Consider the following 144,179-nt stretch of genomic DNA (forward strand, 5'->3'; position numbering starts at 1 on the left):
GAAAGACCACAACTACTCACATAGGGCAATAAAAGAAAATGAAGTAGCACAACATTTAAAATTTAATTTTGTTGACTAAAACCTCCGTTGGGGAGGGCTACTACAATTAAAAATTATTCAAAAATTGAAATTTTATTTTTGAAAAAATGGTTAATCTGTTACCTAAAAGGGATGAAATTAAATTTTAAGGAATTAGCTGGGCTTGGTGGCTCATGTCTATAATCCCAGCACTTTGGAAGGTAGAAGTGCGGGGATGGGTTGTGGCTAGGAATTTGAGACCAACCTGGGCAATAAGACCCATGTCTACAAAAACATTTTTAAAAAATTAGCAAAAAATTTTTTAACGAATTAATGGATTAGTGTACATGACATAAAGTGTGTTATTACATAATAACTTTTTATTAAAAATAAAAAACTTAGAAGTAAACAGCTTAGCATATATAACCATAATTTATATATCTTAGAAAATAAAAAATATATATATATCTGTGTTAGTCCAGGTCCTGTTAGAAGGTAAAACACCAAATAGGATTAAATGTGCAATGATTTTATTATGGCAAATATCTGTGTGAGAAGAAATGGAGAAGGAGCCTGAAAAGGCTGGGAGAGCCATCATATGCTGCAAGTCTGACCCCAAACAAAGGAAAGTGGGTGAGAAGCTTAAGTTATCAGCATTCTGGACTGCTATGCGGATTAAGAAAGGTTCACCAGGGCCATCCAGAGTCCCAGAGCCAGCTAGCAGAGAAGCACTGGGTCTCCCAGGAATCAAAGTGCATTAGTATGGCTGCTGTACTTAGTCACTGAGTGAGAGCAGCCTGTGGGAACATGGGGCCTTAACGCAAACCCAGGGATGGATCTCAGAATGCAGTAGCCAGGGTCCTCATTCAGTTGCTTTCCCTGAACTCAGAGGTCTCCGAGGTGCATTCTCATGGGCACCAAGTATCTTTCTCATGTCTATTTCTTAGAGAGAAAATACTATGTATTGAAACAACAGAAGGACTGATAGTTCAATGTTCTGAATTCTACATTCCTAAGCTTGCCACCTTGGAGAGATCAATTTCTTTATCTATGAAAAGTTTTAGTCTAGAAATTATCTAAGGTATCCACAGATTGTAAAACATGTAACTTTGCTCACTTCACAGGGCAATGCCTGGATGAAGAAAAAGTAAATATTGGGTGGTTTGATTTAGGATCATTCTTATTTGTCTGTGTTTTCTAATAGATGCTCTAGGATGGGGGTTTACCATCTCCTATTCCTGACCCCCTGCTTCACTTTTTCTTCCTCTGTGGTCAAGACTGGAGAGATTAATCCTCTCCATCTCAGCTTCCTTAGCAAATAGTATAAGTGTGTGACACAGTGTTGGAAAATGATACATAAAGGGACATTTTGGGGGAAAGAGAGTTAGGACTGGTTTTGTTCCCCAATAAAATGAATCAGATGTGCCTGAGCACTGCCCTTTCTTCTTTCTTCCTGCTTTGAATATGGAGGGTGTATCTCAACTTGCAATTGCTAACTTGCTACCTATCATGTGTGAACAAAGATCACTATGCAAAAGACAGCATGATGAAAGACAGACCACTGGGTAACCTGATGCACATGCAAATATTTGCTATTCCTGGGATTAAAGACTCCCTCCTAATTGTGTAGGTTCCACCCCTGAAGTGATTCTATTTGTCTGCTCTCACTGTTACTCCATGATATTTTTATAACATTTCTTAATTGTTATTTACTGTATCCAAAATTACCTTTATGACAGCTCATTACTTCAGTAAATAAATATAATATATGTATTTGGAGGACATGGCTAGCTAGTTCAATACATAAATGTAAAACATGACAAAGTATTAAAGGGTGATGAAGAATTAATGTAGTACTTATATTTGCAGAGGATCTTCTAGAGAATGAGTGTCTTACCTCTAAAAGTTTTTTAAATAAGGAGGCCATGTTAAAAATATAAGCCTTCACTTCCTTCTAGGAAGGCATTTATATACTCTGAATTGACTCAGGGCTTATCTTAGAATCAATAAATATTTATCAGATTTGTGAGACTCCTATATTTGAAATAGTTTAGTTCCATTGATTTTGTTTGGGTGAGTATGTTGAATCAGAAGTATGTTTTTGAGAGGATTAGAAATGGAAGCACACACATACAAAAAAATCCAGAAGTTGTAGGTGTTATGTTAGAAGTGTATTATTTCTGATTTAAAAAGAAAAAAAAAAAACACTTAAGAAATAACCTCCAATTTAGCATATTTTTATTTAAACTTTTTAAGACTAACAAAGGACCAATTTACACCATCTGCTTCAGTTTCACTCTGATGCGGATTTTCTCTCATTTTTTTTTCTCTTTAAATAAACATTCTGTTTGGCACCTTGTGCTTAAGTACATGTCTTTGAGTAAAAAATGTAGATTGTCTGACTTCCTGTCAAACCAATATTTATTCACAAATATCTGTTTTGTTGCTTTCTCACATAAAATCATATAGCACTTTACCCATGTGAAGAGTTGGCTAGTTGGTGGCAGTGTGAGGTACCAGCTGGAGCTTTTACAGTTTTTAGTATGCCAGCTGCTTTTATGATGGACAATTTGTTGCCTGCCTTTAGCTTTACTTTTTTTTTTTTTTATGTAAGTGTGTTACTTTTGTTCCAATTGTGAGAGGACAGGGTATTGCCTCTTATGTTCTACACATACATATTTTGATTATTTAGTTAACAACCACAACACCATTTCTTTTGAAATTATGACCCTGGTGAACTATTCTTGAGACAAAGGTGAAACAGACACTCTAAGCTACATCTCTCTGTAAGATATCTTTCAAATATCTTTAAAAAGTTCACTGTAAGTTCCTATTAACAGAACATTTGAAGTAGAGAAAAATGGAATAGGTGTTGGGAAGATAGACCAGGATCTTTTACTTATAAGTGTATTTTGTGTGAAGCAATTGCTGGGCAATTCTAGCATATTTGCCTGTCTCTGTTGGTGCTTCAGGAAAGTCAGGATGGGGTCTGTCTGTCCTGACTCAGCTTTGGGACTGTTTCATGATGAATGAGAAGATCGTAAAATTATTTTCTCTAAGTCATTTGACTACATTTCTAAAATAAAAATGTGAAATATGAAGTATGAGCAAGAAAAACTCTAGTACACTGAAAAGGTACTACTTTTTCTTAGCTATTTATAAGACTCTTTTACTTAGAGGAGACTTCTGTTTTTACCATTATCCTCATGGGCATTTTTCAGGCTCTGTGACAATTGGGAAACAAGCTAATTTCAGCTTTGATTAAATAGAGAGTTCATAGTCTTAAAACTCACCATATAAAACCCATTACCTTTAAGAGGCTTAGAATTATATCTATTAACAAGAATATTTCTATTCACTGGCAAGTTAAGCAAGAAAAAATAAAAATAAAAAACCTAAGTTAGATTATATACATAGCCCAAGAGTTTTAAAATAAAGATATTGCTGAGTTGCAGATGGATATTTTTAAAATTCCATGTTTTAGGAATAAGAAGGACACAAACAAGAAAACAGTATCTACTTTTGTTAAAACGTGATTATAAAATATCCCTGTTTCTAATACAACCCTACCCAAATTCATTTAAAAAGAAATTGAAGAACATTTTCTTCCCTTAACTGCATTTTTTTAGTCAAAGAAGTTACAAAGATAGAAAATATTCACGTATTTATTCATTTATTCACTCATTCAAAAAACACTGTATATCTTCTATGCACATCTGCTATGTACACAGCATCAAATTATTTTTATTCTAAACTGTGACTTAATTGTATTAACTGAAAATTGAATAAATAGTTGGTGTGGTATTTGAGGGGTTGGTATTGTAGATCTCAGTTTGTCTGATGTATATTTCAGATATTGAAGTTAAGAGTTGATAGACCATTTCATGATGCTTTTGTAGAGGGTGAAATTAACATAATACTATATTGAAAGTTTCTAAGGGTTGTGAGAATAGAACTAAATGGAAATATAAGAGAATGCTATACCTAATGATAGTTTATTCTCTCTTCATAAATCTTAAATTGTGGGATTTCATATTATATTAGAAGTTATATTAGATGTAAATATATGACAAAAAGATTGTGCTATGAAGGAAAATATGTTCTATAAATGATCCACAGGTACAATGCAAATGTATGACTGTTGAAGATATTTATTTCTTATATATACACACATATACATGTGTGCACACATATACATATAGTGTGTGTGATATAATCATACTTGACTTTCAGACTGAGGTTTAATGAGGAGTTTGTTTATGAAATTTCTTTCCTGAGCTGATTAGAGAATGCAATGGGGTATATTTAAAAACTTTTTATTTAAATATACATGTAAAAATATCTATATTTATCTAGATATATATGTATATTAATTATATTACCTTTATTTTTGAGATAAGGCATAATATACAAATCACGTATAAATATCAGTCTTGGATGAAACATTAAAACTTTAAGAAGTATTATCAAATTATTTAAGCAAGTTAATATTTAAATTTCTACTGACAACTAATATAAATTTAATTGCTTCTCGATGTTAGACTTGTAGTAATAAATTGCAGAGTGAATATTTTTTCCTAAGACAAACACAGAAATAACAAATAAATGAATATGACTCTTGATTCCCGTTGATTTAGCACTTCCTGTCGCGATTTACCCAAATTCTATTTTTACAAAAAGCATGACATAAACAAAGCAAAAACACAACCCCTGTGCCTTGTTTTAAAATTATATGTATTCTATTTACATAAATATATTTTCAAGCTTGTAACTGTTACTGGGAAAAAAAATAACAGAACCCACCCCAGGCTATGGAGACATTTTCTATTGGTTCATCGTTTTGAAATTGGTAATGTCTTGATCAATAGGTCTAGTTAAATTATTTGCCCTGATATAGTAAAGTTTTTGAGAGACTTACAAATTAATTTCACAGAAGTTTCACATATACAGCAGTCCCCCATTATCTGCAGTTTCTCTTTCTATGATTTCAGTTACCCTTAGTCAACTGCAGTTTGAAAATACTAACTGGAAAATTCTAGAAATAAATAATTCCTAAGTTTTAAATTGTGTTCTGTTCTGAGTACCATGATGAAATTTCACACCATCCCACTTTGTACCACCTGGAAAGTGAATCATCCCTTTGTCCAGCATAACCACACTGTATACACTGCCCACCTGCTAGTCATACATATCGTCAGCCCCTGATGTCTAACCTTTAACATGATCATGGCTTGATGATCCAGCCTCACCTAAAGCAGAGAGATAATCTTCCTCCTGACACTGTCAGGACGTCAATAGGCACTTAGCACTGCATCCCAATGCTTACATCGTTCACCGTACTTCATCTCATTGCATAGGCACTTTATTAGCTCACATCATCACAAGAAGAAGGACGAGTACAGTACAATAGCATATTTTGAGAGAGACCACATTCACATAAATTTTATTATAGTTTATTGTTATAATTGTTACTACTAATAATATAATTTTATAGTTAGCTATTGTTAATCTCTCACTGTGTCAAATTTATAAATTAAACTCTATCATAGGTATGTATGTATAGGAAATACATATTCTTTGTAGAATTTGATACTATCTTTAGTTTTAGACATCTGCTTAGGTCTTGGAAAATATCCCCTGAAGATAAGGGGGAGCTACTGTATATAATTTAACACATAATTTACATATATGTAGTTTTCTTTCTTTTTTTTTTTTTTTGAGACAAAGTCTCGCTGTGTTGCCCGGGCCAGAGTGAGTGCCGTGGCGTCAGCCTAGCTCACAGCAACCTCAAACTCCTGGGCTTAAGCGATCCTACTGCGTCAGCCTCCCCAGTAGCTGGGACTACAGGCATATGCCACCATGCCCGGCTAATTTTTTCTATATATGTATTTTAGTTGGCCAGATAATTTCTTTCTATTTTTTTAGTAGAGACGGGGGTCTCGCTCTTGCTAAGGCTGGTCTCGAACTCCTGACCTCAAGCAATCCGCCCACCTCAGCCTCCCAGAGTGCTAGGATTACAGGCGTGAGCCACCGTGCCTGGCAGCATATATGTAGTTTAAAATGAATTTTCACCAAAATGATATGTGCATGTAGTGAAAAATAAAATTGCACAGAACAGCTTATGAAAAAAGCTGTATTTTTACAGTCTTACCTCTCCTTCCTCTGTTCCACTCTTCTGAGGTAAAGTATTTGAGATCATTTTTATTTTAGTTCTTCTTGTGATTGCCTGCATAATTCTTGAGAGTATACCTAGTCTCTTCTTCTCAGTATATCGAATTTCGACAGTATGTTTATGGCTTGATATAACTAACATTACCACCTCTTTTGTTTCTAGCTTTGATATTTATATTTTCAGTTTTCCATTTGTTAAAATAGTAGATTTAATAAATGTAATAAAACCTCTTTGTCTTGTTTCAAATATTTTTAACAGTATTTTCTGAGTGCCCACACTGTAAAACAGTACGTTAGAAACTCCATCCTTTCTTCTATCATTCCTGATGATTTAAGTCCCACCTTTTCTTTATACTCTGTCTTACAGGTACAATCAAGATTTTCTGGCTTTGTTCTTGGCTGTGTTCTAGTCCAAATGTGTTGCTATAAGGGAATGCCTGAGGCTGGTTAATTTATAATGAAAAGAGGTTTGTTTGGCTCAAAGTTCTCCATACTGTACAAGAAGCATGGCACCAGCATTGGCTTCTGATGAAGGCTTCAGTCTGCATCCACTCATGGTGGAAGGAAAAGGGGAGCTGGTATGTGCAGATATCCCATGGTGAGAGAGGAATCAAGACAGTGGGGAAAGGGGTGCCAGCTCTTTTTAACAATCAACTCTTACAGGAACTAATAGACCCAGGAAATAATAGAATATGTGAGAACTCACTCACCCCCACCCTCTGTGTGTGTATGGGGGAAGTAACTATAGCACTCTCAAGTTTTACAATATTTCAGTCAAACTTTATATATTTCCAAGTGTCCTTTACACTTGCAGCCTGTCTTGTGTAGCCTGCCATTTTCCTATCGAATTATTCCTCAATCAGTTCCTTAACCAAGGTTTTTAGCACATATTAGATGTCAGATGTTGTTGTAGGCATTTGAGTTTCATCATCAACTGGATGTTCTTCAGGGCTTCATTTTAAGTCTTCGTTTTCACTACTTTTCTATGTGAGAGCTTAGTTCTTCAAGATTCTAGACGTTTCTACTTCTTAATTTTTGTTTCATTTTGTTGGAGAAGATGTTGAAGTAAGAATAGGTATACCAGAAACAATAGTTGTCTATCAATATTTAAATGTGGCTTTATACAGCTCTTATGATTGCTTTATAGCTGTGTCTTTCTAGATCCTGAGTTTTCTTTCAGAAGCACCAACACATTTCTTTAGTGCTGTCTTACGTTAATATTTCTGAGATTAGTCTGAAGATACCTTGTAGTGGTATCTTCTCCCACTTAGAAGGATTTTGGATTATTTATTTAGGCATGCATTTCAGAAATTTTATGAGACTAAGGCTTTTGCTCTGTTCCTGTTTTGAAAAATCATTGTCTAGTATTTCATTGATATAACTAATTTCCTTCCATCTTTTTCTGTCCTCTCATTCTAACACTTTTATCATATTTTTAATACCAAGTGTTTATTCTTCTTTGCTGATATTTATTTGTTTACATTAAAATAACAATGTTCTATGAAGGCTTTATATTCACAAATAATCCTGCAAATTATATACAGAATTCAAAAATATATTTTCTCTATTCTCTTTAATTATATCTGTTTTCCTAGAGGTCAATGTTTTCATTTGATTTTGATTTTTTTATTTCATGCTATTGATTCTCTAAATATACTGGATTATTTGCTCTCTGTTTATACCAGACAGTAGACTTGGATAGCTGCTAGGAACTCTCTTCATTGTTGTGCAAATAAATCTTTTTATCCAGGCAATCCTGGGGTGAATTAATGAGGAAGCCATATGGGAGGGGTTGATATAATAAGATATCTTGGAGTATGATGAGTATTTAATCAGGAAAAGAGAGGTTAAGAGACTAACAGCTAGAATAGACATATAAGCAAGAAAATTGATTCTGTGTAGAGAACAATGGCATATTTATATTTACTGGATGGGGACAAAGGGTTCATAGGTTTTAAGGTTGGTAATATGGGCAAGGCCAGCTCACAGAGGCCTTGTATATATTTGAGCACAAAAATTATAAACACAGGTGTGGTATAGTCATGTTTTAGTTCAGATTACTTTTAAGGCTTGTGCTATAGCAATACGGTGGCTAAGAATGGAGGTCAGTGAAAGCCCTATAATCTTTCAGGTGAAAAATAAAATGGGCTCGAATTAGAAAATAATTAGTAAGAAAAAATATGAAAGATTGCTGAACTAGGCAGATGGTAGTGTGGATGGTAACTAAAAACAAAAAGTACACAAGACATGTAGAATAGAGAATAATTTAGTTAAAAATGAGGAGAGAAAAATAGATCAGGAATGAATCTTTAGGTTTGTAGTTTGGGTGCCTGAGTAGATACTTACGCTATTGATAATTACAGACCATTCACAAAAAGAATTAACTAACAATAAAAGATCACTGAATCAGATTTGGACGTGTTGCATTTGAGAGGGCACTGAGACTTCCAGGTGTGGTGTATAAGATAGAGTGTGTTTTGTATATCTGAAGTTTAATAAAATAACCAAGGTTTAAATGATATTCTAGGGAGTCAGCTCCACATAGGTGTTGATCGAAAGCATAATAATATATGAGAAAATACAATAGGAACAAAAAATTGAGATGTGAAATAATCTGAATGTGAAATCCTAAACCCTAAATATATTGCAGGTAGTAAAAGAAAAGCATCAGAAAACTGAAGTATGATTATCAGAAGGTTAGAGGTTGTAAGAAAAAACATGAGTTTACGACAACTGAGGGAGGAAATAGTTTTAGATGGAGGAGGTGGTGAACATTTCTGACAGCGAGGCTTTGCACCCGTGGTCTCCTCTGCTTGGAATGTTTACTCCTTGATTATCCTTCAGGTCTGTGCTTGATTATAATCTTCTCAGAGAGACCTCTCTGACTGTCTAATCTACAGTAAGTCCCCATAATTTTCCTTATCATAATAACTGGCTCTTTTTATTTAAGTACATTTTCCTATCACAATAATCTTCATTTTATTTTTGCTTCTTTGCTTTCTCATTATTGTTTATTTTTCATTAATTACTCAAATTTGAAGAACTATGAAGAAGGAAAGGGTTGTTTATATTATTCACTATTGTAGGTCATGATCTTAGCTCAGTTCCTCACACGGTAGTTTCTAAGTAAATATTTCTTGAATGGAACATAGTGGGGAGGTAGCCAAAGATAGGGAAGGAAAGTTTTCCATTAGATTTGAAAAATGGGAGAACATTGGATTCCTTAAGATAATTTCATGTGGACAAATAATAATGATAGGAAGAAGAGCAAGAATATTAAGAAGGAAAAAATAAATAAAAGTGTTTACTATGTTTCAGGTGCTGTTTTTAATTACTTTTCATGTATTATTTAATCCTCAAGACAATACTATGAGGTTGTTATTGTTTCTATCTCAGATCTGAACATTAAAAAATGAAGGGCAGGACTCTATTATTCATGCATATATTGTATTTTTATTATAATATGCCCTGATTTAGTGGATTGAGAAAACAATGGAAAGTAAATAAGTGAAGAGAGTGAAAATATATTATAGTTTGAAGAATTTAAAAAGAATAAAAGAATGTTTATGTTGAGGAGATTTGGAGGTAAGGGTTACATTACAGAACTTTAACATATGTATATGCTAAGACCAAGAAATATTTAAATTCTTCATGGTAGATTTTGAAACAAGAAAGTTCAATTGATGATGTAAAATCCTGGGGGGTGGGGAAGGTTGGTAGGTTATGTAATAATGAATAAAGATGGTACTAAAAAACCCATAGATTGAAAAGAAAGGAAACATTTTGGGGGTGAACATAATAAATTTACAGTTGGGAAGGGTGCACCAAGTTAAGAGAAGTCACATATAAAGTCTTCAGAGTTTTTTGTTGTTGTTGTTTTGTTTTATTTTGTTTTTGAGTGATATGAGACAAAAGGCCATATGATGAAGACCAAGGAGAAATAAAGAACTGGTCTTCACTAAAATGTTGGGCAAATATACAATATTGGGAGGGAGAATGCTGGTGGGCTGTCTTCCAAATTTCGTAGGATTGAGCGTGGGGCTAATTTTCATCACCCAGATTGCCCCTGGGCTAAGAAAATGACCTCCAGAAGAGTTAAAAATTGCTTTTATGTACTATCTATAACATGTTGTTTAGATATCATGTTGCATAGCAGAAGACCTTGAGAATGATAAGTGTTGAGATATCAGAATTATTTAAGACTTGGACAGACCAAAATTATGACAAAGTATTAATTCATTTTTTATAGCTGAATAGTACTCCATGGTGTACATATACCACATTTAATTAATCCACTCATGAATTGATAGGCACTTGGGTTGATTCCACTTCTTTGTGATTGTGACCTGTTCTACAATAAACATTCTGGTGCAAGAATCTTTTTGATAAAATGACTTTTTTTCCTTTGGGTAGATACCTAGTAGTGGGATTGTTGGATCAAATGGTAGGTCTACTTTTAGTTCTTTGAGGAATTTCTATACTGTTTTCCATAGAGGCTGCAATAGTTCGCAGTCTCACCAACAGTGTATAAGTGCTCCTTTCTCTCTGCATCCACACCAGCATCTTTTGTTTTGGGACTTTTTGATAAAAGCCATTTTTGTTGGGGTTAGGTGATATCTCATTGTATTTTTGATTTGCATTTTTCTGATGATTAGTGACCTTGAGCATTTTTTCTTATGTCTATTGGCCATTAGTCTATCTTCTTTTGAAAACCTTCATGTCTTTTACTCACTTTTTAGTGGGGTTGTTTGATTTTTTTTCTTGCTGATTTGCTTGAGTTTTTTGTCAATTCTGGTTATTAGCTCTTTATCGAATGTATAGCATGAAAATATTTTCTCCCATTCTGTACATTGTCTATTTGCTTTGTTAATTGTTTCCTCCAGTGTGCAGAAGTTTTTAATTTAATCAAGCACCATTTATTTGTTTTTATTATTATTCTGATTGCTTTTAGGGTCTTCTACATAAATTCATTGTCTAGGCCAATGTCTAGGAGCCTTTTCAACATTTTTTTCTAAAATTCTTATGGTTTAATGTCTTAGATTTAAGTCTGTTATCCATCTTGAATTAATTTTTGTGAGTGTTGAGAGATATGGATCTTTTCTACATGTGGCTATCCATTTTCCAATCATCATTTATTGAATATGGATTATTTTCCCCAGTGTATATTGTTGTCTGCTTTTTCAAAGATCAGAAAGTAATATGTGGATGGATTTATATGTGGATTATCTGTTCTGTTCCATTGGTCTATGTCTCTATTTTTGTGCCAGGACCACGCTGTTTTGATTTCTATTGCTTTTTAGTACAGCTTAAAGTCTGGTAAAGTTGTGCCTCCAGATTTGTTCCTTTTGTTTAAGGTCTCTTTGGCTATTTAGGCACTTTTCTGGTTCAAAATGAAGCATAGAATTATTTTTCTAGATTTGCGAAAAATGACATTGGTATATTGATAGGGATTGCATTGAATCTGAAATCACTTTGGGTAGTATGGACATTTTAACAATGTTGATTCTGCCAACCCATGAGCCTGACATGTTTTTAGAGATCTTTCACCTCCTTGGTTAAATATATTCCTAGGTATTTTATTTTCTTTGTAGCTATTGTGAGAGGTATTGAGTCTTTGATTTGATTCTCGGTTTGACTTTTGGTGTGCAGAAATGCTACTGATTTGTGTACATGTATTTTGTAGCCTGAGATTTTGCTGAACTCATTTATCAATTTTAGGAGTCTCTTGGTGGAATCTTTGGGGAATCTTAGATAGAAGATCATATCATTATAATGTGTAACATTATTGTTTCCAGTCTATTGACAATCCCCCAAGAAAAAAGAAAGAAAAGGTAGAAGAAAAAAAACTCTAGCATATGTCCAGTATTCATTATTAAAATATTAAAATAATTACTCTTATGTAGCACTTTGCATTAAAAATTGCTGCAAAATTGAATTTGAAGAGTGTTAGTGGTTGATATATAAGCAAATAGTAAGTCAACATATTTTTCCTTTTGCATACTTTGTGTGTTCTCAGCTCAGTGTGAGTTACTATTGAAGATATTAAAATAATAATTTTATAATTTAGATCATGACCCTTGCCTTCAAGAGGCTAGTAATGTATGTGTAATAATGATAAAAGAAAAAATGTGAAACAATTAAAGAATATTCATGAGATAAACTGTGAAATTGAATTATATATATAATAGTAGAAAAAGAAATGAAAGGTCAATGTCAGCTAAAGTAATCAAAAAAGGCTACAGTGAGGTAGATGGGACTTATTCTGGGTCATGGAAATAAGTAAGATTCAGATAAACAGAAGAAAGGTGAGAGATAATCACAGTAGGATAACATCGAGAGCCACGACTTGAAAGTGACAAAGGGCAAGGTTCTTGAAGGATGTAAATGCTCTGCAGGTGGCTCAAATCAGACCACAATCAAAAGCAATCACATAATAATCTCAGCAGAAAAGTACAGAGGCACTGTGGCAGATATTCTGACTGCCTGTAACATTAGGAGCAGCAGACCGACCAGATGGGACTGCAGAAACGAGAGATGGGGTGGATCTTTTTAAAAATAGGCATCAAGCTACCCATTAAATTGAAAGCAGAGCCCAGGATGGTGACAGGTTTTGAAAAGAATGGGCGGAAAGAAACATAAGCCACAATTTGGTTTTTCAGAGTCACACTTGTACAAAAGGAAAAATATCTTCAAATATGAATGATGAAAGTGTGAATCACAAAACTCGTAGACCTTTATTTTCCAATTTGAGTTTTCGATAGACTTTTGTAATTCAGGTCTTATTTATTATATCAAATTATTATCCTTTGATCTTTGATTGTATATTTAATTTCTCTAATGAGTTAACATGAAAAAAGTTAGCTTGGATGATAGCCAAATCAGCATTAAAATAGTATCAGGAGAAAATAGTGATTTTAAAGGTGATTGATAACACTTTTAAAAGTTTATCTACTGTCCTTATTTTAAAAATTATTATAACATTTATTTTTTAACCACTTGCTACTCTCTTTATAGCTTGGATATGACTCATTTCTCTGAAATCTTTTATTAATTTTGAATTATCCCTTTTGTATATGGATGGATTTTAAAATAGGTCATGAGTGAATTTGTTGTTACCTCAGATATATTAAATTATATGTATGCCTATTTTATCTACTGTAATCGTTAAATCAACATGAAGTCTACTGAGAATTTCACATTTTGAATATAACTTGGCTCAGTAGATGCCAGATATAAATAAAGATCAATGAATGAATGATTGGATGAATGAAAAAAATAAGTGTATTATTGGATGAATAAATAACTACACCTCATAAATATTTTTGTGAGATTTTTTTAATAATCTAGTGCTAATAAAATGTAAGAAAACTGTACATTTTTATCATTTTTCTTCTCTCCAAGTGGGATAAAATATATCATAAAAGCAAAAATATAAGTAAAAAACCCTTGTTTTAGTGGTCTTAATGAGCCTTGATTTGAATGACTATCAGACAAAAAATATAAGTAAACAAAACTTTCCTTTATGCTACAGTGATAAGAGGATTTGTTTTTATTTGCATCTTTCCCCTCGACAAAGGATGATATGAGTTAAATAAAAATGGAGCAATTAAATAAATAGATTATGGCCTATAAGGTTAGTAAATGATCTCCGCTTGTTTTAATTATTTTAATGTCTGAAGAAATTATAGTTATTGTTTAAAAGTTTTCTTTTTATAGAATGTCACTTGGTATCAATAAAACTACTACCATTTGGTGGCTTGGCAGAGATATATACATAGATATAAATAAAAATAAAAAATCCATAATAAATCCATGGTTTAAGAAATAAATCGATTGAAATGTATAAATGATTTTGTATTATGTAAAACAGTGTGAGAGATTGAATAATGGTCCCAAAGATGTCCTTATCTTAATCTCCAGAATCAGTGACTACGTTACTTTATATGGTAAAAGGAACGTTGTAGATGTGATTAAATTAAGGATCTTGGAATGGGGAGACTACCTTGGATTATATGGGTGGGCCTAATTTAATTACAATGGTCTACGTCGGTGGGAGGCAGGCATAGTAAGAGTTAGAAAATAGCCATGCCACAAGGAAAGCAGAATTAGAGAAGGTGGTGCACTGCTGTCTTTGAAGTTGGAAGTAGGAAAACAAGAAATATGATTAGCCTCTAGAAGGTAAAAAAAAAAGGTAAGGAAACAATATTTGTCAGAGTTAATAGTCAATACCATCAACTGCTTAAAAGAGAATTACGGTGAATAAAGATTCCCTTTGGATTCAGAGGAGGAGCTCCTTGGTGTCTTTAGTGCACTTTGCATAGAGTGAGACTTGAGGAATAGGAGAGGGATTGTATGCTTTTATTTGAAGGTGTTTGCTTCTTAGGAGAATTGCAGTACTGAAGGATAATAAAGAAGAGAGGTATGGAAAATTGAGTTCTTAGATTTAATGACTTCCCTCCCAACCCATTTATCAAATTCTTAAGGTTTGTGAGGCTAACAGAAAGCAAAACAAACGGAAGGGAGATTTTTGTTTGTGGGTTATTATTATTCATTTATTTTACTAACCTCAGAGTTCTAAGGAGTTAAATATTGTAGTTCAAACCTACCAATGTGAAGATGCCCAAGTAAAAACTCCAGACTTCCATTTGAAAAAGTTTAATGGGGGACAAACCTGATAGTTTGAGCTTTACAAATCTGGAAACACTGCCTTAATTCAGCTCTCTCTCTGTTTGAATTGAGGTGATCTGTCCATTTAGCTCCCAGGAGGAGGATAGGGAAACTTCTCTCTAAAGGGAGTTAATGTCATCCAGACCTCAGAAGTGTTTCAGAAATTTTTCCATAAAATTTTTAATGAAAGATTAAAGTTTTAGTCAAAAATATTACAAGATATACTAAGAAATGGGGAAGGAGCAATTAAAATCAAACACTAACATGGTAGATATAAACATATCAGTAATTATATTAAATCAAATAGACTGAAAACTCCAATTAAGGGACAAAAATTTTCAGACTTGATTAAAACAAAAAAATTATATATTTCTTATAATAACACACTTTCAATATTAGAGAATAGAAAGGTTGATATTAAAAGAAATGAAAATATATACAATGAAAATAAGAAACAATAGAAAGGTGGTATGGCTATACAAATGTTAGACAAAGTTGACTTTGTCAGAAACATTAAGAGAATAAAAGACTGAAAAAAAGGTGGGTCAAGTAAAATATAGCAAATATAAATGAGTATGCAGATAACAAAAGGGCTTCAGAATATATCGAGCAAAACTTGTCAAAGCTGAAAAGAGATATAGCCTAATTCATAATATTACTGAACGATTTTACAAACAATTCTCTTCATTCTCGGATGAAAAATATATACCAAAGATCAGCAGGTAGATAGAAAATCTGAAAAACGTTAAGAAGTGACCCAAATGACATATATGAAACACTGAACATAAAGAGGAATCATAGTGCTGATGTGTTCATGGTACATGTGCCAAAGTGTACTATAGTCTGAGTTGTAAAGTAAGAATCAACAAATTTCAAATGAATGAATCAATTCAGAGTATGTTCTCTAACCACAAGGAATTAATGTGGACATATAAAAATCATCAATAAAATTTCAAAACATTTTAGAATCAAACAATAGTTTCTACTATGTAACATAAGGGTTAAAAAATGAATCACAATGAAAATCAGAAATTGCAAAGATGTGGAAACAACCCAAATGCCCATCAATTCATGAATGGATCAGCAAAATGTGGTATATGTATACCATGGAGTATTACTCAGCTATAAGAAATAACAGTGATATGGCATCTCTTTGGTTCTCCTGGAGAGAGTTGGAACCCATTCTATTAAGTGAAGTATCCCAAGAATGGAAAAATGAGCACCACATGTACTCACCAGCAAACTGGTTTCCCTGATCATCACCTAAGTGCACATTTGGGAATAACACCCATTGGGTATCGGACAGAGGTGGGGGCTGGGGGGAAGGGATGGGTGTATACCTACGTGATGAGTGCAATGAGCACTGTCTGGGGAATGGACACGCTTGAAGTTCAGACTCGGGGGGAGGGGGGGGAGGGGGGGGGTATGGGCAATGTGTATAACCTGAACTTTTGTGCCCCCATAATGAGCTGAAATAAAAAAAAAAGAAAGATAATAAAAAATGGTCATCAAAAGTTAGAGTAAAACTTACAGCCCCAAATTTATATATATATTAAAAAAAGAAATGACTGAAAAATTATGTGTACATATTGAGAATAAAAATACATACCAGTATATTTAACACAAATAAAATAAAAAACACAAGATAATAGCAGAAATTGACAAAACAGAAGACAGAAGTACAGTAAAAAATCAACAATGATTAAAGATGGTTCTTTGAAAATGTTATTACTATTTATAAATGAAAAACTAAGAGTGATATCTGAATTTATTATTAGCAATGAAAAGGTGATATCACTATAGTTCCTTCAAATGTAAAAAAAGATGATAAATGATGTTATAAATAACTTATGCCATGATATAGAAAATCCAAATACTTATATCTGTTAAAAGAAATTGAATCTGAAATAAAATCTTCACACAAAAATCTCCATATGGCTTTCTGCATGAATTCCTCTAAATATTTAGGGAAAAAAATAACACGAATTGTTCCAGAAGATATAAAAGGGAGGAGGCGCTTCCAAACTTATTATATAAAGCCAGCATAACTTTGCTAATGGACCCTAAAATGATAAGAAAGGAACACTGTACAGCAATCTCTATCATAATCATAGACAAATTAAAAACCTAAATAAAGCATTAAGTGGAATCCAGAGATATTCAAAGAAAATAATACATAATTCCTGAACTAGTATTATTCTAATAATTCAAGGTTGTTTTAATAATTGGAAATCAATGAATATAATTCATTAATAGAACAAAGCAGAAAATTTATGTGATAATGTCATATATGAAACACTGAACATAAAAAGGAATCGTAGTGCTGATGTGTTCATGGTACACGTGCCAAAGTTTGCTATAGTCTGAGTCGTAAAGTAAGAATCAATAAATTTCAAAGGATTGAATCAATTCAGAATATGTTCTCTAACCACAAGGAATTAATATGGACATATAAAAGTCATCAATAAAATCGAAGAATATGTGTTTTATAAAAATATATATTTTATAAATATGAATGAATATGTATTTTATAAAACTCAAAATCTAAAAACTCTTATCGAATATATAATATCTAGAAACTTTTTATTCTGATAAATAATAGCTTAAATAATTATGTAGAAAATGTTATATTTTATAATGAATTTACCTTTGAAAATGGCAGTGAGATGAGGATGCTCACTACTATCATTCTATTTGGTATATATTTTCATTAATCCAGCAAGAAAAAAGCAAGAGTGAATAAGATGAAATTGCCTCTATTTTCAGATGACATGATTATATACTCAAAAAATCCAAAATAATCTATAGACTAATTCTTAAAATTTAGAAGCAAATTTTACAAATTGGCAGATTCAAATTATATATATCCCAAGTTTCTATGTAGTAGCAAAAAACAAAAATAAAAGTTTAAAAAGATACTTTTTCTCAATAGCACCAAGAATCTCATTACCTACCACATAATCTAATGAATAGCATGTAAGATTTCTATGTATCAGGAAATATACATGTTGCTGATAAACATCAAAGAAGATCTAAATAAGTGAAAGGATATATGAAGTTTATGAATTGAAAGATTTAATTTTCACAAGATGCCAGTACTCTCCATATTTATCTATTGATCCAATGCAACTTTTGTTAAAATATGAAAAACTTCCTTTTCTTTCTTTCTTTCCTTCTTTCTTTTCCTTTCTGGGGAAATTGACAGGCTGATTCTCAAATTTATGTTAAAGGTCAAAGGGGCAGGTGTAGTTAAGAAAATTTCGAGGAAGGACATTGCATAAAGTGGAGGCTAAAAGTATGTTATATCAAGTCATAATCAAGTGACAATGATTAAGGCCATGTGATAGTGCATGGCAAGACAATTTCAGAAACACACTTGATTATGACAATGATAATTGTTTAATGCAGAAGGAAGTAATGGGCTTTTAAAAATGGTGTTGGGTCAATTGAATATCCACATTGAAAAAAATAGAATTTTGACCTGCTATTATTGTACACAAAAATTAAATCTAGATGAATTCTAGATTTAAATGTGAAAGTTAAAACAGTAAAACTCTATATGTGAATGTGAGAGTATATTCATGACATTTCAGTAGGCATAGATTTTTTAAAATAAGACACATAAGGAATTAAACATAAGGGAAAAGATTGATAAATTGAATTTCACTAAAATTAAAAATGTTCATTAAAAGGCATCCAAATGGGAGTGGAAATTCAAGCCAAACTGAGAGAAGATATCCGTAATATGTTTATCTGATAAATTATTCTTACATGAAGTATACAAAGAATTTCTAAAATTTAATGAGATAAGAGACAGGCAGCCCAAAAGAAAAAAAAATAGCCAAATGCTTAAAATGGTACTTCATAAAAGGGTAATCTTTATTATTAATAAACTTGCAACAAGGTGTCCAACCTCATTAATAATCATGGAAATACAAATTAAAATCACAATTAGATACCACTACCCTCATTAGAATACCTAATTATTAAAAAATGCAAAAATATCAAGCATTGGCAAAGACATAAACAACTGAAACTTGCCTATTTATTGTGTTGTATCGATATGTGTGTTATATATTTCAATCACTTTGGAAAAATGAATTTACAAAGTTGAATATACATTAGGCTTTGAAGATTTTATATGTATCTCTATATAAGTATGTCTGTGTTTGTATATATACCTTTACAAAGTGGTATCACCTTAAAGTGCCAGAAATACTTTTGATTCACTATTCTGGTGGTGGTTATTTAGGAAAAATTCATCAAATTATAAAGTTCGGGCTTCTGCACTTTATTAGTTATGTACTGGTTTCTGGGGCTTCTGTAACAAATTTCCCCAAACAGGGTGGCAAATTTATTGCCTCACACTGCAGAAAGCCAGAAATCTGAAATCAAGGGATCTGTAGGATTGGTTCCTTCTGGATGCTCTCAGGGAAAATCTGTTAACATTCTTCTCTCCTAGCTTCTGGTGCGGCCAGCAATTCTTGGCGTTCCTTGGCTTGCAGATATATCACTTCAATCTTTGACTCTGTCTTCACATGGCCTTCTCTATGTCTGTGTATCCTTTTCTGTCTCTTATAAAGACATCTCATTGGACTTAGGGTCCACTTTAATTCAATATGAAATCATCTCGATATTTGCTTTAATTATGTCTGTGAAATAAGGTCACATTCTGTAGTTTTGAGTGGATATTAATTCTGGGCATGTACTATTCAACCTGTTATATTTATGCTTCAATAAATTGCATACAAAATGCATACGTTAAAATTATATTTAGTATTAGATTAATAAAGTGTTAATGCTTACTCTGTATGGTGCAGTAATTTTAACTGCCTATTTTATGGAACAGTTGTATCCCTTTTTATCATAAGTAAAAATAATAAGTTAGTATATTTAATAGTATTAACAGTAGAAAATGTACAATATAGGTATATTTTGTAAAAAAAAATTCTATTATATTGCAGGGTTTTTCATTATCTATGCTGAATGTTGCTTATTTTCCCTTGAGTTTGATAGATTGAAATTTTTAAATTTGATAAAATGAAAAACCAGAATAAAACTTATTTTGTCCATATTGATTTAATTTAAGTAGCTATATTTCTAAGCTTAAAATTAGTGACCACAGAATAAATTACTTGTATTATATTTTTACTAATTTTATGCATGAATATGTTATGGAACCAAGTGTGATAATGTTGAAATTTGAAAATCAGAAAATCTTTATTTCTTATATTGGCACATAATTTATAAATTTACCCCAAACACATATATTGCATAAAAGTATAACTGCAGCTTTCTTACTTATAAAAAGTGATTTTTTACATTCTAAAGACAGTTTCAGATTTAGTCCTCACCTTTCCAAAAACAAATTCCTTTCTTATTTTACATGCAATATGTTCATCGTGATTTTCTACGTGGCATATTGGAATAAAGAATTCTATCTTTATTTAATCCATACAGCTTTTTAAACTAAATCTCAATTTCTAAATTAAGAAAGGAGTGCTTTAGCATTGCTTGTTTATATGCATAACAAAATACCTTATCTTGGTTTTATGATGTTGTTTGTAAGCTCTGGAGATACTGATGCTAATTTCATCTTTGTTACATTCTTGGATAATCTGTTCTGAGGCTTTGTGTTTTGCTGACATACAATGTTCAGATTTTATTTTTCCTTAGTGGACCCGTTGTTTAGTCTTGCTATCACTAAAGCTTGATATCATTTATCCTGCTCATTCAGCTGCAAGGTTCAATCCCTGTCCATCATGCTCTCTAATGCCTAATGTCTGTACTTTCTTGCAACTTTTTGTTTTTGTTTATTGGCATAAGCTCTTTTTCCCCTTTGGGAAGATAATAGTTGGTCTTATGGTAAGAATTATTTAAAGCTATTTTCTGATTTCTAAAATAAAACTTTGCTTAGTCTTTATATATACAGGGAAAAAGAATGCAATGGTGTCTTTCAGTAATAATATATTTAAAATGGGAAATTAATTAGCTCAAACTGTTGGAAAATAAGATTTGTCAGTATAGATGTATAGTAATACATTAAATTACATCAGGGAAGTCAACATAAAATAGGTGTTTACAAATAAAAGAAAAGAAAACATATGTGTTCCAAATAGCCTAGGAGAAATATTAACCCACAGAAGCGTCTCAGAGAATCTACAGCTCCAGGGGCAGGAGGATCAGTTAATAAAGGTATATGAAATAGGACTGTAGACTTATCATCCCAAATATGTAGATTAACAAAAATTATTTGATAAAACGGCATGCTTCAGATAGAGAAAAATCTTCCACTCTTCACCACAGGGAAAAATCTTCTACTTTTCATCATTTATATATATTGTACCAAGAGATAAAAGGCAGTTTAAGGTTGTGGCAGGTATTATAGGTGTCCCGTTCCATATCCCCTTGGCACTGCCATTCCATGCAAGCACCTGCAACTCTCCACCTGGTGACTTTACCAGAAATACTTACCTGTAAAGCAGGCTAGAAATGCTGAGCAAGTGGACACCCAGGGAGCAGCCCTCATTCAATGACAGAGTAAGAGAAAATTTACCGCAGCTTCCTTGCCTCATAAATGGGACAATTCCTATGCACATTTTATTCCAGGACTACTCCAATCAGCTGAGGGTTTACTAGAAATTCTAGTGGCTCATCCTAGACCTACTGAATTGGAAGCTCTGGGGGATGTGCTTCAGAATTTGCTTTAACTGGGTCTTTCATAGTCCTTACATTAACATATGCTAAAATTTGAGAAGCATTATTTTCACCAGACGCCAAAAAGTCTTTTTTTTAAAAAAAGGATTATGTTACCTATTGCTGCTGTAGCTAATCACGACTGATTTAAGTGGTTAAAACAACACAAATTTATTTTCTTACAGTTTTGTAGGTCAGAAGTCCAACATCATTGTCACTTGGCTAAAGTCGAGTTATCAGTAGAACTGGTTCCTTCTGGAGGCTCTAGGAGGGAATCTGTTTCCCTGCTGTTGCCAGCTTCTATCCCTTAAATTATGGTCCTTTATTTTCAAAACCAGCAGTGTAGTGGCTACTTTACTGACTCTATTCCTGTGTTCACATTACCTTCCTCTGTCTCATTCTCCTGCCTCCCATTTACAGGGATGCCTGTGATTACCCTCGGCACACAGAATAATCTAAAATAATCTCCCCACCTCAAGATCCTTAAATTAATCATATCTGTAAAGTCTCATTTGCTATGTAAGGTAAGATAGTCACAGTTTCTGGGGATTAGGACATGGACCTTTTCAAGGGCTATTATTTAGCCTATCTGAGGCCAGATAATAAATACTTTAAATACTGTCTGCTAAGAGGCAAAATTGAGACTATTGTGCAGCCAACTTATATAACAAGAAAGAAAACTCCTGCCCCATTTCATTTTCCTTAGGTGGGCCATCCCAAGTGGCAGGCCTGCTTTAGCTCCACTGGAGAAATTTCCCAGAGGAAGAGCAACTGGCCCAAGGTGAATATCTGGTAGTGGGAAATAGGTTTCGCCTACCACCCATCAGTTTCATTCTCTGCCACAGAAATACCCAGATCCTTGTACTCTTTCCTCCTGAAGAGTTTTGCGAACTCAATTTGGGCAGCTGAATAGAAATGTCCAGCAACTTTTTTGGTCCCAACCCAGATTGCGATGCCAATGCTAGGTGCTTGGAAGTTTCCAACAGAGGTGTTCCAAATGGGCAACTGCCATGGGTCTTGCATAGTGGCGGCATGCAGTTGTTGGTTGAGGAGGCAACTGCTAGAAGAAACAGAGGCAAAGGGGAATGTCATGGCTTGGTTTCCATGACTCAGTGTCAGACTGTTAGGGAGTAGTGCCTTCTGTCCATGAGGGGTACAAAAATGGATAATGTGCTAGATGTGACTGGAGAGCTATTGTTTGGTGACATATATTCTACCATCTCCCAGAAGTCACCATTGGGAATGAGCTCCAATTGCCCACATCAGTGATCTAACATCTATGCCCTCCATTTACCATCATCCCCTTCCTATTCCCTATTTTCCCCACCTTTTACTAATGCTTCCTGAAATAAATTCCCAAGTACACTGCTTGCACGTAAATCCTTTCTTCAGGAGCACTGATCAAACAGCACAACTAGGGTTATGAGCAGAGGTAGTATTATTTAATAATAGAAATGTTTTTGAAGTTAATTCTATTTGTCAAATATATACAAAGTATAAACTTAATATCTCATGTAATATCAAGTTTATAGTAGATACAAAGGTATGTGCTTTTCTTTCAAATACCTATATTCTACTTGTTTCCCATTCATTTGTTTATTGTCATGGTATTGTGAATAAATGAAAGAGTATATTCACATTACTAAGGAAAAATCCATGGGTGATCTCTAAACGAAGCAAACAATAGAGGAGAAAATTATCTAGGAATATAAGAAAATTCATGACAAAAATAAGATTCAGTACTGCAATCTGTTGCTTGGACCTCTAATATTTGAAAATCATTCTAGGAGAATAAAGAGCTAGTCATGTTCATACACACTTGGCGGGGCATTTTCTAATCCACTGTTAGCCAATGCTCTGCTGAAGGTTTGAAGAATGTTTCTCTAGTACAAAGTCAAAATGCAAGTTTGACATCAGAAAAAACTGTTTTCTTTCAGTTAGATGAAAGGAGGGACCATTTTAAAAATACCTCTAGTTTATAAAAAAAGTATTTGTCCTTTCCTAGGGCAAAATAAGAATAAGACGTCAGAGAAGGAATATTCAGAAGGGTAATGTGTATATTTCAGTTATGTCTTAATCTGTTTGGGTTAGAAAATAAGATCCAAGTTTTTAATCCAACGCTAAGGAACACTATATTTTCACAAACAATATGTGGCTAATGTAACAAAACCCTACATTTTACAATTTAAACTAATCAAGCTAATAGTTCTCACAACATATCCTTTTCTAATATCATAATTAGGAAGAAAAATTTCACGTGGTGTGATTGTCACCAGCTAGATTTCAATTTAACTATAACAACATTAGTGAGTAACAGGGCATGGAAATGAGCTCTATAAACTGGCAGCATAAGGAAAAGATTTTATATCCACACTCTATTTAGAACGTGATCACTACTATCTTAGTTGCTCTGTGATGGCTCAGTTTGTCAGGTAAAAATAAACTTAACATGTTAAAACAACTAACATTTAAAATAAAAAAGCCAAGACTACAAAGATTCAGTTAGCATGTGAGGCAAGTATACAATAATTCATGCTTCCCTTACCTGGATCCCTCCCATACACAGATAACTGAAAACAAATGGATCAAGCCTATTGACCCAATTAATAGCAAATTTTATATAAACTAAAATATCTGTTCTTCCATTTTAAGCTATTCTATTTTCTCAGATGTTTAGTATACTTTGTTATGGGCAAGGAAAAAGATTAAAATTAGATAATAATGTAGATTTAGATAGAAATCTACAGTACAAAGATTTATGTAGGTTAGAGTAAATATATAGTGATGGAACTAAATATATTTATTAATTCTAATAACTTCTAAATACCTGACAATGAACTAATTCCCATACTGGTAAACACTTTCACGATCTCTCCAACTTATACATTCCAAGACAGGTAGTTTTAATACCATATTCAATGTTATAATATAATTGACTTTGTAAAATAAATTGAACATTGTTTTTATAAATCAAAACATAAACGTTGAAGTACGCTAACTTTTAGCCTGTGGTGAGTTACCAAATAAAGATTAACATATCTGTGCAGCTCAGTGGAGCAGAAGGAGGTGAAACTTCAGAAAATTTATGCGTGTGTGAGCTATTTACATCTTTAAAAGGGATCATGAATAAGAACATAATTGAGAAACACTGCTCTAAGAACTTTTTGTTCATGAACTCTTAATTTTTAAAAAAGAAATCAGATTGTAACTTGTTCTAAAAGTGTGATTGACTATAATGATGAAGTTGCTTGCAGTTTCTTCATGATCAATTAATAGAGTATAACGGCATGTGTCCTCTCCCACAATATGTGGTACACTTTTGGTGAACAGGTACCATATTTGTTGCTTCCAATATAACTCTTTAAATTACTAACAAAAAACTATCTACACAGTGGGTCCAGACTGACATTTTTTAAAAACCTTACCGCATATCACAGTATCTATTAATACTCAGGTTACTTAACATTTTATACATAGAAATTTTAATTAGAGAATACACAGCTAAACTATGTCTTACTTTAAGAGAATATTTATTGTCTGTATTTATTGTTAAACATAGGATTGCTAATGTGCCTACATTAATTTTTATACTGTTTTATTTTTGAAGTATAATTAATATATGATAGCATCCACTTATTTAAACTGATTGATAATTTTTTAAGGTTTGACAATGTATACATTCATAATTTTCACGATCAAAATAAGGAACATATCCATAACCTAAAAAGTTTCTGTGTGTCCCTTGGTAATCATAGTCTCCTACCTACCACCCTGGCCCCCACCTTTCTGAGGGATCAACTGATCTTATTTCTGTCTTCAATGGTTAATTTGATGCTCTAGAATTTTCTATAAATTAGGTCATATAGTATGTACTCTTTGTTGTTGGAGTTATTTCATGTAGCATAATTACTTTGATTTGTATTCATGTTGTTGCCTTATCAATAATTCTCTTTTCCTCTCTTCCTGCCTTCCTCCTTCCCTCTCTTCCTTCCTTTTCTCTTTTTAGCTAAATACTAGTGGTACTCCACTGTAAGGATATAACACTATTTATTCACCCATTCATCTGTTCATACATATTTTGGTTGATCCCATTTTTAGGATACTGTATTATGAATAAAATGGCTATGAATATTTGGGTACAAGTCTTTGTGTCAGCATATGCTTTGTTTTCTCTCTTTACTGGGTATATAACTTTACTTGGATCATATGATAGTATGTCTTTAATTTTTTAAGGTTTAAATCTATCACCTTGCTATTATTTTTCCATTCCCATGTGTTCTTTGTTATCTTTTACTTCCTTTCTGTGTTAATTTATATTAATTGAATATTATTTATGATTTGATATATCACCTTGGTTGATTAGCTACAAATACTTGGTTATTTAATGGTTGGAGTTTTATAGTACATACCTTTAATACTTGAAAGCTTCACATGATGTCATACCACTTCACATATAGCATAAGAGCCTTACAATAGTAAGAAATGGAAATATCATTCCATTTTCTCTCTCCTGGCCATTCTGTTATTTCTGTCATGCATTTATTTCCTCATATATTATAAACTCCACACTGCATTGTTTTTGATTAAGTAGTCAGTTATCGTTTTTTTTTCAAATTTTATTGTTGTAAAATATACATAGCATAAAATTTATCATCTTAAGCATTTGCGAGTGTACAGTTCAATGGTATTAAATGCATTCATATTTTGCTGCCATTACCACCATCATTCTACAGAACTCTTTCCATCTCAGAAAACTGAAAATCTATCACTGTTAAAAAATAACTTCCCATTCCTCTCATTCTCAACCCCCTGGCAACTACCATTCTATTTTTTTGATCTATGATTTTAACTATAAGTATATCATATAAGTAGAATCATACAGTATTTGCCTCTGGTGACCTACTTATTTCACATGACCCGTTTTCCTCAAAGTTCATTTATATTGTAAGATATGTCAAAATCTCCTCTCTGTTTAAGGCTAAATAATATTTCACTGTATGCATACAACACATTGTACTGATCTATCCATCCATCTGTGGCCCCTTGGGTTGTGTCCACATTTTAGCTACTGTGAATAATGCTGTGAACATGAGTATACAAATATGTTTTCAGGATACTGCTTCTGATTCCAAAAGTGGAATTTTTGGATTATGTTGTAATTCTACTTTTAATTTTTTAGGAACCATCATCCTGTTTCCCACAGCAGCTGTACCATTTTATATTCCCAACAACAGTACACAAGAGCTCTAATTTCCTGGAGAACATTCTATGTATACTTGAGGAGAATGTGTATTTTGATGCTGCTGGGTAAAGAATTCTGTATATAGTCATGCATCACTTACTGATGGGGATATGTTCTGAGAAATGCATCATTAGGTGATAGTGTAGTATTTGCATATAGCCTACACAGGGATTTTTATTTTTCCCCTGTGAGTGGGAAATATTTTTCTGTTTCTTTATATGCATGCATTAGTAATTTTTTTCTCAAAAACTGGGTACTTTAAATCATCTCTAGATTACTCATAATACCTAATACAATGTAAATGTTATGCAAATAGTTGTTATACTGTATTGTTTTTCATTTGTATTATTTTTATTATTGCATTGTTATTGTTTATTGTTATTTTTTTAATATCTTGATCCATGGTTGGTTAAATCCATGAATACAGAACTCACAAATACAGAGTGCCAATTGTATTTACCTATGCTGAAATTATTATTTCTTTATATTAAGATTTGGGACATTTTCAGCCATTATTTCTTGAAATATTCTCTCTTATGCTTTCTTTTCCTCTTATCCTTCTGGGGCTCTCACGTGTTGTTCTGCTTGATGGTGTCTCAATCTCTTAGACTCTGTTCACTTTTCTTCAACCTCTTTTTCTTCTGTTCCTCATATTTGATAATTTTCATTGTCCCATCTTCAAATTCACTGATTCTTTCTCCTTCATACTCAAATCTGCCTTTGAATTCCTCTAGTGAATTTTTAATTTCAGTTACTGTACTTTACAGATCCAGAATATTTTTCTTTTTTAAAATTTTCTATCATTTTATTGATATTCTTATTTTTTTCATACATAGTTTTCTTGACTTTCTCTATGACTACCTGTAGTTCTTTGAGCATCTTCAAGACTGTTGTTTTAATGTCTTTCCCTTTTAAATCTTCTATAACTTCTTTTTCAGGTACAGTTCTGTTGATTTTTGTTTTTCCCCATGAATGGGCAATATTTTCCTGTTTCTTTGTATGCATTAGTAATTTTTTTGTCAAAAACTGGACATTTGAATCTAGTAATGTGGTAACCCTGGAAATCAGACTTTTTCTCTTTCCCAGAGTTTGCTGTTCTTTGTTTCTGTTGTTTTGTTTTGATTTTTGTAGGTTATGTCTGTCATAGGGATCAGCCTAAGGTATAAACTTAGGGTTTTCCCAGTTCTTTTATGAGCCTACACTTTCTCCAGAACATGCACATGACTTTTTAATTTCTTCATACATGTAGTTGCTTTTGAATGTTCTAGGCTTTATGTCTGGCCCCCAAAAGTGAAAAAAAAAATGTAGGGTAGTGGGGGAGGCACTGATCCCTTAAGTCTGTGAAAGTCACTGTAGCTGGAGGATGAGAGATTTGCAATAATGGTAAGAAGGGTGCAATGGTCTCTGTCTGCCTCTATGTCTGCATCTCTGGGATTAGAAGCAGTAATCAGAACACAGATTCCTGATATTTGGTGGACAGGATCCTTTCACCCACCCTGGATTTGTGCCAATTGCTCAAGGAACACATACACAGCTGCTAGCATGAAGTTGGAGAATGGAGGATTGGTAGCCAATGCTGAGCAAGAAGCTGAAATTGTCCAAAATTAGCTGCAATTTATGTCCAAGCCTTCTCCTGAAATTTGTAAGCTTTCAGTAGGCCACAGAGTTCCAAAATATTTACATCAGACTGATTTGGCCAGTGTAATTGTTTATTAGGCGGGGACACATTTCTGGTGCTTCCTACTCCAACATCTTCCCAGAATTCTGTTCTAAATAGTCGATTTTCTGTTAAAGAGAATTAAATAACAACAAAAAGATATTACATATTTATCCATGTAGTTACCATCTCTGATGGTACTCATTCGTTTATGTAAATCAACATTTCATTTGCTATCATTTTTCTTCTTTCTGTAAGAACTCCACAAATCAATATTTGGGGTTATGTATGTCTGATAGTAACAAATGATTTGAACGTTTGTATGTATATTTAAGATTTATTTTGCCTTTATTTTTGAAAGATATTTTTACTGGATATAAAATCCTAAATTGACAACTCTTTTCTTTTAGTCCTTTGAATGAATTACTTGACTGTCTTTTCATTTGCATTGTTTCTGCTACGAAATATGCCACCATCCTTATCTCTGTACCCTGGTGCATAATATTTTTTTCCTCTGGTAGCTCCTCCTCTTTAAAATTTGTTTTGAACAATTTGATTATGATGTGATTTTGAATAGTTATTTTCAAATTTCTTTTACTTGGCTTACTAAACTCTTTAGATCTATGACATTTACAGTTTCAAATTTGTACATTTTTCAGTTATTATTTCTTCACTGCTCCCTTTGTCTCTCTCCTCTGGAAACTCAAATTTTACATAGATTAGGTTAAATGATGTTGCCATATAACCTATTTATGCCCTTTCATTCTTTGTAATGATTTTTTTCACTGTTTTATTTTGAAGTTTCTATTTTATTTATTTTGTTCTAATTATCTAATCTGCAATTAACCTAATCTAGAGTATTTTAATCTCAGCCATTGACTTTTTTTACTCATGAAGTTCAATTTGAATTATCTCTGCTCTCATGTGAAAGTTTCAAGAACTATTTTAAAGTTATTGACTGTTCATTTTAATACTTGCGTCAATTCTGGATGCATTTCCTTTGATTGGTTTTCTTCCTCATTATGCATTGTATTTTTCTTCATCTTTGGATGTCTAATAACTTTTGGTTGATTGGTAAGTATTTTAAATTTGACTTTGTTGAGTAATGGATTTTTTAAAAATTTTATAAATATTCTTGAGTTTTGTTCTGAGACTCAGTTAACTTACTTGGAATGTGTTTGATCCTTTCAGGCCTTATTAAAATGTATTAGGTGAGAAAAGAGCAGCACTATGGCTATTTCTGCTAATTTCTGGCCCTTCTGTGTAATCTATCTACCCAATGCCCCATAAATTATGAGGTGGTTGTTCTGCTTTAATAAATTTTTGTTCAAATCACTTCTCCTTTGAACAAATTATAACTTATTCTTCATACTGAGACTGTTTTGTCATTTTCTCCAATGTCTTCTCTAACCTAAGTCAACAATCTTTGCATTTATTTCAGTATTGTTTTCCATTTTTTGTGGTTGCATTTTGAATATCTGAGTCTATTTTTAATCTTGCCATATGCTTTTTTTAAGTATATTTAAATTAGCTTCTTTTGTGAATGGCATATTTTCTTCTACTTTGTGATTACTTTTTGCAAATAATTTTATTACTTCAAATGTCTTGATTCTCCTTATCTATTTTCATTTTACAGCAATTTTGTATGGAGTTGGTCCAACATCTCCCATTCCTAAGCATTTTATGGACAAGTTTCTACTTTAAGATTATATTCTTTTATCAGTGTATTTAAATGTTTCCTTAATAGATAAAGGTTGTATTGGTGAGAGTAGTGAATTTTCTTAACTGGAATGGTTTGATTCTCGTTTTCTGTTATCTTGTTGAAGTAAATTTATATGGGATTTATCAGCCATTTTTATTCCTAGGCATTTCATTAACAGATTCTTAGTTTAAAAATAACATCCTTTGTAGTATAATGCAATACAATTTCTTTAAAGAATAAAAAAGTATTTGTTGTTTTCTTTTGTCTCTTCAGTATACCTTTTTATTTCTTTTTACTGTCTTATCTCAAATGGCCACTTACCCTTCTCTAGTTATCTCCTTCCATTGCAGAGCAATGTTCTTCTGAGGATTCTACCTCCAGTCCCACTAACTTCCAAGTTTCATTCCTAGAGCAAACAATGTGTACTACCAATTTCTGGACTTTTGTTTACTAATTTAGCTTTTAATATTGGACTTGCTTTTTGGGGGGACATTTATGTCTGTGCTTTGACATTAGCTTCTACATCCCTCTTAACATTTCTCTTAAGCCTCACGTACCAGGCTGAATGGTGTCTCCCACTAAAGTACATCTCCACCCGAATACTGTGAAATGACTTTATTTGAAATAAGATCTTTGCAGGTATAATCATGTTAAGATAAAGTAGTATTGGATTAGGGTGGGCTCTAAATCCAATACTACTGAGGTCCTTATAAGAAGAGAGAATTTGGATACAAACCCACAGGAGAGAACACAAGTAAAGACAGAGGCAGAGGTTAGAGTGATGTGTCTACAAGCCAAGCAATGCCAAAGATTGCTTACAACCACTGGAGGCTGGGAGAGAAGCATAGAACAGATTCTTACTCAGAGCCTCCAGGAGAAATCAACCATGTCAAGACCTTGATTTCAAATTTCTGGCCTTATGAATTTTGTAAAAAAATACATTTCTGTTGCTTTTAGCCACTTAATTTGTGAGAATTAGTTACACCAGCACTAGAAAACTAATATAATCCCTCTCTTTCACTCTTCATGTCCATAAACTTGGAGCTAAAGCAGGGGCTCCAATTGTAGAACTACTGGAATATGTTTATTTCACTAATTGTAATAGTAAGTTTATGGCATCCTCTACCATTTAGCAATGGTAAAATTTTAGATCATGTGAAATTATACGTTCTTGCGGAGTTTGGAAAGTCTGTGGAGTCTTTAGGCTCACATGGACACAGCTAACCTGGTGTCCTTGCCTTTTTTGCCCTTTTAAGAATTGTCTAAGATGATCATGAAAAAGGAATGATTTTCCAGAGAGTGGAGTGAAAGGCTAATGAGGATAGCAGATTTTGAAGCTATCTCTAGGAGAAGAAAATGGCCTAATCAGATTTCCTATGCCCAGCTTAGGGTTTCCCAGAAATATTATAGAATTTCTATAAATCATTAATTGTTGTAATGATTCATTCTTCCCATTCTTTCATTTTCCTAAAATACATGCAGCTGTCCTCTATATGTTCACTATTGTATTTTAAGGTGTGATGAGGAAGTAACTTTATTTTTTATTGAGTTATTGTTGCTATTTTTATTATTTTAGACAATATGTTCCCAGGTGGCATGAACCGTACCCAGAACTGAGGTGTGGTTTGCAAAAATCTGGACTTCAAACTGATTACGATGATTGGATAAATCTTTTGGAGTTACTTCTTTTGGGAGTGCATGAGTGATCAAGAGAACAGAGTGTGGTAGATTTTACAGCACTAATTATTTTATTCCTATAAAAGAATAATACATTCTTCCCCATTGGCACCCACTGTGGGAGAAGAATATATCTCTGTCACATTAATTTAGGGAATGGCCATGTGATGTTTTTGGTCATTTGAATGTGAGCAGATATGGCTTACAATACATTAATATTTGAGTACCAAACCTAATTGCAAGTTTCTATCAGCTCTTTTGCTTTTTCCCTTTGCCAGTAACAGAGATGTCCCAAATAGAGGTTAATCCTTTAGTTACAGTACAAAAGTGAAAGACACATGGAACATAGCATTGGCTGCTGACATATGCCTCAGATAAATAATGTTTTATGCCACTGAAGTTTGGGGACTGTTTGTTACCACAGCAAAGGTGTCTAATACATTCTTTAGAAACTTTGAAAATGTAAAAAACAATTACAATAGTAATTTAGCAGAGGCTTCATGGGTAGGATGAAATTGTGTAAATTCCTTCATCTTTCACAACTTTGATGGAATACATATTTTTCTATGTTGAAACATTAAATTAAAAATAGAACATATGACTATGACCATTTAATATTTTTTCTTAATCCTCTTTCTTGTTTGTACTGTAAGTTTAGCAAATGCACACTCATTATAATGCAATTTTGTAGCAATTCATATCATGATTTGGTGTCTCTTTTCGCATTCTTGAATCTGGCCTATCCTTGTGTCATGCTCTGGGCAACAAGATACAAAAGAAATGAGAGTATGTCTCTTCTGAATTAGGTCTCAAGTGGTATTGAATACTTCTGCCTCTTTTCTTGGACTCATGCCACCACTGTGACAACAAGCCCAGGGTAGGCTGCTGGAGGGTGACAGACAGGGGAATGCTGGAGCCAGCTTACTCTTACTTGCAAGAGCCAATTGTGTGCATCTTTTCCCAACTTCACATGCAGTGATATCTCATTGATAACTTGAAATTACTTCAAAGCCTAGTATTCAACTGTCTTTGTGGATCAAAATGTTTTCTCAATTTTATCTTTTCATGTTAGGATCTTAATTCAGTAAATTTTTCAACATTTGAAGTCCCTGAATTTCTGAAGTCTCTGTGTCTTTTTCTCCTTTATTGGTGCTTGCAAAATAGCTACTTTTTTTTTTTTTTCTGAGCTTGTCTGTTTCTTAAAGAAACAACCAGCAACTGAAACAATATTTGCAAACCAGTATTCTGTTCTCCAGTCTTTAGATCTAGAAGTTTCTTATGTACTTAATCTTTCTTTGAAATTATTTCAAAAAATTGTATGAAATATTTTACCAATGTAAAATTCCACCAATTTTTAGCTTCTAATAAACGTCTTAGTTTGCAATCTGCTGAACTTAGAAGCCAATATTACATAGTTTATTTTTTAAGGCAGCACTTTATTTTTGGTAGCATGAATAGAAGTTCATCTCCATATTGTCTTCCCTCAAAAATGTGAGTTGATGAAGATTCCACTGTCTGCAGAGATGTAGGTGGTTGTGGCAGTGGAAAGGAGACACGGCAAATTATGCCTTGCTTCCTAGAAGTTTCTACTGTAAAATAAAAAGTTACTTCATATAATGCCTGATGTAGCACAGAGTAATCCTACTAATTTTCCAGAAAGAGGAGAAGCAAAAACCCAAGAATAACACTAATCATTACCATGGCAACTATTAAAAGGACATATAATAGAAGGGCATGTATACAAGATAGAAAGAATGGTGTGATTAAAGGAAGAAAGATATGGCAGTTATTGAAGAAAGTGTTCATTAGTTTTCTAGTACATTGATATAATCCCATGTAGAGTGCAAGATTGGGTATGAAAAGACAGCCAGCATTTGGATGCCTGCCGCAGAGAGAACATCAACTGCCTATTAGTCTTAGCAAGAATAGCAGGGATAAGGAAGAGAGAACTACAGGCTCCCAGATGAGTAACCTCATGTCCTTTCTCATTTTGGTAGACATAAAGGGCACCTAGAATAGTGAGAAGGAAGAGTGAAAGAGCTGTTTGGAGAGCATTTTGGTAGACATAAAGGGCACCTAGAATAGTGAGAAGGAAGAGTGAAAGAGTTTTTGGAGAGAGAAGGATATGACCATATAATGGACATCAAATTGAAGTTGTAAGGTTGTCTCAAATTTTATTTATAAATGAAATGACCAGAAAGTTAGAAATGTGTACAAGAAATGTGCTATTATAGACTTGAAAGAGGGCTTAAATATATGGTTGAAGGCAGTTTTTGGATACAAATGAAATAGATACAGTCCTAATTTTTTGTGGTTATATTCTAGAAAGTCACTACAAACATTGAATTAACAAATACTGAATTATTGCTCCTAAGGAAAATACAGAAATAGTTTCCTGAGAGTATCTGATCACAGCATTTTTATTAACCAATCAATATATAACCTTGTTTTATGTGTATTTAATGTATAGTTGATTCCTTAGCATTGAACCCTTGGCCAGTAGCATTATAAATCATGCCTAAATGCAGCTTTATCTAACACATGTTGCATTTTCTCTCTAAAGCACATCACGGATTCTTACACATAGGAACACTAGACAGCACTTCAGCATTAGCATTATCCTTGGAGGTCATTTTAAACAGCAAGAGCAACAACAAAAAGCACTTCATAACTGAAATGACCAGTAAGTTAGAAATGTGTATAAGAAATGTGCTATTGTGGTATAGAAAAAGGGTTTAAATATATAGCTGAAGGCAGTGTTTGGATACAAATAAAATATATACATTCAATAAGAAAATATGTCAATATTTAATGTGTACAATCTGTAATAAAAGTGTGGCACCAAATAGACTGACAAAAGGACACGTTTGCAGTATGTGACTGAAACAAGAAGGTAGGATGGCTCCTTGTTTGACCTCAGTTGAGAACATGTGCATCTGGCAACTCAACACTATTTATGCATGTTCGTGAATGATCATGAAAACACCATGAGTACTGATTTGGAGATTACAAATAAACTTTATCAAGTAGGCAAATTTGCAAATACAAAATCTGTGAATCATGAGGATCACCGGTATATAAACATATCAATAACTGACCTATGTGTGATGTCTCTTATAGAAACAAGTTCAAGTTATAATAGTGGTACAAAGGAATATGTGATAAATTCCATTGCCTAGAGCAGCGGTTCCCAAAATTTTTGGCACTAGGGACCAGCTTCATGGAAGACAATCCTTCCAGGAACGGGGTGGGAGTGGTGGTGCGGAGGATGGGATGATCCAAGCGCACCGAAGCACCACATTCATATTGTGCAGCCAAACCTCTCTCCCAATGACAATCTGCACTTGCAGCCGCTCCCTAGCTCCAGCACCACCGCCCCAGGTTCACCCCAAATCATCAAGCTCGACTCACACAAGGAGCGGGCAACCTAGATCCCTCGCACGCGCAGTCCACGGCAGTGGTCAGGCTCCCATGAGCATCCAACACTGCCGCTGACCAGACAGGAGGCGGAGCCCACGGAGGATGCCGGCGACGGGGAGGGAGCCCCGCAAACCCGGATGAAGCTTCGCTTGCTCGCCTGTCGCCCACCTCCCTCTGCGCGGCCAGAGGTAGATGAGTGGGCTGGTTTGGGAACCGCAGGCCTGCAGGGCAAGAATGCAGATTCTGGTTCCAGATGGCAAGTGTTTGAATCCAAGCTCCACCATGTACTAGCTGTGTGGCCTTGAGCAAGTCACCTGATCTCTGTGAGTCTAAGTTTCTTTTGATGTCCAAAGGGAATATTACCCACCTATTGGGGGTTTTGTGAGAATTAGATGCTAATAGCAAATATATACATGGTCAGCATTGGGTATTACTAATCTGTGTAAAATTTAAGAGTAGTCTGCAGAATGGTAAATGTTTTTGAGCTGAGTATGAAATAGAAATTTGTTAGCCACATGTGTGTATGGGGGGGTCAATCTAGGCAGGGAGAATATTATATAGAAAGACATGGAAGCAGGAATGAATATGGGATAGAGTTATAAGCAGGAGGAAAGGGCAAAATCATAGATGGTGCGTACGGTGTATTAAAACTTTTATCTAGTAGTAAATGGGATACCATCAGATCATTTTAAGCAGAGAAGTAGCTTTTGATTTTATATATATATACTTATTTTAGAAAATTCACTCTGGAAACACTGTGGGGTATGTACTAAAAGGATATAACAGGAGAAAGAATGGTTTGAGACTACTCCAACTTATAGGTGAGAAATGCTGAGTATTCTTCGATTCTGAGGTTTTATGGCATGGCGTAAAAGCCTAAGACTAAGAAATATTGTGAGGGAGGAGCAAGCAAGATATTTCTGTGGTTGGAGTAGACATTTCTAGTTTGGAGTTTGAGAAGAATGACTTTGGAAAAATAATATTTAATTAATTTTGAACAAACAATAAATGTATATAATTCAAAATAGGAAAATTATAAAAGGTCATAAAAAGTAAAAAGCGGTCCCTTTCACTTAAATCCTCCAACTACGCAGAACCTCTTGTGGGGGACAAGTATTCATAAACAGAGGAAAGGAGTCTAGAAGAGCATGGCATTTGGGAGGGCCTTTGATGAGTGTTTTGGATTTGGAGGTGGATTACGGTGCATTTGCAGAGAACTGTTGCAATGAAACAACATTGAAAGAAATTATTGAGAGGAATTGTGAGGAGGCCTAGAGTAGGAAGAAAATTGTCAATTACAAATTTAGTGAGAAGTTTTAAGTTACATGATCATAATACAATTCTCTTTTGAATAATGATTTGAAATATGGAGAAGTATAGAAATTATATCAGTTGATCTCAAAAGTGTATTCTTAATTTTACATCACTGTTAGAAGTGTTCCTTAATATCAAATGAAAGCCTCCACCTATTAATTTTATCCAGTGATTTATTTTAGTAGAAAAAGGATTATGGAAGACTACAAGAAAACCAAAGCAAACAGTAAAAAGAAATTAATAAAACAGAACTTTGTTTGAATTTAACAGTTATTTCTGATTATTTCAAAAGCTTTTAGGGTTTTAAACAAACTCGACTGAAATAGTTCTACAGTCCCATGAAGTAGGGGCAGGCATTATAATCTCTATATTACAGCTGGGAAACTTGAGGCACAAAGCCATTTAAGTGATATGTCCAAGGTCACTGAGCAAGTCACTAGCGAAGCCAAAAATAGAATCCTAATTCTTCGGCTAGTTCTTTGTTCAGGAGACCATATTGGTTCTTTTATTACTCTGTGAAGAAAATTTAGCTTTATATCAGAGTCTTTTTTTTTCCTTATATGCCAACCTAAAAATCAACATTTAAAAAGACCACTGAATTGATATTAAATCAAATCATATTTCATGCTTGAGTTTTTTGAGTTACTGTTAGAAAAGTATTTTCTTGTTGTTTAAAGGGAAAATATCCTTGGTAGTTTTTCACTGTTATTATCTCAATTCATAAAATTTTTCTCCCTCCCCTAAATATTTAATGGCTCTATTTAACAATGAATATGTTCTGGTTTCTGCACAAGGAAATGCAAGCCATTGTAATTGGCTTTGCCTTCAGACAGCTGAGTCAGCAAGAAATCAGGCAGCCTATAGAAACCTTTTTATTTGCTATCACTTTTTCAGAGTCTCGAGCCATTGAAATATATTGAAAAAATATGGGAGGCAACTAAACCATGCAAATTAACCTTACATCTGCTTTATACGACTCTTGAACCTCTAGATTTGTAATTCCTTATCTGTGGCTGCTCAAACAATTTTCTGGTTCATAATGCTGTCAGTGCAATGGTAGGAAAGGAAAGTGGATTATAGTTTCCAGTACATATTTGTCTAAAAGTACTTGTATTTTTCCAGTCATGAAAATAATCTTTTTTCCCCTCTTGTGGGAATGCTTGACAACTGGAAATACTACTTTTTTAGCTTCCTATCAACACGTATGGATTTTGTGGAAAATAATTTCATTAAGTGAAAAGTTAAATATTTTTTTTAAGAAATACATGTTCACATACACTAAGTAAGACTGTAGACATGTTTATCTATATATGTATATGCATACACATAGACAAGAGCTTACATGTATATATTTATATATGCTATATATTATTTTGGAATTATATGTAATTGTAATATAATAATAAAGAGCATTTATTAAGAAATTACCTTAGGTATTCTACAGGCACTCTATGAAGGTCTTTACATGCAATACCTCATTCGTCCTCATCACATTATGAAGTGACTATTATTATTATCCCCATTTACTTAATAGGGAGATGGAGACAGTAAGAGCATAAGTCAACAGCCCAAATTTATATAGTTTCTAAGTGGTAGAGCAGGGATATAAATACAGGCAGTCTAGCTCCTCTACACTGTGTGAGCCTAGGAATTATTTAAGGACATATGAGTATAATAAAATATAAAATCTAGAGGTTTAGTCAAAACTGACTAAAATCATAAACTGATATCCAGAGAAAATAAATATCTGTCACAAGTTGTACAACTAGCCAGTTCTCAAATATGCAGTAGGACTCAGGTAGCATTTCTACTATAGCTTTCTTGGAGTTAGCATCATCAGATCATGTCATAAGTTGCAAACCAAGTAGAAACTATCTTTTATGGCAATTATGCAATGGGTATCCAATTTTTTAATGTAATATTTTGCTGTTGTGATATTTTCCAGCTGAGATAATTTAAAAGTTTAGGTAGATAAAATATTTTTTATATTTGTTTAATTTTCTTTTGATGTCTTTTTTTTTTTTTTAAACCACAGAGGACTTCCATACTCCCTTATGGTTGCTATTCAACAATTTTACTTCACAGCCATTTATTATTCAAGCTACTTCTCTCTAAATGTTATTCAAATGCTTTTTGTTAGACACTTAGATCTATAAAATGCAACCTTCAATGCAATGGCTTAATGTTTATCCCAGAAGAACTTTTTCCTGGATTTGACACTCTTGATCATTTTTCCCTTGTTGAAATTCCTGTGGGCTTGACTCCATCTTATTGTGTTTCCACCTGCAGCTTTTTAACTCTGCTTTCTCTCATTTTTCTGTGAGAAATTCTTTAACAAATGTTGATTTTGCTCAATGTTCAGTCTGTAGAATTCTGCTTTTCTTACTGTATGAATCATACAGTTGAGGGTGATCACGACTTCTATAATAAACATATTTGGGTAACTCTGTGTGTGTGTGCACATACCTGTGCACACATATATGTACATAGGTATAGAAAAGAAAGAAATCCATGGAGCGTCAGATTCCATTCGTCTATTGTACTTTCTCAATTCAACAAAACACCTAAATATGATAGTCAGAGGTAACCCTATAGGAATGAAACACCTACGCTGAAAGCGGAGGTCTGAGAAGGATCCAGTTATGTGAGTGCATCTGGCATGAATTAAAGTTTTATTTTTTTAATAGCTATGCGCAAACACTAATATGTTAATAAAATATCCTGCTGAATAGCACATCACAAAAAAGATCAGATTTAAAAACTTCTCTGGTCTCTTTAAGTTTCTAGACTGATCTCATGTTCCCATTTAAGACTCTGACTTGCTATAAATTAAAGCTCTAGTCTCAAATTCAATAGTAAATTTTCCTCCCCCACTCTTTCAACTCTCAGCATTCACTAGCTTTATCTTAAGCTATAGAAAGCTATAGAAAGAGAGAAAATTATGGCCTTTCCTTTACATATGTCTCTTTCCTCCTTCTTTTGGTGCTAGTTCCTTTTGTGTGTTGAGCCATGAGTAGGAAAAGAGAAAATGTCCAATACCTTCTTAATACCCCGTGCTTCATCTATAAATATATTTAGTCTCCCAAACCTAACAATTCTTATCTTTCAGTAGCTGATGCTTACTCACTCTCTCATCTGTTTTTACCCTATTTTGGGATAGCATCAATCCTGGGCCAGACTACGACACTTAGAGTAGTACTGCTCATAATCTTTTGTGCACTTAAATGATCTGTAGATCTTGGTAACATGGATATTTTCATTCAGCATTTCTGGGGTAGGTCCTGAAATTTTTGCTAGGGCTGCTGAGCCTGGGCTATGTGTTGAGAAGTAAGGCTTTAGAGGTCTTACAAAGGCCACTATATGTCGTTCCAAATTGAAACATTTAAACCAATCCATGAAATGTATGGAAGAACACACAATAACATTATATTTTTTTCTAGTTTTCAAAGTGTATTTTCTTGGGAATTGCAGAATTCAAATTCTAATAATGTTTACTCTGCATAAATGCACATGCATCAAATAAATAATTAATAAAAAACAAATGAAAAGAAAAATCTTTACTTTTTGTTGCAAACTAATTTATTAGACTAGTTAATAATCAAGGCTTCTGTCAGTCGACTCAATGTAACCTATATGATAAAATATTATTTTATAACTTAAACATTTTCTTTTATATAAATCATGTCCAAACAACTTCACTAGAGATTAAAGACTTATTGCATATTCATTTATTCATTAACTCACAAATTAGCAATATATTAATATATTGAATGTTTACTTTGTTATGTATTATTTTAGGCTCTGGGTTTATATTGGTGTACAAGACAGATACAGTTCTTATGCCCATGGGAGTTATAGTTCAGTAGGAGAACCAAAATATTAAAAAAAATTACACAGATCTATTATTAATTTTGATTTTGTTTCTCAGAATGCAGTGGGATTTTAAATGAGTAGACACCACTGCCATTGGGGTTGATGTATGTCTCAGCAAAAACTTTCCAAAAGAAGAGACATTAAATAAAAACCTGAAGAATGAATACAATTTAGACAGGTGAAAAGTCAAGAGAATGTGTGTAAAAGTCTGGAGATGAGCAGAATCTGAGCATGTTCAACAAAATAAATGGCTAAGTAGCTCCATTAAAATGGATGTAGTTGAGATGGCTTGAAAGGACCTTAGAGAGGTAGGTAGCAACTAGTTCATGCAGGGTGATGTGGGGTATGTAAAGCATTCGTTATTGTGAGCCTTTAATCACCCTCTGGCCACTGCTCCTCTGTCTTAAGCTAATTCTCCTTATCATCCAAGTTGCATCACCTAGAGCCTAATTATAGTGGCTAATATTTATAAAGTGCTTATCATCTGCTAGCTCCAGTGTGAACTAACATACAGCATCTAATTTACTTCCCACCTCTATTATACACAGAAGATTTGTTCTTCTTCACAAAAAATGATGCATAGAGAGATTTAGTAAATTGTCCAAGATTATATGCGGCAGAGTAAGATTGTGAATCCAGACTGCCTGATCCAAAGCTTGTTTAATCAATAAGCAATACTGAGACCATTAAAAGAAATTTCATTCTATTAACCTCTGCTATATTTAACATTCAGCTAAAGCTGTAATGTTAGGTGTTCCAACATTTGTTAATATATGTGGTCACAGTGCAACCCATAACCTAGTATTTGTTTCTGCCATGGAGACATTATGAAAAGAAAAATCAGACAAAATATCTTTGCCTGGTATAGAGCTAGGTCCACAAAAAGCACTCAATTGGTATTTGGGGGGTAAATGTCTCAGTGGGAAAATTTCACATCAATCTGTTGTTCAGCTTTGCTATGGCCATCCAGAGGCACAGTGTCCCCAAGTCACTTCAGGTTAGACTGGGCCACAATAAAGATAAAAAGTGCTTGCTCTAAATCTCCCAGAATCCTCAGTGTTGCCTCAGGAACCCCACTGTGCCTTCCCCTGAGGAAAAGAGAGACCCAAGAGTGTCTCTTCATTTAATACATATACCCCAAGACTGCTCAATTTTCCACTAAGGAAGTGTCATAAACTTAGGAATCAATAAAACTCAAAACTCTAACAACCTTGATCTCTTTCCAGCATGTTCAAATACTCAATAATAATGCCAATTAATTATATACATATTTATGAATTGAGGTAATAGTATTTTGGTACAAGCTTGCTAAAAAATCACATGCAGTTTTGGTGAAATTTGTCATACCCTAGTTTGGGTATCAGCATCAAGGGAGACTCTATTGTATATCTTAACCATCTCTTAAATAAAAGACCTCTTGCAAATTAAAAATCATGTTTATGAGAGTAATAGAAATGATCTAACCATGGATTAATAATATCCAGAGACTCCTGAATTGAGATTTTCCTTTGAATTCTTGAAATGGCTTATAAGCAAGGAAGCTTAATTAACAGAAACACATGGCATTAATTTTTCTGTCTACTATCATTGGTATTCAGTGAACATAAGGAAAAAATCCATAGTTTGTTCAAAAGCACAGTTGTCTGAACTAAGATGGTAGTAATTTATATCAGGTGACAAATAGTTAAGAGAAAGTGACATTGGGGCATTCTATGTCCCAAGAACAGGTCTTCCATTAAACAGAAAATAAATATTGTCCTGAAGATTGAGTCTGTGCACTGATACATAGTTATGTAAAAATGGCTTTATTTTTAGTATGTGTATTTGTGGACATATTCTGTTCTTCTGAATTTCTGTCATCTTTTATATTACAGTCTTTACTTGCTCACCTTTCCACTTATACCTCTCCTATAATATAGATTCTTTAAATTTAAATATTAGAGCAAGAGTATCATAGCCTTCTTACATGAAGAAAAAAAAATCTTTTTAAATTGTATGAGTTTGTGAAAGCATTATATTAGTAACACACCTTGAAATCTGTGTTCTCTGAAAGGAACTAGGGTCAGAATATCGTAAGTTTGGAGCTCTCAACCATTAAACTGCTTTGCTTGCAGCCATAATGCACAACAGTCTGAAGAACTAGACACACACACACACCTGCTTGGTTGTTATTGTCTAAATGTACTTCTGCAATGAGATAGAGTTCTTAGGGCTTTTTTGGCTGACCATGTGAATGACAAATATGGTTCCCCTAATAAGGTCATTGCATTATTCTTTCTTTCTTGGAAAGTTTCATTTATATATAATTTTTCTAAATATGGCCTGGGTTGATTAACTTTCCTTCTGTCCTCTTTGGGTTGCACTTTTTCCCCTCTATCTAGAGAAACAAGGTCAAGGCATGTTCTCCGATGCTTGTTCATTAACAGCTCTGCAGGTGATGCTCCTAGAGAGGTCTGATGTGTTGTGTGATGTTCTCACACAAACTATGTTAATTTTTGATCAGTGATTATGAGTTTTAATTGTGTTTAGGTAGCTGGAGGTTTGTTAAATTGGCCTCACTTTGAAAGGCTAAGTTGAAACAATGAATCTTAAAACCAAGAAATCTCCCAATTTCTTGTGCTTTATTGTTTGCATATTAATTCCTGGAAAGGAAAAAAATTGGTGAATTGATATGGTATTTATGCAAGGCTGCCATTGTGAATGTGACTATGACTCTGGTTTCTTTTTTTAATGGCATGATGTTTGCTATCTCACATATATATATATATACACACACATATATAAAATACTATATATAATACATGCATAATTTACATATATGTGTACATATGTAATATGTATGTGTATATGTGTGTATCCATACATACTTATATATATATATATATTTTGTCTTGCAAGTTCAACCTTTAAAAATGAGAGTCGCAGGAGGCATGGAGAGGGAGTATATATATCATGTCCATGTTTGCTTAGCTAGTATAAAGCAGAATCTGAGTTCAAATTCAGGCAGTCTCACTCCCAAGCCACCACCAAGTAGGACTTCTCTGAAAACTCTGAGTCTTCTATTTCATATAAATATAGGTCACTGCCATATAAATATACATATATTTCTTTCTTTCAATTTAAAAGAAATATTTTCCTTTTGTTTTCAACATTTAGGATTTTTCACATCAAAGTTCTTAGTGGCTATATGTCTTATTATTTTATATATGTGTATATTTTTATTTATTTTATTTTGTTTTTGTATAGTTTCTTTTTGTTTCTATCACTGATAATTTAATTCTTCAGGTTATGCAGTCAGATTATGCATGACAAAGTACCTCCTTAGCCTCTTCAAACCCTTTCACTGTAGTCTTCTTTTTCATGCTTGTTGGAAGAAGATGAAGGAAAAGATATTGATTTTTCTTGAGATAAAATGATGTCTTTTTCTTCATTTATCTCTTATTTCATCCTATTATCTTTCTTGAGAAGAACTGCTGTGTCCATTGATATGTAAGTTTCATCTAACTCTCCAATATCTTATGTATATTTAAAATGGTTTAGAAAAACTGGTTTAATGTAGCCAAGAATAATTCTGTAGTAACAATTTTCTATCATTTCTCTATATTTAAATACAACATTATCTCTATATTATAAGAAGTTAAATTAGTTTTGACTACTTAAAATGCTAATATGTTATTTAGTGTGTTTCAAAAATATGTACTGTATATGCACATAGTACAAATGTCGAAGTTTCAGTAGGGTTTATAGTGAAAAGTAAGTCACTTTCCAACTCCTGTTTCACATTCAACCAGTAATTTGTTTGCATAACAAACAGCTATTATCTACCATTCCCTGCACCTTAAAAATATTTCTTCTCTTCTCATAGTAAATTAGGTATTTGTTCTGTAATGGATTGACTTCAATTAGACATATAGTTTGGTCAAAATAAAATTCCATCACATCTCAGCCATGCTCCTTCGGAAGATAATTTTTCTTCAAAATCTAATACACTGAAAGTTCCAAACAGTAAGCGTTAATTTAATTGTATAAACCAATGTTTCGGTTTCTTTTAATGTAGTCTGGACTGAGAGATATTAGGGTTTATATTTAATTTCACACTTGTAGTTGGTACGAAATAACTAAATTAGTTTAAAGGACTGATTCATATCAGGAGGTCAGGACTGGACAAAGTGTTAATTTGTCCACAGATTTACCAGGCAGGTTGCCAATATCCAAGTTCATTAGGCAGATCCTAGGACTAATAGGGACTCTTTCATGCTACAATGCAAAATAACTGAGTATAAGACTAAGGTAAAGATTATAGAAAGTTTGGCTTCCAGTCTCATATTCCCAGGAGTTGAATAGATTGCAGGGGAATGAAAATAGTCAGAAGCTAGTGAATTTGGATTAGAAGTAGGGCATAAAGCATCCTATTATTGCTCTTGAGCAATATTAACTGGAAGGCAAGAAACTGTAATATGCAGAAACAGCACAATTCTAGAGTTGTCTTTCCCCTAGAGAGTACATTTTGTTAACCTTGGTATTTTTGCTACCTATGTTGTTACCTAAACGTAATGTATCCTGATGGCCTCAGACTTTAACTTGGTGCAAGGTGAGGATTGACCTTAAGAAACTGCAGCTCTATCCAAAGATTTGGTTTCTCGTAGACCAATTTCAGCTCTTGTTTCTGTGTGACTTTGAACTGGATCTTTGAGAGTTCCAAGGACAAGGTGAGTCTTTATATGTGATGACAGGGCAGTCTCGTTGGAGCACTCTTTAATATTAACTGAAATTAGAAATTTAGGCAGCAAGTTCACAGACTATTATAAAACAAAAAAAGAAAAAAAAAAAGAGAGAGAGAGAGAGAGAAAGAGAGCCTTAACAGAAATGAGATTCTAGCTTGCAAAAACATTTTTTTGGTCAATATTTCTATGCCTAGCTGTTTGTTCTGAAAATAAACTCAAATCAGCATTGATTAAGGCCCTGCCATTCACAAGGCAGAGTGCTAGACACTGAAGAGATATACAAAAGAAAACACATAGTTCTTGCCCTTAATGTTTTAAAAATGTGAATCATTGTTTTTGTTAATTCTTTGATTTGAATTTAAGACTAAATTTATGGTCCTGTTAAAACAAATAAGCAAAAAAAAAAAAAAAAAAAGGAAAGAAAAAAATGAAGAAAGAAAGGTGGCGGGGAGGAAGGAAAAGGAAAGAAGCAACATCAAGTCAGAGTTATACTGTTTACAGGCCTGAAAATTGGCTGTTCTTGCAGAAGACAGTTGATTTATTTTACGTTAGCTCACAACTTCTGTTTAACTTTGAACATAAAAAAATCTTTACTTATTTAGTGATGAACTTAATAAGAAAATGCATTGTTCTTTTTGCACAATAAATTTTTAATACCTTGCGGACATGTATTGGTAATTTAGAGAAATAGACGCTTATTTAAATCTGTTTTTAATAGAATTATCATGTTCTTGAAATGATATGATAGATTATCATCTTCAGTAGCCTTATTTTAAGCAAGAATCATATACAACCAAAATATCAGTAAGGCTAATTCTCTAAGACCATAGGAGAACCAGGTCAATATCCCCATAGCTACATCATATTGATCATTCATTTGATTTAGAGAGAAGGAAGACAAATGTTAGTGAAAGAGAGACAAATGAGTAGGTGCCTGACCAATTCCTGACTCATTTACAAAGAAAGCTAATGCAACCCTCTTACTCATTTTATGAGAAATATGAATGATCTGATTATATAATTTATGCCTCTTTTCAGACTTCCTGCACCCCACTAATTGTCTCTTCCTTTCTCTACTTCACTTTTTGCTCAAGTATTTGGCAGTTATTGCATTTTGGGGATTTTTTTTATGATGTTACTATCAATCTTTCGCCTACATCTAAATGGTGTACCTATGAAGAAGATTCCATTTTTAGCCTTAATATTTGCAAATTACTTCAGAGGTAATATGAGGGAAAAATTAAGTATTCACCCACATATGTCACTGTAGCTTTAACATTTTTCTTAAAATTGCATAATCAAAGCCTATCACTATATTTTGCTGCATAGTCCTAAAAACCAGAAAATTGATTGCTTTAAATGGATTTTTCTTTATCTTGGAGCTTTGGTGTAATAAATTATTTTAAGTAATGTTAATTTTGACTGGAACTGTAAATCATAGTTTTCTAAGTTAAAAGCATTTTAAAACTTCATTTTAAATTTCAAGATCCATGCATAATATTCTGAAGTTTCTGGTAGGAACAAAGACACATATATGCAGCCACCCACCCACACCCACACACTGCTCTTGAAACTGTATAGACATCAGACATCAAAGTGTGCTTTAAAAATTTAAGTGTAAATTAGGTCAAAATATATAGATTAAATCTCTTTGAAATACATTTGTATTTAAAATTTAATGTTAGTAATGCTTAGCTTGAATGTGTCTTGGGTTTTGCATAGTAAAAACATTTGAATTATCTTATTGAACTGAACTTAATTTTTTAACTAGGAATGAATATGCATATATAGCTCAACATCGTTGAAATAAATGCTCAGTTAACGCACATTTCTAAGAAACTCACATGCAATATAATTTATTTTTATTTCTTTATTTTTTATTTTTATTTATTTATTTTTTTGAGACAGAGTCTCGCTTTGTTGCCCAGGCTAGAGTGAGTGCCGTGGCATCAGCCTAGCTCACAGCAACCTCAAACTCCTGGGCTTGAGCAATCCTACTGCCTCAGCCTCCCAAGTAGCTGGGACTACAGGCATGCACCACCATGCCCGGCTAAATATAATTTATGTATTCAGTGAAGGTTTTCTAGATCAGTGCTTCTCAAAGTTCATTTAACATATGTGAATTAACTGGGGATCTTGATAAAAGCAAAATCTAATTTAGTATGTATGGGATAGTACCTGAGATTCTGCATTTCTAACAAGCTCTCACATGTTGCTGCCACTGAAGTTCCAGGAATCGTGCTTCGACTAGCAAGAATCTAGTTCACAGGCCACGCAGGAAAGATATATTTGATTCTTTGGCTTGAAACTTCAAGAAAAATGTTTCTTTTAAGTGGTGTCATATATAGTTCATATATTCCAAGTCCTCCCTTCTAGGCTTCCATTCATAAAGTTCTAGATGTGGTATCATCTGAAGGGCTTGAAGAAACATACACACCAACTTTTCTCTGCCTCAAATTACCTTATTTTTGATTTTGAAAATTATAAGGTTAATCTGATGCTGTTTTTAAATTTGGGAGGCAGTTGACCACTACAGTTACAAATGCTGTCAGCCACGGGCACAGGTTTCAACTTCAACTAACTATATTTAAGTAAGAGTAAACATTGAGAGTCATGGCAGTGGTTCCAGCCAAATTAAAAGTAGGGTTTAATAGCTACTATCTCAACAGTACTAAAGTTGACAGGGAGTACAGGGAATTTGCTTTGACTTAATAAACTTTGGAATTTTAGGTTTGTGGTTTATCACAATCATAATCATTCTTATATCACATAAAGAAAATATTTTAATAGTTATGTGAGTATCAATTTATAATTAATATGGAAGATTGATTCCATTTCCTGCCTTGTCATTTGATTTCCTAAAGAAGAAACCAACACATTGGACTCTTTATACAAGGATTCTTGGTAAGAATGGTGAAAATTTTTCCTTATGATTCTAAACAAAAAGACAGTGTGTTCAGTAAATCCCATTTAATTACGAAATTTTCATTTGTTGAGTGGTCAAGTTAATCAAGACATGCTTGGTCTTTTTGCTAGAATTCATGAACTTGTGCTGTGCATTAAAAAAGCAGAAACATAGTTTGTCCTAATTAATAGTCTAAGCAATGGATTTTAGTCCAACATGACTGGATTTAAGGAGATTCTATATATTATATAATTAAGAACTAGTAAGTAGAACTTATGTGAGAAGGATTTCATATATGACTATAAATATTATAACTTGGGGTTATACTGAGATCTCACTAAAGAATTTTGAAATATGTGAAGTTACAGCTCTTTGGGAGATTAGTCATGAAATTATCACAGTAGATCAGAGCAGAAATATACATGTCACTAGAAGGAGAAAGAATACTTCCCAGGCCTGTGTGATGTAATTGTTACCTGAGTAAATGTATTAACATAGCTGATGAAAAAATGGGAACGATGAAAACATTTGTCAGGTCAGCTGAAAAAACTTAGATAAAGAAAAGCAGTGCATGTAAATTTTGACAGCACCCATACAGGCACTTCTCTTGGATGGAGTCTAATCTGAACACTCTGGACACACGGATCCTTCCTCCCCATCTGCTTACCTGCCCCCCTTACTTCCTTACCTTGCTTGTTCATGAGGCTCCCTTAACCATGAGATGGATGGTTAGAAACTCTCCTAGCTTGAAATCTCTGAACATTCGCTATACAGTACTCTGTTTTGATTCATTGAAACACAAGCAAATTTTTGTCTCACTTCCCTTTGTAGATCTCATTAAAACAAAAAATACACAATTCACAAGATTTGAGTATTTCAGACCTTGTGACAAATTTTATTTTTTATAATGAAGCCACAGATAGGTATTACAATGTACTGTGTGGAAATTTTAGATTAGATGCTAGGCTTTGAATACCTAGATGAGGCAGAGCAAGTAAAGTGTTTTTGACTTCCTCCTTCAAATTGGGCAGTTTATATAAGAAATGCAGTTAAAATTATTCTTTTGGATAAAAAAGTCATTATGCTAGGTCCCTGTATAAACATCTTTTTATTTTTATAAAATTAATGGGAAATAGTAAATATTAATAGCTCTTTGTAGAGTACAAGTTACCATTGCCAGGTTGCTTTAATCCAAAGTATAAATGCAGAGATGAGAATTGAGGATAAAGTAGGAAAAGTCTGTGGGTATCTATTAAAAATGGTATCAGTTCTCAAAGGTCAGCATAACCTTCTCTCCTCTGACCCTTGCTTTCAAGATCTAAAAGTAAATGGGACAGGCTGATAGGACGTAAAGAATGCTTACTCCTTCACATACTCTTCTAATTCAATATTTGCTTTTTCTTCCTCTACTTAGCTATGGAGTGACAAGTATAAAGAAGACCAGTGTAAGGTTTTCTGGACACAGAGTGGGAGGATCCCAATATGTATCTTATTGTGTTGCAAATTGCTATTTCTCTCCTTTTTCTTGGAACTGGATGGCTGCTTTAGGAGTAGAATAAAAATAAAGAGAAAGTAGATAGCGAATTTGTAATTGACTGTGCAAATGTCCTTGAAGTCATTGCATCTTACTCTAATTTTTTTATTCAACAAATATGATTAAGTTGTTTTTAGATTCCTGGCATGGGGATAGGTCCTGGGGACTTACAGTCTTTTTATTTTTATTTATTTTTTATTTTTTTTTTATTTCAGGAAATTATGGGGGTACAAACATTTAGGTTACATGTTATGACTTTACCATATCCCAACCATGATTTGAGACATGCCCTTCCCCCCCTACAATGCTCAATGTGTCCATTAGTTGTGAGTTTAACCACTCCAACCCCCTACCCCCAAAGAATATTACTACTGTGTGAGCACCTTAATGTTGATCAGTCAGTGCCAGTTTGATGGCGAGTACATGTGGTGCCTATTCTTCCATTCTTGTGATATCTCACTTCAGAGGATGGGCTCAAGCTCTCTCCAGGAAAATATAAGAGGTGCTAGATCACTGTCATTTTTTATAATTGAATAGTATTCCATTGTATACATATACCATATTTTATTAATCCACTCATGGATTGATGGACATTTGGGTTGTTTCCACATCCTTGCTATAGTGAATTGTGATGTCATAAACATTTGAGTGTGGATATCTTTATTATAGAATGACTTTTGTTCCTTTGAGTAGATGCCTAATAGTGCTATTGCTGGATCAAATGGCAGTTCTACTTGTAGCTCTTTGAAAACTTTCCAGCTTTTGATTTTATAGAATTTTAAGTTTACTGGAGATGACAGAAGTATATAAAGGAGTCATAACTATATGTAAAAAATGTAAATAGATATGACTGTGTACATTACACAATGGAGATAGAGTGGTAGATATGAGAATTAATTCATTAATTCATATTTGCCATTTTCATTTGTATTTATTAAAAATTTCTTTTTAGTTATTATAAGTACATAGTAATTGTATATATTTGTGGGTTATGTGATGTTTTGATACAGATATACAATGTGTAATAATCAAATCAGCATACTTGGGGTATATATCACTTCAAGCTTTATCAATTTTTTGTGTTAGAAATATTCCAATTCCACTCTTTTCATTATTTTAAAGTATATCATCACTTATTACTGAGTATAGTCACTTGCTATGCTATCACATATTGCTCATTCTATCTAACTATCTAATTATATTTTTGTAATCATTAACCATCCCCACTTTATCCCCTTCTCCCTGCTACCCTTCCCACCTTCTGGTAACCACCATTCTGCTATCTCCTTGAGAACAATTGTTTTAGTTTTAACTCCCATATATGAGTAAGAACATGAAAAATTTTTCTTCCTGTGGTTGGATTATTTCACTTAACATAATCTTCTTCAGTTCTATCCGTATTGTTGCAAATGTTAAGATTTCATTCTTTTTATGGATCAATAGTCCATTGTATATATATACTACAATTTCCTTATCCATTCATCTGTTGATAGACCCTCAGGTTGATTCCAAATATTGACTATTGTGAATAGTGCTGCAATAAACATGAGTGCTGATATCTTTTTGGTACAATGATTTCCTTTCTTTTGGATATATAACTAGCATATTAAGTGGAAATGATTGGTCTTATGGAAGTTCTACTTTTAGTTTTTTTGAGGAAACTCCATACTGTTCTCCATAGTGGTTGCACTAATTTAGATTCCCACCAACAGTATATGAGTGTTCCCCTTTCTTCAGGTCCTCTCCAGCATTCATTATTCACTGTCCTTTGGATAAAAGCCATTTAAATTGGGGTGAGATGATATCGCATTATAGTTTTTATTTGCATTTTTCTGATAGCTAATGATGTTGAGCATATTTTTATATACTTGTTGGCTATACTTGTTATATGTGTTATTTTGAGAAATGTCTATTTTGATTTCAATGGATCATTTAAATTTTTTTCTATTGATTTGTTGGAACACTTTATATATTATGGTTATAAATTCCTCATCATATGGGTAGTTTCCAAATATTTTCTCTGATTGTGGTAGTTGTCTCCTCACTTTACTGATTGTTTTCTTTGCTGTGCAGAAGCTTTTTAGCTTGATGTGGTCCCTCTTGTCCATTTTTGCTTTGGTTGCTTGTGGTTTTGAGGTATTACTCAAGAAATCATTGCCTAGACCAATGTCCTAGAGCATTTCTACAATGGGAGTTTCTTGTAGATAGCAAATAATTGTGTTTTTCTATCCCTTCAGCCATTCTATGTCTTTTGATTGGAGAGTTTAGTTGATTTATGTTCAATGTCATTATTGATAGGTAAGGACTTTCTACTGACATGTTGTTATTTGATTTCTGATTGTTTTATGGTTCTCTTTTTCATTCTTCCTTCCTGTCTTCCTTTGTGTAAAAGTGATGTTTCTCTTGTATCAAAGTCATACTGGATTCATTTAAGGAGTTGGGATATTAATATTATGGATTAATTTCTTTATTATGGATACCAGGTCTTCTTTGTAGATCTGATAGAATTTGGCTGTGAATTCATCTAGTCCAGGGCTTTTTTTAGGGGGAGGTTTTTTTTTTATTACTGATTCAATCTCACTGATCATTATTGGTCTGTTCAGGATTTGTATTTCTTCTTTGTGGAGTCTTGGGAGGTTGTGTGTTTTCAGGAACTTGTCCATTTCCTCTAAGTTCTCCAGTTTATACATGTAGAAATTTATGTAGTATTCATGGATGATGTTTTGTATTTCTCTGGTATCAGTTGTAATGTCACCTTTTTCATTTCTGAAAAAGAACTTAATTGGGTCCTTTCTCTTCTGTTCTTGGTTAATCTAGCAAGAGGTCTGTCGATTTTGTTTATATTTTCAAAGTACCAATTTTTTGTTCCATTAATCCTTTATATTGTTGTTTTATTCTCTGATTCATTTAGTTCTGCTCTGACCTTCATTACTTCTTTCCTTCTGCTAATTTTTGGTTTGGTTTGTTCTTCCTTTTCTAGTTCCTTGATGTGTGACATTAGATTATCAATTTGTGATCTTTCTATCTTTTTAATGTAGGCATTTAAGGCTATTAATTTTCCCCTGAGGAATGCATTTGCTGTGTCCTAACAATTTAGATAGCTTGTGTCCCCTTTGTCATTCAGCCCATAGGATTTTTTCATTTCCATCTTAATATCATTCTTGACCTGATAATCATTCAGCAGCAAGTTGTTTAATTTCCATAACTGTGTAGGTTTAAGAGTTTCTCTTGTGATTGATTTCTGGTTTCATTCCAGTATGATCTGAGAAAGTACATAGTATAATTTCAATTTTTTAAAAATTTGTTGAGACCAGTTTTGTGGCCTAAGATATGATCAATCTTGGAGAATGTCTCATGTGCTGTTGAGAAGAATTTGTATTCTGTAGTTTTGGGGTAGAATATTCTGTAAATCTCTGTTAGGTCTAATTTGATTTAGAGTTTGGTTTAAGTACATTATTTCTTTCTTTATTTTTTCCTTAGATGATTTATCAAGCTCTGACAGTTGGATGTTGAGGTCCCTGGAAATTACAATGGTACCATTTATTTCTTTGCTTGGCCCTAGTAAGATTTGTTTTATGTATCTGGGAGCTCCTGTGTTGGGTGCATATATGTTGAAGATTGTTATGTCATCTTGTTAGATAGCTCCCTTTACCATTTTATAATGATCTTCTTTGTCTTTCTTTACATTTGTTGGCTTACAGTCAATTTTATTTGATATGAGAATGACTACACCTGCTCTCTTTTGATTTCCATTTGTGTGAAATATTTTTTCCATCCTTTCATGATGAATCTGTGTGCATCCTTGTGTTTCCTGGTGACAGGAATTCCTAGATGTGTTTCCTGGTGACAGCCTACACTAGGGTTATGTTTTTTCATCCATTCAGGCAGCCTATGTCTTTCAGGTGGGGCATTCAGACCATTAACATTGAGTGATAGAATTGATATGTGGATTGTCGGTCTGTTCATCCTGTTGGATAGTCTCTTATTGATTTGTTTTTCCTCTTGTTATGTTGTATTATAGGAGTTGTGCGTTTTAGGTTTTTTCTTTTTTAATGTGAATTTACACTGGTGGGTATCTGTTATGCTCATTTGTATATAGTGTTGTTCTGAGTATTTCATACAGGGGAGGTCTGGTCATGTTTTAATTCTTGCTTTTCATTTGTATCTTCTGTAGGTTTTTTTGATTTGAAGTTACCATGAGGCTTGTAAAAACTTCTTATAACCAAATGTTTTAAACTGATGACAACTTAACTCTGCTTACAAAGAGCAAACAAATAAACCAACAAAGAGAAAGCTAAAAGAGACTCTATGCTGTAACTTCATCTCTCCTGCTTTTTGAATTTTTGTTGTTTCCATTTATGTCTTTCTATACTGTTGCTTAAAAAGTTGTTAAGATTATTATTTTCGAGAAGTTTGTTCTTTAGTATTGCTACTCAAGATATATGGGGTTTACATACTGCAATTACAGCCATAGAGTATTGTGTATGTGTATACTTAGTGTTATCAGTAAGTTTTATGCCTTCGGTTGATTTATTATTATTTGTTGAAGTCCTTTTCTTTCAAATTGAACAACTCTCTTTAGCCTTTCTTGTAGGGCAGGTCTGGTGTTGATGAAATCCCTCAGCTTTTGTTTGTATGGGAAAGTCTTTGTTTCTCCTCCATCTTTAAAGAATATTTTTGGAGGATATAATATTCTAGGATTAAGATTTTTTCCTTTAGCACGTTCAATATGTCATTCCATCTCTTCTGGACTGTAAGGTTTCCACTGAGAAGTCTGCTGTCAGATGTATTGTAGCACATATATATGTACTTTTCTTCGTCTTTTATTCTTGCTTCCCTTATAATCCTTTTTTTATCCATGACCTTTGAGAAATTGATTATTAAATGTCTTCAGGTAGTCTTGTTTGGATTAAATCTGCTTGGTGTTCTGTGACCTTCTTGTACCTGAATATTGTTATGTTTCTCTGGGTTTGGGAAGTTCTGTGTCATTGTTTCTTTAAATAAACTTTCTACACAGATCTCTTTCTCTCTCTCTACTTCTTCTTTAAGGTAAATAACTTAGGTTTGCCCTTTTGAGACTATTTTCTAGATCTTGTAAGTGTGCTTCACTTTTTTATTTCCTTTCTTCTCTTTTGACTGTATATTTTCATATAGCCTGTCTTCAAGATGATTATTTCTTTTGCTCAATCAATTCTGGTGTTGAGAAACACTGATGCATTTTTCAGTTTGACTATTAATTTTTTCAATGCCAAGATTTTTGCTTGATTTTTTAAAATTTCAATCTTTCTGTTAAACTTCTCTGAAAGGCTTCTTAATTCCTTCTCTGTCTTGTCTTGAAGTTCATTGAGCTTTCTCAGAGCAGCTATTTTTGAATTCTCTGTCTGAAAAATCACATATCTCTATTACTCCAGGATTGGTTACTGATGCCTTATTTAGTTAGATTGGTGAGGTCATGTTTTCCTGAATGTTCTTGATGCTTGTGAATGTTTATCAATGTCTGGACATTGAAGAATTAGGTATTTATTCTAATCTTCACAGCCTGGGCTTGTTTGTACTCATCCTTCTTAAGAATGCTTTCCAGGTATTCAAAGGGAACTGAGTGTTGTGATCTAAGTCTTTGGTCACCATAGCCAATTCAGCACTAGGCAGTTTTCACAAGCACAGTAACTCCGTGGCTCTTGCATATTTCTGGTGGTATCACCTTGGAGAATTTTGGGTTAGATATGAGAGAATTCCCTGGATACTGGGCAGAATCTCACACTCTCTTCCCTCACTTTCCCCCAGACAGGAGTCTCACTCTCCATGCTGTGCTGCCTAGAGTTGGGGGAGGGGTTATATAAGCACTTCCCCATTGCCACCACAGCTGGGACTGTGCTGGATAACACCTGTAGCCAAGACAGTTATGGCCAAGGCCTGTGGCGACTACTGCCTGGATACCACTGATGTTTATTCAAGGCCCAAGGGTCCTTTACTCAGCAGATGGTGAATCCTTGCAGGACTAGGTCCTTCTATTCAGGGCAGTGGAGTCCCTTCTGATCTAGGATGGGTCTAGAAGTGCCCTCTAGGAACTAATAAGTGAAACAGGGGCTTCTGGAATCTGCTTGACACTTTATTTTACTGTGGCTAAGCTAGTACCCATGTTGCAAGCCAAGGTTTCTATACTTTTCCATTTCCTTTCCCCAAATGGAAAAAGTCTTTCCCAGAGATGCACTGCCTGAAGTTGAGGGAGGTGTGACATAGGCACTCCCTTGGCTGCCACAGTTGGTTTCTCACTGGGTCATGTGCACCCCAAGTCCGCTGCTCTGAGCTCAGTGCAGCAGCAGGACTTGCCCAAGGACTGTAGTCTTTGTGGCCTCACTGCCTTTCAAATTCATTTTGGGTACTAGGTTGCTTTTATCAGCCAGTGGTGGGCCTAATTGGAACTTAGTTTCCTGTTGCTGAGGCAGAGGATTCCCCTGTGGCTGGGGCTGGTCTAAATGTTCCATCTGTGGGTGCTGGCAGGATTTTTCCCTGTGTTGTTTTTCCCTGTGACAGGGCACCCCTGAGTTCCAATGCAAAGTCCTGCAATCACTTAGCTCTCTCTCCTCCAAGAACACAGATTCTCTCCTAGTGCTGGCATAGTCCTGCTGGGGTATGGAGAGGGTTGGCATATGCAGTGCAAGACTATCTTTCCTACCCTTTTCTGTGCCTCTTTCCTTGGTATGTTAAAACTTGCTATTATGATAGCTTCCCTGATTTTTGGTTCTTATGAAGGTGTTCTTTAATAGATAATTGTTCAATTTAGTGTTTCTGAAAGGGGACAATTGCAATTGCTGGAGGGGTCCATCCAACCATCTTGCTCTGCTCTCTCCTGGAGTATTAATTTATTAAAGTTGAAGAAGACTTTTTAATGATCATTGAATTAAGATCAGAAGAATGTTCAGGAATTACTAGATGTAAATGGGGAGGGAAGAGAAATTATTTCATGCAATATATGCAACTTCCATTTGACCATGAGTGAGCATGGCTTCAAAGAGACTAGCAGAAAGCCATTGTGGCTGGAGCCAAGTGTGCAAAGTGAAATTTTTATAAGATATGGAGAAGCTGATCTGGAATTGACTTTGCAAGATATTTCTGACCTTATTAGGAAACTTATTCATTATCCTAAGCTAAAGGTAAAATCATTGAAGGGAGGATATAAATTAGGCAGTTAGGAAATGATTGCATTCAATAGGTGAGAGATAAAGCTAGCTGAGAATACAATAGTATTGGTAGGATTTAATTTTGTCTCCAAAGATGGATGACATCCTGAACAGAATTAGATTCCAAACAAGGAAATAAGTCCTCAGACCTTTGTTCTGAGTTTGCCCCTATAGGGAAGAAATAAGTTAACTTACTGTTTAAAACTGGGACAGTTTTGAGAGAACTAACTATAATTAATACATCTATCAGGATCACATTTGGAGTTTCATGGGCATATTGTGATATCTGGTCTCACTATTTATAGGAAATTCCAATAATTGTCTTCAAATTGGGAGAAATAAACTTTTAAAATTTTCTTTGAGAATATGAATAGCTTGAAATCTTTGCTGGTGAAGGAGGTAGCACTGTATTTACTGGTGGCTTTTAGCTTCTGAATTGGCATCAGAGCATCAGTGGTTCCTATTTCCCACTGGCTAAAATTTTTATCATAAGTCTGCCCCAGAAAGGCTGGTATGAACTGTTACAGTACTTGATGAATATTTTTCTACTTTGTTTTTGCATGTATCATTGGAAATGGAGTTTGGATATTATAGCTTATAGGGGAAATATCCATTATTAATCATGCGATCTCTTGACTTTTATCAGCGTAATTGATGGTCATTGAGTCCTCTAAACAGTCCATCTGGGGTCATGTTCAGGAATGCGGCATAGCAGTTTTTTAGGAAATATTTTGTTCAATAACATGAGAAGGCAGAGGTCATTTATTTAGTGTAGAATGTACACCCAGTGAAGATTTAGAGAATCATTAAATTTGAGAGTTTGGGGATTTTAAGGGAGTGATTGCTTCATTTTCCCCCTTTTAAAATTTTATTTTATTTTATTTCTACGTAATGTTTTTAATTTAGAGGATTGGTTTCCTTTCGTTTTCATTCAGAGAGAATTGGTTATATGGAAAAAATCTGTAGAGAAATTTTGCTCAAAAACTCTGAAAACATTCTAAAAGGGCCTGGGCAATAAAGTTGGGGGATCCTTTGATTCCACTCTCATAACAGCTAATATACTGTGGGTTGAAAGAAATTGCACTTGTAATTGTAAGGTTTTTGAATAGGCCGGCACCAGAGTAAGAAAGACCAGTAGAGTTGAAACGGGTAAGCAATGAGGCTTTATTGGGGCACTCCAGGGTGAGGTTCATGGGCCCCAAGAGAGAAAGACCCGGGAAGTTGAATCACCCAGAAGTCTGAGTGGGTTTATATATGATTTTAGGGCTGGGGGTAAGGGTTTCTTTGGCAGGAAGATTTATGGTGGGAAGCGCAAGGAATTTTCCATTGCAGTTTTAGGGTGGGTATTGAGAAATAGGAACGGCTGGTGGTATGTGTCGACTTTAGGAACTGAGACTCTTATCAGGGTAACCATCCAGGTGTGGTCTGTGGTCGTCCTTTAACTTAGCTGGGCCTTGCAGGCATTGTCCTTGGCAGGTCTTGTGGGCTTCTTCTTTTTCCATTAGGGAGGGGAGGGGTGCTTGCCACCAGCCTTACAGTAATAAGAAGGGACTATTTGATTAAAAGTGTAAAACAAGCAACACAGACTAATAGCCAAAAGGAAGGTTTGGATCCATTGCACTTTATCCACAGAACAATTGACTTTCTGCTTTTATACATCAGTTGCATGAACTTGTCAATATCTGTTCCTGAGAGATGCACATTCTCTGTATGTGCTGAAAAAATCAGGTTTATGTATCTGCAGTACTGAGGACAGACCTTTGACCACAGTAAATTTGTTAAGGTAATGAATGCCACCCTGGAGGCCTTTTGCTGGCCATTTTGCTAGCCTATCACAGAAAACATAATAACCTATATGCGTTACTGCATTGGTTGAATTTCTATTTGAAATTCAGGGGTTCACTTTCCAAATTAAGAATTGGAATTTTAGTGATTATCAGGTGAAATATTTTAAATACGGAAACTGATGACTGACAATTGGAAGAATTTGCTGCCCCTCAAAATCTAAGTTGGCAGTTGTGAGAGTTTACTTTGAAGATTATGATAGTTGTAGTAATGATGAATGTAATTAACTAGAAACATGATAGAAGATAAATTAGTGAGACTACATTAAAAAAAGAAAGAAAATGGAATTTGAATAAAGTGAAATGAAAATAAAAATTACCTGAGATTTTAAAAAGTATATAATTCATGTAAGTATATGTATGTGTATGTGTAAGTATACACACTCACATAATCATATTCATATACTCATAATATGTGTAATACATTATTGAAAAAAGGTACACTAAAAAAAGTTTAATACTTTTATATATCAATTATATATAAATTTATTCAAGAATCAAACTTTTAAGAATGGTTTTAAGCATGGCTTTGATGACAATAGGTGAAGTAGGTTTTGGATAAGACAAATTTTTGATTGGAAAGGGAAAGAGTAATAATCATACTTACATGTTTTTCTTCCATTTTGTAATTTCAGATTTTTTTAAAAAACCCATATTCTGGGAATAATCATAGAACTCAAATCTGTGGTAGGGAAGCAAAGCAGACGATATTTGTCTTTCTGCCTTTCAATGCTATATGGCAGGAAAACTTAAATATTTTCTGGTAAACTCTGATCTCTGGGAAAATGCCATTTCTAAATTTTACTGAGAAATATCAACACCATCTTAAAAGCAATAAGTTTTTCAGAGAAAACACAGTATAGCATCATAGATTGTAAAATATATCAGTTTTAGCAAAAAAAATCTCCAGCTAATTAGATTCAATTGGCATAGCATGCAGTTTCTTTTTATCCACTCAGCTTTACTGAGGTATAATTGACAAAAATTGTATATATTTACAGTGTACAATATATGTTGATAAATGTTTATATTCTGAAATGATTACTACAATCAAGCTAATTAACATATTTATCCTTACACAGCAATTTTTTTGTGATGAGTGCATTTAAGATCTACTTTCTTAAGATCTAACCTCAAGTTTCATGTATATAGTACAATATTATTAGCTGTAGTCAACTTGCTGTACATTATATTTCCAGAACTTACTCATCCTGCATAACTGAAATTTTATAGCATTTGGCAAACATCTCCCCATTTCTCCCACCCTCCAGCCTCTGGCAAACACTATTCTATGATTTCTAATTTTTTTTTAGATTCCCTGCATAAGTGACAACATGCAGTACTCTTGTTTCTATGTCTGATTTACTTCACTTAGCACAAAATCATCCACATTGATCCTTGTTTTCTCAAATGACAGAATTTCCATACTTATAATGGCTAAATAATATTCCATTGGGTATATATGTATGTATGTCACATTTTCTATATTCTTTTCTCTTTTGATGAATGAGTAGGTGTATTCAATATCCAATGATGCAATGAAAATAGGAGTGTAGATATCTCTTCCAGATACTAATTTCATTTCCTTTGGATATATATACTCGGAAGATTGCCAGATCATATGGTAGTTTTCTTTTTAATTTTTTGAGAAACCTCCATACTCTTTTCCAGAATGGTGGTACCAATTTACAGTCTCACCTGTGGTGTACAAGAGATATCTCTTCCTCACATTTTTTCTAAAACTTATCTTTTGTCTTTCTGATCATAACCATTCTAAGAGGTATGAGATGATATATCATTGTTGTTTCACTTTGTATTTCAGTGATAATTATTGATGTTGAACATCTTTCATATACCTGTTGGCCACTTTTATGCCTTACTGTGAGAAACGTCTATTTAGAAACTTTACCTATTTTTTTAAATTGGGCTTTTTTATTTCTTGCTATTGAGTTGTTTAAGTTCTTTACATATTTTTCATATTAACCCCTTATTAGATATATGGTTTACAAATTTTTTTTTTAATCTCTTTACTTTTCTGGTCGTTTCCTTTGTTGTGCAAAGTTTTTGAGTTTGTCGCAATCTCATTTGTCTGTTTTTACTTATGCTGTTTGTGTTTTGGGGGTCATAGACAAAAATATCATTGCCCATATAAATGTCATTAAGATTTTTCCGTATGTTAGGTTTTAGGATTTCTACAGTTTCAGATCTCATGTTTAAGTATTTAATCTATTTCAAGTTGATTTGTGTATATGATGTGAGACAAGGGCTCCATTTTATTCTACTTCATATGTTTTCCCAACACCATCTGTTGAAGAAACCATCCTTTCTCCATTGTGTGTTCTTGGCAATTTTGTCAAAGATCAATTGACTGTAAATGCATAAGTTTATTTCTATGCTCTCCATTCTGTTCCATTGGGGAATATATGTATTATGTCAATGCCATGTTGTTTTGCTTACTACAACTTTGTAGTATACATTGAAATTAGGTAGTGTGATGCTTCCATATTTGTTCTTTTTGTTCAAGATTGCTTTGGCTCTTTAGGGTTTTGTGTGGTTCTATATAAAACTTAGAAATATTTTTTTCTGTTTCTTTAGTAAGCGCCAATGATATTTTGATAGAGATTCCATTGCAGTTGTATATCACTTTGAGTAATATGGTCATTTTAAACAATATTAATTCTTCTTATATATGAACAGAATATCTTTCCATTTATCTGTGTCCTCTTCAATTTCTTCCATTGCTGTTTTATAGATTTCATTGTAAAGATCTTTCACCTCTTTTTTTAAATTCATTTCTAAGTATTTTGTTGTTTCTGATGCTATTGTGAATGGATATCTTTTTTTTTATTGTGAATTGGATATCTTTATTTCCCTTTGTTGTTTAATTGCTCTAGTTAGGACTTCCAGTATTATATTGAATAGAAGTGGCAAGAGTGGGCATCCTTGCTTTATTCCTGATCTGAGAGAAAAAAATATTTCAGATTTTCTCTATTGAGTATGATGTTAGCTATGGGCTTGCCATATATGGCTTTAATTATGTTAAGGTGCATTTTTTCTATACCTAATCTTTTGAGAGTTTTTATCATGAAAGGATGCTGAATATTGTCAAATTTTTTTTTGTATTTCTTAAAATGACCATATAATTTTATTCTTTTTCTGTTAATGTGTTTTATCCCACTGATTGATTTGTCTATGTTGAGACATCCTTGTACCCAAAGGATAAATTTCACTTGATCATGGTGGATGATCCTTTAAATATGCTACTGAATTTGGCTTGCTAGTATTTTGTCGAGGATTTTCCACCTAGGTTCATCAGGGATATTTGTCTGTAAATTTCTTTTCTTATAGTATCCTTGTATGGCTTTGGTCCCAGGGTAATGCTAGTCTCATAAATTCAGTTTGGAATTGTTCACTGCCCTTCAATTTTTTGGAAGAGTTTGGGAAGGTTGGGCATTATTTTTTCCTTAAATGTTTGGTAGAATTAACGAATGAAGACATTGAATACTGGGCTTCTTTTCATTGTGTCCTAGGTTTCTTTAAATTGGTTAATTTCTGAATACTGATTCAACTTCCTTACTTGTTTTTGTTATTTTCAGATTTTCTATATCTTTATAATTCAGTTTTGGTATGATGTATGTTTCCAGGAATTTACCCATTTTCCCTAGGTTATCCAATTTCTTGATGTATAATTATTCATAGCAGTCCCTTATAATTCTTTGTATTTCTGTGGTATCTGTTGTACTGTCTCCTCTTTCATTTCTCATTATATTTATATTTTCCTCTATTTCTTATTAGTTAGTCTAGGCAAAAGTTTTCCCATTTTGTTTATGTTTTGAAAAACTGACTCTAGTTTCATTGATTTTTTTCTATTATTTTTCTAATCTTTGTTTTATTTATTTCTGCATAATCCTTATTATTTTCTTCCTTCTCCTAACTTTAGCCTTAACTTATTATTTTTCTAGTTTCCTAAGGTATACAGTTTGGTTGATCACTGGAGAGCTTCCTTTGTTCTTTAAGTGTTTATAGCAATAAACTCTTTCCTATAAGTGTTTGTAGTAATAAACACTTTCTTGTAAGTGTTAATTGCTATAAACTTCCCTCTTAGAACTGCTTTTGCTGCATCCCCAAAGTTTTGCTATATTGTGTTTCCATTTGCATTTGTCTTAGAATATACTTTATTTCCCATTTTATTTCTTTTTCGACCCATTGGTTTTTCATAAGTATCTTGTTAAATTTTCACATATTTGTCAATTTTTCAATTTTCCTCCTGTTACTGATTTCTAGTTCTATACCATTGTGATCTCAAAGAATACTTGATATAATTTTAACTTTAAAATTTTAAGACTTATTTTGTTTTTTAATATATGATCTATATAGTGAAGTTATATGTGCATTTGAAAAGAATAGATATTTTGCAGCTGTGTGTGAAATGCTGTGTACATGTCTGCTAGGTCCATTATGTCTAAATGTTGTTTAAATCCACTATTTCTCTGTTGATTTTCTATTTGGATGATCTGTCCATTGTTGAAATAGGGGTATTGAATTTTTTTGTTATTGTGGTATCACTGTCTATTTCTCCCTTAAGTTCTGTTAATATTTTCTTTATATATGTATATGCTCCAATATTAGGTGCATATATTCCTAAAATTATTATAGTCTCTTGATGAATTATGTCCTTTATGTTTATCTTCTTTGACTATTATGGCAGATTTTCACTTAAATTTTATTTTCTCTGTTCTAAATATAGCTACCCTGATATCTTTTGGTTAGCATTTTTATGGAATATGGTTTTCCATCCTTTGACTTTCAGCTTATATGTGTCCTTAAAGCTGAAGTTTTGTATGGAGCATTTAGGTGGACTTTGTTTTTTTTAATCTATTCAGCCTCTCTATTTCTTTTGATTGGAGATTTTGATCCATTTGCATTTAAAGTAATTATTGATAGGTAAGGACTTAGTAGTGGTGAAGTCAGGACTTTTAGTGTAGTCCTCACCTGAATAGTATACCTTTTACCTAATAAGTAATTTCTGGTCCCTCACTTCCTTCCCACCCTTCTCCTTTCTTAATTTCTATTGTCCATTATAACACTTTGTATAACCATATATACCCATTGTTTACCTCCCACTTATAAGTGAGAACAGGTGATATTTATTTTACTATTCCAAGTACTTCACTGTGAGTAATGGTTTCCCGTTCCAGCCAAGTTGTGCAAAAGACACCATTTCATTCTTTTTCATGGCTGAGTAGTATTCTATGATGTGTGTGTGTGTGTGTGTGTGTGTGTGTGTGTGTGTGTATAGTTTTTAGGGAGTCTTTGATAAACTGGCATTTGAGCAGAGACCTGAAGCTAACAAGAAAAGGAGTCATGGGTGATGAGTAGTCAAACAGAAGCTACAGCAGATACGAAGGCAGAATGAGGGACAAGGAAGCCAGTGAGACTGGAGTAGCGCGAGACAGTGGTCAGAGATGAGGACTGATTGGTAGTGATGGTAGGGAAGTGGGCAGATGGGGTGGTGGTGGTGGGATGGTGGGTATTGTATCTATAGGACCCTGTATGCCATGGTAAGAGTTACAGATATTTTGAATTGTGTCAGAAACTATCAGAGTATTTGAACAGATGAATATTATGGCCTATGCTTTATAGGGAGCATTATGACTGCTGTGTAGAAAATAATCTATAAAGAGCACCAGTGGAGCCAGTGAAATCAATTGACAGCTTATTTCAGTAGCTCAGGCAAGAGATAATGATTCCTTCTATGGCAGTGATGAAAAGTGGTTGAGTTTGGGATGTATTCTGAATTTCAGTGACTGGATTTTGCTCATAGATTGAATTTTGAGTGTGAACAATAGAGAAAAGTCCTGGGCAACCCCAAGAGAGTGTCTTGCGGATGTGTAAAGGGCCTTGATCGAAGTGGGGAAGATTTTAGGAGTAAGAGATTTAGGGGGTGGTTAAAGCTCAGTTAAGCTTGATTTACCAAATAGATAAGAAAAAGGAGATTTTGAGTGTACCTTTGGATGCTTAAGCCTGTAGTTAAGGATGGACATTATTTTTACAGGTATATATTTGAGAGTTAGCCTACAGAGCTTTTATTTAAAGCCCTGGGACTAGATAAGATTAGTTGGGGAATGAGTATAGCTAGGAAAAGAAAAAGTTTAAGACCAAAGGTCCAAGATAATTCACCATTTAGAGTTTAGGTACATTAGGATGATTTAGAAAGGAGCCTGAGTAGGAACGGTCAGTGAGGCTAAGAAAAAGAATAGTTGCATGTGATTTCACAAAGGCAAAGTGAAGATGATGATTCATGAATGTAGGAGGGATCACAGTGTCAAGTTGCTGATGGACGGACAGAGATGAAGACTCAGAAGTGACCATTAGATATAATAAGATGCCAGTCATTTGTGATTTGATAAGATTAAATCAGAGAAGGGTTTGGAAGAAATCCAGATAGAAGAGAATGAGAACTGAGAAAGTATAAGCTGCAAGGAGACACAACTGTGTGGATATCTTTTGCTAAAAAGAGAAAGAAATTGTAATGTGGCTGGAGGGACATGTAGGGGAAAAAAAAGTTTTTATATGGGAATGGAAAGTATGTTTCTGTTCTGATGGGAATGGCTCAGGAGGGAGAAATTGATGAATCAGAATAAAGAGAGAGATAATCAAGCATGTCATGTTACCACCTACAATAGCAAGGCCACACTTTTCATTATTCCTGTAAAAGTGGGATCTTTTGACATTTTTCACATTTTATATCTCTAACATTCAAAGCAGAGAAGCAGAGGCCCAGAGCTCAAATGCTCTGTCTTATCGATCAAGAATTCCTGTGAGATAAAGGACCACAGCAGCATCAAGGCCCTTAGTTATCTGCCTCTTTCTTTCAAATATAACCACATTTACCCCCATTCTTGCTTTCTTTTATCTTATTTCAGTGGAATAGATGTATTTCCTTCTACTTAAAGGTAATTTCTTTGTTTTGTGAATCTTTTCACAATCAACTAACTTGAATTGTTTTCTATTCTTTTCAGCCAAAGACCATTGTTAAGGACACGCTGAAGATATATTTTACAATTGAAGAAGGAATGGATCTAATCAAATTTCTCAGACTCTACTGTATGTACTCATAGGCCACACACATATACACCACCTCTTCTTTATATCTGGTCCTAAATTTGTCAGGAATCTGCAATGTATAGAAAAACTATTATACTTAACCTCATTGGGCAAAAAATTAAGTCAGAATCAACAGTTCATTTGGGATAACAAACTTTAGCATAGACCAGGAAGCAAAAATCAACCAAATTCTGCCACAAGAATGTTTTTATTAGTGTGCTGCCACTGGCGATACTGCTACAAGATATTTGACACTTGTTGCCATGTCACTGGATTAAATCACTCCTGAATTCTTATCATACATCTCACTATCATTGCTACTATGAATAATCCCTGAATGATGGGCGGAACATAGATCTTGTGACTATTCTCTAGTTAGTAGGAACTAGGGAAAGGATTACTTTCCTCCTTTCAGTTTTTATAAAAAGAGTGTATAGTAAAACTTCTAATTAATGCATGCTAGTAAAAGAACCTGACAATTGGTTTGATATCTATGTTGGTATAGGGACAAATCCTTGAGCTACATGAACTTCTAAGAACATATAAAGCATCCAGGGAAATTAGACAAATCCATAATGAAGTGTTTCCATCAGTGTTTTTGTTTCTTTAACAGAATTCACCATGAAGTAAATTGCAAAATTTACTTCTTGGAAGATATGGCCAAAAACATAATTTTCATTCAGTGCATGTATCTTTGGGAGTGAGACAGAAAATAGCAATAAGCAATGTCTACAATATTTCTAATTTTGATACTGGACATGGCTGCCATTCATAGTAGTATCTTCCTGGTTTATATTTCTGGTTTTACATTGCCCAATTACAATATCTTTCTGTTAGTGGAGGAATTGTCTCAGATCAGAACTAGACATGCTCAAATAACGTGCATCTCCAAAATCCTTTTGTAAACATGAATCTTTATATTAATATTTGCTTTTCCAAAGTTTTCTGCTATTATCTAGTTGATGGGAGATGGTCAAATTCTAAATTTGTGTGTCCTCATCTATAAAATTATTACAGTAATACCTCACTGCCAGCATAAAAATTTATATCAGACATGAAAAGCATAAATATAAGTAATTTTGGGGGAAAGCATAAGAAGCTGTACAAATGAAATATTTTATTTATTATTGTATTTGGAAAAACACTTAATTCTTCGGACAGATTAACTTTAGAAAACAATATTAGATTATGGAAAAAATAAAATTTTCGGAATTCCTTATGTAATACAAATTATTTTAAAAAATCCAATTAAGAATTATATTTAATAAAATAAATACAGTCTCTTCATTATTGCTTCTTCTTTTAGCCTTAATAGCCTCCTAGTCCCATTACAGATTTGATGTTAACAAAGACTGGAAATAAATATTATCTGATGGTCATTGATTTTTATGAGATCTTCCTAGCAGAAAAAAGTGCACTTTCCTCGGGAGGGCCTAAAACAATGCCATTGAACACTGTGGGGGCTCCATGAATAGTTTATGATAATTCAAGGGCCACATGTTCAAATCCACAGTCATTGAGACCTTTTGGCATGGATTTCAAAGGGTGCTGATGTTGGCAGCTTTGGATACTGAATTGATGCTGGGGATTGTTCATTTTAATTAAGGGTTGGAATAGCTTGGCATGGAGTGCATAGAGCAGCCTAATGAGCACTTGAGTAAGGAATTATAAAATCTGGTTTATAGATCTAAATTTGCTTTGTTTATTAAGAATGAAATGTATATATCTCTCTTCATATACTGAGAGATTATGAGAAATGCAATAATGCTAAAATATAATCCAAAGGTACATTTTTTAGTCTAAGCATACTAGCTCTTCAAAACTTACACCATTGTATAACCCCTTAACCTCTATATATTTAGTTTTTTAAATCTATAAAGGCCATGGAGTTGTGAGGATCAAATAAGATAATAAATATGTAAACTCTGTGAAAATTGTAAATGCTATGCAAATGGAAGGTACTATGCTTATGGTTCTAACTATATTGGTGTCATTTTCAGCAGTGGCTTAGGATAAGGAAGAACATTTTCATGGCAAGCACTAAACTGATTTTTGTACTGACAGGACTCTATCTCAGTGATAGCTGTTTAAGGAGTATCTCTTGTGTGTTATATGGAGGTCACAAAGTTTCAGGCATTCATCCTCTACCATCATCTAACATTAGGCTGATGACTCAAGGTTATTTGAGGAATAACCTGGGATTTAGAAGGTCCACCCATATAAGTCTATGGTCCAGATTAATGGCTTCTCTTATCACTACCACATAAAAATAAAAGTTGTTACAAATAACCCTGATGCAGGTTCTGGAAGATGACATATAAATTAAGGAAAGCTAATGTTTGAATCAGTGTTATTCACTCTTACAGGCAAATCTTCTGATATTTTGTCTTATACTAAAGAGAGAATTCAACATATGCATATGTATGTCATTCTAAAATAATGTATTACTTTCTCCTAGAAGCAAAGGTGAAATTCATTAATCAATCCCTAAAGGATACAATGTAAGCCCCTAGGGGACTTGTCCTCGTCCCCTTGGGATACATGTTGGTTCCATAAACTCCTTTTTAGGAGTCATATTGGGAAGGCTGTTTCAAAGTAAAGAAGAAGACACATCCTATGGTGACATTTGAAGGACATAATATACCACCTCTATCTATAGTACCCTCATTTTCTTCACTTTTTATTGATTTGAAATAGATTTTTTTGTTCCTAGAAGAAGCAATGCATTAAGACTCATCTGCCATTCATCACTAAGTTTAAATGGTTCATTAGAGCATCCCAGTGGAAGACGGCTGACAATGAGATTTTTCTACTGGGTAAGTTGGAAATCAAGACTCAGAACACAGAGTGGGGAGGGAAGAGCTCAGAAGATGGAGAGAGGACGTACCTTGAAACAGCTTTGGGTTTGAGAGGAGGAACCATACATTAATGAGTAGGTGATGGATCAAAAAAGGGAGCAAACCAGTTTGGAGTGAAATAGTTTAGAATGGAGAAAAAAGAATCACTGTAGCGTATTTCTTGAAAAGGGGCATATAAAGAATAGCTGCAGTTCATATTAATTGCTTTAGTTATCACTGAAGCAAATTTGATTTATAAGATTATTAAGCCCCATGATTTGGCCCCGATATGCTGTGTCCCTGATATTCGGCATTTGTCAGGCAGACATGATGCCATTCAGCTAGTGCTGGGTTAGGCTAGACAAACAGACATGATGGCATTGGTGAGAAATATTTATTGTTTTATTGCCTAGTCCTTATCTTTTCAACAATTTCAACACTTTCTAGAAATGTCAATCCCCTGTTCTTCTGATGCTGAAAGAAATGCTTTGTTAATGCCATGAAATGAGCATTTGACACAGGAATATCTGCAAATCAACTTTTCACATTAGTTACTGTTACAACAATTCACCCCAGGGGTGCCATTTCTAGGCCAAAACACACATAACTATTATTCAGTAGCAAAACACAAGAGAAATAAATGCTGAGTCTGGAAAACAAGTGTGCATTTTGTGAATTCTGGAGAGGAAGGCTCCACACAGGAGAGAATCTTAAAACAGTTTTTCTCCGTAGGAGAGTCACTCACTGTGCGATACTGCGTATCCCAGACACGTACGCACTTACAGAATATGGTGTGAAAATCAGCAGTTACGTTAGAGCCCTAAATGCTGCTTCTACAGCCCGAACTGCTATATTCTCCCTTCATCCCTGATTTGAAGCAGTAGGTCTTCCCTGAGCATCATTTTTTTCTTTTCATTTTTCTCCCTGAAAATTTCATTTTGCTCCCAGTAAATTCTGTGGGGATGGTACCTGACAGAAAGCAAAAAGACACAGTGAGAAAAGAAGCCGTGTGCTAGTTTAATTGTATGCCTCAAAGTCATATTCCAATATTATCATCAGTTCAGTCACAGTCCATCCTGCTTTTCAGATGAAATCTAAGAGGATAAACAATTTAAAATAAGTTTTATGTGCTGCTTTTGGAGAGCAGACAGATCATTGCATCCATCAAATCCCTGTTTACATCAATAGAGACTAGCATGATCTTAAACTAGCAAAAACTGCTCATGCTTTGTTGCTATTAGTATTCTTAGCTGCTTCATGGTCCAAGGCCAGCAGCGGGAGATCACTTAGGCGTCCATCATCCACAGTGATTCTTACAGAATATAATCCCTAACTCACTTTAGCACAAAGAAGTGTCTTTCATTCTGAAGTACAAAAACTGGTAAAGAGAACACAATGCAGTTGTTGACAGTGCAGCTGATAAACTCTTGATAATTTGGTAGAGGGCTCAGAGTGTTCTTATTTTTCAATTAGAATTCTCTAAGAGTTATGGCGTTTTGACAGCTTTAGCTTCTTGGGTTTAGGCAGATTGTTACTGAACAGGGTGTCAAATTATGGTGAAAGGGCAGAAGTAAAATTTTGAAATGTGTGTGTACAAATGGGTGGGAATGCAGAATTTATGACACGCAAATATGATTTCTCTCCCAACTCTTTGTAAAATGTACAGAATTCCATCAATGCACAGTACAACTATTACCTTTATCTACATGTTTTGTATGTGGATGCAAATTAATTGCTATCATATCTTTGTGGAGATGCAAATATAAATTAAAATAACAATTGTACTGTAAGTTAAGCAATTTGAGAAAATTGCAAATTGCTGTTTTAAGAATTACTGACTTCATTCTTCAATGATTTTTATCGTCTATTATAGGATAGATGTTATCATTCATTCATACCATCATATGAATTGATTGCTTAATTTTGTGTAGCAGCTATCTCATGATGATAGTAATAAAATAGTGTCTAATATAATGGAAGGTTCAAGATATAAAGTATATTTACTCAACCACTTTTATTTTCCTGAAGTGGTAATAAAAATGAACTCAATTTCTAATGTGAAAATAATGTCTTCTAAAAAGTTTACTTAAAGTGTGAAAACTCACTTTGAAATCAACTATTAATGAATCACTTCCTTTTAGTATGGTTAGTCTGAGGGTAATCAAATTTTTTCATATGACTTTTCCCATCCACTCTAGTAGTAAAAGAGAAATCTATTTTCAATGTGTGTTAGAGTTAAAACAAACAACTAAAATTACTCTATATTTGCAGCTATAATTTAAGATGTTGATAGTCAAACTGCCCTTATTGGAATCATAATTACTGTAAACTTAAACTGCAGTATAGATTGACATAGACTTATACAGTACTCTTTGTCTTTAATTATTAAAACTAAGGCAATAATAATTATTGAAACCATGGACAGAATTAGTATAAAATGCTTGGCTGATGTTTCTTTAATAAAATTTCTTCAGGGAGATTATATTGTTTATTACTAATCTCATTGGGGAAACTGGTTTAGAATTGATTATATCTGAGCATATATTGAAAACAAATTATATAAATTTTCATCATGTTAAGGACAAATGATAGTCTTCAATGGAACATAAAATAGAAAACAAATTCTACTATTAAGATAACTTTCACATCATCATCTGAAATCTTAGTTTAATTCTTCAACCATTAGCAAATGTGTGGCCTCAGAAATCATTTTCTTCTCTCTGATTTTCTGAGAAGAAATAGATGCAAACAGGGTGATGATATTTTGAACAAGAAGTGACTTTTCAAAGAAAATTTTATCTATGTGCTGTCTTTGGCATTCTAAATATAAATTTTAATGACATTTTATGTGACAGAAACAGTGTGTATATTAAGATATGATCAGGCTCATCTTCAATAAACTAGATAAATACTTTTTCATCAACATAGGGTAAATCACCAGAATATTTATTAAATTATATGATACTCTATAGAATCTGGACGAGTGGCATTTAAGTAAGCATAGGATATCATTGGCAGTCACAAAACAAAGTAATACAAAATTCTGTTCATGCTTATTGCTTTATAATGTTGGAAGACTAAATAAGCTGTGCCCATTAGAAAACAGAGCCAATGGAGTTAATTTAATTTCTTGTTTTCCATATGCTGCCTAAATATTTGAAGATATACAAATCATCTAAAAATATTCAATTTCTGAGAAAACATTAAGGCCTTCTGGGCATATAGTCATGTCATTGAAGGTACTCTGAGAATAAAAATTACTTTTTGTGGAAGTCTCTGAGATTGCTGTTGTTCCCAGAAAAATAATTTAGTATTCCATAAAATTTTTAAAAAGATAGTAAGTGTATGTGGGAAAAAAAAAACCCACAACTTTCATGGAGCTCATTATTGGTGCTAAGATTATTAATGTAAAATATAATTACTGTGCTATGCTTACCCTAGTCTTCTCTGAGTTATATCCCCACAGAGGAAAGACAGTATTTTTCCCTTTGTGAAATATAAAGTATAATATATTTTTCAAGAATTTTAAGAAAACCTACAAAACTACTTTTTAATCACTGAAATTTCTGCCCATGTACAGAATCACCAAATAGAGTAGACCTTTATTCCTCGAATAATCATGTTTTCTAAGTTGAAATAAATCACCCATCTGGGAATTATGTGTAAAAATTGACAATAGCAGATATATGTAAGGGTAATAAGTGGAAAGAATATGAGTCAGAAAAAAGAAGGCATCTAAGCTTGATTCAGAAGGGAATTTTAATATCAAAGTGCTGGACTGAAAAAGAGGTAGCAGAGATATTGTATGAGTCAGAATAAAGTGAGTACTTGCCATAGAGTGTATGTGTGAAAAAGAAAATTTAGGGAAACTATAGTGTAAAAATTAGAGAAAAAATCCAGGATGACAAGGGACAGAGGTCTTACTATGAAAAATAAATTCCAAGTCGTCTTTAAATCCACATGTACCTAGTTGCATAGAATTACTTATCCCTGGGCATGGGCTGACCTAGCAATAATAGCAAATAGGATACTCTTTCCTCCCATCCATTTTATTCTAATGCTAAAATAGTATCCTTGTCAAAGTGTCTAGGCTCTAAAGTGATAGCTATGATATAAATTTTTAAACAGGTAATAAATATTAATCAATGTAATACATTTTATACAACTATCATCTGGGCATTTCAAAACATGTTGCAAATAGTTCTTACAAAGCCCCTTTAATTAATACTGGTGCCAGGGATGATCAGACAAAACATTTATTGAGGGGCATCAGTGTGAAACATTTCATAGACATTGATTTTATCTAATAAAGCAGCCAAGGCAATAAATGTGAAAATAGGTGACTTACCCAGGAGGAACTTATCTAGCATTCACTCCATTTTATATTGTCATGGATTATGGACCCCTCCAAGGACTTAGGGTTTGAGGGGAGAAACTGACATAATTAACTAAAAGTGAATGTTAAAAATAGATTTTAGAGAGGAAATGAATGTTCTTGATCATTCAGGAGGAGGTTTTAAAAAGTAAAAGGAATTGCATAAAATCAACCTGAGGGAAACATTAAAAAATGATCAAGATCTTTCTAGAATGCACTAATGATTACAAAAAAATGAACACTTTCTCCCTCTCTCTTCTATTCCTAAGTTCTTCAAATTTTCAGATTCCAGTAAAGTATGTTGTCTTAGACTTCAAACCCCAATCAAGGGATATCTCTGTGTGTGTATGTGTGTGTGTGTATGTGTGTGTGTTTCCCACATCTTGAATTATGAAACTTTTAGAGGAATGCAGCATCGGCTCTCCCATACTTAGACTTGCACATCAAAATTTCTAATAAAAGTTAGTTGTTTGAAATTCACAAAGACAGCATTTTTGCCAAGGAAATTATATTATGCATAGTGTTTAATTTCTCAGAATCATACACAAGAAGTCATCTGTGCTTATAATGCCACTGAGTCAGTTACCATTTAAAGTTTAGTTGCAATTTGGTTTCTATGAAAAATCCTTCCCAATTCTATTCACCTGGAGACATAGACTTGTGAACAGTGTTTCACTTTAAGTTTCCCTTTATCTTCTTTATTTTTCTTCTTAAATACATCCAGGAAATGAAAGTGTCCTTGAAGCTCCTGAAATTAGAAGTGTATAATCCACTCCCAGAAATTTTGGAGAAGGAAATTTCAGGACAGCACATGTGGAATGTTCTGTCTCCACTTGGGGTAACTATTTACAAAGCATATTCATAAACTCTGCATTTGTAACCAAGAGATATATTAACTATATTAAATTTAAAGATATGATATATGTCTGGAATTGTGTAAAGATGACCTACCTGTTTATACATTTTTTTTACTTACAAAGGTATGCATTTTCATTTTTTATATTGTTTAGATGTGGCAAATTTTTATCCAATACAAATCAACAATTATTTAGTGAGCTTCTATTAAGTAGAAATCATCAGGATATATAGAAAGTTAAAGGAATCAAGAAATAATTATACATAATTTCTATCCTCAAGGCAGACACTAAATACAACATTTATAATAAAAGCTGTTTAATTCTAAGTGTCAAAGAGCATTTGGCAATATAACTATAAAATTTCTAAGGAAGAAAGAATTGTATTTAACTGAGATCTTCATAGATTGTTGGAGAATGGGAAATCGGAACTAGATTTTACAGAAAAGGTAGAATTTGGTACAAAGAGTATAGTGCAACTGATATGTAAACCTGGGGACTTTTTCAAAAAATATAAAAACAAAAGAGAAGAACACACAGTTTCTTTGGGAAATATAATAGATAACAGAAGCAAACCATCTAAGGGGTAAGAAAGGAAATGTTATTGGAGAAGATAATGCTGAATGGGATCATCACTTATTAAGAGATGGTTATGGTTGGAATGTACCCCAGAGGTTCCTCTGGGAAAAAATATGTATAGACCTCTGTACCAAGGTGTAAGCTGGATGATGAGAACCTCTAAACTCTGTAAAATTTCCCTGCCACGAAGCACTTAAGCCTGAGTCTTAAATTTCCACCCTAAGTAAAAATATCCACCAATGGTGTGAGGGGCTCTTTTTAGGATCTCAATTTAGGCTGTGCTATCATTAAGACGCTTGTCAAATTCTGTACCAGTTCTAAAAAGAATCCTGTTTATTCTGAGTTTTCTCCATGTCTCAGTCTGTTGTGCTGCTCTGACAAAATATCTTAAACTTGGTAACTTTTTAATAATAAAATTTATTTCTTATAGTTCTAGAGGCTAGAAAGGAAGGCCGAGATCAAGAAGCTGGCATTGGGTGTGCAATGAGGGTCTTTCTGCTGTGTCCTCATGTGGCTGAATGCTGAAGGACAAAATAGGCCCAGTTTGTACCCTCCAGCCCTTTTATAATATCACAAATCCCATTCGTTGAAGTTTCCTAAAGGCCCTAATTCTTAATATTATCACATTGGTGATAAGTTTCAACATATGAATTTTGAAGGGGACACAAACGTTCAAAACACACTTCATTAACTCTTGCATTTTCATATTTTTGATTTTTTTCCATTTTAAATTATGTTTCGGAACAATTTTAGGTACATAGCAAAATTAAGCAGAACATATGAGAATATCTGATTTTATTGTGATTTGTTTTTTTGCGTTAATTTTACAAATTGAAGGTTTCTGCGAATTTTGCATCAAGCAAGTCTGTCAGCTGCATTTATACAATAGCATATGATCACTTTGTGTCTCTATGCCACATTCTGGTAAGTCTAGCAATACTTCTAACTTTATTATTATTATTATATTTGTTATGTGATCAGTTATCTTTGATGTTACTATTGTAAGGGTTTTGGTGCACCATGACCTTTGCCCATACAAGATATGGAACATAATTCATAAATACTGTTTGTGTGTTCACCGCTCCATTGACCAGCCGTTTCTTCATCTATCTCCTTTCTCTTGGATTTTCCTATTCCATGATACAAAACAATATTGAAATTAGGCCAACTAATAACCCTGCAATAGACTCTAAGTGTTCAAGTGAATAAGCCACGTATATGTCTTTTACTTTAAAACAAAAACTAGAAATGATGAAGCTTAGTGAGGAAAGCATGGTGAAAGTCGAGATAGGCTGAAAGCTAGGCCTCTTTTGCCAAACAATTAGTCAATTGTGAATGCAAAGGAAAGATTCTTGAAGAAAATGAAAAAGGCCACTCTGGTGAACACACGAATTTTAAGAAAGTGAAACAGCTTTGTTGCTGACAGGGAAAAGGTTTTAGTGGTCTGGATAGAAGATCAAACTGGCCATAACATTTCCTTGAGCCAAAACCTAATCCATAGCAAGGCCCTAACTCTCTTCAATTCTATGAAGGCCTTTCAGAGGTGAGAAAGTTGCAGAAGAAAAGTTTGAAGTAACATAGGCTGGTTCATGAGGTTTAAGGAAAGAAGCTGTTTTCATAACAAAGTGCAAGATGAAGCAGCAGGTGCTAATATAGAAGTTGCAGCAAGTTATCCAGAAAATCTAGGTCAGAAAATTGATGAAGGTGTCTACACTAAACAACAGATATTGAATGGAGACAAAATAGCCTTCTGCTGGAAGATGACATCTAGGACTTTCATAGTTAAAGTAGAGAAGTCAATATCTGCCTTTAAAGGACAGGCTGAGTCTCTTATTGGAAACAAATGCAGCTGGTGACTAAAAGTTGAAGCCATTCTCACTTGCCATTTCAAAAATCCTAAAGTCCTTAAGAATTATGCCAAATCTACTCTGCATTCTATCAATGAAACAGCAAATCCTGGAAGACAGCACGTGGATTTATAGCACAGTGTTGGCTCTGGTGTGCAAGATGCGGGTGAATCTAATAGGGCCACAGAGACTGAGTCTGAATTATGAGAACTTGCAGAGTGGTCAGTGTTGTGGAGTCAAGGCGAGTGTAGATTTGGGAGAGGGGATAACTCCTTTCCAAAAGTGGCCCAATAGTAGCTTCTTGGGTAAGGGAGGGTGTGCACCCACATCTCCCTCTCTTAGTGTTCCTGGCAGGATTGGCTGTTGATTATCTAAGTGGCAAAAAATGCTGGTGTTCTCTGTAGATTAGGCCACTGGAGACCATGGTGGTTCTCATCATGTGGCTGATAGTGGTAGTCCTCTGCATTCACCCTTCCCTCCTGGCTGAATCCTGGTATCTCAGGTGTGTTCATCTCGCTAGTGATCCTTTCTACATGAATATTCTCTTACTTATTTATTTATTTAATTTGCTCCACTGTGTTGCTGCAGATTCTTTAATGGGCTCTTGAGCCCTCTCTGAGCTATTACGGTTTGTAAGTAGCTGTCTGTATTTGCTTTTGTTTGTTTGAGGAGGAATTAAGTCTAGTATTTCCTACCATGCCATTTTGGTGATGTCTTTCTGGTCTCAATTTTAAAAGTTATTCAAGACAAATGAGGAAAAATGATATGAAAGAACTCAGATAAAAAGAATTTGTCTCATTAATTTTGTTGCGCTATATAAATAAAATCTCTAAGAGAATGGTTTCAGATAAGAATATAGTCAAAAGAATGTTCTCTGAACTTTACCACAGTAGTTTAACTTAAAATATGCTGACTCACTATTGTATTTGTTTATTGTATAAAATGATGAGATATTTCAAATAAATGAGAATGGTAGTCTTAGCCTATTTCAGATATTGTGTGATTGATCCAGAAACAAGAAGAACCAAGTTATGCTTCTGATTTATTAGTTATGAACTAGACTCCTTTAAAGAATTTACTTGAAAACACAAGTGGAAAAACTGAGAATCTCAGGAAAAAACAATAAATAAATACACATACACATATTACATAAACATACACAACAAGATATATGCTTTAATTAAATATAGTATTTATTTCAGTCATAAGCAACTTCCTTTAAATCAAAAGCTATTTTATTTCAGGTAGGATTAAAAATGGTTTACAAACATATTTCCAGTTTTTAAAACTTCACCTGTCTGTAACTAAAACAAAGTCATGTTTCTTTTGCTCCCTACATGACAAACACAATCCCCTATCTGTTTTTTTAAGAGTCCAGAGCCTTTTAAGAAAAGTATAATTGTGATTGAGATATTTGTATATTGACTTATAATTGTCAGCTATAAAACAGAAATATCCTATGTACATTTTCTCAGTTTTTTCTAATGGTAACATCTAGCAAAACTCTCATAGAGTATCAAAATCAAAATATTGGTATTAGTACATATACCCATCTTATTCAAAATATCCTTCTTTTATTTTTACCTTTTGTGTGTATATGTGTATGCATGTGTCTTAAGTTTTATGCAATTTTATCATCCTGTGCAGGTTTGTCTATCCACCACCATAGTTAAGATACTGAGTAATCCCAATTCTTAGCACCCTTTCATAACCTATAGTCCTTTGAGCCTCAGTTCCCAACACCTGCCAACTACTAGTCTATATATATAACATTATGTCATTACAATAATGTTATATAAATGGAATCATACTGTAAATAACATTTCAGAATGACTTTTTTTATTCAGCATAATTCTCTGGCAATTCATCCAATTTGTTGTATGTATCATTATTTATTGCTGAGTAGTATGCTATAGTATAGATGGTGGACATAGTTTAATTTTTATTCCATTGAAGGACATCTAGGTTGATTCCAATTTGGGGATATTACATAAATACTACCATGAACATTTGTATACAGATTTTTTGGGTGAATATAAATTTTTATTTCTCTGTGAATGATGCCCAAGCATGCAATTGCTGGGTCCTATAATATGATAGTTGCATATTTAGCTTTATAAGAAAATGCAAACTGTTTATCAGAGTGTACCATTTTACAGCCTTATCAGTAATGTATGAGTGATCTAGTTCTTCTGAATCCTTGCCAGCATTTCATGTTGTCAACATATCGTTTTAAATTTAACTGTCTGGTAGGTATATAGTGGTCCCTATCTTTTTTGACTTTAGGAAGTCCATTTTGAAAAATCCCCTTCTTCAAAAATGTTTCTGTGATGGAGGAATAAAAAATGATTCACCCACAGACTCTCATTATTATCTGTAGTTCCAAATCTAGTGAAATGTCACCCTGTGAGCTTACTCTACATGTTCTTGGGAAAAGGAATTTTGGTATCTGTCATTATGTTACTAATTCCACTTCATGTCTCTTTATCTTCCTGGAGCTCTCTCATATTTTACTACTATGCCAGCCAAACAATATCTCAACATATAATAAGATTTTACAACCCATTAGGATAAATTATAAACAATATTTTATAATTTATAATTATTTTAATATTAATTTTAATACTGTGTTAATTTAAAAATATAATATAATGCATTATAATATAATAATATAATGTTGCATTATAATATAATATATAATTTATTTAGTAATATATAAAATTTTAATATTAGTCTAATGATAATAATATTAATTTTAATAATAATTTATACTTGATAATAGAGGTTGAATATCCCACATCCAAAATACCTGGGCCCAGAAGTGTTTCAGATTTTGATTTTTTTCAGATTTTGAGATATTTGCATATACATAATGAGATATCTTGGGGATGGGATGCAAGTATAAACACACATTTCACTTATACACATTTATACCACTGTCCAGGTTCTCCAGCAGGCTGACTTTCTGTGCAATAGATGGACGTAAATACTCTGTCTTTTTCTTATGGTATCTGCAGCCTTTTTTGGAATTTTCAGCACCACACAGCAGAAAATAAGCAAAAACATACAAAAAAAAAAACATAAAACATAGCAAGTTCATGTAAGTCTTGGCCCCGTATGGGACATTGTAGGGAACCTGATGTTGGTGTGTCTGGCTTGCATATGTGCCATTTTATTACCCTTTATGGGTGTGTTTGTGTGGGGGAATCTGGACTTCTATGGAAAAGAGGGTCTTTTTTCTTTTGGAGATGCTGAAGAAACTCTGTGTTTTGCACCTGTGGTTTTTCTTTTCCTTCTTTCTTTCTTTTTTTTTTTTTTTTTTAACTTTTTTTGTAGAGACAAAGTTCAGACTGGTCTCTAACTCCTGTCTTCAAGCGATCCTCCTGCCTCGGCCTTTCTAAGTCCTGGGACTATAGGCGTGATCCACTGTGTTCAGCCTCTGAACCCATGTTTTGACTTCACACATGACAAGAGGACAAGTGGGGAATATTCCACCTGTGGCATCATGTTGGTGCTCAAAAAGTTTCATATTTTGGAGCGTTTCAGATTTTCAGATTAGGGATGCTCAACCTGTATAGTAAAATTTAATTTCTGTAAAATAGAACCTTCCTGAGAGTCAACATTACTAAATTTGGATGGCTTCATTTGAATTCCTCTCTGTCAAAGTCCCATCTTGTACAGAGTACCTTCTGTCAAAGGTGGTGTTCCATATCTTCTTCTCTACCCAGTGTTCCATTTTTTGCTTATGGACTCCTCTCACTACAAATAAACACACGGTATGCACATTTTGCATAGTCCCTTGGATTCTGCTCATAATTTTCCTATGAGTGAAACTCCGCTCAAAGTTATACATAGTCTTTCCAAGCCCAAGTGATGTTTTCTAGGAGAAAATAGACAGATCAAATCTATAGTTTAAAAAATAAACCTTTCTTAGAGAAGTAGCAATGTCTATAAAACTCTGCTAAAACAGATGAGCATATATAGTAACAAACAGAGCACTTAGTTTTACATCCTAAACCATTTATTTAATTGGCTTCAGAGTTTTCTCCCAATGAATTAGTACTCATTGAGTTTCAATATTGCAAGTGCTAGTTTAAACCTCAGCTAAATGATCAACACTAGTGTGCACATATGCACATATGGGAAGTAATATTCATAGGGTGTTGGGCAGATGGGAGGGGGCAGGAGGGGATGTAGTGCATGCCGTTGGGGTATGGGCATGTTTGTCAGGTGCTGCAAAGGCAATTTATGTAACCAAAACGTTTGTACTACTGTAATACTCAGAAATAAAATATAAAAATAAAAATAAACCTAAGCTAGAAACAAACCAAAAGCTTACTTTTTGTGTTACTGCAAATTATACAGTGCAAACATCTTCCAGGGACAGCTGGATTCAGAGGTGTAAACAGTATTTTCAGGGCTGTTTCTTTTTGTCAAATCCTTGACACTGTTCATCCTGGCTTGGCTTCATTCACATGCATAGCCTCTCTACACGGATCCAGGGTGGACATGGTAGCACCAAACTTGAGTAGGTTTTAAAAGTTTTGAAGTAAAGAGATATTACAGATTCTAATGCCAGGAAGAACTCTTATTGGCTGGAGCTGGACACTTGAACTATACTGGTGGCAAAAATGAGGAAGCTCCCTAAAAGGTCAAGCCAGAATCAAAGATCCATTAACTTGGGCATAGGAGTGAAGGCTCTAGGCATACCTTATCCATATACATTTTAAAAAAAAATAGTATCAAATCAGGGAAAGATGAATCTCCATAGAATTGGATGCAGGACAAACAAAATTTCCACGTACTAATCAATTTCATGATTTTTCAAAACAATAGAGAATCTCAATGATTAATTAAATTCTTTATGTTTGCAAAATGGAAATGCTCTCAACTTTAAAATTATAGTCTTCATTGCCTATACTCTACCTGTTCCACTGAGGTTTCAAAGGTTTTATCATAGATATGTGTGTAGAATTCATGCTCAGAATATTATTTTTCCCTCTCCTTCTAACAATCTATGCAAATGAAAGATTTTTTTTACCAAGCACTTAGTGTAATGAGGGTATATAGTATTGAGGTGAAGGTAATGGGAGCAGATACCGTTCTGTCTTCCAAGACCTGTTATGAAAGAATTTTACTTTTCCCTATTTATGTTATCATTCAGAATAATGGTCCATAAAACTAAAAAAAACCTTTTTTTTTTCCAAAAAGAGAAATTTAATGCAAGCTATCATATGTCTACAAATTACAGGGAAGCCTGGAGAAAGAAAAGTGGCTACCAATGGATGGATTAATGATTTCAAATAAATACTAATACCTCAGTTCTAATCAAAAAAAAAAAGGAAAAGCTGTTTCTACCTCCTCAGCTGTCCCCAGTCCTGAAGTTTGTGGGTGGAGATTGGGATGCAGACAGCGTCTGCCTCAATTGCCTGTAGGTTGTTTTGAAGTCTGGACAGTGGAACATTGTGGGCAGCTGCCAATACTCATATCTGTGTGACTTTTCTGGCTGGAAGTAACTGCAGCAGGAAGATGACCTTTGCCTCAGCTAATTTTCCAGAACTCAAGTGCTTCTCATTGGCAGAATCTAATTCGAATTCATAGCTCTAGCTGCATGGAGTTCTGAGGACTATGATATGCTGCCTTCCTAGATCTTGTAGTACTAAAAGGCACTATACAGACTGTGGTCAAAATGGATACTGAGTGCCAATCAGACATAATATATCATATAATTATATAAAAGTATATATGCATATACATAACACATGTGCAATAAAATTTCAAACTGACAGGAAAATCATTGCGATGGGTGAAATGAAGGTAAATATAGTTTATTATTTTGGTGTAAGATTTCAGGACGTATAATAGTTTTTATTTTATTTATTCTTATGAAATAAAATCTACAGTCAAGACTATTTGCTATACACTATGTAGCAAATAGTAATTTTTAAAACTCTCCTCTTTTCAGTATTGTTACTACTATAAGTATACTTAAGGAAGAAAATGGCGTAATGATGCTGGGCATCAATTTATGGCACTGTAATTGAGATTGGGCTAAAATCACAGCAATTTTTGAATCAGTACTTTTAAAAAATCAGTAGGTTTTTCTTGTGGAAGTAATCTATATATTCTATTTCTCAAGTATTTCTTTTCTCAGGCTTATACAAGAAGGCATAGCAATTATTTCTCAAGTTTTTATTCTCATTCTTCAGGGTAAAATACGTTCTCTTGATGGGCTTCATCAACATTTTTTCCCTTTTTTTAAAAAATAGACTTCAGCAGAATAGAGAATGAGACTATTTTGAAATTGATGGGCTGACTAGTATTTTCTCCTCATACAAAGAGACATTCTTGACAAGATGTATACTATTTATACCTGCTTTTGCAGTCTATCCATAAGATTAAGTTTAGGAAGAAGAAAAATAGATTGCTATTTGGTCAAAGAATCAGAGGTTTCGTTAATATACTGCAATCAATGTCTTCACTGGCATGCCAGGGTTAAAATTGTTTAAAAAGTTTCAACCTGGTTATTCAAGCTGTCTTATCCCCTAATTCAATGTGACAGTTAAAAGACACCTGTTTTGAATCATAGTTACTTGACATTGATATTTAATTTTTATATATTTATTCAATTCAGTAAAACTGTATTGCCAAATGTTTACCAATATGCATGAGATTTTAGGTTTTCTAAAATTTCTTATCCATGGTGTTTCACTTAGGATACTCAAGGGGATAATTTTTGGGGATATATAATTTTCTGGGTGGGTGAATTAAATAGAAACGCAGACAAAAGAACATAGTAAAAATTCTACGGAAAGGTAACAGTACATTAATGCATATGAATTGGTTATTTGAAGGCATTAAATTAACACAGTTTAGGCAAATTTGTGCTGCAGAAAAGGTTCTAATAAAAACACTGATAGTTTTAATAAAATACATTAAATTTTGAACATTTTCAAAATTTCATATTAATCATCAGTCTTTTAATAATTATATGGTTCTTTTGACACTAAAAGAAGAGACATTCTGTGTTGCAAGAGATATATATCATAAGGAAAATGCCTTGAAACCAGTTAGAACAAAATTTTCTGAGATTTAATGCCTTTCAAAATAATAATACTTTCAATTTACATGATGTCTTAACATGTCAAATGATTTAAAGGCTATTAACTGATTTATTTTTTTCATATCTGGAATCTTTTGCAGTCAAGAACATGAGAACTTCCCCTAAAAAGAAACAATTAGGTTTTGCTTTATACTATCAGCAGTTGGGTTTTAGCTGAGAGATGAGGATGCTGACCAGGAAGAGAATAAAATGAAAAGCAACTTTGCACACAGAGGACATAAAACCCCCTAGATCCCTCTATTTCCCAAGCTAGTTCATTATGAGACAAATGCTCCTGGTTGAAATGTATCAAAAAGAATTTTTTAACCTGGGGAAAAGATTCCTAAGCTATAGAAAAGAACCATTTACACCTGTTTTTTACATTTTACTTTAATGCTAGTTCTTCCCTTCTATCATGAATAATCTTTTAGTTTCACTCTACCTATATTACAGACAAGGAAAAGTCAATATGGATGACAACAGTGGGATATCATTACAGATGGGTAGCCTAAAGGAGAATTTCATAAAATATATATCATAGACTAGCTTTGGTACTTTCAATAATAGAACTCATACTGGGTGCACAGGGTTTGAAGCAATTCAAATCTATATTTAAATTGCCATTCTCTATTTTTTTCCAAATACCTCCTATTTACTGATTAGGTAAATGTACCTTTTATTATTCATTGATCACTTCTCAGAAATCTCAGAAATAAGAAAAGCTTTGGTTTTTATAACATTTGATAAATTTTGAAATTATGATCCAGGTTGAAGTTTGATTGGCATTAGTATGATCACCTTATGGTTTGATATAATTGACTAACTCACTCATATTTTAAAAATTACTGACTTTTATATTTTCCCAATAAAATGAATGTCAGGTATAATCTTAGGTATTTTCATGAATTCAGAGTTTTTCTAGATTTTTAGTCATAATGTTATGCAGTAGCTGTTATCCAAACCTGAAAGTTCAGGAATAAAGTAGGAAAAAAACAATCACAATGAGACTTATTTAAACTTCAGTAATCAGTAGAGAAATTCACATCTCATCATTTTCAACTTGAAGAGATAGAAAACTTAGATCCTACGTATCTTACTGAAAACCATTTACTTATATTTTACTTTACAATTATGTTTACATAGGCAGTCCATAGAAAAGTTAGGTCCTACATATCTTACCATTTACTTATATTTTACTTTACAATTATGCTTACATAGACAGTCTAGAGGTTACAAAGAAATAGCTCTCCCTCTCTCTCTCCCCCATCCATGAATGATAGAAATCATTTATAATCTTATCTTCCAGAAGGAAATGTTAAACATTTTGTAAGATTTAATTTTCAACATCAATCTTATGCATATGTTATCAACTAAGTGTGATCATATTGTACATGCAATTTTAAGACTTCTTTATTCAGTGAACATTAAATTATAATTACTTCCCAAGTCATTAAATGTCCAAGAGTCCTTTCTGAGAACTATTAAGCACCAAAATCATGTTAAACTATTAATATTTGTTGAATGCTAATGGATACCCAGCATTGTGATCAGTTCTAGCATGTTGTTTGTTGGAAAGATTCTTGGACAGGGAGGGTGTCAGGAGAGTCAACAGCTGACATTGAATATCCCTAAATTAATGAGTTTATAGTCTTACATATACTTGCTAGTTCTGGCTATTATAGAAAAACACCACTACATTGGGCCAATCAAAATAGTGCAGGAATTCTCTGGAGTAGGTTTTACCAATATATACCCAACTCTAATGTTTTTCTACTATAGCCATCTCTGTCATTTAGGAATCTGTGTTATATGGTACTCAGCTAACATCTTTTCTCTTTTTTCTTCTTTCTTTACTTCTTTAAACCATTAATTCCTTTTTCTAAGCAGCCATTCACTCATCCAATCATTCTTTCATACATTAAAAAAATTGCCTATTGTATGTTGTATGCTAATTTTCAGTCATCTGTGCTAGGTTCTGGGAATAAAAAGATGAGCAAAACAGAAGGCCCCTTGACCTTGTGAATGTTATTCTTTATGACGAGGGAGGACCACAAAAGTGTATTACAACATTCTGGTTAGAAGTCTATTGAGGAGAACCAGCTTACTCACCCATTACATGTATTTTTCTCTGGCGTAATTATTAACAGTGCCCTTTCACTCTCAAAAATGCCTCATTTTGGGTAATAAATAATGTAGCCAACCTACATCTTAGATTTTTACAAGGTAACAATCCCCTGTTCCCATTATTTTACAAATAAAGAAAATGAGGAGACTTTGAGTGGTTTAATGACTTCCCCATGATGAAATAGCTAATTAATGGTAAAAATGCATGACTTCATGGGACAGGCGAATCTGGGCTTTGGAATGACACAGAACATAAGTGGGCAATATCTAGATCAATGATATTGGAAATTAATCTAAACTCTCTAAGCCTCAGAGTCATGATTATGTAATTTCTAATATCCTCCTTAAAGGATACTATGGAAATTAAAAGAGCAAATGTTCTTGAAAGGCCTGGACAATGGACATAAAATGTACTTAATCATGTTATTTCCTTTGTCAGAAGAGAAAGTACCCTCATCCACTCTTTTAAAATGGATAAAATTGGGGATGAATTTTTGGAATTTTCAGAATGCCAGTGCAAAGGCTATCTGGATGAATCAAAAGGTAATTAATGGGAAGGTAGCACAGACAAGTTCACTTTCAAAGAAAAGAGAACTAATGTAAACCTAATGGCTGTCCTTCAAATAATAATGTCTACTACACCTAGGAGAGGTATAGTGACTAACCCTGCTTTTATTAAAAGTGCTAGCTTGAAGTTCAAGGTGGAGGCTAAGCAATAGTTTACCATACTATAGTACTGAATGCCTTCCCAAATATCTCAGAAATGGAAGGAGGAAGATAAAATAAGTTTTATAGATAAAGGAACAGATAAACACCTGTTTAAGCTCTCTATTTTTGTATTCTTCATAACATATGTCCAAGGCAATAATTGTATGTGACCTATTGGATACTTTTAATAAATATAAATCTGTATAGTGAATTTGATTTGGGGAACTGAGTTTACTGAAGGATGATCACCTAGAATATTATGTATTACACATGCTGGGCAACCTTACAAAGATAGATCTTTATCATATTCATACTGTAATGTTTAATGATTTTTAAAATAAGTTTTGAATAGTGCTTCACATGGTTTCTATACATATATTTTTTCATTTAAAATGTTTTTGTAATTTTACCACAAAGTTTAGTTTAAATGGTTTGCTTAATGTGAGGTATTTGGATGTTTACCCCCATAGATCATTAACCCAGGAACTTTGCCATGGGAGCTCACTTTATTTTTCCTGAGAACTAACATAGCACTAAGTATTTCCTCAAAGTAAGTCATAATGGAGAGCAATGACATATAACATTAAATAAGATAGAAATACATTTCAGACAGTATTTCTCATAGGCAAATGTCATCACCTTTATCAAAAAAAAAAGCTAAAATTTAACTCAAAGTATGATTAAAACATATCCATTCTACACTGTCTGGGGAATGGACATGCTTGAAGCTCAGACTCGGGGGGCTGGGGGGGTATGGGCAACATATATAACTTGAACTTTTGTACTCCCATAATAAGCTGAAATAAAAATAAATAAATAAAAAAATATCCAGATTAATTTTGAAAGAGTTCCTTAGCTTTTGAGAACTTAAAGTATATAAGAGATTTAAACTAGGTTTTTATGTAGTTACATCTAGTACTCTGAGAACAAGCAAATTTTAACACATTATAATGATGACTTGACCATGTTTACAACAATGAGTAGTGTATGTCTGTCACATTATAAGTTGATTTTTTAAATTACAAAACTGACTTTGATATTTTCATTCTAGTTTACACCTCTTAGGTATTTATCAATTTTACACAATACGTTGTATACCAGGGGTCCCCAACCTATGATGAGCTGTATAATTATTTCATTATATATTACAATGTAATAATGATAGAAATAAAGTGCACAATAAATGTAATGCACCCGAATCATCCCAAAACCATCCCCGTTCCCGGTCCATGGAATAATTGTCTTCCATGAAGACGGTTCCTGGTGTCAAAAAGGTTGGGGACCACTGCTGTACACTCTTTCTCTATACCTATTTTTTCTATATAAATCAGAAATTAATAAAGCATTGAGAGTAGTAGTCAATGAGAAAGACTTGCATGCACATCCTCCACAATTTACTATAGATTTAATTTCCTAAATATCTTGCTTATGCACACTTTCTTTACTCAATGTCTCTCATGTATACTGAATTCAATGTCTTAAAATTGTACTGGAATAAACTCTTGGAGGATGAAAAAGAAGATGGAAGTGTTTTTTAAGCCTTAGTTTGGTTTTTTCATTGAAGAAGTCACTTGGCCCTTGAAGGAGGAAAGTTGTGGTATGGTGGAAGGAAATGTGCTATTTCTTATGCTGCTTCTAACTTAAAAGATGTCTGACAATATTTAGAAATGCTTAATTTAATTAACTAGGCAAACTTCTGACCAGCAGTTATGATTTTAGCCCCACAGGGCTATGGTTCTGTTATGGTTTGAGACGTTGAATTCCTAACCCATATCTGTGAGTATAACTTTATTTGTAAATAGGGCCTCTGCAGATACTTGAGTTCAAAACACTGAAGAGCCAATCACATTTTATGAGCACACTTCTTCTCTACAATATGCAGTGCAATGCTCACAAAGGAATCTTTGTAGAACTAACTAACACTCAGAATCTAACACTCTCTGAAGTCCACATTTTCTGCAGGAGATGTTTTAGTGGCCCATACCACTTGTGTACAAGGAGATAAGATGTACATCGGGTGGGTGCAGGATCTGACATGAGGGAAAAGTCTCATACCTCAAAGGAGCCAATATCTCTTGTCACAATTCCGTAGATATAACTTCCATAGCTCTCAGAAGAGACACACCTAGAATCATCATACTCAGGTAAGCCTGAAGCTATGGCTTCCTACTGAGTATTTTTATATCTCTTACTCCAGATGAAATCTACCAAAAATTGTTATTTTCACTATAATCACTGTTGCTTAGGAACATAGAGGAAATAACACCTTATTAGCTTACCAGGGGGAAAAAGTTAGAAAATTAACCTAAGGTCAAATTCCCATGAAGAAGGTTTAGAAAAGCTTTCATTAATCTATTACCCACAACTGGAATAACTGAATATTAGTGGAATAAAGCTTCTTTCCATTAGTGATTTGCACTTTGGAGGATGATTGAAGACATTAAACCAGTATTTCACTGTGCTCTGTTCAATACTTCAGATTGTAATACTGCCCCTTGCACATGTGAAACCACAGATCTCCTGTGTATTTAGGCAGAAATCATGATCCACATTAACAACTATTGCTTTTTTTGACATTCTATTCTCCTTGGTGTTATTCCCAAGAACTCCCTCACTATATTACTCCCAGGTTGCCTGAAGACTCTTCACTGGGACATATCCCCTAGTCCTTTTTATTCTGCTATACACTTTGGAATATTTTTTTTAACTTGCTTAATTATTATTTTGTGCTATGATCACCTTTATCAGTAATTTTCTCCTCTAAGAAATTTCTAAAATAACAACTACTTTGCTCATGATTTTGGGATACATATTCTAAATTAATAAATTTATTTCCAGATTTTAATAACATATTTGCATCCTACCAGGAACCTTTTTGCCATGATTAGTTTCAGAGAATGTTTATCATAGGATATTCAGGCAACATACCCAGTTTTTAAAGGTATTATTTTGGGGACATATTCTATTCTAGAGCCCTGATGTCACATTCTGTTGTCCCTCATGTATCAAGTTGACGCTCTGTATAAATGTTTTATTTTTCTTTTCACTTGTCATTTTTGATGTTAAATGATTTTTCTATTCTGATTTTTTATATTTATGAACAATATATATTTACTTTGTATATTTGAAAGGTGACTTTCTTGTTTTGTCTTTTGTTAATGTAATTGGACTTCTTTACTATGGGCCCCAAACCAGAATTTCAAATAAAATTTGCCCACGTAAACACATCACACACTTACAAAGACCCTTATCAAAAAGTAAAAACACATTTAACTTTGATCTTGATCTTGTGGAAATACGGTTTTCTTAGATCTATAACTTCTAAGAAATTTTGTAAATCTTGTTCTCCTAAATTTTTGAAGAATACCTGGAAAAATACACACAAATATGCACCCATAGAGAGACACACACATCTGCAAAAGTATAATATTAATACATTGTATAATCGAAAGGACACGCAAGATGCCATAGAGATTATACACATAAGCCTTTTAATAAAGACAAATGATATAATAAAGTAGAAGAGAGAGATGGAGAAGAAGTCAGGCAAGAATTAGGGGCTTAAAATAATTCCAGTAGCATTTCTCATAAGTCCTTGTTATGAACACAAGGACATGATTTGTCTCTAGACTGAATCACCAAAATTTGTACAATGAATATTGATTTGGGGAGAACTATCTAAAAGTTTCCTGTGGGATCTTTCATGACCCTCATTACATATGATTAAGTCAGGCTCTCTACTGATTACTTCAGATATAAGCCATCAATAAAGCAACTGGCCCTGGGTGTAATAAGTGATTTTCAAACTTGAAACAACACATGATAAATAATTAGTTGGCTCAATACTCTGATTTTGGCAGAGTCAGTGCCAGATTTCTAGGTACTTCTAGAGATAAGCACACAAAGCCATCTGAATTCAGCTGAAATAACTCTATCCTAAATTATATATACATATACATCAGAATATTTATTATAACTATAAAATTAAAATATTAAAACTTTAAACAAATTCAAGATTATATTTTTAAAGTGTTAAATATGCTTGTATTTAATAAGACAGCCTTGCTATGTGAAAAATCATCCCAAGAGTTTAATAGTGTAAAACAACCACCAATTATTTAACTCCTGATTTTGCTATTTGGCCATTTAGGTTGGGTTCAGCTGGACTGTTCTGGTCTAGAAAGGGTTTACTCATGTGTCTATAGTCAATTGCTCAGTTGACTAGGTGCTAGTTGATTTGGATGGCCTCAGTTGGGATGGCTTATTTCTGTTCCAGATGGTCTCTTGTTTTATAGCAAGTTATTCTGTACTTGTTCATATGGTGCCTTGGTAGAATATTCAGAATGATAGTGGAAATCTGCAAGACTTTTTGATGTCTAGTCTCAGAGCTGACACAATTCTATTTATGCTACATTTTGCTGGACAAAACAAACATCATAGGTTGTGTTCTACAGAAGCAGATACTATGATATGTGTTTTAGAAATTTACACCCACAAAAGGAAAAGAGAGGAAATAGAATTGGTCAAAGGAAGAAACTGATCTGTAATGCAGGTTTGAAACTCTCAAACAATCTGGTAATTAACTCCGGAGTAATGCTAGTCTGTCAGATTATCCTCCATTGGGTCAAAATGACTGGGCACTTAATCTCTGGGTCATGCACTGATATCACAATAACTTGGAAAGAAAATGATCTTAGGTGGTGTGCCTCTCTATTACTAAGACTCCAAAGCAGTTGACATTTATATGTTCTCTACTAATGCTATAGAACATTGCTGAATCTATTGCAGCAAATAAGAAGACCAACTCAGATTCAAGGGGAAGAAAAATAGACTTGATATTTTATTGGGAGGAACAGGTGGTTTCAAGTGCTAACTTTCACAATGTTCAAAAATACCGTGACTAAAATTTGTACTTAGTATCAACATATGTAAAAGAATGAACAGGTAAAAGGACAAAGAAATTTATAAAGTAAGTAGGTTTTATTGATCATTATCCAACATACATGTATTGAAACATCAAATTATTCCTCATAGATATGTATAATTACAATGTATGACTTAAAATAAATAAATAATCAATTGACCATAAAGTAGGTAGATTTAGTGGTATTAACAGATGTAGTAATACATCTACCTACTTGTTCCTGGATGAAACTTCATGATCTCTCTGTCTTTAGTAATAACTCTTGTTATCTGGACATTCGGCATCATAAATAAAATTTGTGGAATGCTAAGTGTTTTCATGTTAGAATTAATGGCCGTATCCTTTTCCAATCCCAGACAGGCAAAGAGTTTTGATATAATTTCACTGTCTGAAATATGATTTGTCAGTACTCAATTATTAAAATTTTATTTAGACTGGTCTACTGAACAGAAAAATTTAGACAAGAGTCCACGAGAACTGACATGTAATCCAAGATATTTACCTAAGTTTTCTTATGGTCCTTGGGCAGAACATGTCTCATTTGTGGCCTCTTCAGCTGTAAAATAGAAACCCTATCTGAGTTCTTTGCCCTTTATATCCCTCACCTCTTTTGGTAATAAAAATTTTATGACCTGTATTTCAAAATATTTTTCCTTTGGGACTTATTCCATCTAGTAAATACTTTCTGCTAAGTCCTAAGTTAAAGACTTCATTTATCCACTTTTTTTATTCCATAAGGATTTTCACTAGAGTAGCTTTCATGAGTCTGCATTTTAGCATTAGCTCCCGTCTCATTTTAGAGAGGTGAGCTATCTGATGGCAACTGCTTTATATATCAGTCTACTTGCTGTACATTCTTCAAGTCAGCAGAAGTAATTGTGGAGGAGTAAAGGAAAACCTGACATTCTTTGTGGAAAACGAAATCATTTGAGAAATCTATTCTTTCTGTTGGGGAATTCTTGATAAGTGGTGGCTTATAGTGAATTACCCTGACTATACAGCCTTTGGGGAGATGTCTCCTCTTTCAAGTGATGGGTCTTAGCCAGTCACTTGTCACAAAAACCCCCAAACTTCACACTCTGAGCACTGTGCCACCAACATCAGTGGCTATGCTCTGGACATGACAAACATTGATAAGAGAAAAAGATTTTACAGCTATCTGGATACTTTCATTGCAGCACTACCAACATCTAATGTAGTAATCACTGTGTAAGATTTCAGTGTGTGGAATAATACTCTTGCCAACATATGAAGAAAAATGTGTGTAGTCAGGTTGAAAAGAAAAAACACAACATTTGAGTGAATAACCTATCAATAAAGAAAATGCTCACAGTAATTAAGAAGTATCTGTATATAATATAATTTATTAATATTACTATACAGAAAAAGGTAGCAAGGAATGACAAATAGGAAAGTCTGAGATGAACATAACATAAACAATAAGAACTCAGACTGAGTAAAGTTGGGCCATTATCTGAATTATCTGATGATTCATGATTATAAATAAGACTTATCATTAATGTTATAAATAAAACCTAGCTTTAATATGTTCAGTTAGGTCCAAATGTGTTTTCTTTTCCCCAAAATGGCAATAAAAAAAGATTCATTCCTTGACTGAACTTTTAGACTAATTTATCTGACGAAAACTGCTTTCAAGTTACACTGGGAGCATATATGTTTTTGTCCTAGAGTATTTCTTTTTATTCTTTGCTTCAGAAAGCAAGAAAGGTTTTTAAAAATAGATGGGTTGCAACATGGCATGTTGCCATACAGTTTATTAAGAAAAAATTTCTTTAGAAAACAAACAAAATTGGAGGAAGGTATGAATATAATGTGAAGAAATAAATAGAACTACTTTATGGCTTCTGTTACTAACAGATCCAGTAGTTCCTACCACACTGCCTTGAGTCCTTTGTCTCAAATTTTCCTGCCTGTCTTGCCATTGTGAGCTTTTGAAAACTTAAAATCCTCATTAAAAAATGAAAATCATTGAACAATGTGGGTTTTTCTAGATCCCTGGAGCCCAGGTCCCTCTCATGTCTAGCTAGTATTGACCAAATTTCTATATTAACTATGGGAAGTGTGAAAAGCAACAAAAACAATGAGAGGAGATTATGACTCAGTGACTTTCTTTATTTGACAAAGAAATTCCAGTTGGATTTCTGTTAACATCAATTAGTTTAGAATGGCAAGGTGCAGAAATACCACCTCATGGTTGAGTAGAGAGGCCCTGATCTAACAGAGACCCTTAATATATTTGCTTTTGTCAAAGCTTTATTTTTTATTATATGGCTTAAATAATCCTGTACATAATACTTAAAAATTTAGCATTTAGGGGAAACTTCATATATGAAATGTTAGGTAGCTCAAACTATCATATTTCAAAACTATATTTTTTCCAAAATGACTTAATTCTTCATTTTCCATAATCCCTTAAATACTTTACTTGGAAATTGAAGGCATGTTTCATTAAGTGGTTGTTTAAATTTGAAATTCCACAACTACCGGGGTCAAATAGGTAGTTACTTGGTAAAGGTATTTTGGTCTGTAAAGAAGCCAAAATGAAGCCCAGTATAGGGAAGATAATTAATCACATATATATCTACAATCTTGCATCAAATCTGGGTTGTATTTTCTTTCATTCTTACAGTTAAGTCAGCTGAGTTTAGATTTGCTTTCTATTTGTGTGGTTTTTTTTTTTTTTTTTTTTTTTACCTCAAATAGATAAAGCAAAAGCAAGAGAAGAAATTTGTCAACACACATTGCTGTGACTTACAAAGTCCTTCACATCAGAATTGAGCCATAGTTGACTACTCATTACCCCTGACATTGAATCACTTCTATGTTCTCCACTCAGCTCCAAAATAAAATGACAGATTTTAAAGCAAGAACAAGAAAAGCACAGGTGGTACCACCTACTGTGAATCCTTTAGTTCTTCTTAGCTCACTAACAGCTGTTGGTCTTTTCACAGTCTGTTAAAAGCAAAACAAGGAATAGATGTGGGCTACTGACATTGTGCAACAATGCCATTTGTTTGCTCAGATCATAACAACCAATGGCAACTTGAGAAGAAGTGTTTCCTTGTCAAGCTTTGGGTATAAAAATCTTCAGGCTAGACTGCCTACCTTGCAAACAGTGCTGCTGATCTATTGATTGATTCTGGGAACACTGCAAATTATATAACTACCATGTGTTTTAATCTCAATAATCTGTGAGTATGCATTATATGTTTTAAAGGAATTTTAAGAATTAATGAGCATCTGTTTCACTCTGTCTAGGCATATGGAGGAGGGAGGTGGAAAAAAAAGAACAAACTGCTTTGAGGCCTGGTAATGTTACCTTAGATACCCTTTTCAGTGGGGATAGAACTTCCCTCTCTAGCCCTCACAGAAAAACAAACAAAAAAAAAAACAAAAAAACCCCCAGGCTTTTCATTCATAGAGCCTTAGTGTGTACAGGAAAAGGCAGTATCCCCTACCTTTGATAAGTACTGGACCTTCAAGGAAAGAGTCATAGGTATAGAGCTGATCCATTTATTGGGCCAAAATGACTTCCAACTAGAATAAACAAAGGGAAGCGACATATTTAGGCTTGATTCAGGCTATCTTCAAAACCCAAGATGGTTCACCTTAATGGATAAAACATGCAATAGGGTACCTTAGACCGGAGCATTAATCAAAAATGTAAAAAGTTGTATTTGCATTTGCATTCAGTGATCTATTTTGAAGCAGGATCCTAATTGAGACATAAAGAGACAATGGAAAACACTCAGAAAATAGCCCCTAGGGAACAAGATGTATAAAAACAAGGCTAACATCAATCTGCTCTGACTGATAAGTCAGAGGATACTGATAACCTGAAAATTTATTCAGGATTACACAGAAACTAGGTAGGGCTGAGGCTTGTATTGGTGATAATTGATCCAAGAGTTGAGAGAACTTGGAAAAGACAAGGGTAAATAAAACAGCTTACAGCCTGGGCTCTTTAACACTAAATATCTGTAAGAATAAACTGTGGCATCTTGTACAGAAGATAACCTCAACTCATCCTATAGTCACAGGATCAGTTCCAAAATTTTGCTTTTTAATATCCAAAGTGATTTTAATGTAAAAGATAGCCCCACCCCCAGATCACAATTCTATAAACAGTAACTGTTGTACAGGAAGAAAATAAATGAATGCCTAAACATATTAATACAATAAATCATTTGAAAAATAATACATTTCCTAAGAAATATATGGATAATACATTTGGGGCAGGAATCAGGGAAAGCGTTGGGTTGTTTGAATTCATTTTTTCTTTGAGAATATTCATCATAGATAAAAATAAAGAGAGAGTCATACACAATGGATAGTGGTAAGCAGATGTATGGCTGTAGGTAATCTCATGTTACACTCACCCTAAATAAATATTTCCAAGGAATGGCTCCTATAAATGGAACAGGGTGTTGATATCTAAAAGATAATACTGTGAAATAGTAAAATTAGAAGACTGTTAGAGAGCATCTCACCCAAACGTTTTAGAGATTAAAAAATGCCTAGAAATCTTCACCTTTAGACATTTTAACTGTTCTTTCATGTTAACAAAATGTACCCCTTAATTTTAAAACACTAATCTGAAACCATGCATAATTAATCTATTCTGTCTTCTAAGAAAGTCTTCAAATATTTGAAGACATTTAGAAATTTCACTTTTTTTAATTACTCCTAATTTTGTTTATCCCTAATTCAAATTATTTTTATTTACTCCTGGTATGTTCTGGTATGTTTATAATTGTGGCAAACTGTATTACACAAAGGTTTTTCAGCAATTTTTAGGCTATGTTCACTATGAATATTAAAAGATTATAAATCCAGAAAATTACAAATATCGTGACTTTGAGTTTCCCCAATAGCGTCTCTTTGAACATGCCCTTCTCAGGATTCGTCCTTCCTAAATGTAATAAAAGAAGTTAAACTCTGAAGAGTTTAGAAGAAGCAGAAGAGTGACTCTGAAACTATGCTCTATTTTGTTCTCACTAACTTATTAGTGTCTCAAAAAGAGGATATGAATCATGGACAATTATAGAGGTAATGGAAGTTTGATGTCACTTAACCATCTGCAACCACTCTTTAATTCATACTGACATGATTCTCTTTAACCACAGAATTCTTATACCAAGGACCAAGAAGCCCTTTTTACTAGGTCAAAGAACAAAATAACAATTTACATAGTACAGTTGTTTGTTAATTTTAAAAATGGATTCATTTCAAAATAGTTATGAATAAAAAAGAAAACATAATAAATACTATTTGCCATAAACTTATTAAAATGGAAAGGATTTTTCTCAAGTGAATTGAGCAAAAAAATTTTAGAGAGAAAAACATGGAGGAAGGAAATGGATCTGTACTCATCTGGCAAAATATTTCAATTCCACAAGATTTAGTCTCCATATATGTAAAATAGAAAAATCAGCCCTATTTTTACAAAGATGTTGAGATAATTAAATAAGAAAAGTTGTAAATTGTGAAGCACTATAGAATGTATGTTACCAATATTATACTAGTAAAATATAGAGATAAAATATAGTGTATTATTAAATAGTATTATTTCTCCTTATAGTCAATGCCTGGTATTTAATATGGGATATTTAAGTATAATTTAATATCTTATAGGTCAAAAAATGGGTTAGAAAAATAGAGCAGTTTTAATACTACGAAGACAGTCTTTAGGTTTGATGACAACAATTTTAAATAAGGACTCAAATAACATGTAATCGTTTTATGGTGTGTTCTACAGAAACATAGATCCTGTTGCAACTGTTTTGGTCTCTTGACTCCGGTGAGATGTTACTTTAATCATCTTTTAATAAGTGAAACCACTGATAAATTGAGGTGTCAAAATCAAATTAATAAAGAAAGAATAGATTACATATAGATCGTTACAATGATTTTCATTTAATTAGCATAAAATTACCATAATGAAGAAATATATTATTATATTTTATTCCTTTCTTTGTCCTTTTTCTTTGTCCTTTGTCCTTTTTACCTTTATTTTATTTAAAGGTAAAAGCTCATCGTGACTGAAATATCTTTCATAGTATACATTTGTGTGATTTAAATAATTCAGGTATTTTGTATTCTTGGGGTCACCTTATTAACATGTTCATATTTTAACTGATTGGCTTAATGCTGATAAAGTTTTATTAAGCCTAATATTTCATTAAGTATTGATAATACTTTCAGTCTATTATTTATGTGATGTTGATAGTATTAGGATCTTTCATATACTTACAGAACATTCATATTGGGTTTGTTTGTTACTACTTTTTTTTCCTTTTTAGCTTTTATCAGTTTTACTTTCTTTTAGTAAATCACATTGATTCCTTCTTTTTTCTCTATATATTTATATGTATATATATGTAGAATGTCTCTCAAGGCACTTATCTGAAAGATTATTTAATTCACAGATATTTAATTAAAACTATGAGTATAGAAAGAGCCTCTCTCCTTTCAAACCTATCCAAATTTACAGAAAACAAGTCCACAGTAAAGACTGCCAAGATGGCAGACTAGAAACAGCCCGTGCAATGCCACTCTCATGGAGAGCATGGAAAGTGGAGAGAATAGATATTCACCTTTTTTGATGGTCTGAGCGAGAGCACTGGGAATCCATGGAGAGGAGGTGAGAGTGAAATGAAAATCGAAGTGGGACGAGTTGCTCAGCAGGATGGGACAAAATCAGGGAAGGCACCTACCTGTGGGAAAGGCACAGAGGAGAAAATCCTGGGTTCCACTCTTCCCCTGAGGACATTGCCACCAGAGCAGCAGAAGGGCCTCTCTACTACAGCAGGCCTCTGGACTGATGCAGAGACCTGACAGGAGGCTGTGCAGCTGCATTGCTCCGGAGAGAAGAGACAACTGGCTTGCCAGGCCTGGGTGCTGTGGCTGGTGCCATTGTGGAACCAAAAAAGGGCCTGAATGGCCAAAGGAATCTTAAGCAAAAAAAAAAAAATCTGAAGGCATCATATTACCTTACTTCAAATTATACTACAAGGCTATAATAACCAAAACAACATAGTACTGGTATAATGGTATAAATGTAAAGATATAAGCCAATAAAACAGAATATAGAACCTGGAAATAAAACTATATAGCTGCAACCAACTGATTTTTGACAAAGTCGACAACAACGTACACTGGGGAAAGGAAGCCTGATTCAATAAATGGTGCTGGGAAAACTAGACAGCCAGATGCAGAAGAATGGAACAGGACTCCTATTAGAAAAATTAATTCAAGATGGATAAAATACTTTAAGGCATGAACCATATAAATTCTTTTTTTTTCTTTTTTTTTATTTCAGCATATTATGGGGGTACAAAATGTTAGGTTACGTATATTGGCCTTGCCTTCCCCCACCCCTCCTGCCAATCAGAGCTTCAAGCATGTCCATCCCCTAGACGGTGCACATTGCACTCATTATGTATGTAAATTGTAAAAGAAAACATAAGGCAACTATTCCAGACATTGGCCTAGGCAAAAAATTTATAACTAAGACCCCAAAGGCAAATAAAGCAATAACCAAAATAAATAAATGAAATGATTAAATTAAAAATCTTCTGCACAGGAAAGGAAATAATTAGTACAGTAAGTAGACAGCCTATAGAGTGAGAGAAAATATTCACAAACTGTACATCCAACAAAGGCCTAATATCCGGACTCTACAAAGAACTCATACAAATCAGCAAGGAAAAAACAAACAACTCCATCAAAAAGTGGACAAAAGACATGAGCAGAAGTTTTTCAAAAGAAGATAGACAAATGCCCAACAAATATAGGAAAAAATGCTCAACATCACTAATCATCAGGGAAATGAATACTAAAACCACAATTCTGAACATACACCAGTCAGAATGGCCATTATTAAGAAGTTAAGAAAAAATAGAGGCTGGCAAGGATGCAGAGAGATAGGAATGCTTATGCAAGGGCTGTCTGGAAAGTATTCAGCCATTGTTAAGATAATGAGAATATTTATGTGGCTGGATACTTTCTGGACAGACTGTATACACTATTGGTGGGCCTGAAAATTAGTACAACTTCTGTGAAAATCAGTATGAAGATTCGTCTAAGAGATAAATGTAGACTTACCATGGGATCCAGCAATTCCACTACTGGGTATCTTCCCAAAGGAAAAGAAGTCATTTTATAAAAAATATACCTGTACTCAAATGTTTATCACAGCACATTTTACAGTTGCAAAGATGTGGAATCAACCTAAGTGCCCATCAATTCACGAGTGCATAAGAAAGTTTGATGTGTATATATCTACCACAGAGTACTACTCAGCCATAAAAAGGAATGAAATAAAGTCATTTACAGCAACTTGGATGGAACTGGAGCACACTATCCTAAGTGAAGTATCTCAGGAATGGAATAAAAGCATCACATATACTCTCTAATAATTGGGATAAATGATAGGTACACATGGACACAAAGAGGTATAAATGACATTGAAAACCAAGAAGGAAGGAGAGTGGGAGGGGGTGAGGTGTAAAACCTTATCTGTCAGGTACAATGAACACTATTCTGATGATGGGCACACTAAAAGCTCCAACTTTAACATTATGCAAGTTATCCATGTAACAAAAATATTTGTACCCCCTTAATATTTTGAAATTAAAAAAAGAAAAATCTATAGTAAGGGGATATGTCCTCTTTTTCTCTTTTTTCTAAACCTAGCCAAATCAAAGTAGTCATTTAACAGTAAGTATATTAGGAGGTCAATGAAAATCACTTTTCTTTAATTGCCACCATTGACTAGTACAGAATTTAGGATGATGGGGTCCCAGAAAAGTTAAAAATTCTTCATTTGTGTCACTATGCCAATCTTTTTACCTACACTTATCATTTTGCTCTTTGATCAATTTTCCTCTAATTGACCACCATTCTTAACTATTAATATGATTCTTAACTATTGACTATATTGCAGACTTTATTTTTGTTATATCTAACTATAGCAGTTTATTATTACTCTACTTACTAAATTGCACTGTAATTTTTTTCATTTATTTCCCATATAATATTGTGATTTTTTTCTAGCACTTCCTCATTTTGATTAACAAATTTAATTATAAATATCTTTACTTCTTTGTGTTAAATTGTAAACTAGCTTATCTATGCTTATTTTCAAACTAATAACTATCAATCACTACTTTGAATTTATGAGTCTTACACTAATTTTAATTGCAATTTATGTTCATATGTAAGGTAACTCATGTTGCTAAGAAGTACAAAATCATATGCTCAATTTTTTATATTATAAAAAATAACATCATTACTAATAGCTCTTCATGTAAGTGCATGATTAATAAAACAATTTATATCTTTCATTTCTTTCTATGACATAATTTTCCACATGGTCAGTTATTTTTATTTATTTTTATTTTTTTGAGACAGAGTCTCGCACTGTTGCCCAGGCTAGAGTGCTGTGGCGTCAAGCTCACAGCAGCCTCAAACTCCTGGGCTTAAGCGATCCTTCTGCCTCAGCCTCCCAAGTAGCTGGGACTATAGGCATGTGCCACCATGCCCAGCTAATTTTTTTCTATATATATTTTTAGCTGTCCAGATCATTTCTTTCTATTTTTAGTAGAGACGGGTCGCACTCTTGCTCAGGCTGTACATGGTCAGTTTTAATTTATTTTATCTTTATACTGTGATAGATAAAAGAATAACAGAAAACTACACACCCACACAAAACATATGTATATCATAAGAAATTATTACAAAGCAAACACCATTGGAACACACCATCTAGTCAAGAAATATAGCTATCCCAGCCACCCTAGATGCCCATGTACATGCCCTATTGCCATCATGATCTCCTTCCTTCCTACCAAATGTATCTACTATTCTAAATTTTATAGTAATCATTTTCCTTACCTATAACTGTTGAAAGATTGCACCCAAACCAATTATCTGACGAATTTCCCAGTGTGAACCTTGCCAATTGCATAGTCATTGTGTATTAATTGTTCAATAATTCTCTGTGTGTTTTCTGCAAAATGTCAGGTGGATCCAGAGGCTTGATCAGACCCAGATCCCAAGACTTAGACATGACCACGTGGTGCCGTGCCCTTTCAGCACAAAGTATTATCATAAGTTTGGTTGTCTCTTGTAGAGATGCTTCCTGTAACTGTATAGTTACCCCTTGGTTCAGTTCCTATAGGAAAACCAGGATAAATATTTATTATTTCCTTTATTTACCAGTTTTCAAAATAATGAATTGGTTCCCTACTACTCCCCATAAGTAACCAATTCTGTTTTTTTAAAAAATTGTTAGCAACACATGATTTAAAAAATAATTCCCGGATTTTTCTCATTTGCAAATGTTATTGAAGTTCAAGTCTCAAATTTGACTAGTGTGAAACTCTTAAAGAAGGCTCCTATGTCCTTTTGTCATAACCCTCATGTTTTAATGGCTTCTTTAATATCTAATGTGATAAAAGATATTCCAACCCATCTTGAATATTTCCTGCCACAACTTGGAAGCAGCCATTTTTTTTTCAAGCAGTCCTCTTCTCTGTGGTTGGCAGCGGTATGTCAATGTTATAATCTGAAAGGGATAGATGCTTGTTACTCCTGGACGCATCATTGATTTTGTCCTTTGCTAAGGACAGAGTAAAGAAAATGTGTGTGTGTGTTTGTGTGTGTGTTATAGTCTTTGTATTCTTTTTTCCACGCAAAGAAACCTGGTTTTCAATAAAACAGGAAAATTTGGATATCCTATAAATACTCATTTATTTGTATATTAAACATACAACCATTTCAGTTTAATATTAATAATAATTTACTAATGCTATGATAAGCAGTGTGGTTAAAGTAGTTAATTTTTTGGCATATCCTTTTCCTATTATCCTCACACTTTTAAAAATAGCTTTATTATACTTCATTGTTGGAACAGATAGTTATTATACACTATATCTCTTATAATTCCTTTTTAGTCTAAATTTACTAGTAAATATATACTTAATGCCTACAACTTGTTCTTATGTCAGTGTTTCTCTGGCCATTTAATTTTCTGAAGCTTATTCTTAAGAATATTCTTCAGGAAGTTTTTATAGGAGCAATACTTCCTGAATCCTTGCATGTTTATGCTGATAACAATCTGTCCCTAACTTTTATCCTTAAAAATCTGTGTATATGTTTCTTGCCTCACATTTTCTTTTCTTGAATATCTTGCATGTTTTTAAGCATTTTCTTTTGTCGTTACAAAGTTCTTTGTTAAAATGTATAAAGAAATATAAAAAAATTATTACTATAAGTCAATAAAAATTTTGATAATATAATTTCATTGTTCCTATATGTTTCTTACTGTGTTTTTCCAAATACCCAAGTAATTTTTTTCTTTTGTTTAAAAAAATTTTATCTATTTACTAGAACACTTCTTTTTATTGGTAAGTCTCCTTCATATTCTCAGGTATAAAATGTGCCTTTTTGCTATGTTTTAAAGTTTACAGTATGTAATTCCAATATAACTTTTTTCTCTTTCATGAAAGTTATTTTATATGTAGCTTTTGTATTTCTTCTGCTTTCTTGCTGTTGCTTTTTCTTGATTGCAATTAAAAATATGTTGGATCTTATTTGGCTCTTAATATTTGTGTCTTTCTTTTGGATTCATTGTATCTCTGATATTTCCATTTTTAATATATCTTTTTAATTTTGAAATACTTTCAAGCTTATATGAAAATTATAAGTACAATGCCAATAACATTATTTTTTCCTGACACTTTGAAGATACCTGATACTCATCATCATCACCATCACATAATTTACTGTGTATTTCCTATACAAAAGGACTTTGAACAACACAATTGCAGTAACTATCAAAATTCGGAAATTAATGTAAATGCATTAGTACCATCTAATCCTCCAGCAGATCTCAATTTTTGCCAGTTATTTCTGACAAGACTTTATCAGATTTTACCTGATTAATAAGCTAGCAAGTTAACCTATCGCAAATTCATTGATAGTGGTTTTTGATTTAGAGACAAAAGACATTTTTATACACATTACAGCAAACAACATGAGTTGTACAGTTTGTGTAAAATTTTCTTGCTCCCCAATTACATGGAAGTAAAATGATGTGGCTTAGGTAGATGCTGCACAAGTAGTAGGATTGTACCACAGATAAAAACATTGGGCCGGGGCCAGGAGCGGTGGCTCATGCCTGTAATCCGAGCACTCTGGGAGGCCAAGGTGGGTGGATCGCTGGAGGTTGGGAGTTCGAGACCAGCCTGAGGGAGACACCCCCCCCCCCATCTCTACTAAAAATAGAAATAAATTATCTGGACAACTAAAAGTATATATAGACAAAATTAGCCGGACATGGTGGCACATGCCTGTAGTCCCAGCTACTCGGGAGGCTGAGGCAGGAGGATCGCTTGAGCCCAGGAGTTTGAGGTTGCTGTGAGCTAGGCTGATGCCACGGCACTCACTCTAGCCCAGGCAACAAAGTGACACTCTGTCTCAGGAAAAAAAAAAAAAAAAATATTGGGCCTGGGAAACCCCCGTGTTTTTGTGCTGGATTGAAAGCTGTCCTATCTACTCTTTGCCCTCGGGGAGACATTATTTTTTTTATTAGGTATTTGGTTAGCAAGCAAACCTAGTATCTGCTTCAAAGAAAAATACCATTTCTCCCAAGCCTGTTTTTTTAAACAAAACCGTCCTTGAAAAGATAGTGGAGAACAAATTCTGTCAGTATCTCTGTGAACAGGATGTGCAAAAATGTGAAAGACTCATAGAAAATTGTCTGCCAAAATCCCCAAAATGTCTAGGTGTTATACGTTTTTGTTTCTTTCAATGGGCAAGAGTTTTTTAGTCGTTCTTTGACTTTCATAATATCAACATGTTTAAATATTATAAGTCTGCTATTTTGTATAATACCCCTCAAGTTGGGTGGCTTTATATATTTTTAATGAATAAATTCAATTTATTAATTTTTGGTAAGAATAGCATAGAAATAATACTCTATTCTTTGTGTGTTTTATTCAATTTACCCCATTACTGGTAACGCTAAATATTATCACTTTATTAAAGTGATATCTGCCAGATTTCTCCAATAAAATTTCTGCTTTTCCTTTTTAATTTAATAAGTATTTCATCATAAGCTATATTGTAAATATACTATTCCTCATCAAATCATTACCATGTGTCTTATTATCTATTGAAGCTTCTTGGAAGAATTCATTGTTACTTTGATGATTAACAAATGGTGATTTTTAATTCCATTCTTTCTTCTATATTTATTTATTGGCATTCTAGTTTAGGGATTTTTTAGTTGTATATTGTATTTGATATGTAAGTATGGATTCATAGATTTATTTAGTGATGGTAATCTATTTCTATAATTTATTTTAATTATCAGATTTTCCAATTTGGTAATTAAAAGTGCCACTGGGAGCCACTTGAAGCTAGTTTCAGTCTTTTGACATTTTTATACTTCTGGCATTTTACAATGTAGAATGGTTTTTATTAAACAAAAAACAAGATCTGAGCACCAAGTGGGCTACTTTTATTAGGTATTACTATTCACAGGCCTTTTCAGTGGACAGATATGGGCAATGTAATTTACTTATATATTTATTACTATATCATATTTGTATTTATTGCTATATCTATTACTATATATAAAAAGATGAGTTCATACCAATAATTTCAATCATAATTTAATATGTAAATGTTTCAGGGAGAAAAAGAGAAGGGAAAGGGAAAATTTCTAGCTTAGTAGTTTCCAATTTTAAAAAAATTTGATTTCTTCCTGAGTTCTCCATCTTATTTCTGAGATTTTCTAATTCTAATTTGTTTTTATAAAAAATTTTTATTCTTTCTTATTATCTTTTAGCATATTTTGAAATAGCACATTATAGTTTCGATTTGTTTTGTGGATATGTCTTTCTAGAATGCTTTCATTGTTTATGGGAATGTTATTATATGCCTTTAGCTCTCTTTCTCTTAAGTGGATGTGAAGAGATTTGACCTCAGTATTTTCTGCTACTCATTTTCATGTGAAATAGGTTTTCCTGGATTTTTAGAATTAAGTGTGATTCAGGTTAGCTTTAATAAATTTTCAAAAGATTCAATAGTTCACAGAGCTGAGACTGCTCCAGTTCCTTTGGACCTTATATTGACCTCCTTCATTCATGTGCAATTTGATAGGGAGAAACTTATTCAGCTGCTATTCTCGCATTGGCCTGATTTGCTCTACAGAGCCTGTTGGCTCTTTTGGGTTTTTTATTATTATTATCATTATCTAGTTTGTCATATAACCTTTGTTTTCTGTCCCTTCATCCTGAATAGATGTTGCTGCCATATAGGTTTTCTGGCTGCTTGTTGTTTGTCTTTATACACTTATATTTCGGAATTTAATGAAGAACTCTTGCCAAGATTTTTTATTGTAAATGTTACCCATACATATTCAGGTCTCCTCTCTCATTACATTTTGTTTTCATGTATAACATGGGGAGGTTAAAAAATATGTCACTGCTTCCTACGGAGTATTCCTAGAAACCTGTATTGATGCTTTGAGATGTTATCTTTCATCATAGGACTAAAGTTGAATGTTAATTGCAAATATTATTTAAAAAATTGTCAAGTGTTATAGGCATTCTCCTATGCTTAAAAAAAAATCCAAAAGACGGTAAGTATTCCAAGTTTTGTCTTATGCCCTTCTCCATAAGAAAATAAAATTTAAAAAAAAATTGGCTTATTGGCCCTAAATCCTAACTGCCTCTGCTATAGAACAAAGATTGAGGAAAATCAAACTTGCATTTAATCAAAAAGAAAATTGATAAACATAGAATGTTTCTGCTCTTCAGTAACAACTATCATTTATAGATAGTGTTTATTCATTATTTAAATAATATATAATAAAGATGTATAAATGAAGAAAATTTACATGTATTTACAAAAAGCATTATATTACACATATAATATTGGCACATGCTTACGAATATTTTCCATGTAAAATAAAAATATTTCTAATTGACAAATGTAGTAGCTGGAATTAATTTTGGGTCTAGTATCTATGAAGCTTCTTTGTTCATCATTTTAAAAGAATTTAAATTTTCACTTAAAATAGATGATAAAAATTAAAAAAAAAAATCCACAATGACCAAGTGAGTTTCATCCCACGGATGCAAGGATGGCTCAAAATATGGAAATCAATACATGTGATTCACCACATAAACAAAAGCAAAAACAAAGATCTGGCCAGGCATAGTGACTCATGCCTATAATCCTAGCACTCTGGGAAGTTGAGGCGGGAGAATTGCTTGAGCTCAGGAGTTCAAGATCAGCCTGAGCAAAAGTGAGAACCCATGTCTACTAAAAATAGCAAAAATTAGCTGGGCATCATGGTATGTGCTTGCAGTCCCAGCTACTTGGGAGGCTGAGACAAGAGGATCATTTGAGCCCAGGAGTTTGAGGTTTCAGTGAGCCATCATGATGCCATAGCACTCTACCCAGGTCAACATGAGACTCTATCTCAAAAAACAAACAAACAAAAAAGCGCCGTCTGCGGGAGGGACATGTTTGAAGCTCTGAGTCGGGTGGGGCAAAGGCAAGATACAAAACCTAAACATTTGTACCCCCATAATATGCTGAAATTAAAAAAATTAAAAAATAATAAATCAAAGATCAAATAATCTCAATAGATGCAGAAAAAGCATTTGACAAAATACAGTACCCTTTCATGACAAAAACTTCAACAAACTAGGTATAGAAAGAACATATCTCTAAATTATAAAAGTCATATATGACAAACCCATAGCCAATAAATCTAAGCATGATTATGGGAATGCCTGGACTTTACAAAATTCTTTGGGAAGAATTGGACATCCTAAATAGTGTGGACATCAAAGCCTGAGTCAATTATTCTTTAAAATCTATCTGATATTTTGGTCACAAATAAAAACAATTTCTAGATTTTATGTTGTGTTCTTATAAAAATTAGTAACTATAACAATAATAATAATGAGAGCAGGAGGAGACCTGTGGAAACGATGGATATATTTATGGCATTCATTATAGTGATGATTTCACAGGTGCATACTTATCTCCAAACTCACCAAGTTGTATCCATTAAATATGTACAGCTTTTTATATGTCAATCATATCTCAATAAAGGGGGTTAAAAATAAAGGTGGTTTCAGAAACAAAACACATGTTTAATGAATTAATTAATTTAACAACCGTTTTTACTGTCTAATATCTGTAAAACACCCTGCTATGTAGAACAATTGATAAGAAAATCATGATCTCAGCTCTCACAAGGTTTACAACCTACTGGGAGAAACAAACTTGGATCAGCTATGAAATAAAATATACAAATAACATTTTAAATTATATAAAAAAGATGATAAGAGAAGTGCAAAAATATTCTATGGGATCAGAAAAGACTTTTCTGATGAGATGACAATGAAACTGAAATTATTCTTATTCCTCTCTGCTTAGATTACCAGTAGCTGCCCCACTCTCTCTTACCAAATTTTTAATGAGAAAAGAGAATTAAGCAGAAGATAAAGTTCTATAAACTTTCTTATCATCTCAGCATATCAACCAATATCTATATACACATCTTGCCTTCTTGTTACCAGAGATGAACTATGAAGGGACTTCAAAAAATTCATTTTGTGAAAAAACTATTCATGGATTTCAATTTTTTTGTGCCAAAATAACGTTGTATTAACTTGTTATAACATATTTGAACAGGATCTAGTTTGAGGTACTGAGAAGTATAGAATATCAGTTTGAAATGCCCCCCCCCATAAGAATCATGAATCTTGCTAAAATTGAAGAAAAACAAACATCAAATTTATGATGAAACTTGGGTGGAAAAATGGTCAAATCATTGATTCTTTAATAAAAGTTTATGGGAATGAGGCCTCAGAGAAATCAGCAGTTTACAAACACATAACTTATTTTCAGAAGTGATGAAATCATGTTGAACATGAAGTCTGCAGCAGCACACAGTCCACATCCATTTGGAAGGAAGGCCCAGCGTGGTGGCTCATGCCTGTAATCCTAGCACTCTGGGAGGCCGAAGCAGGTGGATCGTTTGAGCTCAGGAGTTCGAGACCAGCCTGAGAAAGAGCAAGACCCCGTCTCTCCTGAAAATAGAAAGAAATTATATGGATAACTAAAAGTATTTATAGAAAACATTAGCCAGGCATGGTGGTGCATGCCTGTAGTTCCAGCTACTCCAGAGGCTGAGGCAGGAGGATTGCTTGAGCCCAGGAGTTTGAGGTTGCTGTGAGCTAGGCTGATACCATGGCATTCTAACCTGGGCAATACAGTGAGACTCTGTCTCAAAAAAAAAAAAAAAATGTGAAAGAAAAAATTCATCTTGTTTATACCCTAATTGAAGAGGACCAATGAACAGCAGCAGAAAGAGTAGCCAGCACTAGAGACATCTCAATTAGTTCAGCTTACACACTTCTGACTGAAAAATTAAAGATGCGGTAACTTTCAGCTTAACGGGTGCCAATGTGTTCCTATAACTGGATAATTTCAAATTATCTGTCCTCAAGTTACCTGAAACCTTATTCAGGATTAAGTCCCCTGTAGAATTTTTCTATTAAATTTTACACTTCATTCACTGTATTGTTCAACTCCAGATTTTTTTTAATCTCCACCTTATTGCTGTACCTCTTATTTTGTTTATGTATTGTTCTTCTGATATTGTTTACTTGTCTTTGTTTTCTTTTAGCTCACTAAGCGTCTTTCAGATTATTTTGAATACATTTTCAGACAGTTCATGGATCTTCATTTTTATGGTTGGTTAGTGGTACTTCATTTTGCTCCTTTGGGATGTCTTATTTGTCTGATTTTTCATGACTCTTGTAACCTTGCATTGAGGTATCCACATTTGAAGAAACAGTCACCTTTTTCAGTCTTCACAGACTTGCTTTGCCAGGGAAAAGCTCCTTGCCAGTCAGACCAGCCATAAAGTCTGAGCAAGGCTGGTACTGTGGTACTCCATGAATGAGTGGGCAGTGGGCCTGATGATATGTGCTGAGAACAGACAAACCTGGTGTCATGACTTGTGCGCATTTAGGCCTAGGGCTAGTGGCCATGGATAGGTGAGTCCAGTGCCAAGGTCTGTGAATGAGTGGCCCTGGTGCCTGGGCTTACAGACTGATGGGAATGCTGCTGGGGTTGAATGGTCCTTGTGCCAGGGTTTGAATATGAGTTTGGTGCTGAGGGCTACAGCCATGTGGGCTGGTTGCTAGTGTCCATAGTTAAGCTAATATGGTGCCAGGGAATATTAAGTGGCCTAGCACCATAGTCTATGAGCAAACAGGGCTTAGTTCCAAGATCCATAGCCAAATCAAATGCTCACTTCACTCTTTTTTTCCCCCACAGGAAAACTTATGAGCCAAGGGAATCTCTCTCAAAACTTTTCTATGTGGGTTGGATTCTGAGCTCTCATGAAGATATTTGTGTTCATAGGTGATTGTTAAATCGTTATTTCTGTGCGAGGATGAGGGCTGGAATCTCATTCATATTCTACCATATTGCTTATGTTACTCCTGGAAAGAAGATACTAAAATGCCAAGAATATTAGCATTTTCTGTATGTTTGCTATTCAGGCATTCAAGTGAATTAGAGATTCATTCTTTATTTTATTTAAACATGCCATTCATTCTTACTTGTGTCTAGAAAGGGTTTGTTAGTCATGCGAATCTCTCTGCAATGTCTTGGAAAATGCACCACGACAAAAACCTCATCTTCTTCCAGAAGATGTTATTAAACACATGTAGCCATACTTTAATATGCTATTTTCTTTTTGGCTTTAGCATTTTCTTTTTGTAGTTGCTGCTATATAGTAAAGGAATCTAATCACTTTTTTGATGAAGTCAGTGGCTGTGTAAAAATCCTTTATCTATTACATGATGTGAGTGTGGCTTCTCTGTTTCTTGGTGTCATATAATTCTTTGTGTTATACCATAAGCCTTGTTGTATTGTGTTTATTATTCTTTTTACCATTTAAAAATACTCTCTGGGCCGGGTGCGGTGGCTCACGCCTGTAATCCTAGCCCTCTGGGAGGCCGAGGCGGGTGGATCTCTCGAGGTCAGGAGTTCGAGACCAGCCTGAGCGAGACCCCGTCTCTACTAAAAATAGAAATAAAAATTATCTGGACAACTAAAAATATATATATAGAAAAAATTAGCCGGGCATGGTGGCGCATGCCTGTAGTCCCAGCTACTGGGGAGGCTGAGGCAGTAGGATCACTTAAGCCCAGGAGTTTGAGGTTGCTGTGAGCTAGGCTGACACCACAGCACTCACTCTAGCCTGGGCAATAAAGTGAGACTCTGTCTCAAAAAATAAATAAATAAATAAATAAACTCTGTTTTGGATTATTATTTCAAATACCCTAGGAACTCATCATCCTTTCAAATAAGCTGGAAGGTTGAGAGACAGTTTCTAAAACCTTACCCTTTTCCACTAAAAGACATTTAACTTGTGTTTAAAGCACAGTTAATTGGAATTCACCTCAGGCAGCAATGCATACATAGCACTAACTTGAAGTTTATTGGAACATTTCCCTCAGTATCTCTACTCAGTACCTCATGGGGAAACTATAGTCTTTTGTTAATCTCCTTATAACGGTTTGCAAAAATAACTTTGGAGACTGTTCACAGGTTCACACTGCTGTTTTAGAGGTGGTTTGATTTTGTTTCTTTTTATTCTTTACTCCAATAGAGCCTAACATGGCAATTTAATGTTGACAATAAGGTTTAAACTATTTAATATACACAATCTCAAATACATAAAACCAAGGTATCTCTTATGTCTTCTGTAAACAATGTGGAAATATTTAAGAAATATTTTTAGAAAATAAATTTCTACTTAATACTTGAGAAAACCAAAATATTTCATTATAAATTCAGAGGATAGGATTTCTTTTCTAAATATGGAAACAGCATATTTACCACATGGTTCTATATTAATCATACCACCTGCTATATTTCCAAGAGAGATTCCATTTAGCCTTTTTTAATACAATTCTGAACATAAAGAATAAATGTGCCAGGAAAAAAGTCAGAAAGTAAATAACAGCAGGTTCCATTTGAAATATAATACTTGAAACTTTAGGCATGAAACTTTCAGTGACATTAATGAGGATGGTGGAACTAAATCTACCTCTGCTTTACTGAATCTATGCTTATATATAACTACGTAGTCAAGCCTGAAATATCTAACCTTAACTGACTCCATTATGCTGAGATATCGCAGGAAAAGTGATGTGATACATATGCTTTTTTGTAATCCCATATAATACTATATCTTCCATTCTTATATGATGTGTAAAGAAGCCAGCTCCGTGCGCATGTGTGTGCACATACACGTGCATATAAGACCAATGTGAACAGCTGCAAATTCTCCAAAGGTATAATAATGCATATCTTCTGATAAGTAAATTACATGTTGAAGTATGTACTGATGAGACAGAAAATGTTTCTTCATAAGAATGATAGAGCTAAACAAGTACCTACAGCCATAACTGAAACAGGTAACTATTCCTTTAGCAAGAGGAAAATACTATTCTGTTAACCATTCTGCTTATTTTTAATTCAGTATCTTTTACTTACTTTTACCTTTAATGTTAGTTAATATAATGACCTTATATAGCAGTAAGCTTATATTTGATTTTTAAAAATCTGTGCCCACTAATGATTTCCTCTTAAACTCTCTTTTATAATACACCTTTAAATGGTCAGAGCTGGTTTAACGTATGTGGAGAAAAATAGACTGAAATTTTCTGAAAGATTAATGAAGAGGTTCCATGCTTTATGTGAATATCAACTGTGATAGTTATGAATAGAAAAAGAAAAGCTAGGCATTTTAAGATAGTTTGTAATGAATATGCTTCCTACCTTCCTCCTATTTTCCTTACATCTGCATTTTCTTTACCATCTGAAGGAAGCTCTAGTTTAAGTATTAGGGGTTACTGTATAAATGGTAGGCCCTTTGCACCTTGAGTTTGACCAAAGGCTCTGCCCAAAAGGCAAATAAAATAATTTAACAAAACAGAATGTTGTTATTAAAGCACAGAGGAGATGAGGAATCAGGAAGAAAATAACCAGAGGTATTTCAGAGACACCAATGGAGAAAAAGATTGCAGGAATACTCTTGGTTTCTGTTCCAGTTCATAAGCACCCTAAAACAATTTCCTTCTTCCAAGGAGACTGAATGCATCTCTGTTTATTAAAACTTGCAGGGCCTAAAAAGTGACAGTGATAGCATTAGAAGAATCTCTGATTTGATTTTGGAATGATTACATGTCATTACATTGTAAATTATAAGTTGGATTCATAATAAATAGAAAAAGTAAAATCAATAAGTAAAGATGCTAAGTTTTGGCAAAGTTATTATTTAAATTGATGACAGTATTTATTATTTCTTCATATTAGACAATTGCTCATTAAAGTATGAAAATGTTTAATTTAGGTTTTCATCTTACCATAAAATTTTTGCGTTAAGATTTTTTAATTTATTTTATATATATATACACACACATACACACACACATACACACACATTTTATATGTTTTAATACTGGTTTAAATTCCTTTTATTAAAATATATAATATTTATGGTTTACATTGCTACTTAACAAAATATCTTCTTAGTAGGTAAATATCCACAGCTGGCAGGAGTACTAGATACCGTTGAATTCAATCAAAATTGTCGTAAAAGCCTCAAGTTAATGAGACTCAATATTGGTTTTAACACTCTTATATTTTTAAACTTCTGAAGACTGATCAGTTCTGCTATATATATATATACATATATATGTATATATATATATGTATATATCATAGCAAACTACCACTTAAAAATAGCATAGACAAAATCAAATGAAAAATGACAAGGTGGGAAAATGTTTATGGCACATTATCATAGACATCAATTAACAGGGTTTCTCTCACCACCATATACAGATCATCTGCAAACAAACAGCCACTTTCTAACAAAATGGAAGAATGAACAAAAGCTAACAAACAAGGAAATGAATAAGAGATTTAGGCAAATGAAGAAATATTCAATGCCATTTATTAAGAGAGAGATATAGACTAAAATTACACCGAGGTGCCATTTTTACCTGTAAGATTGGCAAAAGTTTGATTACTCATTCTGTTGGCAATGATATATAAAATACCAAATCTTATTCACTGCTGGTTACAGGGTAAATTGGCATAACCTATGTGGAATATGAGTTGTTACTACTGTACATTCTATAAATGTAATTTTGACCCAGAAATTCTGATTTTAAGAATTTGCCTGAAATATTGCATTTCGTATATTAAATGATGTGTAAAATTTTACTCTTCATAGTGTGTGCTATAGCACAAGATTAGGTGGAGCGGCTGAAAGCCAATACATAGGGGAGTTATTAAATAATTTTTTGTCATCTTACAATGGAATATTATTTAGCTGTTAAAAAATTCAAAGTCCTTTATGTTCTGATATGAGCAGATCTCTGAGATATATTTTTACATGAAAACTAGGAAAGTTCAGAGCAGTGTGTCTAGTGAAGAACTACAGAAAAGGGAAGGGAAAAAAACCCCCAAACTTTATATGCTTGTATATGCATGGAACTATTTGGAAGAACAAATAAGAAGTTAAAATGATATAAGAAGAGGAATAAAACTATAAGACTTTAAAATTATGTATCAGGGAACATTTCAGTTTTCATCAATTCATATGTGCATCGTAGACATGGCAAATATGTTGAAGAAAGAAAAAATGAATGAATATGTTAATTCCTTCATATAGCAAATATTTAGGCATAATTTATTATGTGCTGAGCCCTGGCAAAATATAAAGGTGATTTAGATACAGATTTGCCCTCCAAAAGCTCACAGTTTGAGGCTGGGAATGGGGAGGACAATGTCTTACTATGTTATAATAATTAAGTATGATCAGTGTTATGATATCAATATGTACAAGGAGCTACAGGAAATTGAAGAATTATATTGTGAATTAGACATCTGGATTTAAATGCCTCCTGCTTGAGAGATTAGTTTTAAAATGAAACTTCATTAACATAAACAACAGCATCTACTTAGTTCCTAATGTAGTACTTGGGATACAATTTAATAAAAGCCAGTGAGTGTGAGTGTTTGTGTGTGTTTTTAAATCCTCCCAAAGTACAAGTGCCTATAGAATGACATATTTAATTTTACCTTTTGGAGAAACTATGAAACTTTTTAGTAGGCTGTGGAGAAACAAAGCAATAAGAATGAAATAAACAGCACTGCAATGACAAAGCAAATTTTTTAGTTAACCTGAAAAGAAGAGGTCTCTTAAGGAAGCTTAATTTTTCCTTTGACTGTCCAGTCACATAGATGGGTATTTATAAAGAATATCACTCAACTTCATAAATGTTCTCAAATTATATACGGCAAGCCACTGTCAAATTCCACACTGTGATTTATTCTGAAGAAATGACTACAGTATAAAAATGTTTTAAATACTTTCTATCAGTTTATATTTTTATGATAATTGATTACTGACCAACTAGGTAGATAAGGAAGAGAGAATATTCTTACTTATTAAATGTCTCTCAATACTATGAGTACTATTCTCTGTCTGGGTAATAGAATGTGAAGGTCATGACAAAATTCTCTGAAAGAAACAAGTCTTGGTCTCTTGGTATGCCATTCTTAGTACACATTATCAGATGTTAGATAAGCCTATAATAAAAAGGCCAGAGACTTTTAGATCGTGTTGTGAGTTCTTATGCTGAGTCCACTGAGACCATGAACTTTATCTTGTATGGAAGAATTAAACCAATGAATACTTTTGTCCTTTTGATTTTCATGGGAAAGAGCTTTTCAAGAATTTTTCTTGAATGTAAGCTGATCTGAATTATTATTATTTTTTTAAGAATAGATGAGATTCAATTTGAAGGCTTAACTGAGAAAATTCATAAGTGTAACATAAGTCATTTCATTAGCATTAGCAATGCATTTGAATCAATCTAAGACAATCTTATGAGAAGAAGCATGAAGGATTAGTACATGCCCTTTTTCATCAGAAATTTATATCATGCAATATGGTGCATGTTACAATACTGGCAGTACCTCAAACACAGTTATTTGTGATTCCATTCTACTGTCAACAGCAAGTAGGTTATATGGTCGTATCTTTTTTTTTTTTTTTCTAATGTTGACCTGACTCTATTCATTACCAGTTCTGCTTCTCAGTGATAAATCAGATCTCAACCATTTTTTTAATGCTTGCAGAATTTCAGTAAGCAACATTTTTAAATTTGGGAAAATTTCAAACAGAAAGGAAAATTACAGACTCTAATTCTAGGAAAATCTTCAGTTGCTTTTTTGACCACCCACTCTCTCATAGAAAGAATACCTTCATTTCCTTTGGAATTCGCATCTACTCTTTAGGCTTATGTGCTTAGTGATATTGGCAACACTGCCCTGATTAGCATAAATCTAGAAATTGTTTTCTACTTTTAAGTGTCCTATATTGTTCAAAGTGTTTTACAATTTATTGTGGTAGTCAGCCACAAACGGCATATGTGCAAATTATGTAAGTTGTGGGATCAGAAGAGAAGGAAGCAGTTATTTTAACATGGGGGATCACAGGAGGTTATCATTCAGGATCAAATTAGAGACAATCTCCCCATTGCTTTGGCATAGTACAAATGTGGTTTTCTTCAATAATATCATATTGTCCAGCCTATAACTTTGTGGGTATTGTGATGGCAGCAGTGGCCAGTGACCTCATTTCAATGTTCAACCATTCACAGCTTGGGAGTTTAAAGGAAGTTTATCTAGATTTTGTCCCTGGTTCTTTGGATCAGAAAAATAACAATTGCTTTAAAAATCATGCATGAATGCATTTAATTGGCAGAAATTGATTGGCAGAGTATTCACCGCGATGTATTCTTGGAAATGCAGTTTATAGCTCACAGAGCTTTATGCTTCGGGAGACATATTTGAAACAGGTGTGCATGAACGCTGAGTGCAAATCAACCATAGGTAACACAGGGAAGTATGTAAAACTTTTACACATAATATATTAATATTTTGACCAGGACTATAGCATAGATCTTCAAAGTTGAAATGATTCTTTAAGTACAGCATCTAGTTTAGAGATGAAGAAGAAAGATGCGAGAAGAAAGAGATACCAGACTGAATAAAACATATGGCCAAAATGATTGATGGTTAGATTACACAAGAAGAGCTTCATCTTTCTGTGTATGTATAGCTCACCTTGAATCCTGAAAATTTTTTCCATGAAAATATGTTTTTCTTTTCCAAATTTCCAAATTCTGGTAGAATTATATTTTAATGGTTATTCCATCTGGTTATATTTACTAGTGTTTTGGAATTTGTTTTATCTGCATTAGTATTTTCACAAGATCTTAATATGTGTTCTGTGAAGAAAAAAATGCTGTGTTCAAATAATTTTAGTCCATCTTACATTTATAAATATCCAAAGATTATTCCATGCTTCAGATATTTCCAAAATTTAATCCATCTTTAGCTGCTGCTTATCCAATTACCTAAGGGGAAAATGTCAAAACTATTTTACAAAGATAGCTTTCTTATACTTTTGTTTTTCATTTTCTATACCAAACACATTTTCATCAAATTCATCATTTACCAGCAGTTAGATTTTATAACCCCTTTGAACACATCTGATAACTAGTTTTATATTTGATTCACATTTTATTTTTTTATGTACATGTGTAGAGAAGAGTTCATGTCTAGTCACATAGGACTTGTATTCTGTGACCAGCTGAGTGCTCACATATAGTTGCTCAATAAAATTTTTCCTAGATTATTAAAGCTAAATTAGTAGAGGGCATTTCATAATTTTCCTTTTTTGAAAAAACCATAATTTACACAAGAATTATGTCCACACTTTGATAGTAAGTAGACAAAAAATTTTAGACAACACGTAATAACCCCAGAATCTCAGTAGTATTGGGAGATAATGTTCTAAGGATTTCTCCATGCATACATAGTGATGATAGGAAATGGAATAGTGTATTTAGGAGATCCATTTATTTAGAAATTATAGGAGAGAAAGGAGTGTATATAAAAGGAGTGGTATCCTTCAGATCTTCAGTATGGAGCAGACACTAAAATATGAAAGGAAAGACAGTTGGTACCTGTGGTTGAGGGTGGGAGAAGCACATAACTGAAGCAGTCCTGAACAACAAAGTTCATAAAATGCTCTCTAAAATTCATCTTAAGGAGCCATGCTATTATAAAGCAACTGTGGCGATTTAAGGAGATGCTGACATTGAGAGTATTGAAATCCATGCTAGTACGCATAGATTTGAATATGCTACTCAGTTCAGTCCTTCTGAATAAAGGGCATATTTGAAAGGCAACATGCCTTGGAAGCTAGAGATATTATATTCCTCTGGAAAGATTTGGAAATTTAAAGCTCTTTTCTTATCCTCCCCTAACACATTTGACTGTACTCTTGGATAATAAATCTATAGACACCTTCCTTTCTCCCTGGAAGAGAATTGCTTAATGGATAAGACCACTTACTCTAGGTAAGGGGATGGGCAGATGTGCCAGTTATGTTACTCTTCAGACAAGGAATTCAAAATACTTGTCCTGAAAAAGCTCAATGAATTTCAAGATAAGACAGAAAAGGAATGCAGAAGCCTATCAGAGAAATTTAACAAAGAGATTGAAATAATAAAATAAAAATCAGGCAGAAATTCTGGAGCTGAAGAATTTAATTGACGAACTGAGAAATACAGAAGTCTCTAAACAGCAGAATTCAAAATAATCTAACACATTTGTATATGTAATACTCAGTCTATACTGTTTTTCATATTTAGTACTATTCTAAGCACTTTGCAAGTGATAAAGACCCTAACATTAACTCTATTTTACAGAGGATTGAAGCAAGGCACAGATAAGTAACATAACTTACCTTACACAACACAGATAATACGTGACAGAATGTCCAAATTCCAATCAGAGTCTGTTCTCTTAAACGATGCATACTGCCAGAGGGGTGCCTCTTGTTCCATATGAAAATTTAAAAAAGTTTGCTACTTGTTCTTGACTTTCAAACAGTGGACACTGACTTGTAGAAGAAAGTCTATGTTCATTCAGTATGTCACAAGAAGTCAAATGAAAGACCATGTGTGGAAACATATTTTGGCTTAGTACATAATTAAATCTTCTAAGTCAGAATAATCATTAATGAAGTAGTATAGAACATAGTGATTTCCCTACCACAGCAGCTGTCATACTCACACTGAATTATTAATATCAGTAGTTCTACATATGAAGTTAGCATGGTTGCTGGTATTAACATGAATTCTCCTCCATAAAGAATAAATACCTTGCTATTCAAGCTTGAGATATAGACTCCTTCTCACCTTTATTTTATTTCCCTTATACCCGTATTATGAAGTAAAGTTCTCGTCGGTTCTATGCTCAGTATGTTTGTGTTTATTTATTGATTCACTCTTCTATTTTCCTTGAAGATTAATTTTGTCATTCTCCAAGAAAAAAATTTCATCCAGTGACTGTTTTCCTAGAAAGCTTAGCCCTGTATTTGGCACATAGGCCTTGCTTAAAAACCTTTTCTCTTTCTTTCTTTTCTCTTTTTCTTTCTTTCTCTCCTTCTCACTTTCTTTCTTTCTCTTTCTTTCTTCTTTCCCTATAACTACAGAGCATTACTCTGAATGTCTTTTCAAGCTTTGGTAACAGTGTTCTAAAGCATGGAAATTTTCTCCAATAGTGAGGCCTGAAAAGGACCTATAGCTATAATTTATCAATAAGACAGTCACTGGCAAAGAACCAGTTAGAGTTTTTATAGAGAACTCTGTATATATATAAAAAAAATGGATTGGAAAGGAATGGAAAGATGCTAAAACACAGAGAACATCAAGTACATAAAGTTCAAATCTACACGTTATAGTTGAAATTTAAAAAAAAAATTGACTGACTATTATATTCCTTTTCTGAATATAGATTTAAAAAGGTACAAAGACATAAGTGACCTTTTTAAAGCAATTTGTAAAATTAACTGTGAACTAGCTCTTCTCTTCTCTGCCATGAGAAAGCTCCCTTGCCACACACAAAATTGCAGTGGCTAAAAAGGTTAAATAAAATTAGTAAAATGCTTCAGTTTGAATTTTTAATTACACCATTCCCAAAAGCTCAAGCTCGATTCATGTGCTATTCTCTCACCAATCTTTCTTTTACATCACATTTAGCTTTTCTTTATAATAACTGAATTTTATAGCCATCTTTTGAAATGCTCTGAAATTTCTCAACTAAACTGTGTAGGTAGAGCCCACATTACCCAAAACAAAACTTGTAAAACACTGATCATTTGGGAATCTCTGCTCAAAGAAAGCATAGAGATGGATCTCTCATTAGGCTGTACATTTTTCTTTTCTAAAGGAAAAAGCAATTTTTAAAAATTGTATTTCTTATTTTAATCAGAAAAATTAAAGTTAAATAACAGTAAAGGCTTTTATCAATCAGAAAAACAATGTGTATAGTATCCTTTATGACATGGAGTCAACACCCATTTTCTGACCTCCAGAATTCTAAAGGAATGGTTTAGCTCATTTCCTGGTTATGAGATTGTGTAAGATAATAAATTTGAGTTAAGGTACCAAACTGGTGGTAATTTGTTAAAGCAACAATAGTAAACAAATACACTATGTATTGCATTTTACCATAATGATTCTACATGTAGATTTATTTTTATTTTATTTGATGTTCACATCTTTATTCAACACTACAATATGCTCTGGTATTACTTCTAATAATGCTTATTGTACTCTCACAATTTATGCTCCATGTTATATAAACATTCTTTCATTTTGTTTCATAGATTTTCTTCTTTTGGCTGTGTTTTCCTTTTTCTGATTGAATTCCATATTATTTTTTAGTTAGTTAATTTTCTACTGGGTTGTGTCTAGGTTTTACTCTAACTATTGAGAATACATTTTTCTTTATTTCAGGTATAAATATAAATGTATATATATAATTTTATATAAATGAATGATTGTTATCATGTTATGTAATAGATATTCCTGATCCCTTTAGGGCAGCTTTGTTATATTTTATTTTACTTTGCCTTTTTACTTGCCTTCCAACCCTCCCTGGCTTTACTCCAACTATGGCTACCTGTGTTCCTTCCCTACTCTAAAGCCCTAGTAACTCAATAACAATCTGTATCCATTTATATTTATCTCATACTAATATTATCACATATAGACAGAAAAACATTCTTACAAGACATATAGCCTTCCTATCAATATTTTATATAATCCTTTGTATTTTGCATTTTGCCATTCTTCAATTCCCATAATTCTATTTTTCTTTTTCAGTGGTTAATGGTTGCCTTCATGTGGCAACTCAAATACTCAGTCCAGAAGTGTTACTGGCTTCTGAGTGCAAGTTTTCCCAAGTTCTTGGTGTTCATCAGGAAGAGAATTTAAGAAGTCAAGAAAGAAACAGCTTTTATTGAAAGTGAAAGTACACTTTCAGGGAGGAGACCAAGCAGACTGCAAAGTGAGCAACTGTACTGAGAGGAAGTGGTTTTAGATCTTCTGTAATCTTATTAATTGAGGGAAGGCATATTTAAAGTCAAGGGGTTGGTTTTTACTAAGAATTTGGGTAGTAATTCCTAGAATTGAGTTCCCTCCAATTTTCATATTTTATATGGTTGTTTCGGAACTGTCAGGGTGATTTTAAGGGTGGAGAAATTTTAAACCTACAATGTAAATGATATTGTAATTAGTCAAAGTTCATGTAAGATAATAGAGACAGCTGGCAAGACGGTCAAAGCCAGTTCTTATCTAAGGTTATCAGCCTCTCTAGTTAACTTCTGCCTGAGAGTTGTTTATTTTAACACCTGCATCTGATCTTCAAGCCTCTGCATCCAGTCTGAGCCCAGTCTTCTAGTCTCCTACTCTAACAGAACTAGTTTGGATCTCATGGTAGTTTGGATCTCTTGCCTCGTACTAATACTTAAGACTCATTCTCTGTGGTCAGGGAATAGTTTAGCTCATTTCCTGGTTATGAGATTGTGTGGTATTCTTCCCAAAACATAAAATCCCAGAATGTTATAATATTATACCCATGTAACAGTTGGCAGTAGTATTTTTTTCACCTCCCTTTTTTCAGTTGAGCCACCATATCAGGCTCCAGCTTCAATCAGGGATTCTAACTCTAGCCCACCATTTCAAAGGTATCACTTTTACATATTCTGACTTTGTAGTATTAAGCTCCCATCTGCCACTGCCTGACCCTGGATCCAGAGTGCTTGGATGTGCAGATACAGGCTTGTTACTCCCTCAAAATTTTCTTCCGTTTTTCTGTCTATGGGGATATACATTGTCTTCAAGCTGGCCTCATTTTACGGTTAGTGATGTTGTTTCCTTTTTTATGTATTTTATTTATCATTATACTATGTTCAAAGCAGAGAGTGTGCATCAATTGTTAAACTTTTTACTGATGTGAATGAGGACTACTATGCCTTTTCTGTTAGCTACATTTTTCTTGTTTGTAGTTATTAAATCTTCTCTTTATCCACTTGGTTCTGCAATTTTATAGCTATATGTGCCATGGTGTTGATTTTGTTATTCATTGCACAGGTGGTTCTATGGACTTTTTAGTCAAAATTTGAATCTCTTTCATTGATATACAATTTACAAACATGTTGTTTTCTCTCCTTTTATTCCCCCATTTTAAAATATATGTTATATATTCTAGGTGATTTCCTTGACTTTATCTTCAAAATTTTGCATTGCATTTTCCTAGTTGGTGGTCGTATTTTATGAGCTCAATTATGTAATATGAATGCTCTCTTTGTACTATCCTCTTCTTGTTTCATGTATTCAGAATTTTCTGTTATTTTTAATTTTATTAATATTTTAAAAACATTTAGAGAAGTGCCTACCACACAATAAGCAACATGTTTGTCAAATAATAAATGAAAAAATATATAAATAAAAATTTTAAGCATATTTGTTGAAGTTTTAAATATATGTGTGTGTGTGTATATATATATATATATATATATATATACATATACATACACATAATAGTACCCCCTTATCTGAAGTTTTACATTCCAAAGTTTCAGCTACTTGTGCTTCAATACAAGACATTTTGAGAGAGTGAGACCACATTCACATAACTTTCATTACAGTGTATTCTTAACTATCTATTAAGTTCTATCTTATTATTGGTTGTTTTTAATTGCCCATTATACCTAATTTATAAGTTAAACTCTATTATAGGCTTGTATATATAGGAAAAGACACAGTATCAATAGGGTTTGGTACTATCTGTGGTGTTAAGCATCCACTTGGGTTCTTGGAAAGTACTCCACATGGAAAACGGGGGACTACTATACATTTTTGAATACTCTGTGCTCATATTCTTTTCAGTTTATTTTATTGATTTTGTTTTTTTCTCCCTTTTTTCATTTCTTTCTTCCTAAGGAGAATGACATTCTTTTGCTCCGGTATCTTTAGAGGAAGAGAAATGTTTATAATTTTCTGGAGACAGAGAAAGGTTATTACCCTGTCTCCTCTGGTTGGTACTGGTGGCTACATAATGTGTTTTTCTTACACGGCCTTTGAAAGAATGCTTTGGTTTTCATCTCAAGTGCCACCATCTTTTTCTATGCCTAGTATAGAAGAGCCTTTCCATTGCATGAGTTCTTTCATGCTTCTGCAGGCTATATGGGCCTGATGATCTTTAGCACACAGATTTTCTAGTCAGTTACTATTCTTTCATTAACATTCCACTTTCAGAAAGTTATTAATATTTTCTTTCAACTTTATTTCTTCTTCATTTTCTTTGTCCTTGTAGGTTTATGTTATTTATTCCTTTACTTATGTTTTAATATTCTTTAGAAGAAAGAAGACTTTAAATTTATGTAAGATTTGTCAAAATTTTAGATGCATACTGTTAGGTAAATAAAAATTATCCTTATACAGGGTTAAAAGAGCTTATGAGGGGCCAGGTGAACATGAAACTATGGAGTTGTAGAGAAAACATTTTTCAGTTGCTATAGCTGAGCAGAAATATGTGAGCAAATATTACTGAAATTTAGGATCCAGACTAAAGAAGCAAGTAGAAATTAATTTACAACTCCATGTATAACTAATGAGAAAACTTCAGAGAGATTCACACAATTCCAAAGGTACACAAACACACACACGATACATACAGATACAAATTGCTATATATTTTTATTATGTATTCAAGTTTCCTTATTTGTGAAAATGAATAATATTGTTCTTTCTTCAAAATAAGAAATAAGGCCCATATTTATAGAGGAAGCAACTTTAGGGTTCATCTTGAAATTATAGAGGAGTAGAGAGATATATTAGGGATTGTACATTTCTAATATATTTCAAATTACCAATACAATTCTGTCATTGTCAGTGAGTTTTGCTATCTGTTGAAATTTTAAAAGCAGGTTTAATTATAGATTTAGGGTGACCAATAAATTTAACCCTAATACTAAATACATTGGAATGGTTTTAATGCTTCTCATAGTACTTTGTACTTTCTACTCAGAGGCAGCTTTTCATATGACACTAGGGACCATTTAATTTATCTGTGCTTAGAAAGATCACCATGTGTTTTACTTTTAATGAACTTGAAACAATTTCCATAGAATAAAGCATGACATTACAATCATTATTCAGACCTTATCAAATTCAAGCATTTATTCTGAGGCTGCCTATATATTTGTATCTGCATTCTCAGCATTCATTATCCCCAGAAATAACATCACAACTTGTAGGAATATTGTTTTTTTTTTTTTTTTTTTTGTCGCTTTTCAGGGAGATCTTACAACTTACAACTGACTCAACATTTGTGTATGATTCCCACCATCTTGCAGAATTAGGGAAAAATCCAGTCTTCATTATTATTTCTTCTCCCTTCCAGAGTCAACTGAAGGTCTCATGTGGACACGCTGTCAAAGCACATATTGGCTACACTGGTCATCAGACAGTTTTGGATAACCTGAGAATGCTTAATATTCTAGTCTTGATATTCAGTGGTTTTTCTGCCTCTCATGTCAGACTTGGACCCAGGAAACATTGGCAAGATCAGGCACTTTAATACTTAGGGTCTGGGATCCTGGGGTACCAGTCAGAAAGTTGCTCTGAGGTCTTCCCACCTCCCCAAAGGGACAATTCTGAATAGTGAGCAGCCTCCCATTCTTTAAGAATCTCTACCAAGTTTGGGACATTTTCCCCCCATTTCTACTCCTCTGAAAAACACTCCCTGTTTTGCTTTTAGTGTTCAGAGTTCCAGCATATTTAGTTTAGTCGATTTAGGATTTTGCAAATCACAAGACCTAGTTACTTGAGCCAACTTCTAATAGTAGGACAACAAAATTTCCCCAGACAAACACAAAGTTCTGTCTAAGTTATCAGAAGAGAGACTCTAAATTATTCAATACAAATTAATATCTAAATAAATTACCTTGCCTCGTTTATATTCATCAAATTAGTCCTAATTTTTCAGTGCATAACTTATTTATTTTACAGAGATCTCATTGAGCAAAATCACAGAGTTGTCTAATAGGAAAGCTCAAACCTTTAATGTTTTCAGACAGAAAAAGAGTTTCTTTTGTTTTTTCCTGTTAAGGTTTGTTATTGTTTTTTATGTTTGACACATAAAAGGGATGATATTTCATGCTCAGGTGTATTGTATATCTCTAGCAAATACCTTGTACACTTATTGTACTGTTTCCAAGAACACTGAGGGAATTGAGAAACTTCTCTGCTCATCTCTAATCCAATTCTCTTTCATTGTTTCCTGTACTTTAACTTCATGAAACATATTTCCCAAACAAATGGCATCTAGTCCTCTAAAAGGAAACTCCTATAATTCCATTTGAAAACTATATGTTCCTGTAATACATTTAGTTCATCATTTAATTTGTTCTCATTTTTAATCAATTTATATAATAAAATCATGCATATTTAAAGGAAATATCATTTAAAAATATTTTCTAGCATATTTAAAAATGCTACTAGCAGTAGCTAAAGAATATTTAGATTAGAATAATGTTTTAGAGTTACTTCTATTGTTTATCTGCTGTGAGATAACTTCAATTATATTCCCTCATCTATTAAATGGTGATTTTTTTCTCCCTCACAGGAAAGAAGAGTAGGAGGAAGAAATAGGGAATAAAACAGAAACCAAAATTTGGGAAGTAACTGTACCCCTTAACTCACAAAACAGTTAAGCTGAACAAACAATGAAATACAGCATAGCCTGAATTCAAATGACTTTAATAACAGAGTATTAAGGCCAACTTTCCAGGATAAGACCTAGACAGACTGATTTAACTTAAATTTTACACAAAGTCATGTTCCACAGGTAAATTCACCAACTTTTCCACCAAGTTGTCCGTTTTACCAACTCTCACCAACACAGCCTGAATTCTCTCTCTGAGCCATTCCTTAAATTCTCAAAAGCTGGTGCTCTGCCTTGCAAATTTAATACAGGCAGTTTTGAAAAATCAGTAAGATTTCTAATGGTTATATGAAAATTTCAACAGGAAAGAGAGGTAGAAGAAACAGAAAAACTAAAAGAGCATGGATTGAGCACAAACTAAGCAGAATATGTTACATAAAAAAACAGAACTTTAAGAAAAACAACAAGAGAAACATAGCTATAGGAAATGACATGAACTCTTGTCACTTTTATTTTCTCCAAATACTAATCATTAGAAACACCTCTTAAAGGATGGAAATTTTAAAAAAAGAAATATATGGAAGATTTACATTTCCTGGATGTTGAGCATTTTTTCATATGTTTATTGGCCATTTGTCTTATTTTGAAAAGTTTCTGTTCATGTCCTTTGCCCACTTTTAAATAGGGTTGTTTGATTTTTTCTTGCTGATTTTCCTGAGTTCCATACAGATTCCATTTACCAGCCATTTATTCCATTTACACATTCCATTTACATCGGATGTGCAACATGCAAATATTTTCTCCCATTCTGTAGGTTGTCTGTTTGCTCTCATGATAGTTCCTTGGCTGTACAGAAGCTTTTTAATTTGATCAGGTCCCATGTAGTTATTTTTGTTGTTGCTGTGATTGCCTTTGGGGTCTTCTTCATAATTTCTTTCCCTAGGCCAATGTCTATAAGAGTTTTTCCAACGTTTTCTTCTAGAATTCTTATACTTTCATGCCTTAGATTTAAGTCTGTTATCCACTGTGAGTTGATTTTTGTGAGAGGTGCAGATCCTGTTTCAGTCTTCTACATGTGGCTATCCAGTTTTCCCAGGACCATTTATTGAATACGGATTCTTTTCCCCAGTCTATGTTTTTGTCTGCTTTGTCAAAGATAAGATGGCAATGGTTTTATATCTGGGTTCTCAGTTCTATTCCATTGGTCTGTCTCTGTTCTTGCGTCAGTAACATCCTGTCATGCTGTTTTAGTTACTATAGCCTTGTAGTATAGCTTGAAGTCTGGTAATTGATTGTTCTTTTTGCTTAAGGTTGCTTTTGCTATATGAGGTCTTCTCTGGTTCCATACAAAGCACAGAATTATTTTTTTCTATATCTATAAAAAATGATTTTAGTATTTTAATAGGGATTGCATTGAATCTGTAGATCACTTTGGGTAGTATAAATATTTTAACAATGAGATATCACTTAACTCCAGTGATAATGGCTTTTATCAAAAAGTCCCAAAACAATAAATGTTGGCATGGATGCGGAGACATAGGGACACTCATACACTGTTGCTGGGACTGCAAACTAGTACGACCTCTGTGGAAAGTAATATGAAGATACCTCAAAGAGCTGAAAGTAGAACTACCATTTGATCCAGCAATCCCATTACTGGGCATCTACCCAAAGGAAAAAAAGACATTCTATAAAAAATACATCTGTATTCAAATATTATAGTAGCACAATTCACAATTACAAAGATATGGAAACAACCCAAGTGCCCATCTATACATGAGTGGATTGATAAAATATGGTATGTGTATACCATGGAGTACTACTGAGTCAAAAAAACAATGGTGATCTGGCCCCTCTTGTATTATCCTGGATAGAGCTGGAGCCCACTCCACTAAGTGAAGTATGACAAGAATGGGAAAACAAGCACCATATGTACTTACCATCAAATTGGTATCAATTGATCAACACTTAAGTGCACATATAGTAGTAACATTCATCGGGTGTTGGGCAGGTGGGGGGGATGGGTATATTCACACCTAATGGATGTCATGAACACCATTTGGGAGATGGCCACACTTGAAGCTCTGACTTGGGTGGGGCAAAGGCAATATAGGTAACCTAAACATTTGTACCCCAGTAACATGCTGAAATAAAAAAAAAATAAAACAGAAAAATAATACATACCTGTGATGTAAAGGAGGTACACACTTTGACATGTTTATTAGGAATAGCACAGGAGTATTTTGTAAGTTAACTAGAATTTTCTAAATTGACATTATCTTATATCCTAACATTTGTCTGGTAACTGGCTAAGTAGCTTCCTTTGATCTGTCATTTACAAACTGTTTTTGTTCAAATGACTTGATATTTGAGTTTATTGTCTTTCTTGGGTTTGGAATAAACTGAATAGTTAGATGCTCTTTAAAAAAGAAAAAGAGAAACATATGGAAGAAAAAATGTGAAGAACCAAAGGAGAGAAAATGTCTAAATGAGAAAAACGTTAATGGGAATAAAGAGAAAAACAAGATATATTTTAAAGTGGTTCTTACTAATTTATCATTTCCTGTTACTGTTTGTTTTCATAAAAGATAAGAAACATGAAGATTATGGAAAGTAAAAGAGAGATAAAAATGCATAGGCAATTTCTTTGGAGGGGCAAGAGAAACAGGAAAGCGTGAAGCTAGTTGTGCAGCAAAAGATTAGGTGACTGTTAATTCAATTGAGATAAACCTCAATGCTTACAGTCACATTAATCCAAACTCCAGGAAATAAAGCATTTGATATGATTTTCAGATCTCTAGGATAAAATGTATTTGGGAGATTGTATCAAGTGCAAAAGAACCAAAACAGCAGGAAGACTAATCTAAAATTAGTGATAAATACTCAATTCATTCTTTTAAGGAAGAATCAATATGACATAATTGTCACTTTAATATGAAAATGATTTTCACAGTTCCTATAAAAGTAGTAGATAAAAGTGAGATTTAGATTAAGATATAATAAAAAGAGTTATTATTTGTTGAATACTTAATATATGCCAAGTGATGTTCAAGGAAATTTATATATTATACCATATTTAATCTCACATAACACTATCAGGTAGTATTGTTGTCATTTTACAGCTAAGGGAATTGGGATGCTGATATATTTAAATATCTCTTATAGATGCTATAATCATGTCACTCTGAATCCATAGTTTAAGCTCTTTTCTTTACTTCAAGCTACTTCAGAATATGCACACCTAAAAATGGACCAAAAGCTTAAGAACCTCTCAGAATTTTTTCTTCATTTTCAAGAATTAAAATGAAGGTCAGATTAGCTTAGAATCAGACAAATTATTCTACGATTATCAATAAAATGCTTAGCATAGAAACTATAGTAGATTTTTTTTAGAATGTGGAATGAATAGCACACACATTATGTGCAAACTGTCCTGAATTCTTTCATAAACAATAGCATGATGGTAAAGTTTGACTTATGCTAATACTGCTATTACTACCATTACTACTGCTCCCACCACTTTCACCATCGCTGCTAAAATATATAATTTGTTATATCCTTGCTTGTAGAAGGATTTGTACTAAGTGCTTTATGTACCTTATCACAATGTTTTAAAAATTCAAAAGTTGATTATTATTGCCACGGTTTTAGGGCAGAGATACCAAGACTCAGAGTTTATTAAATTTCTCAGAATATATAGATGGTAAGAAGGAATCCTAAAATTAGGAGTCAACTTAACATTTCTATAAATCCCATGCTGTTCAGCACTGCTGTTTACCTATTTATAATACATGTCACTTCAGAGTTTGAATTGCATTTTTATACACACATTTTTGTACATTTATATACATTTTATATATAGTTATTCTGATTATTCCTTACCATAAGACAATGACATAGGCAAGTCAGATGTTAACCTTATTTATTTATTCGTTTATTATAGATGAAGAAGCTGAAGTTTTATTTTCAATGCTGGCAATGCAATAAGAGATATACCTAAGAATATGATTGTAACACAGGTAGAGCTTGAAGTAAAATTTGAAAAGTTTTTCCAGCCCATACAAAATGCTTTTACATTTGCCATCCCTTATGTCTGACTGCCTCCAAACTCAACCATCTATACTATTGATATGGCTACTAAATTGTTGTTGATTTCCTTTTGTTTCCTTTTATTTTCCTTTTTTTTCCCCAGCCCTGTCCTATGTGTTCTTGTCCTTCCTTATCTTGCCTTGCCTTTCTTTCTCTCACAACTTTTATTGGCTTTCCATGTTGCCAAGGAAAGCATCCAAACTTGTAACTCTGATTGTCAAAAGTCTTCTCGAGCTGGTCCCTGCTTAGTGCTCATACCTTATTGTGCTGCACTCATCCAGTGTGCTCCAGCCATGTCCATCTTTTCATTGTTCCTACAATATGTTAGGTTCAATCCTAACTTGTGCCCTGGGCAGCTTATAAACAACAGAAATTTATTCCCCACAGTTCTGGAAACCAGAATTCCTAGATCAGGGTACCAGCATGGTCAAGTTCAAGTGAGGACCCTTATCTGGATTACAGACTCCTGACTTCTTGCATCATCACATGATGGAAAGCAGAGAGACAAAGAACTCCCTGGGGTTCCTTTTTTAAGAGTACTAAACCTACTCAGAAGGACTTTACTCTCATAACCTCATTATCTCCCAAGGCCCCACCTCTTTTTAGCATTACATTGGGGGGTAGAATTTCAATATCAGAATTTATGTGGGAGGGGGGACACATTCAGTCCTAACAGTACTTATTATCCACTGGTAACTCCTAATGACATTTTTTTTATTTTTTTAATATTTATTTATTTATTTTTCTTGTTCTCCTCCCTCCCAACTGGAATGTAAAGACCATTCCTTTTTATTTATCACTATATTTTTTGTGGTAACATAGTTCCTGATATGGAGTGTTTTTATGATGATTTATTGAGATATACCTTATAAGCTATACTCTTTTATGTGTATAATTGAGTGGCTTTTAACATATTTACAGCATTGTGCAAACAGTACCATCAATTTCAGAACATTTTTATCATCCCCTAAAGAAATCCTGTGCTCAGTAACCATCACTCCCTATTCTTTTTTCTCCCCAGAACCTCACAACCATTAATCTCTGTCTCTGGATTTGCCTATTCTGGACATTTTATATAAATGGAATCATGCACTTATGTGGGCTTTTTTATATGATGTCTTTCACTTATTTTACTTATTTTCAGGGTCATCCATGTTGTCACCTGTATCAATACTTCCTTTTTGTGGTTGAATAATATTTTGTTGTGTAAGCATACCACATTTTGTTTATCTGTACATTCATGTACAAGTGTTTGTGTGGAGATATATTTCAATATCCTGCTACATATGCCTAAGAGTATAATTCTGAGTAATGTAACACCTCCATGTTTAATTCTTTTAAGAACTGGAAAATTATTTCCCATAGTAAGTGGCACCATTTTACATTTAAGTTGTTGTCTACCTTGATTATACAGATTGGGAATCTCTTACCCAAAATGCTTGAAACCAAAAGTGTTTCAGACTTTGATCTTTTTCGGATTTCGAATGTTTGCCTCTACATAAAGAGATATCTTGGGGATGCAACCTAAGTCCAAACATGAAATTCACTTATGTTTCATATCATCTTATACACATAACCTGAAGGTAATTTTACACAGTATTTTAAAAAAATTTTGTGCAAGAAATGAAGTGTGACTGCAATCCATTACACGAGGTCAGGTGTGACATTTTCTACTGTGGCATCATGTCAGTGCTCAAAGTTTCATATTTTGAATCATTTCAAATTTTGGATTTTCAGATTAGTGATGCTCAACCTGTAATTATCCTCATGGGTGTGAGATAGCATCTTGTTGTTTTTAAAATTTAAATTTCCCTAATGATTAATGATCTTGAGCATCTTTCCAAATGCCTAATGACCATTTGCGTATCCTTTTGGAAAAATATCTGTCCAAATCCTTTGTTCACTTTTAATGGTGTTACTTGTCTTTTATTATTGTTATAACATATATTAAATATCTTTATATATGTTTATATGTTCTGAATACAAATTTCTTATGAGATATATGATTGGCAAATATTTTCTCCCATTCTGTGTATTATGTTTTCACTTCTTTATGGTGTCTTTTGAAGTACAAGTATTTTTAATTTTGATGAAGTCCAATTTAACCATTTTTATTTTGCTACTTGTGCTTTTGGTGTCATACTTAAGAAGCTATTGCCTAATCCATGTTTGTGAAGATTAACTCCTATTTTTCCTTCTAAAAGTTTTATAGTTTTAGATCTTATATTTAGGCCTATGACCCATGTTGAGTTAATTTTTGTTATAGTGGGAGGTAAGATTCCTAATACATTATTTTGTATGCAGATATCCAGTTAACCAAGCATCAAATTTTTGGAGACTATTCTTTCCGCCACTGAATTTTCCTGACATTATTAATAGCAATTCATTGACCATAAATGTATAGGATTATTCTGCATTCTCAATTCTATTTCATTGATCTATATCTCCATCGTTACATCAATTCCCACTGTCTTGAGTATTATACTTTTATATATTTCAATATTAGGAAGAGTGCATACTCTAATTTTGTTCTTTTTCAAGATTATTTTGGCTATTCTGAGTCCCTTGCATTGCAATATGAATTTTAGGAGAAGCATGTTTGTTCTGGAAAAAAAAAAAAAGCACAACTGAAATTTTGATATAGATTGGTTTGAATCTGTACATCAATTTTGGGAATATTGTTATGTTAACAATATTCAGTTTTCCAATTCATGAACATCAGATGTCTTTCTATTTAAATATTTAAACAATTTCTTTCAATGATGTATTATAATTTTCTGTATGCAAATTTTATATTTGTTTTGTTAAGTGTATTCCTAAGTATTTTGTGCTGTTTTAATTCAAATTACTTTTAATTTCATTTTCTCACAGTTTATTGGATAGTTTATTATTAATTATTAGTGTATAGAAATAATTTTTTGTGTATCGATAATGCATACCACAAATTTGGTGAACTAATTTAATTAGGTTTTTAGTTCTAATTGATTCTTTTTTGCATTTAATGGATCCCTTATAATTTTCTACACACAAGAATGGAGAGAGTTTTACTTTTTCCTGAACAATTTGAAGGTCTTTTATTTTATTTTCTTTCCTATTTGTCCAGGTTAGAACCTCCTGTATAATGTCAAATAGAAGCGATTAAAGCGGACTTTGTCTTGTTCCTGAGCTTAGGGGAAAGCATCCAGTCTTTTACCATTAAGTATAATGCTAAACGTTTTTTTGTTTGTTTTATAAATGAATTTTATAAGGTTGAGGAAGTTTCCCTCTGTTATGAACTTAATTGTGTCCCCTTCAAATTCATATGTTGCAGCCCTAATTCCCATTTTATATTTGAAGATAGATCTTTAGGAGGTAATTAAAATTAAATGAGGTCGTAAGGAGAGGGTCCTAATCTAATAAGATTAGCAACCTTAGAAGAAGAGGAAGAGAGAGAGATCTTGGGCTATCTCTTGTGCTCTCTCTCTGTCTCTCCCTCCCCTCCCCCCATGTGCCCACACTGAGAAAAGGCTATGTGAGCACACAGCAAAAAGGCAGCCTTGTGCAAGCCAGGAAGACAGCCCTCACCAGAACCTAAGCTGACACACTGACATCAGGCTCCCAGCCTCTAGAACTGTGAGGAAAAAAAAAAAAAAATTCTGTTGTTTAAGTTACCCAGTCTATGGTATTTTGTTATAACAGCCCTAGCTGAATAATATGCCATTTATACCTAGTTTGTTGAGTATTTTTTATCATGAAAGAGTGTTGGATTTTGTCAAATGATTTTTCTTTGTATGTCAAGATATCCATGTTTTTTGTACTTTATGCTATTTATGGGGTGTATTATATTGTTTGATTTTCATGTGTTAAACTGCATCTTAGTATGTATCTCATTTAGTTATGTTATATAATTTTAATACATGTTGCATTTAGTTTCATAATATTTTGTTGAGCTTTTTTACAACTATATTTATGAGGAATAATAGTCTGGAATTTTCTTTACTTGTTTTTTTTTTTTCTGGTTTAGGTTTCAGTGCAATACTGGCTTTATAAAATGAGTTGGGTAGAATTCCCTCCTCTTTTATTTTTTTCAAAGAGTTTGTGAATTATTTAGTGATAATCTTCTTTAAATATTTGCTGTAATTCACCAGTAAACCATTCAGGGCCTAGGCTTTCCTTTGTGAAAAGTTTTTTGTTTATTTCTTTGTTTCATTTTTAATTTTTTTTTTATTTTAATAGATTTAGGAGGTATAAATGTTTTTTGTTACATGGATGAATTGAATAGTGGAGAAGTCTAGGCTTTTAATGCCCCTGTCACTTGAATAGTGTACATTGTACCCGATAGGTAAATTTTCATCCCACAAATCCCTCCCACCTTCCCCCTTCTGAGGCTCCAGTGTCTATTATATCACTCTGAGTGACCATGCGTACCCATTGCTTGCCTCCCACTTACAAGTGAAAACATGCAGTTTTTGGTTTTTTGTTCCTAGGTTACCTCACTTAGTATAATGCCTTCTAGTTCCATCTAAGTTCCTGCAAAGTAAATTATTTCATTCTTTTTAATGGCTATTTCTTGATTACTAACTTTATCTCTTTACTTGTTACAGGTCTATTCTAATTTTCTATTTTTTTCTTAATTTAGTGTTGCAGGCAGAATAATAGCTTCCCAAATGCTCATGTCCTAATTGCTGGAACTTGTGAATGAATATATTATATAATACGGGAAAGGGGAATAAAGGTAGCAGAGGGAATTAAGTTTGCTAAGCATCTGACCTTGAAATAGATTATTCTGAGTTATCTGGGTATGTCCCATGTAATAATGAGGCTCCCTAAATGTGGAAGAGGGAGGCAGAAATGTCAGTGTCAGAGTAATATGACGTGAAAAAGACTTGACCAGCCAATAGTGTGAGAAACTAGAAAAGGCAAGAAGACCAATTCCCTCCTAGACCTGTTATGAAGGAATGCAGCAAGATCCATGTGGGGATTCTGAAGTCCAGAGCTGTCTAGTGTTCTTTTTATTGCAACCAGTTGGACTCTGTTTAGAATTTCTTGACATGCATGATCCTAGCAACAAATTCTTTCAGTTTTTGTTCATATTTAGTTGTTTATAAAGAAAATTTGTTGGATATAGAAATCTTGCTTGTCATTATTTTTTCTTTCAGCTGTGTGACCATATCATCCCATTTTCTTCCAGTCTCTATTTTCTGTTGAGAAGTCAGCTGTCATTTTTATTGAGGATTTCTTGTATGTGATGAGTTTCTTCTCTCTTGTTCTTTCAAGATTTTCTTTTTGCTTTTGAACATTTGATTATGATAAATCTAGATGTACATATCTTTAACTTTATCCTGGGTGGAGTTTTGTGTGCTCCTTCAATATGCAGATTAATATTTTTCATCAAATTTAGAAAGTTTCAGCTATTATTTTCTTAAATATTCTTTCCACCCCTTTATCACATTCTTGCACTTCTGGGACTCCCATTATGCATGTGAAGATATTCTTAATATATCACTAGTCTGTTTATTTTTCTGCATTCCTTTTTTTTTCTGTTTCTCAGATTACATAATCGCAATTGAAATATTTCAAAGTTTGCTAATTTTTTCTTCTACCAGTTCATAGTTGCTATTAAGTCCCTTAAGTAACTTTTTTTTCAGTCATTTTTTTTGAATTCCAGAATTTATATTTGGTACTTCTTTAAAAAAAAAAAAATCCATGTCTTTTATTGATATTCTCCATTTGGTGAGATACAGCTCTGGAAATTTTTCTTAATTCTTTAGACATGATTTAATTTAATACTTTGAACACGTTTATAATTTAAAATCTTTCCCAGAAAGTCTAACATCTGGGCTTTTCTTAAAGAGTTTCTATTGACTAAATTATTTTTTATGTGTGTGTGGGGCATGCTCCACTTTCCCCTTTCCTCATGTGTCTCCTAATTGTTGAAAAGGGGACATTCTAAATAATATAATGTGACAAGTCTATAAATCAGATGATCTCTTCCCAATGGTTTGATGTATTCATGTTTGTTATTGATATTATTGATACTTCTTGTTCGTTTGTTTGTCTAATGACTTTTATGGGTTAATTCTGTAAAGTTTGTATTCTTTGTTTATGCGACTGCTAAAATCTCTGCTTGATTAGCTTGGTAGTGAGCTAATGATTTGACAGAGACTTACATAAATGTTTTGAACTAATATATCTTCCTGCATCTGCCAAGAGTCTCTGAATGTGTTAGGACACATCTTTTTTGCTCAGACAAGCAGTTTATAACTCTGCCTTAACCTTCACTTCCTGCTTTTGCAGAGAAGTAAAGTCAGCCAGAGGTGAGAGATTAATGTCTTCTTATGTCTTTCTTGGGTTGCACACAGCTCTTTGAATGTGTGCTGCATTCCAGACTTACAGGGATGTATCAGAGCTTTCAAAGCCCCCCATGCACATCACTTTCCCTGGGTTTCTCCTTATATTGGAAAAATTGATACACCATTTAAAGTGAACCAAGGAAAAATAATTATAAGGGAAAACAATTTGAGCAAGACAAAGATGAATAAAGTAAGATGGTAACAGTAAGAAAAGATAAAAAAAACTGAAAAGTCTAAAATATGTTGTCAAAACTAAGGCCAAATCTGGTGTTAGTAAACATAACTGAGAATAGGTCTAACAATTGTGCTTTAAAATCAATGTATTCCATATTGGAATAAAAAATTACAATACTTTGATCCAAAAGGGCAGATTCTGAAACCCATTAAAAATAAAGGGGCTGTGATTGATTACATGCTGAATTAACCATATTTTGAATATATTGTATTAAATAAAATGTATCACTTCTTTCAAAATAAGAATAAAGGGGCTGTGAAAATGAGAAAATATAGTTAAAAAGAAAGAAGTTTAATAATTTTAACATGATACAAATAGAATGTTGAGGGAAAATCATTAAAAGGGAGAATATTTTTATGCCTATTAACTAAATATAAACAAAGGTTTCACCAGCAAATATAGGCAAACACCTTTTATTTTCATAATTGATGCCATGAATTTCATGAATTTAAAATAAATTATTTAAAATACAGTGAGCAACATTAAGTATGAATGGAAATTGATAACTATTATGCATATAAGAGGATGGCTTCTTCTTTAATATATTAAATGTTCACATAAGTCAATTAGGAAAATATGATTATTTCGGAAGACACCAGCAAAGAACATAAACAATTATTTCTTAAAATATATTACACACAAAATAATTATAAAATAAGAATTCAACATCACCAATGATCAAATAAAAGAAAATAAAAACAGTATGCACAATGTATCCTTATGTAATACATATGTGCTGGTAAGATATCAAATAAGAAAATACAGTACTGGTAAGCTTGTACAGAAAAAAATACCTCCATTTATTAAAGGTGGGTATAGACATATGTATACCTTTTTTGAAAGACAAGGTCAAAATGTAAGTTATAGGTAATTATCTTTTGGCAATTTGTCTTAAAAATTATTTTAGTATTTAAAACATTTTGCATAAGAATGTTCATTATTATGCTGCTTATTTTATAAAAAAATGAAAGAACAGTATAAATTTTTTGTTCCAAAAATCACTCTACATGCAATTGTCTACAATGAAGCCATTAAAAGAAAGTGTATATGTGTATATATATATCAATTCATTTACATGTAAACAATGTATTGAAAATAAATTATGTAATAGAAGATTTAAGAGGAACTCATTTATTTTGTCTATATTAAATTAAATGTCTACGTATATACAGTATCTGTATCATTTATACATATTTTTATATTTACAGTTAAGTGGAAAATTTACTAAAATATTAAGAGCAGTTATCTTCACAGAATAAAATATTAGATATTTTTTGTTGTTAACAGCTATATTTTCTACATATATACCATATAGTAAATAAAATAAAATGAAAGATAACAGAAAAATGTAAACTGATTAACTGAAAGGAAAGTAAATAATGTGTGCAGTTCCTGGGGAAGAACTTAATCTTTTTTGTGTGATTTAAATGCTGTGTATTTAAGTTTGGAAACAAAATTTAGATCAGAGGCATCATAACTTAAGGGGATTGAGCTTTCCTTTCTTTCTTTATTTAAAATTATATAGGATACATTCATGAAAATTTTCCATAAGGTATTTAAAAAACCATAATCTTAACATGATGACCTATATATTGTATAATATGGAAATGTCTGGCAAATTTATTTGGAGAGAAAAATATGCAGTGTTTAAATTATTAGAAAATTTTAATTGTTATTATAGCACATTCATTGAAGGTAGTTATTGGATAATTAAAATATTTGCTTAAACTTATATTTTATTCCAAATATGTGTTTTTTCTTCATTTACATACATCAGGATTGTCGCAAATGACATAAATTATTGCATATCATGATTGGTTTTATAAGTCACCTTTACAATTTATATCTTTAAAGTTACAATGCTGTATCTCTTCTATTAATATATTCTTTGCTGCTATACTGAATTACTGCTGTTCTGTCCAGAGCATTCAGTCATTAAAGAAAAAAAAAGGCTTGAAACTAACCTAATATCTATTTTATAATCAAAGGTAACAGTTCCTTATTATAAATTTTAGATTTCTTAAAATCCAAAATTCACAAGGCTTATTAATTTTAAAAATGTAAATAGAGAAGGGTGTCAATATAAGCTTTGATAGTTTAGATATTGAAAATAAATATGTAAAATGTACAGCTGTTACAGTTTTCCTTACGGAAAGGTCATTCTTAATCCTTGACAGTTAATGAAATCCACTATCATATTTAAGTTATATTGAAATAAAATAAGTCTTTTGAAAGTTTGAAAATTAAACAGCCTTATTGAAAAAAATATCAAGTGTTTTTCTTGGAACAATTAGCTCTTTTAATAAACTGGATGTCAGTGAAGAAGGACAGTACAGGATAAAAGGACAATAAAGCAAATCTCAAAATCCCAGAGTAAATTTTATGGAAGTGTAAAGCTATTTATTAACAAAAAGCATAACTAGGCTCTAGATTGAAATAAGTTGAAATACAGCCCTCTATGTTCTATAAGCAGCATTTTATTCATCCCAGCTCTCTATTGTAGTGATCAGGTTAACACTTACTTTCCTCTCCTTCCTTTTTTTTTTTTTTTTTAATTTGCTGTAGTTGAATTGGGGAGTGGAAAAATTGGAATGGGAGAACATATAATTACATTGATTTAGACAATTTTTGTTTGGCTGATAAATAATACAATTTGCTTGCTTCATGTGATACAAAAATTACCTGAAAATGAAGTTAACCTTCCTTCCTTCTTTTGTTATTTTCCCTTTCTTCTTTTTCTATTCCTTCCTCCTTTTCATCCTTCTAGATGCATAACTCCATTTAAGTGTTCTTAAGATTCAGGAACCCATAAGTCATCTCTTTCAACACAGGATGTGAAAATTCAGAAAAATCTGAAGGACATAGAAGCCACTTGAAAGGACTCCCACTTGCCAAAACTGGAACAATTTGATTATCAAAATGAATAGTGATTTTAACAGGTTATAATCCATTGCATAAAGTAAGACTCTAATTATCTATACTGATATAGAGAAATAAATGAATATATAAACTGAAAAAAAAGAAAGCTCTACCTTACATTGAAACGCCAACTAATAAATGTAGAAGCAAGAATGGAAATTTAAAATCACCATTTGGCACTCTTCAGAGTAATAATTAATTCAGAAAAAAAGATTTGCAAATGTATACTAATACTAGTATGTAAACATTTGATGAGGAATAGGATATTATTAATATATAATCTCAAATTGTTTCCCCATAAAAATGTGTATTCAATAAAATGGGAAAAAAGCAAATTTGCAATGGTAAGACTTAGTAGGTATTACCTTACTCAAATCATCAAAATTAACTCAAGAGTGATGTTAGAGTCCAATAAAATACAATGAGAAGACCAAAGTATTGCTTCTGCAATATTCCTACCAAAATTTCATAATCTGAGTCTAAGCATAAAGAATGTCCAATGAATCAAAATTGAAGGACTTTCCACAGAATGTTTGAAGGTAAATGAAAGATTTCAGAAACTTCCAGATTGAAGTATACTAATGATACAGAACAAATTTTCATATAATAGTGAATTGGATAATTTTGTTATAAAATAAATTGTTGAAATTTGAACAAGGTAATTGGAATAGATGATAGTAATGAATTGATCTTAGTTAACTGATTTGAATGTTTGTATTGTGGTTACGTACAAAAGTGTTCTGGTTTGCAGAATATATGCATTAAAGTATTCAGTTAGCGATAGAACATTGTCTGCGATTTAGTCTCAAATAGAAAAAAAAAAATGTATGACTTTTGCACCGTTCTCTAAGCTTGAAATTATTTAGGGAAAAAAAATATAAATAAGCCCAGGCACAGTGGTTTACGCCTGTAATCTCAGAACTTTGGTATGCTGAGGTGCAAGAATTCATTGAGCCCACAAGGTGGAGAACAACCTGGGCAACATAGTGAGACTCTGTCTCTACAAAAATAAATAAATAAATTTGCGGGGTTTGGTGGCCTGCACCTATAATTCTAACTATGTCAAAGGCTGAGGCAGGAGGATCATTTGAGCCCCAGAGTTCAAGCTTTCAGTGGGCTATAGTTGGAAGATAGAGAGCAAGACCCTAGATTTTAAAAAATAGAAATTTGGATTCTAAAATAATAATGAAAATATATTTTCTAGTTTTAGAATATGAATGGACATCAGTTCACCATACTGAGCCATTTTGTTACAAAATATTCAGAGTGTAAAACATTGAAAATCTTTGATAGAGTATTTTCTTTCAAGTCACTTCATTTTTTAAAATTTTTATTTATATTTTTTATTTCAGAATATTACAGGGATACAAACATTTTGGTTACATGAATTGCTTTTGTACAGATTGAGTAAAAGTTATGTGTGTGTCCATCACCCATATAATGTGCATTGTAGCTGTTAGGTGTGAATTCATCCATCTCCTCTTCCCACCTTCCACCTGCTTGATTTCCATTGAGTTTTACTACCATATGTGCACATGAGTGTGGATTTATTAGTTCCAATTTAGTAGTGAGTTCACAGGTTTTTTGTCTTTTCATTCTTGGGATACTTCACTGAAAAAGATGGTCTCCAGTTCTATCCAGGTTGTTATAAAAAGCATTAGTTCATCTTTTTTTTTTTATGGCTCAGCAATACTCTATGCTATACATATACCATATTCTATTAATGCACTCATGTATCAATGGGCATTTGGGCTGTTTCCACATCTTTTTGATTGTGAATTCTGCTGCTATAAACATTTGAGTGCATGCATCTTTTTTATGAAATGTCTTTTTTTTCTTTAGTAGTGGAATTGCTGTATCAAATAGTAGGTGTACTTTTAGTCCTTTGAGGTATCTCCATACTACTACCTTCCATAAAGGCAAGAAGCCTATTAATTTTGTTCATGTTTTCAAAGAACCAACTTTTTGTTTCATTAATCTTCTGTATAATTATTTTGTTATCAATTTTACTTAGCTGTGCTCTGACTTTTCTTTTCTTCCACTGGGATTGCAATTAGTTTGCTCATTTCTTTCCAATTCTTTGAGATAATTCATTAGATTGTTGATTTGTGATCTTTCTGTCTCTTGGACGTAGGCATTTAAGACTGTGAATTTTCCTGTTAGGACTGCTTTTGCTAAATACCACTAATTTTGATAACTTGTGTCCCCACTGTAATTTAGTTTGAAGAATCTTTTGATTTCCATCTTAATTTCCTCCTTGACCCAATTACTATTCAGCAGTAGGTTGTTTAATTTTCATGACTTTGTGAAAAGTTGAGTGTTTCTGTGGAAATTTATATGTAATTTTATTCCAATGTGGTCTGAGAAGATACATGGCATTATTTCTATTTTTAAAAAATTTATTGAGTCATATTTTGTGGTCTAGGATGTGATCAATCTTAGAGAATGTTCCGTGAGCTGATGATAAGAACATATATATATATGTGTGTGTGTGTGTTTATCTATATATATCTTTAGTGGTTTTGGGTAGAATGTTCTGTAAATGTCTTTAGGCCCATTTCTTCCAGAGTTCCATTTAAGTCCATCATTTCTTCACTTATGTTCTGTTTGGAGGATCTGACCCATTCTGTCAGTGGGGTGTTGAAGTTCCCAGCTATTACAATGCTGCTGTTTATCATTATGTTTAGATCAAGTAGGGTTTGCTTTATGAATCTGGGTGTGCCTGTGTTAGGTGCATAGATATTTAGGATTGTTATGTCTTCTTGTTGAACCAGAATTCAATAAGTCCATTTATTTGTATTAAAGATTGTATAATTTTTTTCTGTAGAAGAGAAATAGTGGCAGGAAATGCAAAACTATTCTAAATTTAATCTCTAAACATTTATCCTAATTTCAATATTTTTATCCTAATATCAATATTTAAAACATAACTGATCTTATAATCAGATAAAAATCAAAGTCAATATTCAAATTAATCAGGGATTTCTATAGACCCCACATTACTAATTTTTCACGAGATAACCTTTAAAAACTTTCAGGTCCTATTAACTTCAAAACGGTGATGCAAAACAAAAAATTAGTCAAAATCATGCTTAATAAAATTTATACTATAAAATTTTTTGACTCTATCAATCATAAAATTGAAAAATTCATTCAGTTGTCAGTGTATTTTCAAATTTGTTTCATGGAATTGTTTAATTTCATAAAAATTGAGAAATCTTTATAAACTTGGTTTGGTAACTTGGATATTTTTGTCATTGTCCTCAGTTCAACTGTTCACTAAGTTAAAAAAGCTATTATAAAAGTAAGAAACTTTTATACAAACATAGGATGAATAAAAACTGTGTTATATTTTTTCTTGTATCTCCTTTCCAGTTCATTCATTCTGCTTTCATAATCCTTAAAATTGTCCTGCTTTCTGTTCCCATAAGATAATTACTTTGTCCTCAGCAAAGAATCTTAATAAATTACTTTTGAACATAATCAAAACCTATAACAGATTTCAAATCTTGCAGTACAAAATTATGTGCAACTGTTTTTCATGTACTTACCACTGCTTTAAGAAGTAAGTACATTAGAAAGAAGTTATTTGACATTCCATGATTTCTGTATTATTTGATTCTAAGAATAATTATTTGAAAATATTGAATAATTGACATTCCTGTTTCCTTATCTTAAAAGTGACTTGTACACCATTTCTTAAACAGTATGATTGAGTATTCTTCTTGAAAAGATAATTGTCACTTTACATACATACTCAAAGTAGAAAATTAATGCAGAATTAATGATGTGATCAATAAAAATAATACTTTGGTCTTATTAACTTCTCAATGTTTAACAATGTGGCTTGAAATATCTGGAGTTAGTCATATTCTGTGATATTTAAAAGAGTTTGAGTAAAAATTTATGTTTTATTCCAATACTGTGTTAATTTCTATGCGATAGATCACTTTTTTTTAAGTCTGTGTTTTCTTATTTGAAGACTTAAAGAAAGATAATATGTATTTGGTGTATGGCTCAACTGAAAATGAATGTAGAAACACTGCAAGTGCCCTGCAGATATGTAATGCTTTTGGGTATTGTTATTATTACTATTACTGTTAGTACTATTCTATATTTTACCTGCATTCTAGGAAATATATTACTATAAACGCAGTTATAGTAATTTTTAACATTTTCTTGCAAGTGAAATTATTACAATATGAGACAGGTGACTGGGAAGATAATATTATGGACTTCTGTGATAAGAAAATTCAGTCTCAAACTTTTCTGTTTATTCTATCTCCAAATATATTAAATGAAACTAAATTTATATCTAGAACTTTGAGTTATATTTATATAGTTCTCTTTTTCCAAAAGAAAAAAATGAAATGGACTATAGAAGGGATGAAATATGTTATGTTATATAAATCAAAAGCCAGTCACTATGTAAAATGTTATATGAATCAAAGGTAAAGGGAACTTTAGCTAAATATTTGAGCATTTATGCTGTATTGGAAATATTATTTGGCTAAGAATTCAGTTTGTGAAGATTTTTGCAAAGTTTTTAATCTTTTTTTGTTATTTTAGCTTTGGGAATTTTTTTTAATTTGTAATATAAGGTCACATTATCAGATACTCAGATACTTTTTGTAGTTATATTATTTGTGCACCAACTGAATTACAAATAAAGAATTTGAGAAGCCCTTGCATTATCATTAGAGTCCTAATATTTTCATGGGCAATAGTACATCTAAATAATATATTTAATTATTCCATTTGCATAATTAATAAGTCAAACTTATCAATCAGTTGCTCTTATGTTGGTGTAAGTTCAGATTACCATGCAGAGTAGCCTGTGGAATAACGTTAAGAAATCCTTCAGAATTAATGCCAAGAGATAAGAACCATGATTCAACATTCTTTATTCGTAATTTCTCAAGTAATTCAGACCATGAAATCTTCAGACTTCAAATAAATCAAAATATGATGCATAGATTTTCATGATTAGGCTTATCAAACTGTTAATTTAGCATTGAAAGGGGTTTATGCATTAGACTTTTAAAAAGATTTATAGTCATAAAAGGATTCAGCTATTTGATCTTGAAATTTATAACATGTGAGTGTATTACTATGTGGATTAGTTAAATTAATTTTATTTGTAGCATAGTTGAGGTTAGAATGACATTATATAGAATGTACTTTTCCTGCTTATGTTAACGCTGACTTCTCTTAGTAAGCTGTTTTGAAAACATGGAAAGAAGCTGTGCATTTATTTAATTTACAGCCATATCTTCATTA

This window comes from Lemur catta, chromosome 1 (assembly GCF_020740605.2).
Source record: "Lemur catta isolate mLemCat1 chromosome 1, mLemCat1.pri, whole genome shotgun sequence".
Classification (NCBI taxonomy): Eukaryota; Metazoa; Chordata; class Mammalia; order Primates; family Lemuridae; genus Lemur; species Lemur catta.